The sequence below is a fragment of the Rhinolophus hipposideros genome (assembly GCF_964194185.1).
Source record: "Rhinolophus hipposideros genome assembly, chromosome: 6".
NCBI classification, from domain to species: Eukaryota; Metazoa; Chordata; class Mammalia; order Chiroptera; family Rhinolophidae; genus Rhinolophus; species Rhinolophus hipposideros.
This window is the reverse complement of record NC_138052.1, coordinates 60397348-60529520: the sequence shown is the minus strand read 5'-3', so window position 1 is coordinate 60529520 and position 132173 is coordinate 60397348. Positions and strand designations below refer to the sequence as shown.

At 33.5% G+C, this 132173-nt stretch overlaps 1 protein-coding gene across 4 annotated transcripts; it reads left to right on the top strand.

Annotated features, from left to right (window-relative positions):
- Nucleotides 1-20910: 20910 nt before the first annotated feature.
- Nucleotides 20911-123162, top strand: CALCRL (calcitonin receptor like receptor). Of its 4 annotated transcripts, XM_081051663.1 has the most exons (18): nt 21070-21299; nt 38395-38462; nt 74800-74890; nt 75063-75152; nt 76337-76429; nt 78691-78823; nt 80994-81104; nt 81209-81321; nt 82776-82867; nt 100701-100827; nt 103592-103745; nt 105010-105070; nt 105153-105219; nt 109753-109971; nt 110132-110173; nt 115201-115327; nt 119024-119080; nt 120846-123162. In XM_081051663.1, exons 5-17 carry the CDS (start codon nt 76376-76378, stop codon nt 119062-119064), a joined length of 1341 nt encoding a protein of 446 aa, XP_080907789.1. In that variant the 5' UTR covers nt 21070-21299; nt 38395-38462; nt 74800-74890; nt 75063-75152; nt 76337-76375; the 3' UTR covers nt 119065-119080; nt 120846-123162. The 4 variants fall into 4 exon arrangements, with proteins under 4 accessions (XP_080907787.1, XP_080907786.1, XP_080907789.1 ...); XM_081051660.1 differs by lacking the exons at nt 119024-119080; nt 120846-123162 and having other exon boundaries at nt 21047-21299; nt 115201-118321; XM_081051662.1 differs by lacking the exons at nt 38395-38462; nt 119024-119080; nt 120846-123162 and adding an exon at nt 70568-70687 and having other exon boundaries at nt 115201-118327.
- The last annotated feature ends 9011 nt before the right edge of the window (nt 123163-132173 follow it).

The window sequence follows — 132173 nt, the reverse complement described above, 5'->3', positions numbered from 1 at the left end:
TGGTCCATGTGTCTATTTTTCGGTTTCACGATATACGATTCCAGCCCACACCCAGAAACTGCCAGCAGATCCAACATCATTTACATCATTTAGGGGCTTGTGTCCAGGATTGAAGGAAAGGTAAATATTATCTGTGCCTTTCTACTTGCCCACCCTATGGGCCTTCATCATTTTTGTCTCCTTTTCCTATTGTATAAACAGTAGGCCTCCGTCAGCCATTTAAATGTGAAAAACGTGACTGCCAACCTTAAGCCACGGATGTAAAGGTCTTGCAGGAGGGCTCTGGTTGATCCCCTCCGGCACAGAGCCAGAGGAATGTCAGCCACAGTCCAACTGCCTTCTCTCTTGCTTTCTCTCTTGGGTGGAGTGAAGCCCAAAGATGGCATGTGGTTGAGGTGAATGGCCCTTGGCAGCAATTGAGGGACTCTGATCGTAACTACTCCGCAGTGTGTCCCAAAGGCTCCCTAGGTCTTCCCCCAGTCCGACTGTCCATAAGGGTGCCATTCAGAGGCTTCCCTCCCCGTCTCTACTTTCTCCCATTCCTTCTGTTATTTTTTTCCTTTCCACAAGGAGACTGAATACTGGAGCGTGGCCAGGACTGTGGGCCTTTGGGAACAACTGAGGGGACCCTGGTCACGGCTACTCTACGGTGGGCTCCCAAAGGTCCCTCTGGTCCCTTCCCAGCCCAACTGCCCGTAAGGGTGCCAGAAGGATGATTCCTTGGTCTCTGCTATTCTTTCACCCTGTCACTGTCTCTCCCTAGCTCATGAGACTTTGGTCCGGGGTCCCTTCCTTGTGAGACCTTCTCAACACTCTCCAGTAACATATTTTAACAAGCCAGCCAGAAGTTAAGCCCCTTTTAGCAGACCCCAAAACCTCTCACTCACTTTCCTATTCCTCTTTTGTTTGCCATCCTTTGCGGGCATGGGTCAGATAGTTAAATGGCCATTAGGATGTTCACTGCTTGAAAACTCCCGTGACAGGATAACCCAGTCTTGGAACAAGTCATTTAGGACCTTCCGGGCTCAAGACAAATCCAAGCACAGTTTGTACGGCATAATGTCTCTCTGGAGACTTGATTTTTCATCTCCTCTGTTCTATTGCTGTACTCCTCTGGGGACCGCACAGCTTCTCTGCTGCCTGGCTCTGCCCCCAGTTCAGCTCAGCTTCAGTGACAGCTGAGAAGGAGGCACTGCAAGAGCACAGCTCCTCTGGAGCACTGCCCGCCAGGCAATCTCGGTCACCACCAGACAAAGTTCTTAAGGAGGACCGACATGTTCCAGATTCGCTTTTCCTTAAGGAAACAGCCTCCTCCAAAGACTTTTGGAGCTTCAGATATCTCTTTTTGTCCCCCCTCACATATTGGGCTTCAGGGCCTCCTTCCACTCCCTCTTGCCTAGGCCATATGCCTGTCCTATAGGCTCCCTAAAGGTTTTGTGTTTTGTTTTTTTTGTGTGTGATGAATGTATGTTTAATTCTATAACAAACCACCAAGCTGTTTTTCAGAGTCACTGTACCATTTTTCATTTCTACCAGCAGCAATATATGAGTTCCAAGGTACTCCACAATCTCGCCATCACTTGGTATTGTCTAGTGTTTCTTTTTTTTTTTTAATACTTAGACGTTTATCATTTATATCCCTCACACTATCCCTCTGATATCACACAGAGCCATTACATTTCCACTGTCTCTATTCCTAATGTTGTACTCCACTTCTTGTAAGTATATACATACATATATATACATATATATATAAAATTATAGTTGGCATTCATTATTGTTCAGCGTCAGGTGTACAGTGCCGTGATCAGGCATCTACATCATCCCTGAGGTGATGATCTCCCAAATGGGACATGTGTCCATTGGATACCCTACAAAATCTTTAAAACATTATTGATTACATTCCCCAAATTAATTTTCAAAACCCTGTGGCCTGAAGGTTTAAAGTTATAAGCTCTAAGTAGCTCCACCAGACAAAGTTTTTAAGGAGGACCAACATGTTCCGGATTCACTTTTCCTTAAGGAAACAACCTTCTCTGAAGACTTTTGGAGCTTCAGATATCTCTGTTTGTCTCCCCTCACATATTGGGCTTTAGGGCCTCCTTCCACTCCCTCATGCCTAGGCCGTATGCCTTCCCTATAAGCTCTAAAGCTCCCTCCACTTTAAGGCACCTCATTATGGGCCACAGCCTTTATGGGCCTGTGGGCCAGAGCCAGACATTTAGGTGGGGACAGGGTAGGTGCCCACCAGAGGCACGGGCCAGGCTGCCTAGGTAAGCACGACTAATCCTGGCATAGGTGTCTCCCCACTTGCTCCAAAATCGGTCATGTGATGTCCATGTCCCACGTGTCTGGGGGGAAGCCCCAGAGCAGGTTGTGGGAGATGAATTGCGAAGGGATGCCTTTCTCTTCTTCCTCCCTTTCAGATGGGCAATCAGCCCTCACGTGCCTTTACCCCCCTGAATTGTATCTTGAAACACTGGGACAAATTTGACCTTTAGACTTTGAAGAAGTGGCACCTGGTTTTCTTTTGTTCAGAGGTTTAGCCTAAATACACGTTAGAAGTTGGGGAGACTTAGCCTTCTAAGGGAAATAGTAATTACAATACTATCATGCTGTTAGACCTGCTTTGCAGACAAGAGGGCAAATGGTCAGAAGTTCCATATGTTCAGGCTTTTTTCACCCTGAGGGACAACCCAGATCTCTGTAAATACTGTAGAGTTGACCCGGCTCTCTTGTCTGTGATCTCTTGCCTCCCTCCTCCTAAGGAGACCCTTTCTGGGGGGACTCCTCCTAGGGAGACTCCTTCTAAGGAGACTCTCCTGAAGGAGACCCCTCCTAAAGGGACTCCTCCAAAGGAACCTCCAGCGGGATTCACCTCTCCTGAGGAGGACCCTTCAATAAACACCCATCTCCTAATCCACCTATAAACAGAATGCCTGAGGCTGAGGTAACTGAAGAAAAAAAAGTGGTATTTTTAAAAACCAAGCAGCTAATTCTCAAGCCAGACCCCTTACTCCACTGCTCTAATTCTAAGTCCTGCAGAGACCACTAGCAGGGATTCATTATAAAGGAAATCGCAACAAGACAAATAGCAACAAGTGTTGGAGAGGCTGTGGAGAAAAAGGAACCCTCATACACTGTTGGTGGGAATGCAGACTGGTGCAGCCACTATGGAAGGCAGTGTGGTGGTTCCTCAAAAAATTACAAATAGAATTACCATATGACCCAGCAATCCCTCTCCTGGATATCTACCCAAAGAATTTGAAATCATTTATACAGAAAGACACGTGTGCTCCAATGTTCATTGCAGCTTTGTTTACGGTGGCCAAGACATGGAAACAACCAAAATGTCCTTCGATAGATGAATGGATAAAAAAGTTGTGGTATATATATACAATGGAATAATATTAGGCGTTAAGGAAAGATGATATAGGAGCATTTGTGACAACATGGATGGATCTTGCGAGTATAATGCTAAGTGAAATAAGTCAGACAGAAAAAGCAGAGAACCCTATGATTTCACTGATATGTGGTATATAAACCAAAAACAAGTCAAACAAATGAGAAACAAAAACTCATAGACACAGACAATAGTTTAGTGGTTACCAGAGGGTAAGGCGGGTGGGAGGAGGGAGATGAGGGTAAGGGGGATCAAATATATGGTGATGGAAGGAGAACTGACTCTGGGTGGTGAACACACAATGGGATTTATAGATGATGTAATACAGAATTGTACACCTGAAATTATGTAATTTCATTAACAATTGTCACCCCAGTAAATAAATGTAAAAAAAAATAAAAAATAAATAAAAAATAAAGGAAATCGCCTTTAGATTGGAGTCCCATAGTACTAACATTTTTTAAAAGCCTGCTTTTAAAGTCATGTTATCCTGTTACAGAAAATAGCTTAAATAGCTAGGTATTTCAAAACAACAAAATGCTGATGTGTTAATTATTAGGTAGGTTAATTATTAGGTAAGTTCATCTATTTCTAGCTTCTTGTCACAGGAATATTGAGAGAAATTAAGATGTGTTAATAAATATACCTTATATTTTATTACAAATGCCTATGCTTTTAAAGGTTGCCAAATATATTCCTGGATTTGTCAGTGGAAGTGCTAATTGCTTGCTTTTGGTTGTCAGTAAAAATTAAAGTTCTGAAGGATATGGATTCTAACATGGAAGAAAATGGTATGTGTTTTCAAGGAAGATATAAGGTATGGAAATACATTTTTGAAGGCACTGAAAGAAAGCAGTTTGTCCTAAAGATGGTTATTTCTAAAATGAGTGAAAAGAGAAAAACTAAGAGGGAGGTTATTTCTAAAATGAGTGAAAAGAGAAAAACTAAGAGGGAGGTTATTTCTAAAATGAGTGAAAAGAGAAAAACTAAGAGGGGTGGGAAAGTTGTAGAAGGTTTGTGAGAAGTTTTGAGTTTTATATATACATAGTTAAATTAAATGTAATTAATTAAGTAAATTTAAATCTCAAAGGTAAGCTGCTAGACAATAAAAGTTAAGTTTTCTTTCTCTACTAAGATAAAATTTGTTAGACTATTGGTCTGCTACTGACATTACGAAAAAGTTTTCTACCTAAATAAAAGCAACGATTATATATGTCACCAAAATAATTTTCTATGTTTTATATTTTCTCAATCAGGTCCTTGGTTATTCAAAAATTAAATCTAAAAATTGTTTTGCTAATAGTTAAGTACATTTTTGTATTTTTAGAACTGTTAGAGTTCATGTGCCTACCTCTGTATCAGCTAAGCCAATATAAGGAAGCTTAGCTTAATATTTTCCCCTAAGTGGCAGAGAATTCTAATGGTTCTGGCTCTGGCCCACTGTTACATCCCTGATTAAGAGGCTCAGACCCTAGACAAGGCCAGGAATTTGTTTAAATGTCTTTAACAGCCAAGACAGAAAAACGAGGAATAAAGTAACAGTGAGACCAGAGGATGAGACCAGAGACAGGCCAGACTCTTGGCCACAGTTATAGACAATCCAGAGCTGAAGCCACCTCAAGGCACCCCAAAAGCCCCAGATAAAGAAGCTTGCTTTGGATGTGGAATCCCAGACCACTGGAATGAGGGGTGTCCTAGTCCTACAAAACAGCCGAGCCCCCTGTACAGATTAAAGAGCACTAGAGGAGAGAGTGCCCCTTGTCTGAAGGAAGCAGGGACCAACTCCCTCCTCAAAAATGGCTGTCATTACTGTTGGGCCTGAAGTTCCCAGTGGCTCCCAAGCTATTCTCATCACAGGGGGTAAAACTGTGGGTGACCCTGACATGGCAGGTAAGCCTATTAATTTCCTAATTGATATACAAGCCATTTATTCTATCTCAACTGCTCACTCTGGACCTTTTTCCTCTGAAAACTGGTTGTAAAGATGAAGACGGTCCCAAAATTTGGGCTCATTTTACTCAGCCTGTTTCTTATCATTGGTCTATACCTTAAAGAAAATGTAAAATAAACAAGTTAAACTTAAAAAGGACTCTGGAACTATTTAAGTAAAGAACTAGACTCCATAGCACCAGCTGGCCAGCTTGCCTCCAGGCCATAGCTGCAGCTGCCCTCCTGATTCCTGAAGCCACCAAGCTCACGATGGGATAGAACTTAACCATCTTTGCCCCTCATCACATTCAAGGGCTTTTAAATGCTAATAATAGTCACTGGCTCACTGATAGCCACCTCCTGCAGTATCAGGGCCTCTTATTAGGAAGTCCTGTAATCCAAATATAGACCTGCTCCATCCTTAATGCTACAGCATTCCTCCCAGAGATAGAGGAAAAACTAACTGCCAATAGTTTTAATACAAACCTATACTGCTAGAGCAGATTTACAAAAAATACCCATAGACTACCCAGATTGAACTCTCTTCACTGATGAGAGCTCTTTTATAAAAAATGAGATACAAAAGGGTGGATACGCTATAGTTACTATACATAATATCTTAGAAAAGACAAGCCTTTCCTCTGGGGCTGGCACATAACTAGTTGAGCTAATAGCTCTCACCCAGATACTAGAACTAAGTAAAGAAAAAGAGCCATAACTCTGGCTAATCAATGTATTAGTTTCACTGGCTGCTCCAACCAGTGCTTTAATCTACCTCACAGGCTATCCCTGCCGTAAGAGAAGAGTTAGGACAGGTCAGAAAAACAGTTCTCAAAATCAGAGCTGCCATGGATTATCTACTTCTCAAACACAATCAAGGATGTAAAAAATTTAAAGGGTTATGCTGTTTCAATCTCTAATAATTCAGTTAATCAAAGATAAAATTCAACAAATTCATAATATAATTTCCAATATTAAACTAAAAACAAGATTCTTTGTCTTTCTTACTTCCTGGCTTCCCAGTTTATCAGGACTTAAGGAAACTTTTCTCATTTTTCTTTGATCCATTATTATAGGTATTACCTCATGCTGTTGCCTATAATGCATCTCAGCTTACAGACTACCCATTGGTTGGCTATAATGGCCTACAAAACAACAATATCCTCATCTGGATTTGTTCATCTATGGGGGACCCTTAGATAGACTGCTGGCCAAGGCCTAGCTGCCAGTCTTTCCCTTCTATGCCCCTCCTCAGCCGGAAGTAGCCAGAGCAGTCATCACCCCTATTCCCTAACAGCAGTTAGGGTTACGTCTTCAGAGAGGGGATTGAGACAGGTTAGTTAGCATGTTGCTAGGTAGACAGGGGGGTCCCTGGTAGAATAAACAAAAAGCAGTCATATCCTGAAACTCCAGGTTCTGGGATGTCTCCTTCACTCCAGGACAAAGATATAAGAATGTGCCTTGAGGTTAATAAATTATCTCAAATCCCTTTTGGGCGGACAAAGGAGCAGATCTGATAGATAAGAATGGGTTATTTCCTTAATCCCTTCAGGATGGACAAACAGGACAAACATTATAGATGAATTCCATTAGAAGGCTCCAGCCCCCTTCCCCAAGCAGACAAGGGAAGGTATAAAAGAGCTTTGCCTCAGTCACTAGGCTTCCCAATTTCGGGTACCCCCTCCTGCTCGGGAGCTGCATCCTCTTCTCCTGCCTCCTCTTCTCCTGCCTCTAATAAACTATCTTCCTTTACACCTCTTTGCCTCTCCCTGGTCCGTGTGTCCATTCTTTGGCTTCATAAGACATGATCCCGGCCCACACCCAGAAACTGTCCACAGATCCAACACCATTTACATCATTTACTTATGAAATTTCTCGTATTTCAAAAAAATTAATGTTCTTCAGTTATCATAAAGATAAAAAGTCCAAAGACAAAGAAAAATAATGTTCCACCAGATCCAGGCAGCTTGTACCTCCTTTAATTGGAATTTGCTAATAATCCGCTTGCAATTAAAAATGTGCATCCATGTATTATGGTTTCTTATTCATCAAACAAATTAGTATGCTATGCTTTACAATCCATATATTCTACATTTACTCCATTCCATATATAATTCTACCAATCCCCTCTTATATAATTGTATAAATATAACATGTATCTTTAAATATATATCATATAACTATCCCTTAAATTAATGACCTCCAATGCTGACTATTGAAGTGGGTTTGGCTCAAATTCATACCAGAAAAAGGAAGAAAAACGACACAAAAGTAGCTCTATTTAGGGGACTTATTGATTTTTTTTTTTTTTAGATCAGTTGTTCCTGCTTTTGTCTGGTTTTTATGAAATTAGCATTTGTATTGAGTTTTTTCAACTTTTGACTTTCAGTTCTTTCTCCAGGACTGTAGCATGGACCCACCTTACCAGCTTTTCCTGTAGTCGGCTATGCAGAACAGGAAATCTTGATCTTATCAGTCTCTCAGGTCTACTAGATCTCTGAACTACTTTAATTCTATAGCTGGTGTCGTGGCTAGAATTATTCAGACCACTTTTACAGGGCACAGTGATATCTGGTAATTCATTTTATGAGAGAGAGAGGAAGGAGAAGGGAGGTGTTTGCAGACATTTAATCATATACTACAATAAATAAAATAGAGCATTAGGACAATGAATATGATTTCATCATCAGCTCACAGATGAGAAGATTTCTGGCCCAAACAGTCTAAAATAAAACAGGGACATATTTGGTCACAAAATTGAAAAGGCCAGAGGTACTGGACTTCAGTATGAGTAGATTCGGGGCTTCATATGCTCATTAAAACTCAGTTTATCTTTACCATTGATTCTACTGTCCATCATTTTTTGCCTTTATTTTCAAATCTCACAGAGTTTCAAGATACCTCTTGAGTTTATGGCCTTCAGCCATTCAGGGAAACTTTTTCTAGAAAAGTTTGGACTCTTACCTCAAAGAACTGAAGTCCTGGTTTCAGGCACAATCCATGAAAGAAATAACGGATCCGCTGGACTTCATTAAATTAAAAATGTCTGCTCTGCAAAAGATAATATCAAGAGATTGGAAGACAGGCCACAGACAGGGAGAAAATATTTGCAAAAGATACATCTAATAAAGGAGTACTATCCAAAATATACAAAGCACTCTTAAAAGTCAACAATAAGAAAACAAAGAACTCGATTAAAAACTGGGTAAAGTCTTTAACAGACCAAAGAAAGTACACAGATGGCAAATAAGCAAATAAAAAAGATGCTCCATCACGTCATCAGGGAAATGCAAATTAAAACAACAATGAGCTACTACTTGACACCTACCCAAATGTTCAAAATCAGGTAAACTGACACAACAAATGCTGGTGAAAATGTGTAGCAAGAGTAATGCATTTGTTGCTGGTATGAATGCATAATGGTACAGCCACTTTGGAAGACAGTTTGGCAGTTTCTTACAAAACTAAATATACTCTTACTATGCCATTCAGCAATCACACTCCTTGGTATTTACCTGAAGGAGTTGAAAGTTTATCTCTACACAAAAACCTGAACACAGATGTTTATAGCGACTTTATTCATAATTGTCAAAACTTAGAAGGAACCAAGATGTCTTTCAGTGGGTGTGTGGGTAAATAAACTCTGGCATACCTGGACAATGGAATATTATTCAGTGCCAAAAAGAAATGAGCTACCAAACCATGAAAAGACATGAAGAAAACTTAGTGCACATTACTAAGTGAAAGGAGCCAACTTGGAAAGGCTACGTACTGTACGATTCCAACTATATGCCATTCTGGAAATGGCAAGCTATGGAGACAGTAAAAAGATTAATGATTGCCAAGGATTGGGGTGGGGGGCAGAATAAATAGATGGAGCACAGAAGAGTTTGGGGGCAGTGAAAATACTCTGCATGAGACTTTAACGGTGGATACGAGTACATGTCATTATAAATTTGTCCAAACCCATAGAGTGTACAAAATCAAGAGTGGATGCTAACATAAACTATAGACTTTGGGTGATAATGATGTGTCAAGTAGGTTTATCAAATGTAGCAAATGAAGCAGTCGGTGGCAAATGTTGATAATGGGAGAAGCTGTGCACATGTGTCATGGTAGAGGATATATGGGAAAACTCCATACTGTCCTCTCAATTTTACTATGAACCTAACATCATTCTAAAAAAATAAACTTATAACAAAACAAAACAAAAAAATCCTGGCCTCAATATCTATGACCCAAATGTCTTTTGGTCAGTCTTGGCCCAAACATATTTTGAAAAATGTGACTTTCTGATTGCCCAGGTTTGTTTCACAAGTCCACTCCCAGACATCTGGTTGATATAAGCACCATCTGAAATTTGTGATCCAACTGGCAGGGCTGGGACTAGAGTGAGGCAAGTGAAGCACTTGCTCTGGGCATGAAACTTGAGGGGACATAAAAAAATCTGAGGAACCAAGATAATAATATTGTCATGCAGATTTAAAAAAAACAAATCAAAAGTAAAGCAAAATTCATGATGAAGAAAATTTCAAGTTTTGAAAAAGACAGGATCAGTAACTGAGCCATACTAGAATCTGAGGGAAAAGGAAAAACCATTAATACTGATGATTTATTAAGAAACGTAAAGATGGTTCAAATTTGATCAAGTAATGTAATGAAAAATATTATGAGAAAAAAGTATAAGCCAAATGATCATTTTTAATAAATAAAGAAATATAATTTGATTAAATTCAACTCAATTTTAGGGTTAAAACCTTAGCAAACTAGAGACCTTCCTTAATCTGAGGAAGGATATCTACTAAAAACATAACTTGATACTTAGTGATGAAATTTTAGAAACATTCCCATTAAACTCAGAAACAGGAAAAGATGCTCTCTGTCCCTTATCCAGACATTCATAAGTTCATAGCCAGTACAAAAAGGCAAGAAACAGAAAGGTATCTATATTTAGGTATAAATATTAGATTGTATCACAGTTATTTTCATATAATATGCTTGTCATAATAGAAAGTCCAAGAGAATCTAGGACAAAAATTAGAAATAATGCTGGAGTTCAACAAGAATCCTATAGGCAAGTTTAACATATGAAATCAATAGCATTTCTGTACACTAAATAGAAAATATGTACTAACTAGAATAAACAAAAACCCTAACATACCTCAGGGTTAATCCCACAAAAGATGTGTAAAATAATCTCTTAAAGAAAAACACCATAAAGTAAATTGAAATGTTATTGATAAACTTAAAATTAGCTAAATATGTTTCTATTTATCATAACCCTTATAATTAGTATTTATAGGGAATGAAGACAACAAGAACATTAGAATATAAAGGAAAAAGATGTTAAAAGTAAACATTTTTTAAAATTAAGAAATAAAAGAAAAAGTGATGAAAATCTTTAAGCTATTGAAATAAAAAGGCACAGAAAAGGAAAATGGGATAGGAAAAAAATAAGAAAATTAGGTAATCAATCCAGGAGCTGAAGCTTGAAGTAACAGAAGGTCTAAAAAAATAGAAGAAATAAAATAGAAAGAGGAAGATTTTATAGAACTAAAGACATAACTATAGAAGTAGATTTCTTTATTGAAATGATATATTGTAACCAATGAAGGAAAATGCACTCAAACCACACACACACACACGAAATTTCAAATACTAGTAATGATAAGAAAATTCTTAAAGGACACGGAAGAATGGGGAGGAACAAGTCACATACAGAGAAGTAGAAATAAAACTGGAATTGTACACCTCAATGGCAAGAATGGAAGGAAGCCAGAATAAAGTTGGATGTGAAAATCTAAAGAATGAAGAAGACATGTTATGTGCCTTTAGAGCTAACTGCCTGTTCAATTATGTGCCCGTACTGCTTTGCTAAAAAAATAAAAATTAATTAAAATGATATGAAATGTTAAATGCTTTCACTTTCCATCACAGGCATTGGAAAATAGTTCTGTACCATGGATAGTGTTTCTTGTACCAATACTGACACTACTTGGTGGATGAATTTGTTTGTCATCTTATTTCTTAGACCCACATTTACTTACATTTAGAATGAATGTTTTAACTATGTTGCCTAGAATTCCTCCATTTTTGATTTTTTTAGGATTTATGAGAATGCTCTCTAGTTAAAAGCATCAAACACCAATATAAGGTAAGCCAAAAATATGTAAAGATATTTTGTTATTAAAAAAACAAAAGTCAACATTGGCCACGTTCTTCACTTGGTAATAACCACATCCCTTCTAATATGTGGTCATTTTTAGTGGTCTGCCCTGTTCTTTCCAAACTAGCCTATGCTGATGTAGCTTGTCATATCTAAACTGACTACTGTAACAGAGTTCCTTTTTCAGTGCCTGACTAATCCCTAAACATGAGATTTTTTTTTTTTGGTTTTTAATGAGATTTTATTTTGTGAAATATAGCAACAACACTTTAATTTTGCTTTGATAATGGGGGACAGGACCAGAAGGGACAGTCAACGCACATATTATTCTATAACCTTATTTTACCATTTGTTTCCGTTTTTTTCTCTATTTTCCGTTTTCATTGTTTTAAAAATTATTAACTACAAACCGTAACTATTTTACAAATCATTAAGAATAACAGAAAATATTAATTTTAGTTCCTTTTCTCATTTGTATTAGCTTCTGGAAGATTTTATGAGAAGTTTCCAAGTTAACTACTTTATAGGGGGCCCCACTGACTTTGGGAGATTTTAAATGCATTAACATTGGGTTTGTTAACAATAAAAAAATAACAAAAAAAAAAACACCACAATATTTTTCCCCCGAATCATTAACATTCCCCCTCAATATTATACTCATTCTAGAGAAAATAATATATGCACTTTTGATTTCCACTAGGTCGTCACAGCATTTCAAGCTCGTAAGAGGTTTTGAAATAGTTTTGAAAGGGTTTAATCTCTTTAAATCATTCTTAAAAGACCTGGCAAAATTTAGTAGAGAATGAAATATTTCTAGTACAAAAACTTCTTATTTCAAACTACAAGTCGTTCGAATAAGTTTTAAGAAAATTCTAAGTAGCCGTGGTTAATCCATTCCTGTTAAGACCACTTATGATTTGCCTTTTATTCACTATGAGATAACAGCTAAGTCCCTTATTTACCTGTCTTATCGTTTTGATCAGTATTTAATGTGTATTTTCACAGAGTTTATACTTCTAATTTACTGAACTCTTTTTTAAACTGCAAATGCTCTCAAGTTTCCCAGAGGAAACTGCTACTTCCTTCCTAAGTAAATTTTTGGAATCAGAAAGCAAGAATTTTGACTTTCTGATAGTCTAACTTTTTTTTTTTCTAATATATTCCCCACTTTCAACAGAATGTTCCACAACACTTATAAAGCACTCTAGGGAAATTTCCAGAGTTTCAAAATGTGAACAGCTGTGAGCTACCTAAATGATCCATCTTGCCAAGAAATTGCTACTTCAAAGATGAAAAAATAAACAATTACCATTTTTTACTCAAAATATCTGCCACTGTTCAAATGAGAACGTCTTTAAAATTGTAAAGCTAAGTGTGTTAGAAAATTTTATAATTAACTTTTTGCATATTCCTTTTATTTTCCTCCTTTACAAGCTACACACACATACAACCTGAGTCATTTAATTAGGAAGACAATCTTTAAATCCAGTATATCTCTCACAGCTTCTTTTACCTCTATGGATGGTCAATAAAATGTCAGACACAAATGAAGAATTTTTAAGGATGGTGGAAGCAAAAAATAAGCTAAACTAAATACAGTAATGGAGAACACAGGATTTGGCTTCAAGTCAACGTGGATTTGAGCTCAGTAAACCTTGGTATCTCTTTCCTCTTATCCATGAAATGATAATAAGGGTAAATGAGAGCACACACCTAAAATACTTAGTATAGTGTTTGCTACACGATAAGTATTCAACAAAATGCTACCATTGGCATTACATAATTATTCAATATGTGTTGAATATTTAATATTTCAAAAATTTAAAATAAAATCTCTTTGAGTGGTAAGTTATTCAAATAAGTCAGGCAATTAAAAGTTAAAGTAGGAAATTTGAGGTAAATTTTGTTTATTGAAATAATTTTATAAAATGAGTAGTGAGGAGCATAAATATTAAGTCGTTTTACTGTTAACAAGATTAACTGAGGAAAATATAAAAGTTATATATTTGATAATTTGAAAATTTTTTAATAATTTGTTTTTGAGATAATTGCTTGAGAGATTTTTAATACGGAAACTTCTCTAACACAGGTACAAAAGGGTAAAATCAGTAAATTTTCTTTCTATTTCTCTAATAAGCCTATGTTCATTATATGTAATTCATCTTAAAATATTTTAAAATCTTATGTTTCTAAGAAATGTTAAGTTTAAAATGATTCCATCTGCCATCTTCCCAAATATTCAGAAACTTACACTATCATTCATATATGAATAATATTGGAACTGTATGATTTGAATAGAAACTAGAATACAATATAAATATAAAAAATATTTACGCTAATGGCGATGCTTCAGGTAAACTTGCTGAACAATGTATTGTTTTCCAATCTTGCTAGTAATACTAATTATTTTCTTTTTCTCAATGTGGAATTATGTAACTGACGCCTCAGTCACCAATATCTTTAGACTTATATTCCATACAATTTTCTTCCAAAAATATCTGAAGTAGTTTGCCAAATTAAATATTTTGCAAATAATGTTATAGCGGAGGACAGGTTTAATAGCCAAACAACTTAGGTTTCATGTTCCAGCTATACCAATTTCCAGTTGTGTAAACTTACTAAGCTTCAGTTCCCTCATCTGAAAAGGTGAAATTAAATTTTCTCTACAGTTTAAGAAAATATCTAAAATATATAGCATATTTCTGGGAAAATGCCAGTCATCAACAATGTTACTTTTCTTCCTCAGCTTCCCCTAAAACAGAACAGAAACTCGGCAGCACTGGGTACTAGCCAGTGTTAAGTGGTGCTTAAAGATGAACTAATTTGTTCATCAACTAATTTGTTTAACCCTAAATTGAATTTGTTTTTATGCTCCTTACAATTAATCCAAAAAAAGAGTCTCCAATTGTAGTACTTTTATTTTCTGAAAATCCACAGATACCATGTGTGGGAATAGAGTCACGAGTGCAGTTTCCAGGCTCTCAGCATCACTTGGAAAGGTGCTCACTCGGGTAGTAAATGGCTATCAACTGTGATTGGATGGCCATCAGCTGTGGCTCGTTGGCCATCAGCTGTAACCAGTGAGCCATTGGCCACTAATATAACTGCCGAGGCTACGCTAGCAGAAAATGGGGGCTAGTAAGAAGATGGTGGCTGAGTCTTCAAGCGGCGCAGTGAGGGTTGTGAGCAGTGTGGCTCCTGCTTCCTGTGTCTCCAACCCAGCCACCAGAGAGAATATAGTGGTATGACTCCCCTAGCTATGGGTGTGTTGGTGTTCCTTTTTGGCCTAACCACATCCTGCGTTCTTGTGTGGGGAGCGGGAGCTGAGACCTCTCATGACACCTTGCGTGACACCATGAAAAATAAATTTTAAGGATACCAAATACGACGGTCTATAGTTAACACTCCCAACGTTTAACTTCCACTAATAACTGTACCAAAAGACACAGAAACATTTCCCAGAAAAAGTTGTTGTCCTTGCCTCCTCACCCCAGCCCTATCACCCCAACCCCACCCAGCCACACTAGAACAAAACATAAAACTTAATTTGAATTGCATGACCCATTGAAAATGGAGTAAAACACAATTCCTTACCATAACCTGCATGGCCTACATGACCCTACATCCTAAATCCTGATGTATTCCTGTGGGTCTTTCTTCTTGATCCTGGTCTCCAGACTCTGCAAACAATCTACGAGAGCAACACTTGAAGGTTTTGTTTTCTCGCAATAGTCTTCCTGGTAAACTCTGCTTTGGTGCCCCTCCCACAAGTCCTTTATGGAGCGGGTGCTCTCACCTCCCAGTTGCTGAGAGAATTACCTGCTAATAGCTTCAAGCTGTATCTTTCTCCAAATTGTCCTCAGCTGATGGTGGTGACTTTCCCTAGAAATCATGTTTCCCACTTCCAGACTTGCTTATACAACAACTGATTAACAAGGAGCTACTAAAGACGGACTCCCTTGTATCTAGGGTAGACAGTTCTAACATGCTATTAGATTTAGGCCAAACCCACAGATTTCACCTGTGATCACATGGTCACTCACCTCATTCTTCTCCCGAATCCTGTTGCATTAACTCCCTCTACCCTTTTTTCCTAAAATCTAAAGAACACTCCCTCAGTAATCATGGGCATCCAAATCCTTCTCTCCATTTCTGCTCCGGGGAGCACTCCCAAGGAAAGACTTCTTTCTAGTCTGTGGAACACCTCATATTTCTTGCCTTTTAGCTTCCAGAGTAACCGTTACCTTCAGACAAAACGCTTTTCTACAAGTAGGTTCTCCCTCCATCCTGCCTTCCTGATCTGTTTCAGTCATCAAACATATTGCTTGGTAACAATCTGAGTATTTGAACAATATGAGCAAAAATAAGCATAGTTTTCTAAATGTCTCCCTGAGGGTAGAAAGTAAATTCCTGGAGAGCAGGAACAAAGTTCTTATTCCCAAACTTTGTACTCCAAGTATCTATCCAAACACATGGCACATGGTATGTCATTAATTAATATGTGTTCAGTGAATGGCTATGGTTCAGAAACTTTGCTTTCTGATGATACAAATGTTTATAGAAATAGGTCTCAGAGGTAATTACCACGCATCCAAATACTGCTCTCTCAAATGTCAGCTGTAGTAAAGATAGAGCAGGACTGCAGTCAATTAATAATTGATTTTTTTCTCTAACATACAGTGACAGGATAAATATGTTTTATGTTTGGATATAGTGTGGGTGTCGTTTATCCCATGTGAGAGACACTTTTCAGGCTATTGTGAGCTTTTGAAGATCTGATTTGTATTTCTGACCAGATATATAGAAATTAGTCTACTGTAGCCCAGCCAAAGGTTTCAGAATTGTCTAGATTTGTATCATTTCAAATATGTCAGTATATATTGAAAGAAAAAGATGAAAAGTTATTTTAATTTGCAATTTTAACTTATGTTTTAATTTTATTTAATGATTGTTTGCCTTTGCATCTAAATATTTAGGAAGTACATATTTTTTCACTACATGTAAATTGATACTTTAATGGTATAGTCTACAATAAGTATCTACACATATAACTTTAGTTATCAGGTGCTTCAAAATATCTTCTTAGGAATCTTCCCTATGTTGGGATTTTTTTTTTTTTGCATTACAGAAAAAGAAAATTTTATTATATCAGTTAAGAGAGCAACTTTTTGTAATTTGAGAATGTGTAACACTAGATGGCAGGATGAGACTACAGACACCCAACTTCTCAAAGCTAAATATGAAAAAGGATCTCATACTTTCTCGAAGGTATTAAGAATTCTTAGGCAAATGCATTGTGTTATACTTTAATATATGTAATATATGTATATACACACACATACATGTGTATATATGTATATATATACATATATATTATATATACATATATATTTCCACATTATTTTGTATTCAAAAATTTTCACTGTATATAATAGAGTGATATTAAACCTGAATGAATTATTGAAGAGAAAAATAGAAATTGCTGATAATTTTACAAGTTATATAAATACAATAGCTGAATAAACTAGCCTGTACTGGGAAAGCATTCATACTATTTGGCCTCTTTAGACTTTAATGATTACATTTTCAAGCAAAATATGAGACAGTCATTTAATCAAATGCTAGGTTGACAGGCATAAACTCAAAGTTAAATAAATCATTTATTTCACAATCAAGATTGATATTCAGCAAATAAGAAGTATTTCAAAATAAATTCACAATAAATACATATCCTGGATGAAAACGGAATCTTTTTCAATGCCAACTAAAACTAGCCTAGAAATAGGAAGAAAAATTTTAAACTTTCCTGGGAAAGGGGATTTGAGTTTCCCAAAAGAATTACTCACTCTTTTTCAGTATTTATGAGTACAGAATGGATAACTCTGGCTAGGGTGACCATGTGTAATATTTCATCGAAGCCAGGGCACTTTTTTCTTTTTATTATTATATTTTGAATTTTATTCAGTTTTATTTTATCTTATTTATTTATTTTTAATTTATTGGGGTGACAATTGTTAATGAAATTACATAATTTCAGGTGTACAACTCTGTATGACATCATCTATAAATCCCATTGTGTGTTCACCACCCAGAGTCAGTTCTCCTTCCATCACCATATATTTGATCCCCCTTCCCCTCAGAAGCCAGGGCACTTCTGAGTGTGGAAATACAAACTGGAACTGCCCTAACAAATATTAGGGCATATGATCACCCTAATTAAGGGTGTTTAACCTGAGAAAGTTTATTTTCTACCCTCATTTAAGTGAACATTTATAATTTTGTTGTTTTCAAAAATTAATTTTTAATTAGTCCATGACACATCTCATTTGCCAGTGCTAGCTCTTTAATTCTTGTAACAGGTACCCGTTTTGGGGGGAGGAGAGGCTCAAACACTCATGAATATCTATAAGAAAATAATGAGTTCCTTGGAAGATTCAAATCCATCAGAACTTAACAAGAATCAAGGAACAAAATAGGTAGACTTTTAGCCAATTGTTTTTGATACGTTGTTGGACTCTCTTGGGGAAACACATAATAAAATCCTAAAACAAATATTGTAAATAGACTTTTAAGATAGTTTTATTTATCTACATATGGATCTGATAAAATGTTACTACTAATTTCAAATTTAAGGTTTTCTGCTCTTTTCAAATTGATATTCATGGTAAATATTTTAAAACAACATTATAATTTCCCTCAAGAGGATAAATTATGTGCACAATTAAAGTGAAAAATCAGCCCTTTGGTTTTAATAATAGAAAACAGAATATTCACTCTCAACTAGAGAGTAGGACACATTGTATTTTTCTTTAACTCCCAACAACTATTACAGTACCCAGCTCAAAATATAGGCTTGATCACTACTCATTAAATGATTGCAAGTGTCTTCAATTCGTTCTGGAAAAAGATTAATATATATGTATATACATAAAATATTATATATCTCATGTAATATACTGATTAATGCCACATTGGCTAAGAATCACTTCACTTATTATTGAAATATTTTTATTTTGTTCTACTGCATTTTCCCAAATATTTGTCGTCATGTTTTGGTGTATACTTGAGGAGTTTGCATTATCCATCTTTTCACTCATCCCTCCATACCCAGAGCAGCTCCTGGAAGTCCTCATGCCATTTATTTCATCTAGAGTTTATAAAATGACAACTCTTAAGGGTCTGATTAGTGAAATATCATTTGCCTGTTATTTCTAAATAAGGCTTATAGAGGATACTGATAAAAATTATCCAGGAGTTCATTGATTATAACCATGTGCCTGATGAATAATTTTAATATAAATACTATAACTTCTATCAGCTTTCCCAGTTAGCACTTGATGTATAGAAGAGAAGAAAGATCATTCATTTAAGATCTAAGAGTCTTATGACATAAGTGCAAAGCATAGATTTTTTTTTTTTCATTCACTAGACTTTACTAGTGTTAGGCAAATGAAATTAGTAAATCTTTGGGAAAATATATTAATGCTTTTGCAAACTTACTGGAAAAAGTTTTTGTTTTTCATAATTTAAATTCAAAAGCTGTATATTGATCTTTTTCTAGGGGATCAGATATCTCTTTCAGATATTATACCAAGCACTGGAGATGAGAACACATGGCCAGTCATGATTCAGGTATTAAATTCTAGTATTTGATTCTGCTCTGAATTTTAAGATGGAAACACCAAGACCTAAAATGTTTTGTCAAAGGACACACAAGAAAGTATCCAAACAAGGACTGGAGTTTCATGTATCGTTGTCCAATCCCAGTGCTTTCTACTTCTGTCTTAGTGGTTCTCTGAGCAGTGTGCTCCCTCCACAGCAGAATTTAGCAAAGCTTTCACTTGGCACCCCCTACATTGGTATTCTGATTAAAGAGCCATCGTTTGTGGAGCCACTCATAATCTGCATCATTGATTTTTCTTCTCATGGGCTGAAGAAAATAGCTCACAATGTACATCTCAGCAGCCTCCCAAGGCAAAGCATACCAAGTCCTAAGTGGGAATACAATATTCTACAACCTGACAATTTAATTCCTTGGTAATTTTTCTATCTCCCAGAACCAAGTAGGTAATATAACTCAGTGTCTTAAACATGTCTTAACTATAATTGATAGAGAATAGTATGTATCCTATTTTTTTATATGTATCTATTTTTATTGACCTTGATCCTGTTCATCTTAACATCAAAGATTGTGTAATAAAATTCTTCCATGTATCCAGGTAATAAAATGTGAACAGGAGCAGAGTGCTTCAGAAATATGATATCCCTTTATTTTATGTGGCTTTGTCCTCCTTTGTTAGTCTACAAGGAGTGTGAGCACCTTGTTTTGTTTCAGAATCGCAGTAATTTACACATTCCACAGTCCCTCTGATCTCAAATTTACTAAGAATGGAATAATCATCACAATATCTTACATATTTCTAAAAGTTATATAATTTGTTGATTCAAAGTCTTAGAAATATAAAGGATTTCAGATATTATTTGATTCATTTCTTCTAGTTTACAGATGAGAAAACTGATGCTCAGATAAATTAAGTGACATAACGCTGTTTAGGTTGCAGGAATTATAATTATTGTATCTTCACACATTTACCATATTATCAAAAGACAAGTGCATTTCAAATTTAAAACTTTCTTCCCTGATCATTTCTAATGATTTATTAAACACATTTAGAATAAAATTATGTTTTGAGGCAAACATTTTTTTAAAAATTAATGCATGTTACATATTTTAAATTGTTTTATAATATTATAATTACAAATTGTATGCATTTTCGAGGCCATTTTGAGGTACAAATGTAGTATAAATTACTTTTTTAGATTATAGATGATAACAATTAAGTTAAATATTTAAAAATATGTATAATTATTTTAAATTTATGAATATGTTTGCAAAGGGTTTTTACTCTAATACATATACTCATATACAATGAAAGATAATTCTATATATGTATATGTATACACACAATGGTTTTGTTTATGAGAAATACATACATACTGTCATGAACAAAGCAAAAAAAAAAAAAGTTCATTTCTTTGTGGAAAACTGACCTGGGAATAGCTGTGATTATTAGAGTTCCAAATTAATAAAGAGTTGTATCATAGAATTAATTACAATGATACATTTATTATTTTTCTTGTTCATTTATGAAGAAAAGCATGTTAAATAAAAAAGATCCCTTGGATATTTTGTAAAGCATAATTCAACACACACACACACACACACACACACACACACACACACACACTCCCCTAACTCCTTTAATTCTTTGAACAGAGCGTGATATTCAGATTTCCTTCAAATCACAGGCAGCTCTGTTTGACAAGTTCTAACAACTCAGTCAAGGTGAAATCCAGCCAGTTTTTGCTGCTAACAATGTATTCATAGAGTTTATGATCTCTGTCTGTTCAGGCTGCTTCTTGCTCTTGTCTGAGAATAAGAAAGGAGTGCTGCTTTCCTGGGGTATGCTATTTGAGAAAGAAAGTAACCTTACACTAACTGCAGGCGGGGTCAGAGTGATGTAACAGGAAGCTCTGATGTTTCCCTTCTGCTGCTGAGCACATACAATGTGACAACACTTCCAATCTACTCAGAACAACCCTCCCTCCAGCAGAGTGTCACCTCCTGCTTTAGGATCATCAAGCTCTGCTGACTGGACCTCACCCTGCCTGCAGGATCACATTGCAAGGCTTTCACTCTTCCCCACCTTGCCTGGGGCTAAATCTCTTCTGCGGAATCTTAGAAAATCAAATTCCATCCTAAGAATATTTCACCAAGAATTTCCTTAGGAGCTGTGCTGGGTAAGTGCATTTTTCAAAATAACTATATTTATTCTGGGTAGTATTCTCATGCAGTTTGACCATGTTTCTACTACAGAATCTAGTGACACTGGAATCATGTTGAAACATATCTTCATTTACTTTGTTAGAGAAACTACAGTTTATTACCCCAAAATGTGTACAAAATCTTTACTAGTAGACAATATTATGTACCTTGATGTTCTGGAAAATAAATTTGGCAAGTAATAAAAATATAAATGGATGAAAAGACGTACTGCTGAACAAATGTCTTAATTAGGGAAAATACCTTTTAAAATTAGCTCTACTATTAACTAAACTTGAGTTTTGACAGCTGGAAAACATTGTTCCCCCCAGGAAGGGTCTTTAAACTTTCCGCATAATCAGTATTCTAAGAAAGGGGTGAAAGAATAATTGCTTATGGGGTCTCAGAGTCTTGCTAACTCTTTAGTTGAATGTAATGGAGTATTTAAACAAAAGTAATCACTTTGGATTTATTATATCTGCCTTCTATTTGTCTTTCACCTCTTTCTCTAACTATTGAACTAATGGAATTTTCATTGTTCGTTGTTGCCAGATGTCTTTAAACCTCTCTTTTGCTAGCCCTGAACTGTTTCCGCTCCATTGGATAACGGGGTGGACTACAAAAGGAAAAACACCAGCCAGGGTTGAGAAAATGTTGAGATTTCTATATTAACTCTAATTTCAAATCTCTTTAGCTAGCAGAATATGTTACTTGGATTTTTCTGGTATCCCTCTGTAATCTTTTTAGGGAACAGAGTGATATTGAGATAATTGTGAATAAAGTAACAAAGGTTTCTCAAATGAGTATTAAACAGAGAAATTAAAATGTGTATTTTAAAGCAAGAATTTTCAGGATAAAACTTACTGAAATGGGGCGATGAAATATCTGTTAATGCTTCTTTCCATAGTACAGACTGTCCTGGACACTAAGAAACTCGTGTCTACGTAATAAGTTGTTGGTATAGAGATATCACACATTTGTTGCTAAGAAAAAAACAGATATCAGATATGAGATCAATTATATTGGTTGACATAATTTATATATTTTTTCTTACCTAAATGAAATTATACTCTGCAAAATGTTCTTCAATGGATAAATCCTATACTTAGTCACACATTCTGAGTGACTCGTTGGTAATTTTCAACTCAGTTTTCTCCACAAATTTCTCCAAATAATGTAAACTTCAATTAAGTCTTATTTTTGTGATTCTTAAAAAATATTGTGGCTGATTCCCTATATCCTTTCTATTATTAATTGTATTGAGTTCCCTGACACATGGGTAGAAATGGAAAAAGTGTTTTTAGAATGTGACCTTGTAAATTGCCATTAGATAATTAGAGGAGGAAATGGAAAGAACACATTAAATGCCTAACCCAATGCCATGGGTTAGTAACAAAATTTAAAAGAGCATTAGTTTTTATTTAGATTATTATTTTAGAAGGTATTATATTAATATCGTTTTATAATAAAGACCACACCAAAGTTCTTTAATTTTTATCTGATTGCTAACCAAACCCCATAATTTCATTGGATAATTTAATTAATTTTGTGTGCCTGTATTAATAGTATGGATTATTGTCTTTATTTTTTAAAAATTCTAAGCAATGAATATTGAGGGTCATTAGGCAAATACTTATTATTTGAGAAAATGTCTGAATAAAAATTTCAAATGTTTGAAATAAAAATTCGTATTATTATATTGTGGTGTTTGCTCTTTTTAATGATAAAAAGCATCCATGCATGTTTTTTGCTATAAAGAATTAATTTATTTTTCTAGATGATATTTCCCTGTAGCATCATAAAATCAATGCATAGAGTATAAATCCTGTTCTAAATATGTAAAATGAAACATAGATTTGAGAAATGACATGAGTAAAGTGAGCTAAAATATGTTTTACCTATGATATTCAATATCTTTAAGAAATATGCTTTGGTTATTGCTACAAGGTCTTTTTAAAAATATATATATATATCTAGCACATACCAAATGTTATTTTATTAGTTGAAATATGTTAAATTTTAGAATATATTAAAACCATTCACTTTGAAAAAATAGAAAAACAGGAAAATAAAAAGAAATTAAAACTGGATCTGTAATTTTAAAAATTATGGTAAAGAATAACCAAGGTTTATGTATGTCGTTCACTCATGGCTGATGCCTAGGATATAATGAGATTGAAATGGAGTCAACATCCTAGCCTATCTGTCAGAACCTTTACATTCCCATATCATTATTTTTCAGGCGTAACAGAAGTTTGAATTTTACTAAAAAATTCAAAATAATAGTAAGACAAAAAAAGATTACCTTATACGCTTTATGTTAATGTGAAAAAGTTTTGATAAACACAAAAACTCACGATACTTTAGTTAATATCATTATATATTTCTAACTTAGATCATTTGGAATCATTATAACAATATTTGGCTTTCAATTCTTATTTACCTGGTTAAAATTTGATAGTAACTTAATTTTTAACTGTCTTAGAACTTCATAGAAAAATTAGAAAAGTAATTTTTAAAGGATCAAAATATGGATTCACTAGCAAAACTTATTTCATTCTCTGTATGACTGCAGCTTGAAAAAATAATTCTGTGTTTACAGATATAAATATTATGGTGCCAACTTTTCAGAAAACAAGTATATTCAAAGAATATTGTTTAAAGTCTTTGGCTTTATTCCTTATCTTTGTTTAGGATTCAGAGCAGCTTTAAACCCATAAACTGTAGCATTGCAATGGTGTTAAAAAGAAGACATTCTGAAGAGTCAAGTTTGTAGCACCTCTTAATTCTTGACTCAATCAGACTGTCAGAGAATACACTTAAAAATGGAAACTCAGTACACAGCTATTTAAAACATTTGTCTGTGACTGGTTTTGAAGTCTATGCGTGAACTATAAAATGTTTGTAACCTCTCAGGAAAGCTTTCTTTTCAACTGAATGCTGCACCATTAAACGATGTCAAAAAATCCTCTTGTTTAATGTCAGAAAATGTTCTGATGCAATTAAGTGGAAAATAAAGATTTACCAAAAATACAAGATCAGATCTTATACTAACGAGATATCTCAATCATTAACTCACATAGACAAACACTGCTGCCCAAATTCTTTTGTCAGTAGTGGTTATACAACTCAAAGTATATGGATAGTTTTCACACCTTAATTTTGGTTTACCTACATATAAGTTGGTTAATAATTTTGAAGATATATAGCCTTAGTTTAAAGTATAACATTGAAGAAATAATAAGTAGAATACATTTAGTTGTACAATTTGGAATATGTACAATTTGGAATACGTTTAGTTGTACAATTTGGAATATTGAGCTAGTGTGATTTAGAAGAAAAGAACCTATGAATTAGATATGTGACGATTAAGTCACCAAAATGCATTTAAATAATAGAAAATACATTTTTATACTTTCCATTGCAATTCTGTTTAAACAAAAAGTCATCAATAAATTCAGATTATTTTTGTCTAAAGAAAATTATAATATTCTTCATTAAATTAGATCAAATAATCCTTGCATTCTCCCATAATTGAGAAATCACAAAGTCAAATTAATCTTTTTTAATTGAATAAGCTATATATGAAAAAAGAATTTAATTTTAAAAAACACAATAAAAGCCTTACTTTCTATTATTAAAAAATAAAATACAGTCACTGGTTGTGAACTGAGTTATGTTCCATTAGGTTATTGGTATTATCAGACCACAAGTTGCAAATAATTTCCTAGAGCATGTTTTTTCTTTTTTTCCTCAAATTATTTTGTCTATTTGAACGAGATAAAATTACGTAAAAATAACTCACCAATATATTATTTCTTTCAAAAGTAGTCACAATAGTGTATTTATTTTTAAAATGTAAAACAGTTTATATTCTTATTCCTTCATTGTTTTAAATAAATGTGTAAGTTTTTTGTCTTACTACAATCAAAAGGACAAAAATCTCAACTCAACCCAACATCAATCTAAATAAATAGATTAATAACCCCTATGATATCGAGGCTATGGCTCTATACTTCACTGAGATTGTTGAAAGGAGCCAAATTTTCAGAGACATTCATTCCCCTTAACATGGGACAAGATTTTAATTTAAAAATGTTAATATAGCACAAACTTTTGTATAAATCTGTAGTTATGTATCTATTAGGTGTAGGTTAATCTGAGTTCAATTGTGTTTCTCATGAAACCATAGTGATTTCTGAGCGTATCATTTGGTGTGTTAAATAGCAGTGATATAGTTAAATAGCAATTAGATGGCTTATAAGAGTGTCCCTCTCTTTACAAGTTAGTCCCATAGAGGATCATTAACATATTCATGAGCATACAGGTTTAGTTTTATCAATCAAAACTAAGATACATTTATCTTATATCCACATACTGATTTTATAAATTTTACATATGAGTATTAATTTCAACCCTTGTCCATTAATTAACCCAAGATCAATCATTTTGCAGATATTTTGTGCATAAACCTTAATTTTGTCTCCCTTCCAAGGATAATTTGAAGGGAAAATTGGAATTTTGGTGGCTACTAGAGAAAAATAAATAGCAACATGACAAAATAAGGAGGACTAAAACTATCGGAAAAGAATGTCATCAGTAAAACACTGTGATTTTTTGTTGTTAGTTTAATTGTGTAGCTATTTTCAAACATGAGGATAAATAAGAGACTTGTTTTTACTTGGATAATGGAAACCTAGTATCAGAATAACAGGTTTAATTGTTTTATCATCTATTATATATCAACGTATATATGTCTTTTTCAAAAATTTACTTTCAATGAAAATTTTGGCCTTTAAGTCTTCTTTACAAATATGCCAATATACTTAATTAGCTGAGGCAAAAAATATTATGTATGCATTTGTGTTATAGAAACTTAGGTATAATTGTTTGAAGCAATTGCCTGCGATGGATAACACTTTAGACAGCATTCATGTCATATGTAGCAAGGACATTGCTACATTTTAAATGCATTAAACACAATTTCCTCACACTCTCAGTTAACAAACTAGAATATCTTGAAACTTGTCAGATTTATTTATATGTATGTTTATATATATATATATACATGTATATATAAATATGTATGTATATGTATATTTATATATATATTTACCCCTGCAAAAAAAATATATATATAATGTATATAAATATATATATTTATCTTCAGCTTTACCCCTTGTCCTTGACATTATTAGATGAAGGATGCATTAATGGATGCATCTATCTTAATATATCTGAGGAACAAATAACTTTTTTTTCTTTTTCTTTTTTTTTTTTCTTTTTTTGCCTCAAACAGGAGAGTCCGCCTTCCCTGCTGTAGCACTCTCCTGAAGTCAGAAGTGGGTGAAACTTTCCACACTGTACTCATACAAGAGAGCCTCTTTTTAAAAGGTGGCTTGTTGCTGCTGAGATTATTTAACTAATTTCTTTGAGGGTTTGCCATGTGCCATGTACATTATTCATTACTCATGTATAAACTCATTTAAGTTTCCCAAAAGCCATAGGGGATATTATTATCTTTGTTTGCAGATAAGAAACTCCAAAACAGAGGCACAGAGATCTTAAGTAATGTACCCAAGGTTACATAGCTACCAAGTGGCAGAGCCAGGACTTGACTCCTGGCCATCTGGCTTCGGAGCTCCTGCTCCTAACCACTCTGCTTCCCTTTCCAGTTGGTGGCTGGTACCTATCTAGTCATGCCTGGTATGAATGAATGGATGCTGTTCCCAGAACTCTAGGTTAAAGTATAGAAGGTGGCATTGTTTTGAAACAATGATCAAGTAAATAATCTTAGGTTCCCAGGTTAGTCTATGAGTGTATGTGCTCAGCAAGAATTTTTTGTTTATGTTTTTGTTTCCCAGTTCTTTCTTATCGATTGCAAAAAGTGAAAAGAAAAAAGAAACAGTTAAAATATAAGCTATATTACAGAAGTGCATCTTAATGGACTTTGGATATAGATCATCCACATATGAACACCAAATTCACCATTTATTAGTTCCCCTTTCTCATCTATAATAAAATGGTAGTGATAATGAGAGTGCTTTATAAGGTTTTGTGAGGAATCCATGAAACAATACATGGCAAGGTTTAGGACAACACTTAGTACTTAGTAGGTGTTCAACAACTTTTAGTGCTCATAATAAGTCTTGTGAACAGGACGGAGAATTTGTTTCTATGCAAAAGCCCATTCCACAATCAACATACATACAGACAATTAGAATACAACCTCTTCATAAGACAAGGAGAGTGAATAAGAGTAATTTGTAACTAAAGTTTTCAGAGTGATCATACTTTTGCCATCAAGTGACATATGCCAGAACCTAATACAACTGATATTGTTAATCACCATTGTTATAGAAATTGAGCACTTCGTAGTAACAACTTAAAAAGGTATTTTAAACAGAAATCGTCGTTGGTTTTTTCATTCTTTTACACATGAAGCTCAATGAAGTACATGGAGTTCCCAAAGTCAAACAATTATCATTGACAAAGCTCTGATTTTAATTTATGTCCACTGTAACCCTAAGTCCTAACTACTTATTACGGATGTTGCACAAAGTCAAATGACGATAATGTTCCACCAAATTTAAACTAATCTCTGCTAACAAAAGATAATAAAAGTAAGTTTATTTATGTTATTTATGTGGATTTTGTGGAATATAGTACATTAAAGATAAATTTAGATATCCAGAAATTTTTAATTTTAACTACTGTAACAGCTGCAGAAGTCAAAATTAGAAGAGCATTAAGAATGCTCAAATTAAACTCAATTTGTAGTGCTCCAAAATTTTGGTGGCTATTTTGTTTTTGCAAAAGTGTCTTCATTACAAGGACTTCTTACTATGGCCTAATGGTAGACACTTATATTTTTTCTTATGTATTATATTTCAAAAATGTGATGAAAGAGTGCCTGTGCAACAGGATGGTCAGCACCCATTTAGGTTGGGTTTAAGATAATTGATTCTAGGGGATTGGGAAAAAAAAATGGCGGCGTAAGGTGAGCCTCTGTAACGCTCCCCTGGAATTTACAACGAATCGGACAACAATAACTCCACAAAGATAATTGATTCTAAAATCTTGTTTTTGAGTCTTGTATAAATGATGGCCCACACGGAATATAATGAACCTGTACTAATTAATTTGCATGACTGTTATTCTTTTAGAATGAGGTAAACAATATGTACATATTTTTCAGCCACCTCAGATACTTTTGTAAGTATTTGGTATCTGAGGCCTCAAAAACGGACATGGACATCAGAAACAAGTGGCCTATAAAATTATTCTTATCAACCAGAGGGCGACACTGCAAAGCTCTAGGGAAAAAGTACACAGTAGATAGAATTTGCAATTGGTAACTTCCCACCTCCCTTTCTACACCCCTTTCCTTCCACTAAATCCCCTCACCCACCCTGCCTAACCTTCACCTTCCTCCAAACAATATGCACAGGATTACCTTCTGGCCTCAGGTGGTCAAAAGTAGCATGTTTTCCTCCACATCATCTATAAGACCTTCCAGAATTGCTCTTTCATTTACCAAACTAAAATCTGTTCTTAGTGCAATATATTTTATTGGGGGAAATTTCTGTTCACACCAGAATATATACCTGTCAGACAACAGTTTGTATTTGAACTCATTTCACTATGCTATTAGGAGGTGCTAGGGTTAGAATAGGACCTTCAGTGTAGCAAGTCCTCCCCATGCACCAGGCCCTAGGTAGGTGTTACAGGTAAGCAAGACAGGCCCTGCTCTGGACAACATCAGCTTCACCTCAGTGCCATGCCAGGCAGTGCCCATCAAATTATAAGTTCTTAATGTATACTGCGGGCTGCCACTCTGTTTTCCATCAGTCACAAGATCAAGACTGAACGCCTTCATTAAGGTGTTTCCTAAAATGAGAAAACCCGATAAGTCAGGTATTTTCTCCATATAATTTCTTAGATCTGGAAACCTTGAATTATAGATAAAACATCAAAAATAAATAAATAAATAAACAAACAAACAAACAACCCAGAAATGAAAAAAAAAAAAAAAAAGCAACCTAACAGATTCAGTTAGGTCACAATTTGTGTGCTTTGGTTTAAATATTCTGAAATATCTTCTTTTCAACTTCTGATGTAACCTTGACCTTTCATAATGTAACAGATAGATTTCCCTGCGTCTGAATCCCTGCAAATGTCATGCCTTGGTATCAGAAATTGTTCAATTTTAAGACAAAAAGAAAAGTGTGGTTAAAGAAAGTGATATTCTTAGGAATAAAGTTATGAAGAATGTTTGGTTTCATTAATTTGAACAGAAAAGACTTCAAATAAGATGTGAGCAAATATTAAGTTCTAAAAGAAACTGAGGATTGAAATCATGAGATGATTTTCCTAAATATTATTAACGATTTAATTAATTGAATTCCTCACAATAGTTAACTTCCTTAATTATGCATTTTCCAAAAGGATTTCCTGTTCTGTGTTCCATGTTATCAGCTCAAAAGTTATTAGAAAAGACTTACAAAGTCTTTTTGATTATAAAATTAATATATGCCCATATTTAATGAACCAGATTCCAGCTTACTTCCTTCAAAATAAATTTATCAAAATTAACAGAGTTTATATTTGAGTTTCTGTATAACTCAATCATCCTTTAAAAATACATTAATTATGTGCTTTTTCAGATTAACCCTGCAAGCTAAGTTTATTCACCAAGTTCTCAACTATCCCAACCTCCACTACCATAAAAGTCTGCATCTTCAAAGTTTTAAGTTTTCAGCTACCTCAGTTCTACTACCATATGTACCATAAAAGATCACATGTTCAAAACTTTTTAACATTACCTGTAGTTTCTGAAGCTGAAAGCCTGAATAAGCTAAATATATATAGTGCATTCCTAACTTAGATAGAGGAGACTCCATTCACTGTCTCCACAGTGGTTTTCCAGTCTATGATACAGGTCTTGAAACAGCATGTGCTTAAAAAAAAACAAAGTTAGTATGTTACACATAGACAACACTTTGCTCCTAATTACTGAAAACTGTTTAGACTTCAAGGATTGTCCTATATCCTGGTCTATGTTTTTCTCCCAGATATAACTGCATAATGCTATAATCATGGAAGGAAAACAGTTTGTAAATACCATGAATGAGCTTTTCTGTCCAGAAGGATATCACGGTATATCAATCCCGATTTGAATAACTCTTTGGAATTAAACTAAATTGTGATAAACAACAAATCATTACTTTATTGATTAATATAACAGAAATTATTAAGGGACTACTTATTTGAATGAATGAACTGAGTAACTTTGTAAGTTTATCATGTCTTCTTTTCCCTAATCTTCATCACATATCCATCATTACAGCACCTGAATATTTTTTAAAAAATGATAATGTTTCCTATTTGTGGGCCTACAGTTCCTGGATACCGGGGTCTCTTCTTCCTTTTGTTGAGTTCTTCAACTCCTGACAAGTTTATTTTTTGCTAGTACTTCTGATTATCAGTTGTATAAATATAAAGGAACTTAAACACGTTATCTAAAGGAGGATTAAAAATTATCTGTGGGTTTCTTTTCATGAGCATGGAATGCTCTTCTCCCAGATATCCATATGCCTAAGTTCCTGACCTCCCTGTAGTCTTGACTCAGATACTAAGTTTTCCATGGCACTTATCCTGGCCACTATTTTGAAACCTACACCTATACCACCACAATCCTCCTCCCCAAACTCATCTCTTTTAGTTTGTCCTAGCTTTTTCCTATAATACCAATCACCCTGCAACAAACTATCTACTACAATTGACATATTTTCTATGTTATTGTTTCTTTTCTGTCCACACCACTAACATGCACTCTCTACAAGTACAGGCATCGCTGCCTATCTTTTTACTAATATGTCCTAAGCACCTAGATAAAGGCCTGCATCTGGTAAGTGCTTAAAACTTGCTTAATAAATAATTAAATGAAGAAATATGTTTCTTTATATTCATCTCTATTTTCCAAAAAACTGGATAGTGACTTTCTATGCAGGATACAATAGATGCCAGAGCTGAAATTCTGAAGGTGTTAGAATCACTACACCTTGGCAAAGAGAAAATATTCAGAAACTAATTACCATTTTATTATTCTTAGGTCAACCTAATATTTATCCCTTCACTGTTTTTTTGTAAAGGAAAATAAATTAGTAAAGATGCCTTCTGTAATGTATTTAGTGTTCAGGTTTCACTGGATTCCAATGAGTGACCTTTCAAACTAGGGTAAATGAGAAGGTTGCTCAGTATTTTAACACAAAATGTTGAAGTATTTCCCTGAATGTCCAAACGATGGCTGAAACTGGCAGAATTTTTTGTTGAAACTGGCAGACTTGCCAGCTGTGGCCTCCCAACAAAAGCTTACTCCATTACTTACTGCCTTTCAGGACAATAGCACTAAAAAGTCTATAGAAGGGAAAAAAAAGAAAACTTTGTGAAATTGAAAAAGAGTAAATAGATCTTATAAAAAATATGGTAAAATACAGATTCTGTTTAATTGCCAAAAAAAGTATACATCTGTTTGATAAGTGACAAGTTACATGTTTGTTAATGTATAATTTATGAAGCTTTTTAAAGTGTTGATTTATAAATATTTAAAGATAATTCTAGAAAGAATGCCAACTGTGAATGGCCTTTCATCATAGTATAGCTTGAGAAATTTTCCATACTTAAAATCAAAAGACTGTTTTATAAATCAAAATACATATTCATCATTAAATAATATCATGATTTATTTGAGAGATTCATGAAGGATTTTCACAAAATATTTCTTCTGAATTGATACAAATCACAAGTTCTAACCATATTTTTCTTTTCTAATTCACATTCTCCATATGTTTGAGACTTGTGTAGCTAACTTTATTTTCTTTTAAAACAGTGCTAATCGTTCATTCATTTCATTCACAGAAATATTATAGTTGATTTTTTTCCTGATCCCAAATGTATATCATTCAGGGAAAAATAATTTTCCTTTGAGAAAAAGATTGATTCTCAAAATATGTCCATTGTATTCACTAAAATATGTATATAAAATGTGTCATGGGTATAATTTTACTGCCTTTCAACATATTATGCAATAACACACTGACTGGGTTTTAAATCATAAGCAACAAACTAGGTTGGATTAAATAACTCTCCATCCTAAATAAAGTATTGCTCGAAACCTAAAAGTAAATAATAAAATAGCTTCTTAAACTTTCTGACTTTATTTGACGTGGTCATTATCAAATAGTGTACTTATAATAAAGTTACTATTACAAAACATAAGTGATAATAACTCTTCAGCCCTAACAAAAACTGTATTTTGTTTCAAGAAGTAGTCTATGTTCAATTTATTTTTGTATGTTTATATATATCATGGCAACCCAATATCCACAACACATTTTCTCTGTCCCAAGTGGCTTAAAATAGACAAAAGTAATAAAACTGAAACTAATAATAATTTTTAAAAGACAAAAGAGTGACAATAGCTAACCTAGATGGGTTTAATGAAATGGTGGAAAAGGCACTTAAAGTTCATATACTAAAAGCCTTGATAGAATTTTTAATTTAAGTACTTTGCAGTTAAAATTGGAGTGCAAACATGAATAATTTCTCACAGTGAGCAAGACACTTCATGCTCTCTCAAGCTAGTATCAAACCATACAGTGATAAATGGGTACTCCCAGTAGTCCTGTTCAGAAAAAGGCAGTGCCAAAATATACTTGTTCACTCTCATCTAGATTCAGCAGAGGCACCACTTATTCTTGCGAGCCTTTTCTAATAGAATGCTACTTGTAAGCTGAAAAAGGCTGTTTTGAAGTCTGAATAATTGCCTGAGACTAAATTAAATTAAAAAAAAAAAATCCTGACTACTTAAAACGTTTCTTGGTTATTGTTACAATTGACTTTCCATTACATAGTGGATTTAAGGGTATAGGATAAAATTCCTATCTGTTTTAGTGGTTCTTCAGCTCTTATATATTCTGTATCACCTTGACTATGTTAACTCTCTCTATTCCAAGAGTTTGATCATGAGTAACATCAGAGACATAATTGGTTAGCCTACAGCATGAAATATGACTATAAATCCACTTTGTAATTCATGATGTTGCCCACAAACAAATGTTCTTAATAATTCTCTGATTAGTCCTATTTTAACTAATTCCTTTCACTACCTAGGTCCTCACATTATTTGTTTCTAAAGGAGCAGATGTGTGCCCCATGTTTACCTGTATCATATCTTTTCATTGCATGTTTTTCAACATGCAATTTAAAATTTTTATGCACCCTAAACTTTGCTCTCTTAGAGTAAAACCAGAACACCTCCTTCTATTACAGAGCCTGTGACAGTGTCTTTGTAAATGACAAGGTGAAGGGTTTAGAGATTGGCCCAGAAGTTGAAGAAACTAGAAATAAAAGGAACAAAATTAGGAAGTTGAGAACAGGGAAGATTCGGAAAAATTCTCATCTAGAGAAAAAATAGTACATATGACTGTAGGAATGTAATTTATTTAGTAATTATTGCTTACTGAGTAAAAAGACTGATATAAAACCAGAATGAGGGATGGAATTTGAAAGTATAAGAAACCAGAAAATATGTGTGTGGGGGGGAGGGGAAGGAGGGTGGTGGAGTGAACAGAGTAAAATGAGGAAAAGAGAGAAAAGATAAAAGGAGAGGCTATAAAGGAAGATAAATTGGTCCAGTAAGACAGATTTTATTTGCCAGAAAGTTCAGGAAATAAAAACCCAGCACGAACTGTATTAATTAAGATGTGGAGATACTTTGGCTCCTTGGCCCTGGACAATAGTTAGTATGCAAATGCCTTCCAGCTGCTTGGCCTAACATTAGGATAGGAAAACTTTATCTGGTGTTTTGTTTGGGAAATAGGTTGAGTGCTATCCCTAGGGGTAATTCCTTCTGATAAGAGGTGAGGAGTGTTTGTGAAGTTGTGAGAGGCAAACATGACCTCCTGAGTGGTCATCATGTTCGAAGGCTTGGAACCAATTGGTCAAGATAAAGACTTTCCATTTCAGTGGAGCTCCTAGAGTCTGATCTACTGGCAAGTTTTTGTCTAGGACAGTTTCTCAGAAGGTGGACCAGAAATTGGGCTACAGGAGTCATACCACATTTAAAGCAGCAGAGCTGTTTGGTAAAATGCAAATCCCTTCGCTCATTTCACACCTACCAAATCAGTCAGAGCAAGCTCAGCATGCAGAGGGAGGTGACGCTTAAATGATCCCGGTGTGTCCTAAAACAACAGCTGTCTCTTTACTGAACTCTGGATATTGTGATAATAAGACATAATAACATGATTAGATTCAAATTTACAATAACAAAATAAGAGAATGAACAAGGCACATGTTTAAATCAAGTGATTCTCTTTCTAAATAATAAAGCACAAATTCACACTGAACTACACATAAATAACAAGACATATATATTTGTATTCTACCCTAATTCTGGATTTGAGAATTATTTGTTTTATGATTTGGGAGCACATTTTCCCTGTCTGGATCATCCTAATTTAGGTCTTAGGAACTTCATAAAATAAAATTTTACTGACTCCTCTTTCATTGAATGCAGGGATAAATGCGCGTGCACACACACACACACACACACACACACACACACACACACATTCATTCACAGGTTGTTCATCATTGGTGTTCCACAATTTCCTCCATATAACCAGGAAAGTAACCTAAAGTCAAATAGAATTCACACACCTAAATCATATTTGTAAAATTTTAAGTTTATACTGTGCATATGACTATGATTTAATTGTGAAATCCTAAAAGAGTCTAATCTTAACAATATTCTGACAAAAGGAAGTAAACTTTCAAAGTAGATGGGAGCTCCCTCTCCCACCCAACTGCCCTGACCTAGCCCCAACACACTGCATTTTTCTTTGATCCATAAATCCCCAACAAATATATGATTCTATAGTAAGGAACCATACTCTTCATACTGTTCGGAAAAAGACTTTTGACAATTTTTTTAAGTCTCATACATATAGATAACGTATAGCATAAATATACTATTTAAAGAAATGACTGTATACCTAAAACTCAGCTTCTCCATCATGTTCCTCCCTGATTAAGTCACACATATGTCCCCAGAGGTAAACCATTGTCCTAAACTTGTACTAATCGTTCTATTGCATTACTTTATGGTTTGACCATACATCTATGTGTTTCCAAGCAATATATTAGTTTTGCTGTTTTTATTTTTACTGTTATGAAAGTGTTCGGTAGGCGTATGTGTTATCTCATTGTGGTTTCAATTTGCATTGCCCTGATTATGAATCACAGCAAATTTGTACGTAAAATGAAATAAAATTTTCCTCTGAAACATTTGTTTCTAATTGGCTAGCAGTGGCTTGATTTTGTAGAATTATGGTTAAGCCACTTCACTTTCTGCTTATAATTACTTAAGAGAAGGACTATTTCTTTTCTGGCTAGGTGGTCCAGGGAAAAGAGAGAATATATTTTATTCTCTTTTAGAACTGGGAATGTCTGAATAGCATATCTCATTAAGAACATGGACACTGATTAATAATGCTTAGAATCATATCCTTAAATTTCCATTTCCCTTTATTAAAAAAGTCCCATCAAATACACACTGAAATCTTTTTTTTTTTTTTTTTTTTTTAAAGAGGAAGAAACAATTCCATTTGGGTGCATGTGTACTTTTTCTTTTTTAAATAGACTTTATTTTTTTAGACCAGCTTTAGATTCACAGCAAAATTGAAGATAAGGACCAAAGTTTTCCCATAGCTTCCCTCTTCCCACTTGTGCACAGCCTCCCTCAATCTCAACACCCACATTAGAGTGGTGCATTTGTTACAATTGATAAACCTACACTGACACCTCATTATCCCCTAAAACCCGCAGTTTGCGTTAGGGTTCACTCTTAGCGTTGTACATTTTATGGGTTTGGACAAATGTATAATGACATCTGTTGTGTGTGTTTTTATAATCTTTTGCATATTTAAAATATTTTAGCTAGCTTACAAATCCCTTGAAAGAGACAGTGTCTTTCCACTGTGGTTAAATTATTTCTTATACATAAAAACATTATAAAAGGCATAGGAGTTTGTCTTTCGTATAATCCATCATTTTGGAAGCCACTTGTTTGCTCATACCCATCAGCTAAATTTAACCAATATGTTTCTGATTTCCTCTTAAAAATATACTTAGGTTTGCATTTCTTTCTTTTCGCTTAATTTTTATACTTCCCCATGGCAGCATTAAATCAAGAAGGTTTATGTGTATTCTTATTTGCTATATTTTTATTTTGTGTTTTTAAGATTTAGTTGATTTTGATCTCATTGTATGATCACTTCAACCAATGGGGCTACTTGAACAAAGTTAGCTTTCTTTTGAGGTTTTTTTTCTAGGTATCTCTATCATTTTCATTAAGGCTTTACAATGTTTTCTTTGTATCCTCTCTTCTTGGATATTAGTATATTTTTGGTACTAGAGATACTAATATTTTTCAGAGGAAAGTGGAAGTAAGACCACAAATACAAACACATCATTTTATTAATATGTGCAACACATTTACTAACCCAAATTATCTCATCAACAATTTTTCTGACAGCCAGAAGTAACCATTGACATACTTGTTTTCCAGTGATTACAGCTCACTGAAAGGGTGGGAAGATTTTCTCAAAATATTTTCAGCTCTGATGACAAATGAACTCTATCAAACTATGCAGAAATAACAATAATGATAATAATAATAATAATAATAATAATAATAATAACATATCAAGTCATTTCTATTTCTAGTGGCATTTTCTAGCAAGTTGGGAAAATACTCAAAATAAACTTCAACTTTGACTTTTTGAGGTCCTTATGTACACTAGTAAAGAATGTGACTAAAAAAGTTTTTAGTTTTTCCAAAATAGCTTATAGAAAATCCAGATTCGAAATATTCTGCAAGAGTATCTGTTAATGTAAAAAAACACATTTCTTTAATGCGATTAGCTCATGATCCTTTGGTAACATATACTAGACAATTTATAATACTATGTAATTATTAAAATATGTGAAGTAAAACTTTACAAAGTAATTTTACAAAGTTATTAAAATGTTTTTTAATTCACAAAATATTTGATTGCAGAGATTGCTTTCAACATAGCTTTCTTAATGCTTTTGAGTTTTCACTTAAAGATCCCTATTGACTTCATAGAACTCCTTGACAATAATTCAGAGATTATTGTTAGAAGTAGCAGCAAATTGATAATTCATAAGGGTAAGTTCAATAAAAACATCTCAAACCCCAATATGAGCTAATGAAGATAAATAATTTGCAAATGAAAATTCGACATTTTTGAAGTTGTACAAGTCCAAACACTATGTAAATACAAAGCAAGGTAAACTAGATTATACCTGTATCTTCTTTTCAACATTAATTTGAATCTGAAAAATGCATGTAAAACACGTTTATATACGTTTACATGAGGATGAATCTCTCTTGTTAGTAATGCCCTCTATTTAAGGAGAGTTAAATCTCATTACTGACACGGTCTAGCCTGGTTTCCATTCTGATAAGGTCTTTGTCACTCTTCCACCCTCATTCACTCCACATGGATCACGGTGAGCCTCTTTCTGTACTTTGAGCCATCCACCTCATTCCCTCAGAATCATTTGACCAAGATATCCCTCCAGGAACAATCCTTCTCTTAAACATTCCAGGGTATCTACCTCTTTCTGGAGTTAAGATCGTGAACAACAGGGACCATCCTTCATGTCTGTGCCCCTTATGACCCTCATTCTTAAGAAATGAGGTTCCAAGAACAAAGTTCTTGTTTACTTCCAGGTTAGTATGGTGGCAACTTAAACGTGCTTGCTATGTCTCCTCCCAACTGCCCATTATAAGGCAACATTTATATATATATATATATATATATATATATATATATATATATATATATATATATATATATATATATGTTTATGATTTTAACAACAAAACACACACACCAGTATATAACCTTAAGTTCTGTAAAATCCCACTATTCACTAATAACATTTTAACCAAATTCACAGGAATGTTCTCTTGTCATCCAGGGTACTACGATGATACACCCACCACTTGTGCTGCCACCTGTCAAAACTTTGGATGACTCTACTTTCAGGTATTGCATATATCACAAAAGAACATTCATGACCTAACGAAAATAACATGTTGGGTTTCCAATGAAGTCAAGGATAATATGAATAGGTTAACAATAGGGAGAAAGATTTCAAATGATACATAACTTGAAATAACTTCTGAATAGAGAACTTTGAAAGGCAATCTAAGAAAATACTGTAAAGATGGACTTATGGATATCTGTCAAACATACGAAGTCAAACATACTAAATTTTCTTGGGAGTTTAGGGTATTGATTTAGCCCCCATGTTCTTGTTCCATTGGCCAGAGAACTAGGAATGTTGAAGTAATTTAAACAGGTCCTATCAGATTTAGTAATATTAGTAATGTAGTAATATTAGCCACAAATATCACACACACCACACACACACACACACACACAGATAATATCTGTGGCTAATCTTATTATAACTATCACTATATTATTATTATATATTATATATTATCACAATATATTAATAATGTATTATTATTATAACTATCACTATATATATAGTCATATATATATGATTCTGTACACATATAGAAAATAAATTATGTTTAATGTTATAAAATAATAGGGCTGGGTTGCTCATTGGAACTAAATACTTTTCCTCTGTAGATTCTTTGTTTTCTGACACACATTGTCACTGTTATATTTCTATAAATGCTCACGAACCTTTCCTACAATTGGAACATTAGAGGATATCATTTATAAGTATAGGAACAGAAAAATGGGAGATGAGCTCTTTTAAAGATTTAAATTGCTCTAGACACTACTTTTAGAACTCCTTGGCAAAACAGTTTCAATTTAAGTCCTGGCATTAATTAGAAGCTTCAGGAGCATCAGTGCTTCCAAAACGATGACTGTTGCAGCTGGAGGTGTTTTCTTATTTATATTTGACATTATATTTCCATGTCAGATATTAATTATGCAATTATTATTACACCTTCCAGCCCCCTTTCCTACAAACTTAAAGCACGTTTCCTGTCCTAACTTGTTTTTAGACCCCTAAGTATTTAACAATCCAATTGTCTGTCATCTTAATGAACTATAATAGCATTAATGAAAAATAAAGGCTACCAAATTATTTTATCTTTAAATTCAAAACTCAGTGACATAATTCCTTCTTCTGATTTTTAAATTCCCAAATCATTGTGTTGGACCCCAAAATAGACCCTCTCTCATTATTCTTTGTCCCGCAGCATGTCTTTGGGAACTCATCATTGTTGTTCTATCCTTTTATGTGTCAGCTTCCTTTGCACATTGCGTTTCATATGACTCACTGTCCCTTAGAGCAAGGTTTGAATGCTCCACATGCCTACTTGTATCGGACAGCTGGGTTTTTCTTCCTGAGCTTTTTTATGTGAAGTCCTGCCAGATCAATTTTTATAAGGCCTCAATTGCTTAATAAAGACATAAAGCAAAGAACATAAAATGGCAGAAAATTCACTTACTTGGCCTCCACTATCTGTGTATGCCAGTCATCTCCATGTGGAAATTAAGAGAATTACACAATAATTTTTCTAAGTATGTTTTCAGCTTATAAATTTTAATCTATATTGGATAACTTGAAGGGTGCACTGGAAGTGCCTTGAAAATGAAAGAGCCAAATAAACTGCTTTCTCTTCATTTGACTTGATCTCTGATTTGCAGAGTATTGATAAGATTTGTGTGTGTGTGTGTGTGTGTATGAGACTTTAATTGCCCATTTTGTAATTTGTTAAATTTTATTTCTAAAAAGTAAAGTTTAAGGTGGATATGTATTTAAATTCCAGGTTGAAAAATTATCTCTGAGGAGATTAAAAAATAAAATTGAAAACCACAACTGAAGTTTGCTATCATATTAGTTTGACTCACATACAGCTTAATTTTAACTTAATGAAAAAAAAAAAAAAAACAGAACTGAGACTTAGGAGAGGGAACTCCTAGACGTAGATCATCTACCATTGCTATGGGATATGAGGCAAATCACTGAACTCTACTGAACTCCTACTTCCTAAATCTGTAAACTAAGCATTACAATATAAGACTTCTCAGGTCCATTCCAGCTCTGAGATTCTGAATCTCTGACTGTAACTACTTTGAAATAAAGATAGGGGATAGAAATAAAATATCATCTGAAGTTCTTTGTAACAAAAAAATGTGATTTGTAATAGCTCAATTCCTCTAACTTAAAATATTTTTGCTTTGCTTATTTACATAATCATTCAGTAGACTCTGGAACTTGACATATGGATAAGAGGTGGGAAAGAAAAATAAATGAGAATATCTCTGGCCAGACTGAATTTTCACAATAGAAATATCTGTTTCTAGTTATCACTAAAGTTCAATAATCTTACTGAAAATTCTTTCTGACTCAAGATAGTAAAAATATTAACTAGTGAATTTCAAATAATTTAATAGGTCTATTTTCACATTTAAATCTTAATCCAACTAAAATTGAATTTCAGATAAAATTTTTCCCCCCAAATTGATGGACAATTGTATCAATACTTTTCATTAAATAGTTCATTGATATGAAACATGGCTAAATTGTTATGTTTACTAAATTATATTTAAAAAATTATTTTGGATTTCAGGGTCCATTTGTTTTATTGTTTGTTTTTTCAGTTGAACTTTGGAATTATTCATTACCTTGATTGCATTAAATTTATAAATTATTTGGGGGACAATTAAGCACCCTTATACAGTTTAGTTTTGCATCTATTAATACAAATATGTCTTTATTAAAATTACATCAGGTCTATAAATATCTATTGGATATGGGTAATGTGACTAGATACTACATGTATCACATGGAAATGACCTGGTGGTGCTACTTGTAGGCAAATAAATATAAGGTTTTGTAAGCAATGGGTTGGAAGATGCCAAAGGGTTGTTATTAAGGATAATAAATTATAAGAATATTAAAGATTCCTTGCAAATGGGGAGTATGTGTAATGATTTATATGTAACTGTGACTACTAACAAGTAGCTTGCATTTTCTTTTTGATAATAAGTTTTATTTTTGCTAATGAAGAACATTATACAATCACAAAAACAGAAAAGGTTGTTATTAGGTGTGGGAAAACTACATAGTCTTTTTCAAATATACACTGACTGACCCATAAAATAAGCAATAAATTGAACACAGAATATTTATCTTGAAAGGTTTTTTTTTTTTTTTTCACTCATATTTGAAAAGCTTGTTCAGTGCAATAGACCCATACTTATGATTAAGAATCAGACCCCTCAGGCCAAATCTCAGCCAGAGTCCACTACACTTCAGGTGAATTCTTTTCTTTTTTTTCAATTAAAGTTTATTGGGGTGACAATTGTTAGTAAAGTTACTTAGGTTTCAGGTGTATAATTTTGTAATTCAGATGAATTCTAATAGTCGCTGGGGTGTAGATTTCTCCTATGTAGAAAAACCCCACATTAAAAAAAAAAAAGGCACTGATTCAAAAAAAACTTTGTTTTACTTAGCAATTTTATTATTGTTTATTTGTCTTCCATCCTATTTCCCACTCCTTCCTTAAGTGTGCTTTCAAGGCAAACTAGTTCTTTTTACGGAATACATCAATTTTAACAAAATCTTCTCTTTCCCTAAAATATGTGGACCCTAACATGAATGTGACAAATTGAAATTATCAGTCAGATTATGCCACAATTCATTTATACCTAGAAGGGTTGTAAATCTGCTAGTTCTTAATTCCAGCCAGCACTTCCTAAATTGCCCATGTATATGAAGTTCTGACAATTAAGTTTGCCAACTCGCCCTAGAAAAAGTGCTACATACCTCATCGCTGAATATCACTATGGTCACCTGTGAAGTACTCCCCTTGGGAAGCTATTCACTGATGCCAGTGCCTAGTCCACCCTTCAAAGCAATTTTGGAACTCTTTTTCTGGAATGGCCACCAGAGCTGTTTCCGTATTCCCCTTGATGTCCAAAATATCATCAAAATGTCTTCCGTTCAATATTTCCTTTATCTTCAGATAAAGAAAGAAGTCATTGGGGGCCAGATCAGATGAGTAGGGAGAGTGTTTCAATACAGTATTTGTTTACTGACTAAAAACTCCCTCACAGACAGTGCTGTGTGAGCTGGTGCATTGTTGTGATGCAAGAGCCATAAATTGTTAGCGAAAAGTTCAGGTCATCTAACTTCTTCACGCAGCCTTTTCAGCACTTCCAAATAGTAAACTTGATTAGCTGTTTGTCCAGTTGGTACAAATTCAATGAATAATCCCTCTGATATCAAAAACAGGTTAGCAACAAGTTCGTGAACTTAATTGTCAGACCTTGTATACCTTTGTGAGATTATCTAATTTCCTGTCTATGTTACTCCATCGGTCATAATATAAATAGCTAGATGGGCAAGGCTTTCCTCCTTGTGGCTTGTATCTGTAGTATATAGCCTTAATATATTTAATGATACATAATTTATATGTCTACTCCCTATTAAAAACAAATGAAAACACATTTACATTGATTCATGTTGAAGTGAACAAATGTCTATCAAAAGTAGTGGAGAATCGACTGTGACCTAGGAAGAAAGTAGTCATTTACTGTATTTTACGAAATTCCTGCTGTAGCTAAAAGTTCTTTGCCCACCCAGACCCCTGGAGGCATAAGACAAAGGAAAACACAACACCAATACTTGTAACTTTTAATATGTTGAATCTAAAGCATTCTTGCAGATGAGAAACAGACCCTCGACTTAAAGGAAACTAAAGTATGGTTCAAAAACCCTAGCAAATAGACCCGGCAACAATTATAACTCAAGCAAGCCTTTAGACCAACTCTTATTGTTGCAGGCAGTTTTATATGTACACTAAACCTCCAGATGAAAAATTCAACACTTCTGTCAAATGTTTTGTCTACATGATACCAAAGATCACCTTAAGTAAGAGAAATTTGAGTAACCAATAAATATCAATTCTCATTGTAAAGAGTTACCTCATTGGTCATATTCACATTTTTTAAAATTAAATTTGTCTATTGTTAGTTAGGCTTTAAGCAGAACACCTACCTATGAAGAAAAAATTATGGCCATACTGAATTTATTATTTTTTTATTATCTCACATATAAACTTGTTTTTCACATTTACTATATAGTTAGTAACAAACTTATCTTCAAATCACGGGATTCCATTTTATAGAGCATGCCATAAACTTAGTTACTTATTTTCTGAAAAACTTTATTATTCCCTATTTACTCTCATTTGTTTCCCAAAGCCTTTGGACATTCAATAATGGATTAGAAAAAAACAGTGTCATGACACATAAGCTGCCATCTCAGTGGAAACATGACACATAACTAAAATCACAAAATACTTTAGTATGAATTTTTCCATCATAAGAGTTAAGTTTCCTTAATTATAAGCAGTCCTTAGAATTTGTTCTTACAACCAGATCATAAAAATATTACTTAATGATATCATATTAAATTGGTTTTATGCTTTCTTTACAAGGGAAAAATAATATTGAATGGTTTCATAACATATCAGATTCTACATGACATTCGATAACATATTTGTTGGAACATTATGTATGAATACATACATACATACATACATACATACATACATGTATTTTGAAGTACATTTGCTGAACTTAAAATGCATTCTGAGAAAAACATCCATGCAATAAAAAATGAAGAGAAAGCAGTATGTTTGTTCACATAGATGTATTAAATTAAAAAGAATAAGACTGTATTTTTTGTTTCCATATTGTAGTACCTGGTTTGTAAAGGACTATATATATACATATATTTGTAGCCAGAACAATTTTTTACATTCTATTACTATTGTCTATTATTGTCTTGAACAGTCTTGAAGGTCAAATTCATCTTTGAAACATTTTAGTAGTGAACAGGGAAGAGTCGTTTTTTCTCTTATAACTCCTTTCTAAATATTGTAATGTGAATTATAATTTCTATTCTCGATTACAACTCTGTAACTTAGAAGTCTTTGGTGCCATTTCTGGGCACAAAGCTTTCAAAAGCCCTGTAGTCTATCTTCTAATGTATTAATTTTATACCTTTGTAGGACTAGAAAAATCCATTCAGTATTTTTTAATACAATCTCCACATCTTTAAAATAAAGATGGAGAAGCAGGTAAATAAAAAGACCAGTTAAAGGAAACAAAATAGTAAACAGGTGTCAGAACCAGAATTAGTACCTATTGTTCATTGTATAAAATGGCCAAAAAACACCTAATTATGCCTTTTAGACATTATGTATAAGCAACACTCCATTCTTCCCATAAATTTAATTTTTCTCTATGATCTTCTGTAAATTTTCTTATATGTTGAACTTGGAACTTAAGAAAACATTCTCTGATATTTACTCTAATATCCTACTATTATTAAACAGATTTGGTATACCTCTTTCACAATACTCATGAGAAATTACTCACATACTATTGAATCTAAACATCAAGAAACTATCCCATTTGGATCTATGTCCAATCCAGTGTCCACTGAATTTGGCAAGTTATTTTCTGAGAGCACATAATATGCTGATGTTATCTTAAATTCCAGGGTAGTTCTTACAACAAGCTCTCTCGTGCAGTTTTAGTGCAACCCCTGTTCATATAAGCAGTGTGACTAATAATTCTTTGAAAAAACTTGGCTTATCAAATAACTTGCTGAAATTGCTGTCCATATCCTGACAAGATGAGGGGGCTATTCAATTAACAGAGAACACACACATGCGCTAGAGACTTTGTGGTCACTGTCTTTTTCAGGTTTCTCAATTGACATTTTATTGTATTTTTCTTTCTTTATGTAGCAAGTTGGACCTACGTAGCATGAGGGCCTTAAGAAAATGACTATCTGATAAGTTTTTATGTTGAAAAAGGGTTGAGAAAATCCTTTACCCCAGAATAAGCTAGTCTTATTAGCATCAAGCTAATCAAACACTGGTGAAGCAGACAAAAAGACAAAGTACACTGCCCATTGAATGTAACTCTTTTTAGCCAATGATTTGAAATCTGCCTGAACCCATATGTAAATACATATTTTCTAAAAATACTAATTTTCAATTGAAATTTCTGTAATAAAGAATACCCAACCAATTGTGGGTATAACTGTGTGTTGGTCCTTTATCTTAAGGATGCTGTTTGCTCATTTCACAGGATTTTACATGTCTCAGATAAGTTCCCGGAGACACTGTATAGGATAGCCCAAGGAATGTGAATTAGGGGATGTGTGACTAGTCTCTCCTCTGCCTCTGATCAGTTGCATGAATGTGGTCAAAACATTTAACTTCTCTCGTCCTGAAGGTCCTTATTTGTAAAGAAAAGGTTTTGTACCAAGATGATCTTATTTATACTGCAAACAAGTGATATTTAAAATAATAAACACCAAATGCATCTAACTGGTTTTCATCAAATAAAAGTTATTATTACTATTATTAATGAACCATTAGGTTCTTCTCATTTGAATTGCTATAGATGGCATTGACTTAAGCCTTGGGTCCTGATGTTCATTTCTAATGGTCTACCAGAATTGTGTACAAAAATATGGGTACTTATTGTGTGTATAATTAATTTCAAGATAAAATACTGAGTTAAAGGTGTTTTCTGTGATCAAGTCTCCTAAATTGTCAACTGGTTACAAATACATGACTTGCCCAAGAGATTCATCACTACATAATCTTCCAAAATTCATGTTGCATACTGTTTTGCTAATTCTAACAAGGAGATACTTTTGGAATCAGAAAGATCTCAAGGCTTATGTGAGTACTCATAAAATGAGGAATTTCAGGGTAGAAGTTGCATAGTATTATTTAATATGGTCCTTTTTAATTTTTTGGTCAGAAGTATATTTTAAATGCTCTTAATATGAACAAAGAAACCAAATTGAATGTAAAAGAACAGTGAGGATTATTACTTTAATATCTTCTCCCTAGAATCTAGCATGGTGGTGGGTTCACAGGAAGCAAATGCTCTACAAACATTGGCCTCTTAGTGATGGTTCTGATGTCTGGGGGCATGTGCTTCATTTAAACTACAAAATACTACTAATAAATATCTATATAGTAAGTGACTATTTGGGGAAGTGAAATACATCAGGGTCCAGAGGTAGTTATGGATAAGAATACACGTTTAGTTGGGTGGCCGGTTAGCTCAGTTGGTTAGAGCATGGTCCTGATAGCACCAAGGTTGCCCTGCTCGATTCCCCACATGGGCCACTGTGAGCTGCGCCCTCCTTAAAAAAAAGAAAAATAGAGAGAGTATATATTTCGGAATCAGATAGTGTCCTAGCTTGCTCAACTTTGTTAGTGAGATGACTTTGAGCTTTAGTTTCCTTATCTGGAAAAATAAAAGGGTTAGTGTAATAATTCATTATTCTTAGAACTGAGTGTGATACCATGCATGCTTCTGCTGTCTAGGACAGTGCTTAACACACTGCAAACACTCAATAAGTGGTAGCTATTACTACTCAAATGATTCTTTAAATGTGATTTCAATTATTATAAAAATGTCCAATTAAACCTTGGTTTATAATTATTTATACTATTTTTTATATTTTGGTAATAGATTTCTGAATGTGTTCTCAAGAATCCCTGACAATTTCTGCTCTCCTTTTATTTGTTAGTGGAAACAGGATAGGATGCTTGGTCCAAATACCCCTCTTTCTCCCTATGTTCTACCACCCTCACATCAGCATCTATATGATTGAAATAATATGCAAAGGAATTTTGTTGCTGAAGAAGGAAATAGGAGGTTGTTTTGTTTTGTTTTGTTTTGTTTTTTGTTTTGTTTTGTTTAGTGGGACTTAATCTATGATGAGGACATTAGGACTCAGAGGGTGACACAGTGCTTATTTTTTACTGGGCATTTGAACTGGTTTCTAGGGAGGTGAAGATGGAGGACATTTTTGTGAAATAATTAGTAAACTCAGAACACAAATTGTGCTGTCGTATGGCCCAGCTGGCAATAAAACAGAAGGTAAAGTTAAAAGCACTTTTCACCAGTTCTGCACAGAATACAGCAGGTCCCTGGTGCTGCAAGGGTGGAAGATTTTGTGAGGAGCAGGAGATAGTGTCCTTGTGATGTAAATTTTAGGATGATGTAGTAAGAAATGACAAAAGTGAGTCACTTCCAGTGATTCTCAGGGCAGAGGGTATCGACAAAAGAGGTCAAAGTGCTAGAGAAAGGATGCTGTGCTACAGAGACTGGCTTATGAAGCATTCCTTTGGAAATTTCAAGGGAAACTTGGGATTTTAAATGATGCTGGAAGGCATGTGTACTACGGTACAGATAAAATCGGGAATTATGGATTATTAATAACACGAGTGGGTATCCAGAGGCTTCTGGGGCCTAACAAGATTTCAGTCACAGGAATAATTATGGAAGAGTTTATTTAGACAAAATTAAGATAAATATTTAAATAGTATGGAATCATGATTCGGTTGCCATATTTGAATTTATGAAAACAGAAAGTAAACTTTGGGATTACCTAATTGATTTAAAGTATCTTCTGTTTTCACATGAGTCACCGGGCAATAGGAAGGTGTATGATATTTCTTAATAAAGTTATTTTCAGATAGAAAAAATGAATATAGCTACTTCCACATGGTAGGTCTTGCTGCTGATTTATGCAATTCTAAAGATTAATCTACTCAAAATGCCCATCGGTAGATGAGTGGATTAAGAAGCTGTGGTACATTTATACAATGGAGTATTACGCAGCCATAAAGAAGAAAGAAATCTTATCATTTGCAACAACATGGATGGATCTAGAGAACATTATGTTAAGTGAAATAAGTCAGAAAGAGAAAGACAAGTACCATATGATCTCACTTATATGCGGAATCTAAAGAAAAGAATAAGTGAATGAACTAATCAGAAACAGTTTTGGGGACAAAAAGGAAAAAACCCAGAGTTGTTAGATGGGCGGAGGGTGGGGTGGGGATAAGGGGAAAGGTGAAGGGATTAGGAAGCAGCTGGTAACCACAAATTGGCCTCAGGGTTTTTGAAAATTAATTTGGGGAACGTATTCAATAATGTTGTAAAGATTTTGTTGGGTATCCGATGGACATGTGTCCTATTTGGGAGACCACCTCAGGGATACTGTGGATGCCTCATCATGGCATTGTACACCAGAAGCTAAACATTAATGAATGCCAACTATAATTTTATATATATAATGTGATGGCTCGGTGCCAGGTCGGAGGGATAGTGGATGGGGGGAGGGGAGTTCACAGTGTGAGGGATATAAATGATGAACGTCTAAGTATTATCTTGTCTTGTACACCTGAAACTAATACATTTAAAAAATAAAAATAAAAGAAAATAAAAAATAAAGATTAATCTACTAATGGTTTAGATAGTTTAACCTAAGAAAAGCATCGTGTAATTTCTTGTAAATCAGCATTCTCAGATAACCTTTCATGTGTTTAGAGGAAATTGTCAAACAGTTTTGAAACCCTTAGCTGAGTCTTTTCTCAAACCTCTTAAAGCATTCAATACTCTGATATATTGTCTACTTAAAAATAAACTCTTAGACATGTAGTGTTACTGAATTTATGTTTAAATAACCCAAGTCTAGGTATTAGAAATTTTCTTTCTTGTTCTTTCTGAACACTAACCTTACCCCACACCGATAGATACTCTCTGATATCCCTGACATGCACATTTCAAAATTCTTTTTTTCTTTTCACTCAAGGTACCACTCAAAAGTATATACTCCCGAAATGTAAATTCATATTATCTCCTGTTGAGTTTAGGCTCCCATTTAAGTTGTATGAGGCTGATTTATTTGCCTCCTGGCAGTGGTTGACAAAATTCAAAGTCAGTTTCAATGTATTCTTTTAATAGATTTTTATTTTTACTTTTTTTGGCATGCCCTGAGCTTTATTGTAGCCATAGGCACATAGGTGAAACTTGGCCAAAGCATCACACTCTGCAATGGCCTTCACCACAGGGATACCACCTCTCCGTTCTTTTCTTTAAAAAAAAGTTCCAAACAGGAAATGTGATTATGATCATTAGTCTCTGAGCTGTATTTTCAACCAGTTTTATTATAATGTTATCTTTGCACTTTGAAAAACAGTGATTCAATAAATAAGAGGTTTTTCCAAGATATACATTATCAATATTAGGTCATAATCTCATGAAAGAATTTTGATCTCTTCCAGAACTAATTCACTAAACGATTATTTTAATCAAACCAATTCTTGATACAAAAGGCAGAGACTTCTTTCTTATCTATCTGGGAAATATAGGATCTTTTAAAAATATGAAACAGATTTGATTAACTTCAACCACTACATGAAAATGATTTTTAATGTTCTTAGTCTGAAAACTGTCTTACAAATGTTAACCGCTATTGCATTTTATAGATTCTGGTGTAATTTCTAATAGGAATGCTCAGTTAGGTGTGACAGCAGCAACTAAATGCTCAATGATTAGTAGAGCAAACAGAGGTTAGTCGGTATGTGAGCCAGTCAATGCTGCCAAAAAGATTACCATGTGGCTCCAGAATTAATAGTTAATCATAGCATTTTTTAAACTGCTATATTTAATGGTTTAATATTATTCTATCATTTTCATAATGCCTTCAGGCAGATATCATAGATCCTTTAGGGGTAGATTTATATCTCTAGTTAAAAATAATCTGAGGAAGGCCTTTATAATGCATTTATATTTAACCTCACATACAGTAAATATATTCTTTAATTAACATGAATTGCTCTTTTGCAAATTAAAATATATTTCTTTCTTCTAATTTTGAAGAAATGAAATGGCCTATTTATTAACTAGAAAGTATGTAAAATGAGATAATTTTTACAATGCCATTTATAAAATTTTGGCATATTTTTCTCCAGGTGTCACTTTCGAGTCAAGCTCGAGAACTGACTTAACCTAACTGTGTTAGTCTGCTAGGGCTACCATAAAAGAAAAATCACAGACTGGGTGGCTTAAACAACACAATTAAAATTTCTCCTAGTTCTGGTGGCTGGAAGTCGATGATCAAGGTGTTGGCAAGTTTGGTTTCTCTTGAGGCCTCTCTGTTTGTCTTACAGACGTCCACCCTCTCACTGTGTCCTCACTCTGTGTGTGAGTTTCCCTGGTACCTCTCTCTTCTCATAAGGACATCAGTACTATTGGGTCAGGACCTCATTTAACCTTAACTGTCTCCTTAAAGATCCTATCCCTAAATACAGTCACATTGGGTATTAGGACATCAACATATACTTTTTGTTGGAAAACAATTTAATCCACAATGCCAACAGTTTCTAAGCAATGATTTCAAAGACGAAGATGAAGTCGAAATAGGTAAGAGTTATTTGAAAAATTGAAAGTTCTCATTCCCTAAGTGAAAAAATAATCATCCATATCTCATATATGCCAATAACGCCCAAATTCAAATTATGCAAGGGCCTTTCCATGAGAATTTTTCAACCAAATATTTTATAAATCAATCATAATTAAAAACCCTTTCATGGCTGATGTCAGAATCACTAATGTCCTGTCACAGACACTATTAGATGCCACCAGTTTACAAAATTTTTTCTATATTAGTAAGTATTCTTTTCAGATCTCTATTCTTCCTCAAGTTCTCCAAAACGACTTGTTTCTCTTTCCTTTGTGCTTCAATATTTTTCAAGCATACTTCTTTTTTAAAAATGTGTTCATTTTATTTTGTTTGCTGATCATGGTCTAATAGACACATTTTGAGAACTCGGCTATGCTCACTGTTCTCTATGGTTTCATCAAAACCCCTTTTCATGTCAAAAATTCAAAGGCAAGCATATAAGCATTAAATCCCAATATTTAGGAAGCATTTATCTAGATTTTTCTAGTGTCGAATTGTCTTATGTTTTATATCGCATGCCCTCTCATCTAAAGCTCTCACATTTTGATGAACAGACTGCATAAAAAGCTCTTCTCTGGGAACTTCAACATATTGCTACTTGGGTTCTTGCTCCTTCATTCCTTCCCATAGGGTTTGGTTTATGGGATTAACCCTCAACCACAGAGATTACCGAGATAGCACCAATGTCTACTTCTAACCAAATCATCAATTAACAAATCAGCAAATAAAATGTATTTCTTGCTTTCTGGGAAATGAAATTCTCAGATGAATGGGAATAAAGTACAAAAAGAATAAATACATTTCTCTGGCTGCCTTAAAACAAACACACAAACATCTACATTTACTAATTTCCTGGTGAGCCCAGCTCTCAATCCTCTGAACTTCAGAGACAACATGAATTTGGACTGGTGTGTGTGTCAACTTTTTGTCTGTTGGGTAGGCACTGGTTGTTTATGAGTCCAGCTCTACATTAATTGGAATGTCTGCAGTCTTGGGAAAATCTGTCTTAAATATCAGTGTTCCATGGATTTTTCTTCAACCGCTGTGCATTCAATGTGTAGTTGGCATAAAGATAGCAGATAGCATATAGTGCCTAGGCTGCCAGTCAGATGCCAATTTTAGCCAAGATTTACATATGTATTTTGAATTTAGGCATTGTTTATTCTATTATGATAAAAGAAAGATTGTGTTTTCCACCTCTTGCCAATTTAGCCAATAACCATTATGATCTTTTCTTTTTTTTAAAGATTTTATTGGAAAAGGGGAACGGGACTTTATTGGGGAACAGTGTGTACTTCCAGGACTTTTTTCCAAGTCAAGTTGTTGTCCTTTCAGTCTTAGTTGTGGAGGGCGCAGATCAGTTCCAGGTCCAGTTGCCATTGCTAGTTGCAGGGGGCGCAGCCCACCATCCCTTACGGGACTTGAGGAATCGAGCTGGCAACCTTGTGGTTGAGAGCCCAGTGGCCCATGTGGGAATCGAACCAGCAGCCTTCAGAGTTAGGAGCATGGAGCTCCAACTGCCTGAGCCACCGGGCCGGCCCCATGATCTTTTCTTAATGCAAAGTAAATTTTAAATGTGTCCATTATGATGTGCTGCCACCTGTCATTAAGCAATGGGTTTAAAATGTGGTTATCTAGTTAGATCTTTATTATTTAAAGTTACTTTTATTATATATTGACTAATACTGACTAATATGAGGAATTAAAATACCTCCTTGGATAAAAATATGCTAATTAACTTTCTTGGGCAACTACAATTATACAACTTTCCTGTACTTACACCCTAATAAAACATGATAGAAAAGAGAACTCTCCTTTCATAAATAAAACTTTTACATAAACAAAATATTTGCTGTGCTGATGTCCGAACTTAGATATAGCACTTTCCATTCGTACTATTGGGTGACAATAAATGATATTCAATATGAAATTTGCATCATCATAATAACTAACATTTATTCAGTGCTTTCTAATGTGCCAGAAAATGTTTTTAGCTCACTACATACTAATTTTTCATGTAATACATAAACTGTAAATATGATATAGTGTAATATCCCCATTTTATGTGGATATCAAGAAAAGAGGGTGAAAATAATTTGCTTAAATTACATAGATACATAATTTCAATTTAAATCAGAGCTCAAGGATATACAGACTGAGTAAGTGACTAACTCCCTAAAAAATAATAACCTTTCTCACTTCCCCCAAGGTGTAAATGTGAGCAAAGCCCCACTAAGTGCCCTCTTTGGTATTTTGTATCTATTGAGACATAAATCACAGTTTTTTTGAGTCAGTCCTGGTGCTGTACACACACAAGTTATAGCTTGAATAAAGAAGAGTATTTCAAGATCATGCCAATAACAATTACGTTGGGGAATTTTCTATCAGAACTGCTGAAGGGAAGAATAATTTTCTTTAGTTGCTGAACACTTACGGTAGTCTGCCCTAAACCTACTTTTGTCCTTTTGGCATGTGAATAACAATGTCTTAAACATTTTATTGTCCTAGAACATGCTCTTGCTTTCCCCACATGGGGGAGAAAGGACAGATAAAATTTAATTAATTGGTAAAAAGTATGGTATAATTTTTATAGGTAGAGAAACCATCAGAAAGAGACAGCAATTACAGTATAAGTTTTGAAATATAATAGCTGACAGTAATCACATGTAATAATATATAATGTCAAGGAAATAGAATGTATGTTTGAATCGCTTTGATATTCTGAGATGTAAAGACTTTGCCCATTTGATGTTCATATTTTTTTTCCATCTTGTTACCTTTTTGCGCATGTTACTTCCTCTGTATGAAATACCCACACTAACTCCCTCTGTCTCTGTCTGTCTGTCTCTCTCACCCTTCCTCCCTTCCTCCCCGTCTCCATTCTCCTGCCCACCCCCCCGGACAGATGCTTAGATCACAGTACTACTTCTTTTATTGTTGCGGAGGAAAATCCTGACAGTCGACTAAGGTTTTTCCCAGAATCAAAACAAATAAGTTTAAAAAGCTGATTCAGTGGAGGGGGGAAAAAAACTTTTTAATGTTGTAAATACTTTCCCAGGGATTCTAGAGCTACTATCCATCATTATTTGGTAAACAGAATTCATTAAAGACATTCACATGTAAAACATCCCTCTACAAAAGAGCTCTCAGTGACTGCAACAGTCCCGGGAGAAAACTGAGAGGAGGGAGAAAAAGAAGGGAGAAGGAAAGACTTTAGACATTTAACCAAGAGTAATTGTAAACATTTTATGTGCTCTGAATTAATTTATTGGTGCTCTCTTTAAAATGTAATGGCTGCTTAAATTGTAGGAAAAAGCAAATTCTATATTTCCATGAAACATTGTCTTAATTACAAATAGATAGAACATGGAGGAAGAGAGAATAAAAAAGTTAAAAGTCAAAACTGGACTTGTGAATCTTATTTTTGTCTTCGTCTAGCTATTCTTTAGCTATCACTGAAGTATAATCATTTCACTCCATTACATAGCGATTAAATTACTTAATTAATTTGTTGGTAACTTTTCTGAGAGGATTTTTTGTATGAATTACAAAAAAAAAAATACAAAAGCCATTCTGTATTATCACAAGAGCAAAAACAAAACCAGCTGCAAAAGGGAGTTTTAAATTTTCAGTTGTACAGAACAGAGGACTCCAGGGCAAGTTTATATAGTGAATTCATTGATTTATTTCTACAGTAGGCATTTGGAGATCTGCATGATCCTAACTTAAAGAAAAATACATGGTAAATAATATAAATTCATGAATATGATATTAGACATCTTTGGATTTTATTTCTAGATTCTCTATTTATTAATAATGTTTTAAATAAACTTCAAAACATACTGTCATGCTTCTTAAGAGTATTGCCTTACTCAATTATTAAGTAAGGCATTGAGAAGAGAAAGAAAAAAAACTCGTAGCTAAACAAGATTCAAAAATGTCTTCTGAATATATAAATGTCAAAATAGCATGACACTGCAAATTATAATATTTTGTTGCATGTATATTTCAAATAAATGAGTGAATAAAAAGTTCAATTTCAAAAATGTGGCCTTCAATACTTAATGTATTTGCATTAATATATATATTTTGGACATAATAATAATGACATTTTCCCCTTAGGACAACAGAATTAATAAACGAAAAGGACCTTAAGAGTCTAGTCCAATATCCTTATTTTACAAATTAAAAAAGAAAAAAAGAAAAAAAAAACTGAGACCACCGAAGATAAGTGCTTTTGCTCATTTTACATAGAGTTGGTTTAGTGAGGGAACCTAGACAACATACAAAGGTGAGAATATTACTAACCTTCACGCACTATGCACAAAAAGCTTTAGTTCACATCTGTTGCTAGATGTAGCCTGGAGGTTTCCTCTGCGATCTCTATTCAGGGTTTTGTTAAATTAAAACCCTAGGTTTATTCATATTCAACCCAATACTATTTGAATTTTTTAATGCAACATTTTATCTATATATATGCTTAATGCTAAAGAAAGCTTTAATACCAAGCAGGATATATTTACCTCACTGTATCTCACGTTATGCCCAAAGACTTCTTGTTCTTGTATTTTTATATATGGATTTTTCTTTTCTTTTAGAATACAAAAGTCAGTGTCAGCACAGATTTCTAGGATTAACAGCCAAAAACATAGTAGTAAAATTTTGAATATGAATACACACCATTTAAGAGTTTAAAAATATGCTTCATTTGAAAATGTTCACAACTTTTCCGTTTTACTGCCATATTATCTATCACCAACAGTTTTTAAAAATTTTCTTCAAGAGTATGAGAAAATATTTTCTTCAACTAGATTAAGTCCTTTATTTTTTAAATGGAAGATAAACCATCTGAACTAGTCTTTTACTCCTACAGACACATTAATTTTGCTGTGATTAGTCTTTGTAAATCATTAAAACAATGTTAATTATATAACTGTGGACACATATTTTGTAATGGATAATCATTTATTTCTTCATTTAAAAACTTAGTGATACACCAGGCAACGCCCTGGGGACCTAAAGATTAGTAAGGCAACACCCTCAAATGCCCTCAAATAGCACTCACATTTAGTGCAGAAGATAAAAAACAGACCTAAGTCTGGTGTGATAATGTGCTGTTAGAGGGTGGTAGAAAAGAGCATTCAGCCTCCCTGTGGTGTATGAATAACATGGGGAAGGACTAAGGAAATAAGAAGTTCAGAGAAGACTCCTTAACTATGGTAGGGCCTAAGTTAAGTCCTGAAAAGACAGGAATTAGATACTTCATAAAGTATCATTAGCATTATTGGATAAAATAGTTTATTTTGTCCAAAATTCTGTTCTTCTTACATCTGATGTTTAATGATGTTGACTCCATCACTCCTTCTCTGAACAGGAAATAAAGTTGGAAAACCTGTCCTTCTGTCTTCCATTTATATCTCTGTCTCACATATAAATGCTCACGCAGATACACACACACACACACACACACACACACACACACACACACTCTGCAGAAGGGGACGACATCACATCCTTTTTCAAACACTTATTAGTCACTTATTTCAGGTATCAACCACAACGTTACAAGCAATGTTTAGTGAAAAAGACCATAGGTATAACCAAACAAACAAATAATGTTAGGTTCCCCAATACTTCCTTGTTTTTCTTCCTCCTTTTTTTCACCAACTGGTATCTTTCATCATGAGGCAGAATCTTAAGATTTTCTTCATGATGAACATGTTTAAAAGAAAATGTATGTTTGAATTGTGAACTGAATATCATGTACATCTTCACTAAAGAATTCATTTCCAATTCTTAAAATTACATGTTTTCTAACAAATAATTTTTATAAAATAGTAAGAGCTAAATAAAAATATATACAATTTTACAGTACAAGAAATTATTTTTGAGCTTAAAAATCATTTTAGATAATAAACTATTGTTTGCATTTTTTTTTGCCATACACTAGCATATAAACTCCCCCCCGCCCCCAGGGATGATGGTGGAGTGGTCCAGAATCAAGTTTTGACATGATAAAATCCAGCTGCTTTACACCCCATTGGTACTATTTTATATTGAAAGGCAACATTATGTTTTAAAACATAAATAATATTTTAATTACATTAATACCAATATTAACTTAATTATTTTGTTATGTTTTATTATGTATGTATGTATTATGTTTTAATTATTTTGAACAATAAAATTAGCTTAACTAATATCTGCTGCAGGTTTTTCTTTCTCCTTAAACCATTTAAATTTTATGTCCTTGCACCATTTTATTTCCAACTAACAACCCTCTGCTATTTTCAGAAAATGGATCCGATACTTTCAGTCTCACTGGTTTCCTTATTTTAGGAATTGATTAAACAAATAAAAATGAACAGCGGATAAGCAAATGCAGAATCTTCCAGGGTATGTGTTCGTGACAAAGCATGGGAGACTCTGACTCGTTAATAATATTGTCCTGGGGATCTAGAGAAAAGCTGAGAGAAGAATAAATTTGATAAGAAGACAAGTGATTTTGGAGATAGTGCCCATTGTTCCTTCCACTTGAATATATTAAATCCCATGCTTTTGCTGGCTGATAAAGTCCTCCTTTACAGAAAACTGAGAGAGTTGGCATTGTTAAATATTAACGTATAATTTTATTCAAAATTACGAGTCTAGTCACAGGGACCAATTTAAGCAAATCAAGGCATTCCCTTTCTGCTGCAAGGGAGAGAGACCACTTCTCTTGAGTACTTTTTGCTTTCTGGTTTGTGATAGGTGATTATGTAGGTTATTATATTTAAGCTCCACGATATATTTCAAATATATGTATATGCCCATCTGAGAGCTACAAACCCAAGTAAATATTGCAGGTTAGGTTTCTGCCTGTGTTATCTTCATAAGATGGTAGCGAGTATCCAAAATCATCGATGCAAAAACCTGTGTTCTCTGCCCTGCAACTTGTTTTCCACTGCTTTCCTGTTCCCCCCTTTTTTCCTAATACACGTCCCCCACTGTTATTAAAAAATAAAATAAAATAAAATAAAATAAAATGGTTGTCATCTGCTGCCAAAAGCAGCATACTATTCAGACAGATGTATTGGACTCCTGCCCCAGAAAGCCACACGTTACTTTTCCAGCCATAGCATCCACCAAAGTGTCCATCAGGTTGTTTTTATCTTTTACTTACTTTCATCTTCTTCCTTTTTCCCCCGCTGAGATTGCTATTGTTAGTGCAGCCCATGGTGAATTTTGGTAAGGAAACACTTCTCAATGGAAAGAAAGACATGCATAGTACTACAACTTAGTTGTATTTTGAGAAATGTGCCCTAACAATGCATAGGATTCATTTGTAGTGACCAGCACAGGCCTTGGGATGCTGTGACTCTTTTCTTTTTCTCAAAAAAAAGAAAAAAGAAAAAGAAAATGAAAAGAAAAGAAAAATCAACTTATTAGGTACCAAGGAACTATTACATATTATTGATTTATATTTTTAAGTTATTTAACTTTAAAAAAACAGACATTTTCTGTAGTGATTTTTTCCCCCTCTTAATTAGGAAAAAAATTCTTATTTAGTGAACAGATTTTTCAGATTTAAAATGGTGACTTTTTTAGAAAGTATCTCTTCTTTCCTCAGGGTACTTTACATTTTCATGAAAATTCACTGTCTTAAGATTCAGTTAGAGAGGAGGCAGTCAGGTGAGGAAAATGTTTTACTGTTAAAGTCTATTACACCATGTCAAGTGTGACAGGGCTTTTTTTCTTTAACATATCCTGGTCCAGTTACGGCTGAGATTCATAAAAAGTGCTTGGCACAACAATTTAGCAGGAAAGAGGCTATTTTAAAAGTCTTTTGGGAACATGTTTGTGAAACAGGAAAAAACATACAATTGAGTTGATAACAGCTCTCTGTGAAGGTTAGACTCACTAAGATGGATTTGCCATCTTTTTTTCACAGGGAACGTGTTGTTCTTAAGCAGCAGTTCTCACATACGCACAGTTTAATTCAGCAAGGAGCATCTTCCTGTGCAACTTCTTTTGCACTGGAAAATCTATTTTTAAATTACAATCTAGACTTACAGGAGTAAAAAATTAAAAATAAGCTGAGTTTGTATTGTAGAAAATTAAAGCAGTTTGTAGAGTGCATCATAGGACTGTGTGCCTAACAAATGTTTCAAGTCACATATCCAGGTTTCCACTCATTAATTTTCCAAAGAATTGCAAGTCCCTCCCAGACCTGTACCTTTCCCTTTACTCACACAAGCCTTGTTCATTTTTGTACCCATGCCTTGTGTTTCCAGTTCTTTGTCATTAGAAAGCTCTACTTCTGTTTTTTATCAACACACATTCTTCCTTACTTTGAATTCCTTGGAAACTAATGTTTTGAATTGTACTCTAATTCAATTCATGTGCATATCTCTTAGAATACACTGTCTGCTCCCTTCCCTTCTGGACAAAATGTCACTATTTACCATTCTATTATATGATGATGGATGTGAATTTTGTATTTCGAGGCATTCCCTTACTGATTTCCATAACTATTTAGATAACGGCTCTCACTTTCTTTTTCAAAATGTCTGATCTGTACTCAAGACATTTTCCCAAAACTTCTTTTCTTCTGCTACTATATTAGTGATTGGAACCCACCCATATAGTCATGTTAAAATTTGGGGAATCCGCTTAGGTTTCTGACACTCACCAAGTTTTCATATCCTCATAGATTAAACCTTTTTGCTATCTCTGACTATTAAATATTCCTCTCCATCCCCATTACTTTTATTCTTAGTTCCAGGTTCCAACCTTCATGATTTTCTTGCTTCACTTACTTAGAAGTCACTGTAGTATTTTAATTTGTCTCTCTACAACTACACTTGTTGCCATATTTTATCATCCTAATTTCTAAAATGAAAATCTTTTCATAGAATTCTACTGCTTAATTCTCCTACAACTTTTATTTAATATTTTTGCAACCAGCTTAGCAAATTTTTGGAATACATGTCATTCCTTCTCAGGATGGTGCCCCTGGCAGACACTACTGATGTATCAGTTTACTCTCACTGAGTCTAGACTCAGTTTCAACTCTGCTCAGTGCAGCAGTCCTGCCTGCCGCCACCAGTAAATCGCAGTGGGCATTCTATATGAACATCTGCAGCCTAGAGCATTAAATCAAAACTCTTCAACATGGTCAAGTTTCATTTTGTTGCATGTAGCTGTCCAATTTTCCCAACGTCACTTATTGAAGAGATTGTCTTCACCCCACTGTACATTCTTGCTTGCTTTGTCATAGATTAATGGACTATATAGGCATGGGTTTCTTTCTGGGCTTTCTAGTCTGTTCCATTGATCTATGTGTTCATTTTTTATGCAAATACCACAGCATTTTGATTACTATAGGCTTGTGTAAGTTTAATATCAGGTAGCATGATACCTCCAATTTTGTTCTTCTTTCTCAAGACTGCTGTGGCTCTTTTGGGTCTTTAGTGGTTCCATATGAATTTTGAGATTATTTGTTCTACTTCTGTGAAAAATGCCATTGGTATTTTGATAAGGATTGCACTGAAACTATAGATTGCCTTGGGCAGTATGGACATTTCAACAATGTTAATTCTTCCTATCCATGATCACGGTATATGCTTCCATTTATTTGTATCTTCTTCATTTTCTTTCTTCAGTGTCTTATAGTTTTCCAAGTACAGACCTTTTACATCCTGGGTTAAGTTTATTCCTAGGTTTTGTTTGTTTATTAATTAGTTTATTTGCTTTTTGATGCAATTGTAAATGAAATTGTTTTCTTAATTTCTCTTTATGTTAGTTTGTTATTGGTCTATAAAAATGCAACTAATTTCTGAATATTAACTTTATATCCTGCTATTTTACTGAATTAATTTATCAGTTCTAATAGTATTTTGGTGGAATCTTTAGGGTTCTCTATATATAGTATCATGTCATCTGCAAATACTGACGGTTTTACTTCTTTTCCAATTTGGATGCCTTTTATTTATTTTTCTTGTCTGAGTGCTGTGGCTAGGATTTTCAATACTATGTTGAATAAAAGTGGTGAAAGTGGACATCCTTGTCTTGATCCTGATCTTAGGTAAACACTTTTAGCTTTTCCTCATTGAGTATATGTTAGGTATGGGATTGTCATATGTGACCTTTATTATGTTGGTCTGTGTTCTCTCTGTTCAAACTTTGCTGAGAGTTTTCATCACAAATGGATGCTGGATTTTGTCAAATGCTCTTTCTGCATCTATTGATATACTCGTATGACTTGTACCTTCATTTTTTTTTTTTTGCAGTGTATCATGTTAATTGATTTTTGGATACTGAACCAGCCTTTTATCTCAATAACAAACTCCATTTGATCATGGTGTATGATCTTTTTAATGTATTACTGAATTTAGTTTGTTCATACTTTGTTTAGGATTTTGGCATCTATGTTCATCAGGGATATTAGCCTATGATTTTCTTTTTTGTAATGTTTTTATCTGGTTTTGGTATCATAGTAATGCTGGCCTCATTCAGTGAGCTTGAAAGCTCTCCTTGCTCTTCAATTTTTTTGGAATAGTTTGAGAAGGATAAGTATTAATTCTTTGAATAGTTGGTAAAATTCACTTGTGAAGCCATCTAGTCCAGGACTTTTGTTTATTGGGAGTTTTTGGTTACTGATTCAATTTCATTAGTAGTTAGTTTATTCAGATTTTCTCTTTCTTCTTGACTAAGTCGTGGATGATTGTATGTTTTTAGGAACTTATCCATTTCTTCCAGATTACCCTATTTGTTGGCATATAATTGTTCATAATATTTTCTTATTATCTTTTGTATCTCTGTGGTGTCAATTGTCACTTCTCTTTCATTTCTGATTTTACTTATTTGGGTCCTCTCTCTTTTTTTTCTTGATGTGCCTGATTAAAGGTTTATTAATTTTACTTATCTTTCCAAAGAAACAAGGCCACCTTCTCACACCATATAGAAAAATAAACTCAAAATGGATTAAAGTTTTAAATGTAAAATCTGAAACAATAAAAGTCCAAAAAGGAAACATAGGCAGTAAAGTCTCTGACATTACTCTTAGTAATATATTTTTGATATATCTCTTCGAACAAGGAAAACAAAAGAAAAAAGTAAACAAATGGGACTACATTAAGCTAAAAGTTTTTGCATAGCAAAAGAAACCATTAACAAAATGAAAAGACAGCCTATCAATTAGGAGAAGAAATTTTCCAATTATACATATTATAAGGGGCTAATATCCAAAATTTATAAAGAGCTCAAAGAACTCATACAACTTAACACCAAAAAAACCCCCAAACAATCCAATTAAAAATGAGCAGAGGACCTGAATAGACATTTTTTCAGTGAAGACACAGAGATGGCCAATAGACATATGAAAAGATGCTCAACATCACTAATCATCAGATAAATACAAATTAAAACCACATGAGATATCAGCTCACACCTGTCATAGTGGCCATCATCAATAAATCAGCAAACAGCAAGTGTTGGTGAGGATGACGTGGAGAAAAGGAAACACTTGTGTCTTGTTAGTAGGATTGCAAATTGATGCAGCCACTATGGAAAACATATGAAGATTCCTCAAAAAATTAAAAATGAAACTACCTTATGACCCAGCAATTCCACCTCTGGGCATTTATCCAAAGAAATCTCAAATACTAATTCAAAAAGATGTATGCATTCCTCTGTTCATTGCAGCATTACTTACAATAGCCAAGATACAGAAGCAAACTAAGTGTCCCTCAGTAGACATTGGATAAAGAAGATGTGGTGCATATACACAATGGAATATCACTTGGCTATAAAAAAGAATGAAACCTTACCATTTGTGACAACATGGATGGAACTAGAGGGTATTATGCTAAGCGAAATAAGTTAGACTGAGAAAGGCAAATACCATATGATCTCACTGTTATACATGGAATCTAAAGAACAAAATAAATGAACAAAATAGAAACAGATTCATAGTTACAGGGAACAAACTGGTGGATGCCAGAGGGGAGGGTGGATGGGAGGTTAGAAGGAAAAGGTGAAGGGATTAAGGAGTACAAATTGGTAGTTACAGAATACTCACAGGGTATAAAGTACAGCATAGGGAATATAGTCAATAAAATTGTAATACCTATTAATATGTATGGTGCCAGGAGGATACTAGGACTTATGGGGGATCACTTCATAAATTATGTAAATGTCTAATCACTATGTTGTACACCTGAAACTAATATAATATTGAATATCAAGAGTAATTGAAAAAAAAGACAGTAGGGCAACAAGAAAAACAAAACACCTCCTTAATATGACAGAAGATACCATCCTTAACTTGCTTCCCTGTCTCCCTGGAAAGCCCATGTCATAGGTACTTGTATCTTTCATCAGCTGGCATTTTCATTACTGATTATTTTTTTTGCTTTTTTTAAAAATTAAATTTATTGGGGTGACAATTGTTAGTAAATTTACATAGATTTCAGCATTACTGATTTTTTGATATCCTCTTTGAATGTCATACTCTCCACATGTGCACGCATGCACGTTTGCACGCGCACGAGCGCACACACACACACACACACATTTCTGCTATGTAAATGCACCATTCTGTCTGATAAATCAGACACGAACATGTATTTACCAACTACCTACCTCTATATTCGTGCATGTCTTTCTCTACCATGTTTTGATTATCTGTGAAAGTAGAAATAATAGAATTTGGAACCAGAATACTTAACATAGCGTTTGGAATACAGTAGGTTATAAATAAATATGTTTAAATGAATAACTAAGTAAATTAATATATTAAAAATACTAAGATGTAATTATGTTCAACAGTTTTAAGAAATAAAAATGTAAAGAAATAAATTTTAGTATTATAAACATTCAGTCTGCTTTTTTACAAAAATAATGGAAATATAAAGTAACTTTTACCCTTATCCTCTGGTAACCACTAAACTATTGTCTGTGTCAATGAGTTTTTGTTTCTCATTTGTTTGCCTTCTTCTTTTGTTGTTTTGGTTTATATAAACAAAGGGGTTGGGAGTGTAGATGAGGGTAAAGGAGATCAAATATATGGTGATGGCAGGAGAACTGACTTTGGGTGGTGAACACACAATGGGATTTATAGATGATGTAATACAGAATTGCACACCTGGAATCTATGTAACTTTACTAACAATTGTCACCCCAATAAACTTTAATTAAAAAATAAATAAATGAAAATAAAAAAATAACTTTTATATAAAAGTTAATTTTATATAAATGGTGCATTTACCTGACACACACATGTTGATTTCTTTACTTCCTTCTTCCCTCCTTTTTTTCCTTCCCTTCCTTCCTTCTGTCATCCTTCTATCCTGCCTTCCTGCCTGCTTGCCTTTATCTCTTTTTACTCTCCATCCTTCCTTCACTTTTCTTTTACCTAGTAATAATTCAATAAAAGGGAAATAGTTTGGATATAAGATTTTAAAACTCAATTAATATCCAAGAATGAACTAAAGTTCAATAATTTTCCCTCTCTTTCTTGCCAATATTCCTACATTGTTTCTTTGTTGTTATTTTTTGTAATAGCACACATGGAATAAAAAGATCTTCTTTTTTGTATATAAATTGTCAATTTTCCACTTCTATAAGAAAATGAAATAAAAGACTATAGAAATGTAAAAAAAGAAATCACTGGCAGAAAAAAGAGATCTATCTAAACCTAAGGGAAATTTATAAGTATACAACTATACATATCTTTTACCTCAACTCTATGTAATTGTTGTATATTTTTTATAAACTAAAATTTATTTCTCAAAGGAAATACAATATTTTTCAGTATAAATTGAAAAGTAGGTTCTGAAAGTAAATTTCAAGGAAAATGTAGTTTTCCTTGAAAATCAAAACTGTTCCAAACATTAAAAAATAGTTACCTTTTTGGTTGTCATTGAACATGAGATAATGCATCAAACTTAAAGAATAATTCAGAGTTTACATCTATGGGATGCACTGTAAGCCAGGCAAGTTTTTTGGTCAATCTGTTTTGTTTTACAATGTGAACATTATTTGTCTGGTGACAAAGGAGAGAAAGAGAAAACTAGATGTTCTGCCCAGCAGAAATATTCCCTCAGATACACATGTCCCTTTCCCTCTTTTTTTGCATTTACTTTTTTTTTTTAAAGAGCTTTATTAGGATATACATTACATACCACATAGTATACCAATTTAAAAGTATACAATTCAGTGTTTTAGTATATTCACAGGGTTGTACAAGCATCACTACAATCTAATTTTAGAACATTTTCATCACCCTAAAATGATCCCTGTACTCATTAGCAATCACTACCCCAGCCCTAAGTAACCACATTAGTCACTTAAAAAGGTTTGTGGATTCTAGATATTTCATATAATGGAATTATACAATATGTGCTTTTGTGACTGGCTTCTTTTACTTAGCATAATGTTTACAAGCTTTATCCATGTTGTAGGATCAGTACTCCTTTACTTTTATTACCAAATAATCCTCCATTGTATGGATGTACCCCATATCGTTTATCCATTTATCAGTTCATGGGCATTTGAGCTGTTCCCACTTTTTGGCTATCAAAAATAATGCTGCTATAAACAGTCATGTACAAGTGTTTGTTTGGAAGTAGGTTTTCATTTCTGTTTGGTATATTCCTATAAATGGAATTGGTCTGTCACATTGTAGCTCTATGTTTAACATTTTGAAGAACTGTTAATCTATTTTCCAAGCAGCTGCAACATTTTAGAATCCTACCAATAATATATAAAGGTTAAAATTTTGCCACAGCCTTTCCTGCATGTATTATGGTTTATCTTTTCATTATAACTATCCTACTGGGTATGAAGTGCTATTTACCATAGTTTTTAATCGCATTTCCTTATAACTGATGATGTTGAAGATTTTTTTTTCATGTGCTTAATGGTCATCTGTGTATCTTCTTTAGAGAAATTTCTATGTAGATTCTTTGCCTATTTTTTAATTGGGTTGTTTGTCTTTTTATTGCATAGTAGCAATAAAAAAATAAAAATAAACATTACCTAACCAAAGTCACAAATATTTATTCATATGTTTTCATCTAAGGGTTCCATTTACTTTTTGATCTGTCAATAAATATCTTGCCACAGGCATATAATAGTTGTGGATTCTCCAAGAGCATATACTGCTAAGTTTATTTCAGATTTAGAAAAAACAATCACTTCATAGATTTTTTTTTGGGGGGGGGTAGTTTCTGAACTTCTATTGGCTGGGCTTGGATTATGCTTTGGGAATAACACTGCCCTACTTTGGTGAAAAAGAAAATAAACTATAGATATTAAGATAAAAAATAGAAAGAAGCTTGAAGTTGTTTTATTTCACAGATCACAGAAAACAAGCCTGGCAAAGTGACTAACTTAAGATATGCAGGCTCTATAAGTTATGCAGAATGAAATATGGAACCTTAGTAATCTTTATATTACACCAGCATTTCTCAAGATTTTAGTTGGAAATGTTTTGGTTGCAAGACTCAAAACTCCAAATCAATCCTGTTTAGGCATAAAATATAACTTAATGATGAGCAAGTCCATTACTGTAGCTGATTTGAGATGTGGTCAGATTCAAGGGCTCTAATAATGTTATACGCTTCTCCCTCAATCCCCAACAGTCAGCTGATTGCCTCTGCTTGACTTCATTTTTTAAAAATAGGTTTATTCCATATGGTAGGAAGGATGCATGGGGATGGCTCAATAATCATGCCCTACTTGCTTTGAAGGAGAAAATCTTCCCTGATAACACTAATAGAAATGCCCTAGGGAGAATTCTTATGGAGTAGCTTGGAACACATATCCATGGCTAAGCCAACCCAAATCAGAGGATTATGCTAGTCCTACCAGATTTTAGTCATTTCCTTCCTCAGTGACCAGGAGGGCACCCTCACTTGAACCAGAGGGAATAGATTCTCCATTGGAAAGAGGTTCATTTGATGTGAAGAGAGGTATACTAGATGAACAGTATCAACAGATTGCCTGTGCTTCCTAAATGCTGAGATTTGCTAGTAGGTGTTCCATAAAAAATTTCTGGAGAAAGATTAACAGTTTTAAATAACAAATATACCATAGCTTTGATGATGGACATTGCTTAAACTAAAACTCCAGCAGAATTACATATTTTCTGATTTTATTGTCTTGGAAGAAAGCATGTTTTCACATAGAATGTGAGTCCTGACTTTGTGGAAAGGAAATAATATAATAGGTGTAAAGCTCTTAGTCCAAAGTGATGGAAAGATGTGTTTTGTTTCTATGCTCTTTGAGCAAGCAATTCTTTCCATATTAGATCTGCTGGTGGGAGAGTGTTCCATCTACTACAAAGCATTTTTTTTTCAGGTTCCCTCCCACCTTTTACTAATTGGGTTGATTTGGCCACTTGCCTCTTTCAAATATAAAGAGGGTGACCAAAATTATCGGAAAATGGCTAATTATGCCCACACTGAGAAAATTATTTCCATGAGTAAGTACTTTAGAGTATAAAATCAAGTCCCAAATTTAATCACAATATTATCTCTGTTTAGTAGCTATTCAACTATATAACTGGATTTTCATTTGATAAGCAAGTAAACGTTTTTTGTTTTTTTTTTTTTTGGGGGGGGGTTCCAATTCAGTGTTAGTAAAGGCTATTAAAGTCAACCTCAAATTAAAGCCAAATTTGGAAGGTTTTATATCTTGATTTTAATTGGATTAGCTCTTATGACTGATTATAATGCATACAAACAACTTGCTAGATTGTTAGCTCACTATTAGGAAATTATTATATTACATGCTCACTATTAGGAAATAGGCAGTTATACTAACTTGGCTGACATCATATTTGGAAAAGTACTTGTTACCGTTCACTTTGCTTGATATTTTCATAAATGACTTAAGTGAAAATAAAAACAACCACATTATTTCTGCAGAAAATAAAAAACTCAAGATGCATATGGTCACTTGAAATAAAGGATTAATTTCACTTATAATTGAAATTGTAGCAAATAAAACATGTATAAACTTACTTATATTTCTAAAAATATTAATGTGATAAAATAATAATAGCTAACATTTACTGAATTATAAAAAATGTAAGTACATTATTTCATTCATTTACACAATAGCATTCTGGTTAAGGAACTATTTTACAAATGAGAAAACTAGTTTTACAGAAGTTGTTTAACTTGCAAGTGTGAGGCTGAGTTGGTTTTAAAAATCAGGGAGTCTAACACATATTTGTAACCAGTACAAATACTGCCTGTACTTATAACTGGCATCACACACACATTTTACCTCTATCATGCTAATTATTAAATATCAGTTGGATGCTACTTTATTTCAATATCTCTCTGGAAAAAGGAAAACTGTATCATTAATCAATGGTACAATATTTACAATATATGTTTTTGTAGCATGTGGAATTTAATAGTTATAATTAAACTCGGGCATCTCTTCAAAAATAAAATACTTTCTGGAGGTTTTCATGAGAGTTTTAATTGACTTTTTAAAATTGGCTATTAGATGTACTTTTATGTAGTAGGTTATGAACAGGATTTTGATGAATTAAATGTAATAATCTTTCTTACTATGTTATTGATTTTCTTGTTGAGTTTATGCATTGTTGAATTTTTTCTTAACATTCCTGCAATCTCTGGCACTGTATAATTTTTAAAATTTTTACATAGGTCATTTTCTGTTAAATGCAAAAGAGGTAAAAACCTAATGTAGCCAAAATTCAGTAATAGTTGGTTTCTAATCCCAGGAGCATTAGGGCTATTCCAGTGATGATGGTAATATGTTTAGTTTGGCCTAGAAGAACTGATCAGATTCCATTCTGAGAAGTCTGGCAAAGGGGCTTATGGAGAAGTATGTTTGCTTTTCTAATTTCAGTTTTATGTAGTGGAGAGGAGAGAGCTAGACTTTCCCCAAATGGCCTTTCAAAAGTAAGAATAGCTCTAAGAAGAGGCACTATATGAAGAGGTGGAATCAAGATATGATATTTTTGGCCTAGATACCCTTTCCCCAAATTCCCATGTAACAAAAGAAAAATCCCTAAGCCAAATGGTCCACTTTCCACTATCTTAGATTCAAATGCAATTGGTAGTAGGAGACCTAGAGAAAGTCTTCCTGAGCCAGAAAAAACAGTGTCAGGAATGATTTGGTTTCAAGGATATTTTGGATTTGGGTTACTTTGAACAAAATTGTTCCTATATACTAACCACTCTTTTCTTTTTTATATAAATTTTGAACCTGTACTCAATGCTTAAATTTATCTTATCCTCTTCCCTTGTTTTACAAATGAGACACCTGGAAAGGTATGTAACTTGTCCAAGTTCATTGAATGACAAAAGTATTGACTGAGGTCCAGGACTAACTTCCTGTCTTAAATGTTGGTGAAATCATCTGTTTAGAATCTCATGAATAAGTCCTATGGACTCTGTTTAAATTAATGAACTCAGCCCCTAAACTCAGCAAACATTCTTCTCTCTACGTTGATAAATATTTCATTGAGGACAGAAACTTTAACTTCTATTCTCTTCTATCTTGCTATACAACTAGATAAAAGTAGATGCTCAATAAATAGCGTAAGGTGACTAATTGAATTTCTAGACATAGTTCTTAATTTCAAAGCCACTTTAAAGTTCTCGAAAGTGAGAAGTACATGTGTTTTTTATTTGGTTACCTTTTATTTGGTTACCAGAATGGCAAGTTTGAGTTGTCAAGCCATTTACACACACACACACACACACACACACACACACACGCACACACGCACAGAGAGAGAGAGAGAGAGAGAGAGAGCAAAACAGAGAGAGATTGATTTACATTTATATATATCCTCAAATAGCAAATTACTGAGGGCAGGAATTAATAGAAAAAAATGTGTGAGAAAAAACTTAAATGTGTTTGATGATTAAAAGTGAAATGAAATGTGAAAATTGGATGGTTAGGCAAAACAAGTGAATAAGCAAAATAGAAATGTATTCTGTATTTTTTAAACCTTAATTGTCTAAATAAATGTCTCAATTCTCTGAGTCAATATTGTATAGGGTAAGGGACCCAGATTTAGGGTCAGAGAATCTGAGTTCATAGCTTGAGGTCAGCCCTAAGCATCTATGTGACCTTGGCCAAGTCAATAAAATGTATGCTGGACTTCCCTGGTTCCTTCATTTGAGATTATCATTGCCATGAATCATAGAATCATAGATTAATAAACATCATAGCAATAGCTAATGATTATTTGGTGTTTATTATGAAATAAGTTCCTTACATCTATCATGTAATTTAACACTTAAAACAATCTGACGAGTTACAATAAAAATTCTAGGCAACATTGATTGAGTCATTACTTGTACACCCATTTTCAGGGCAGGAAATAGGTGTAGTGAATTTAAGTATTGCAAAAACAGAAGTTTGAAACTATGTTTCTGTGACTCCAACATACATCTTCTAATAAGAATATAATAGAAAACAGGAAGTTGAAGATCAAATTCAGTACTGGTTTTCAAGTTGGGTAAATCAAATAGAAAAGAGTCGTATTGATTCTCTCAAAATCTCACCGCAATTTAGGAGCAGCTGGAAAGAAATTCTGCTAGCTAATCTGATTGCCTTGCTGTCTAATAAATATATTCTAAGGTTAAGAGGAATGACTGGCCATTTGGGAAGCAGAGAGTAACCACTTAGATTTGATAGGAAAATGTAACTTTTGACCAGGTAAGGATTTGTATTACTTTTCTATCACAACTATAACAAATTGCCACACATTTAGTAGCTTAAAACAACACATATTTACTATCTTACTGTTCTATAGGTCAGAAGTCCTGTGAGCATGGCTAGTTTTCAAGTCTCACAAGGCCAAAATCAAGGTGTTGGCAGAGCTGTGTTCTCTTCTGGAGATTCTGAGAATGAAGCTACTTCTAGACTCATTCAGGTTGTTGGCAAAATTCAATTCTTTGAAGATTTAGAGCTAACGTCCCCATCTCCTTGCTGGCTGTTAGCTTGAGGGGCACCCTCATCTCCTAGGGCTTATCCCTAAAATGAGCTAAATCTGAATTTATTGGAGTAGAATCTTGGCAATGACCTTTTCTTCTTTTTCAAAGGTGTTGGGAAATTACAATATGCTTTGAGGCTGAATAACACCCCAAAACACTAGGTTCCGTAGACTTGACTAAGTTCATTTTGTAATTAATTCACTCAAAACACACTTTCTGTACAGTCTCTTTCTGTTTCCACTCTGTCATATTTTGGAGTCACGAGATGGGTATGATACATGTCCTATTCTTGTGCTCCCAATCTAGTAGCACAAACAGACACACAAGGGAATAATTACATTATATGATACATTGTAAAATAGGTATTTGAAAAACTCCCTCTAGGAGTTCTGAGACATTAATTGTGCCTGGGACATTGCAGAATAATTCGCCTGATTTATACTTGATAGTTCTTTTCAATTTGTCTGCCCAGTACGTAAAGAAGTATGTTCAGGTTTCAGCATGACCCAGTGAAGAAGATGTATTTACACTGTACATCCCAAAATTTAACAGGCCCAGAACTTCCTCTGGTGTTCACTAAAAATGTAGATTCCCAAGTCCTTCTCCCAAAGATTGAGTCAGAGTGCCTGTGGTGGGGCGTGCACACTTCAAACATGTTCAGCAAATTCTGGGAGTGCCTCTAATGGAGGTGATCCATGAACCCACACTTTGAGAAACATTGGTTCATGCTACATTACTGATTTGGTACCTGTTCATTCAATAGCCTAAAAAAAAAGAATGTAAACCCCAAGCAATACTATAAAATGGATGTACAGTTTGAGTTTCTTACATCAGTAACAGATCTTTAGGAAAGAGAAGCCTCTTTATATTTTGTTTTCCATACGGTTTCATGTATTGAAAGTATTAGGGGCATTCTAGGCAATGATAGGGGTGGGGAATCAAAACTTCACCCTGGCATTTCTATCTCAAAGATGCTATTGGAAGTAAAGGCAGGACTTTGCAAGAATAATTCTAGTATAAAGACTTAGATTTTGGAGAAAACAAAATTATAAGCAGTGAAGAGAAAATAAAAGGTAACCGGGATCATGCATTTTGACATTTTCCACAGTGGCAAATCTATGCTACATAGTTAGAATGACAGGAAGAAGTTTGCATTTGCCATACAGGTGTGGAATATTGGAATTGGAGGAGAGCACTTAGTCCTTGTTTAGATTCAGGAGAAATATAGGTAGCTTGTTTAACATACCGTAAACTAAGGCATGTAGCAGACAGGAAATGGCCTTGGTTTGCTCACACAAAGGTTGAGGAAAATCAATGGAAAATTATATATATATGGGAAATGCTCCTGTTAGCCAGCTTTACGGTGACTGGATAAATAAATGGAGAAAATACTATGGCTTAGGGCTTGTAAAAAATCCAAGATATTTTGGAAATAGAGAAGTGAAGATGAAAGTTGGCACTGTTATGTTTTTGTGTTCTGATAAATTAGTATTTAGTAAGTCACATTTATTTACAGTTTTTATATAGAATGAAAAATGATTTTACTTTGATATAAGCCAAGAAGATTGTTTAAAATTTATGGACTTGGAAATGCAGACCCATGAAAAACTATGCTGTGGAGAGGGTCTACAGTGATTTTTAAAAATGAAACCAGAGTGATATTGCATAAAACCCTGACTAGGAAGTTATATTTCAAAAGTTATTTGAGGTTTTAAGACATTCTTTATCTCTCAAAGTGCTTTTTGTGATGAAATAAATCATTTTTATTCTGTGTTGTTGAGTCTTTGGGCAAGAAGCATGAGACTATTTAGAAATAAGCTATTTTTTATTCCATGTGCACAGTAAAGAAAATCATTTTGCTTCTAGTAATAGAACCAAATCTTCCAGTTTGTTTCCATTTGAGAAGTGAAAATGAAAAAGCATTTATAGGATCTGTCAGGCTGGCTAACGAAGAGAAAATGCCAGTAACTGCTAATAGTACTGCTGTGATTACAAGTTCTCTTAAGAGTTTAAATTAGAGCTTTCTCAGTTTTGAAGAAGTCTTTTTTTTTAACTAAACAAATCTAAGTACACTTGAAAACAATCCACTGGCAGATTTAGTAATTTACCTTGACATCCTTTACATATATACTTGATCTCTCCTCAAAATTGAATAGGAACTACGTATTTCACAAAGGAACAAGCAACTCAGTTGTCAATAAAGAATTTAACAAGAGCTGAAAGAGATTTTCAATGATTTGCTTAACAACTTTGGCTAGTTATTATCAAATGTATTTTAGTAAAGATAAATTTGGAACAAACTAAATATAGAGGAAAGAACCACTTGCTGAATGAACGTAGTAGACCAAGTATGGAAAGAACCAATGAGCCTAACCAAGGAATACAATTAAACGTACATCTCCTGATAATAACAACGTCTATATGAGACTCAATATAAATTGACTGACTGATGTATCTGCAATGGTGTTATCTACATGTCCAGTCATGTTTCCTCCATTGTTGATTTAGAGAACTCTTGGTGAAACAGGTGATTCCTCCATAAGTACCACTCACCACATATATCTGCTGGCAGGGAAATTTGAAAAGTCCTTTTTAGAGTAGATGACTCAAGTGAATTGGATCACCATATGCAATGGACATTGCCAAATCTCACAGAGAGTACAAGTGTCCACCATGTGTTTGAAACACTGCCACCCAAACTTGCTGCTGCATCCTTAGTTAACCCAGGGACATAGACCTGACCTCTGGATTAGGAGTGCTACAAGTTTACACAGTGCAAAACAAAACCTTCTTCCTAGCAGTCCATTTTCTAGATCACTACGGAATAGGGTGAAGAAGGAAAGCTATAATCGTGGAATTATTTGCATTGATAAATATTTTATGAGTTAAAGTCCTCTTACAATATTGGTGTCAGAATGATCTAGTGGACACTAAGAGATATTTCATTAATATACTTTTGGGAACTCTGGTTTTGAAGCCTACAATAAGCAACAAAAATAACTGCTAATGCTGGGTGAAATATTTTTCCAATATGTTGGGTTTGAGAAAACTCCAAACATGTTTTTGATGTACTTTCCGTTCGATTTTGGAATCCATGTACACATGAAAGGTAATTTAATACTGACTCTGGTGCACATCATCCAAGTATGGTTTTATAAAAACCTATCAGATTTCCAAACAGAATATTATTTCTTTACATTCTTATTTGTATGTTTCTGTATTATATATATTCAATACAGAAAAATTTGATGCTTTAAATTTGGCTTAACCTTTATAACTTCCAAAGTCAGTACAGTACACTACAGTTTGTTCAATATCCAAACAACTACAGAACTTGAAAATTGAATAGTTTCGGGACTTTATTTTGTAGGAAAGTAAACAGGTTGATATAAAAACTTTCTGTCCCCAATTTTCATTGTCAGTACAGAATCAAACACTATGTAAAGCCTTATAATAGAAGAAATGGCAGTTAATTAGTAGTTATGATTAGTGTTCTTGATTTAAAATCCAGGAAGTACTTTATTGGTTCATTTTTTCCATTCATTTATCCATTCATTTATACAGTAAATGTAAATTAACTGCCAGTCACAAAGGATACAATGATTAACCAGATATAATCTCTGGCTTTGAGAAACCATACCAGCAAGGGAGATAGATATACGTAACTAAGACTAATAGCACTACATTCCAATAAATGATTAAAGATATTGAAAGATTAAAGTATAGTTTAATTTTACAATCTTTTTGTAATATTCTAGTTCTTTGAAATTTTTTTGGATAAAATATTCAGTTAGATTTTTCCGTATCCCAAGTATACTTGATAACTGAAAATTGATACTTTCCCATCTAATGGAAAACAACAAATATGTGTGACAAAACTCAAATATATTGTAAGCAAAAGACACTTTAAAAAATTGGAATAGCTTTTTAAAATATCATTTTAATAGTGGGTTTGTTTTTTTTTTGTTTCTTTTTGAAAATTTCAATGTATCATGTAAAGGATTTTGGCTCATTAAAATAATATGAATTATTATGTCAATCAATATTTCAGGTCATGACCCCAGGATTTAAGAAGTTCTTGAAGACAATGTCGAATATGATCCAAGAGAAAATGTGATTTGAGTCTGGAGACAATTGTGCATGTAAGTATTGGAAAATTAGATTTTCTTATAGTAAAATATAATAAAACTAAAATACCAACTCATTAATTACTGGATTGCAAAAACTTTGATTCATTTTTTTGTTACAATATGCATGGTTTCATTAATATCTCAAATTAATACACTGTTCTAATTTTTTGGTTATATTTTTAAGATTAACTAGTAATAAAAACCCGGTATAGCAGACAGAAGAGAATATCTTATCTGAAAGAGTGCTACACTTAAAAAGAAAAACTGTTTCCAGGTGAGTCATTGGTGAGGGTAAGCGATGGCATAGATTCGATATGCTAGTTAATGGTATGTTCTCATTTCATGTGATAATAAAAACAATAAGCAAAACATGTGGAAAAGTTGTTTTCTAATTCTTACTCTAACATTTGCCTTATAATGAAAATCATTACAGTTTCCTAACAAAATTAAATCTAAGTTCATAATTCACTGGTAAATATCTATTGATTGGATTTTTAATCTTCTTTGAAAGTTTATTTTATATAGTCAGTTAAGTAAATAATATATTTTATGACTCTACCATGATAATTCACAGCTCATAAAAATACTATCAGAGTAGGTTGCTCGTGGACCTTATAGTAAGTATTATACACTTTATCCCAGCAATGTTTGTTTCTTAGAATTAAGAAATTAAGAGTTTTATTTTTAAATTTTATTAAAAGGGTGGTGTTTTGGAGGCCATTTTCATTATTTCATTAGCTCACAATTACATCGATCATTACAAATATATAGCAAAAATACTTTTTTTTGCTATTATCCGTCTTCTGTAACCTATTTTTAATAATGTAGATGACTTAGGGGATTTTTTTTTTGTAATTTTGTGGTTAAAAAACAATAGAATCATCCAGTGAAGAATAATTTCTATTAAATTATAAGGCCATTTTAAAGAAATATGGATACTGATTCTCAAGAAATTGGCCCATTTCTTTCTAAGAGCAATTTCTTCTCTTAAATTATTGAAGACTCAGAAAATCAAAAATGAGATAATATTTATAGGAAATAAAGGTAAGCTTTATAGTAAATATGCCATCAAAATGTGTGCATTTATGTTCTTGTAAAATTCTTTATTTTGATACTTTAATCATTTTATCCCAATTTTGGTAAACAAGATGTTTTTCTATTACTAAAATATATATATGTTATATATATATTGTATTATATATATTTATTATGTTATATATAATACATATATATGCAGAAGCTTTCTTGCTTGTAATACTAATTAAATTAAATTAAAATGTATTTAATTAAGCTCTTTAATATTTTAAGTCATGATGCTCTTAAATTTGTGATACATAATACTATTAATCAAATCTTTAAAGCAAAATTATTGTGTAGTTTTAAAGAAATTTTCTGTTGAGAACAATCTATATTTATTTCATAAATTTGATGGATGAATTAATTTATTTTCTATTGCAGTTTGATTTGCATTATATAGCATATTTCATTTTGGCATTAATGATGGAGAAAAAGTGTATGCTGTATTTTCTGCTTCTCTTGCCTTTTTTTACGGTAAGCATAAATTTTTTAAATATCTGTCTATTGATGAGTATTTCCCCTTTAACTTCCTATATGTCTATAGTTGATAAAGGTGAATCACAACAAACTGACATGCAGTTATTTGATGCATAAATTAAGTACATTTTTATGTCTAATCAACACTTCAATAATTGACTTCCTTTTAGTGTATACTTGAAGGCTTTTCATCCCATAGCAGGTACCAGAGGATAATGGCATGGCTGGGTAAGGAGGATGTCAAAATGAGGAAGGTAAATGAATACAAATATGCAGAACACCAGAGAAAAGTAATTATCAGAGTTTGAAAAAAAAATAGAATGTCTCTATAGTCACACATAGTAGATAAAATATTTTCAACCAGACCTGTTGATTCTGAGTTAGAACTATTAAAAACACAGATCCTAACCTGTTCATTTTTCTCCCATTCTGCCAACTGATTGACTTATATTGACAAACAAGTAGTTCAGACCCAGACAGTACATTTTAAATTAATTTCCTCATCCATTTATTCAAAGAAGTATTAAGTGTCCATTTTCTGGCCGGCACTGATGCTAAGATTGGGACAGGTGTATACATGCGCGTGAGCCCTCATGTACATGTCTGTATGTCTGTGAATGGGATGTAGGGCTGGAGGTGCAAAGCAGAAAAAAGATGACGGAAAAACAATTGCTATACCAGAGGAGACATATATCTTATACATTTCATTTTATTTTTAGTTGCAGAAATATTTTTTTTCATATTTTTCTCCGTTTCACATTAAAACCATAACTGTATTCTTATCTAATTTTATGTATGAGAAACTGAGAGAAATAATCTCACCTACTTCTGTGCCAGCAAATAATTTTCCTGTGGTGTTTCCAAGCAAACCCCACAGAGATTCAAACAAAGAAACTCAAAAAAATATAGAAAACCTGAACTGGAAAAAAGCAAGGCTACATTCCTGTCAGCATTTGTATTTGAAAACATTCTCAAGTCTAGGAGCAGTCCAAATTCTACACTTCTTAGACGTTATCTTGGATAAATACGCTAGAATTCAAGAAACAGGACTCCTGTTTCTTTAGCTCACAGCCTCCATGGAGCATGCCAATGAGCTGCACAGGCCAACATTGATTCCCAGCAGGTAATTCTGTAACAGATTACCAATCCGATTATTGTGATTTAAGGAACTGTGACCGTTTCTCAGACAGGGTGCAAATCTGTTTTTATTTTAAGTAAGAATGCTTATATTGAGTTTATGCAGTTCTATACACTTACTGAACGCAGTAGAAAAATACTAATTTTCCTGATATGAATTTGCACTTATTACTCGTGCAGCATAACTGCTGCACAAATATTTATTAGCAAATTAAAGTCAAAAAAATAAGGAGTTAATGTTAAATGGTGGTCAGTTGATGCTGACACTTGAGTGGTGCCACACACTGAGGGAATATTACTATTTAGACTTTACCAAATTCAACTTCCTGCCAGACAACAGAAAATCAAGAATGAGGCGATAAAATAAGAGCAGAAAGATAAACTGCTTATGGAAAATAGTGAATAGAATTAATGCAAAAATTAAGGAGAAATAAAGTTGAAGAGAGATTTATACATGCTTCACATTACAAAATGGGAAAAAGTCATATAAAAATTAAAGTGGAAGTGAAGCTTAAAATTGTGCTACTAAATTGGAAAGATTATCTGTCTATCTATCTATCTATCTATCTATCTATCTATCTATCTATCTATGTATGTTCCAAAAATTTTATTGTTGTGCACACAATAAAAATTCTATTTACCAGTATCATAGATAAACTTGTCAATGTTTTGATTATCAAAATATTAAAATGGCAACAATTATGAGCATGTGCCAGATACTCCCCTCTGTTATCTTGATACTATTTCGTTCCATTTTACTAAAAGAAAGCAGAGGCTTACATTGCCTACATTCACAGAGCAGATGAAAAAGTAGTAGTAGCTTTTGAATACAACTCTACCTGCGTTCCACAACACATACCCTGGAGTGGGCCTCCACAGGCTTTAGAGCCAAGCGTCGCCTATTTTTCCTTACTCTGCCACTGGCAACATCTTGTTGGTCACTTGAGGTTGGACTTGACGGGATATTTACTGTGAAAACTGGCAAACACTACCAATCAGGAATTTTCCCCCAGAGCCAGTTGACAAGACAGCATATCACCACTTACTGTTTTCCACTGTGACAGACTGCCTACAACAGGCATTTTCACAATTTTGAAGTTTTATTTTTTTTAATTCCTTAGATTCTTGTCATAGCAGAATCAGAAGAGGACCATGGTGACCTGAATCAGTTGGGTGTTACTAGAAATAAAATCATGACAGCTCAATATGAATGTTACCAGAAAATTATGCAAGACCCCATTCAACAAACAGAAGGTAAATATGACTTTAATTTAAATATATTTGATATAGTTTCTTTAAAGAAAACAAACTCACTACATCATCATGAGTTTCTTAGGTTCATGATTATAAATGGGTTAGTTGCTAATTTTTCTTGCATGTGAGCAGTTTTATTTTTTTATTAAGAATATTTTATGACATAATTTATCTTTCCTTTACAAAATTCTAATAAAAATATGTGCAACAGGGATATAGTTTAGTAACATTTTTATGATACAAAGATACTTAAAATATCACATAAGTCTGTATTTTGAATAAGGACAGTTGATCTTCAGTTTATGTAATTTTCTTTCTTTTTTGTTAACAAGCTGCTTGATAGGAGTTTGCATAATAAAATGACAAACACAATTTCTTTTGCATAATCTATATTTTGAATAGTATGTTCGGTAGCAAAGCTAGTGAATTCTAAGTGTTTCTGTTTCCAGTAAGATATTCTTTAGATATTTTTATAACATTTATTGAGGGCCTAATAAATGCCAGATATTTGCCTCGATTTTGAAGATAAAAACCCGAGTAGCACAAGTAGAACTGTCAAATTTAGCAAAAAAAAAAAAAAATAAAGAACAAAACCCAAAATAGCCCTGTATTTTATCTAGAAATCCTAAAGACAGGGATATCTTCAAGGTATAAAATGCAAAATTCACAATAAAATAAAGCAAATGTAAAGACTTTAGATATTTCTAAATTTTAAAACTCAGTGGAAACCATGATCTTAAGTTTTTTGGAAAAATATTTGATAGTATAATATGCAAGGTTTACATAAATAAAATGTTAAAAGTAGATTATTATTAATATCTGTAACTGTCAAAATGCACTTGCTTGTGAGAAAGAAAACAGTGGTTTTTCCACAGTGGTAAACTTAAAATCTTAATTAAGTGAACAATACAATTTGTTCATAATTAGAGATGTGTTTACATATATCTGCTCAAACATTTTTATTATATTTATCCAGTTAAAAAATATCTTTAAACTATGCCACACAATCACAAATTATCTGATATTAGGTTAATAGTGGTTGAATGATCAAGTATTACAATATTTGTATACAAATTCTGTGTTAACTGATCCAGCTTTTCATTTTATTCCATTAGAATCTGTATTATTAGCTTAAAACTACTGAATTAACCCCTTCCAAATCATCTAGATATATGTGAAACTAGGCTTCAAATCTAATTATTGAACATAGAAATAGTTTCATGAGGGTTTCATAATAAAATAATTTTCTGATTTAAGAAGTTTAGAATCACTGCATGATAGATCCTCTTATTGGAACTTCATAACACACTTTGTAATTTTAAATACTCCAGAAAGTCTTGCAATAAAGAACTGTTTTTATTTTAATATTGTATTTCCCAAAGCTATTGGACCACAGCAACTTTTTTATAGAATACCTACTCACGTCTCACTGAAATGTCAGACAACACAGTTTGAAAAGTTCTGGACCTTGTAATTTATTTTGCTGCCAGTGTTCTTGCTAATCAGATGGAATCTTTTGAGCAGCGAAATGGACTTGTTTGAGATGCTTTCTAAAATAATACCAGAAAATTTTTCTCTGACAAACCACAAAATGCACTTTATTTAGTAACGTGCAATTCTTTTTATAAAAAAATAAGAATTATTTAGATATTCAGAGCAGTAGATCTTTTTTCTATTTACATGAGATTAATTCTGAGATTGTTGTGCAAAATCTGTTAAAAATAATAAACATCCCATGCAACATTCATGATCTAAGCTTTTTTTTAGATATCTCTACATTTAGTTTTGAAATTAATTATTCTAATAATTACTTGGTAAAAAATCCAAGTAATTGCTGTATAGTCATGTACCACATAACAATGTTGCAATCAACGATGATGTGCATATAAGAAGGTGGTATACCAAATAGCCTAGGTGTTCGTAGGCTATACCATCTAGGTTTGTGTAAGTGCACTTTATGTTTGCACAATGACAAAATCACTTAGCAACGCATCTCTCAGAACATATCACAGTCAATAAGCGGTGTGTGTCTAGATTTACATAATGTTGTCATTTTCAGTAGACAGCCTTTATTCCATGTCAGTGTGAAGCCACCATTAAGAATTTACATCTTCATGTATACCTAGAGTTAATTAGAGTTAATAATCTCTAATTTTCACTCTCCCTTAAGGCATGTACTGCAACAGAACCTGGGATGGATGGCTGTGCTGGAATGATGTGGCAGCAGGAACAGAATCAATGCAGCATTGCCCTGATTACTTTCAGGACTTTGATCCTTCAGGTAATAGCAGAAATTTATATGCAATGTCTTTGACATCTATTTAATAAACCTTAGGTTAATTAAATTACTGTTTTATTGTTTTGTGTTTTTTTTTAATTTTAAAGAAAAAGTTACAAAGATCTGTGACCAAGATGGAAACTGGTTTAGACATCCGGCAAGCAACAGAACATGGACAAATTACACCCAGTGTAACGTTAACACACATGAGAAAGTGAAGGTACGTAATAATTAAAATTGAAATTTAATTTACACTATCTATTTAAAAAGTTAGTTACCAATACAGTGTGGAGAAAATTTAGCTAGTGTTCCATTCCATTATAAAGCCTTTCCATAATATACTTTGAGAAAAACAGTAAGAAAAATATCTTCATAGAAATTATTAATATTGATTCTGTCATTACACTGAGGAAGTAATTCTACTAGGTAATACTGTATGTACAAGTCAATGTCTCAGTATTGGAGTTTCAAATTTTCCAAAGGTGCGGGGTCGGGAGTGGGAACACACTTTAAAAGTAAAAGCAAAGGGAAAATTTTTATTTGCGGTGGAATTTCTAGCATTATGTTCAGAAAATATGCTCAGGTATACAAGATAAGACCAGCAGGGTTAGAACTGCTCTCCCTGTCCCTCAGCAGAAGACTTTCATTCTGGTTGGCTATCAGGACACTCTCACTCACATTCCTGCTTTTAACACCATACATTAAGTCAAGGTTAGTCACAGTTTGTCATAACAATAAAGCTTTGATAGAAAGTGCCTGCATATATTTGCACGTGTGTGTGTGTGTGTGTGTGTGTGTGTGTGTGTAAAGGCAGTTTGTTACAGTGATTAAAATTGAGTCCTGAAGTCTGACTTCCTGTTTCTGCCCATTACCAACTATGTGACTGGAGCAAGCCTTAAGTCCCCTCAGGTATAAAATAGGGATAACAACAAACCCACCCTCAAGATTTTCATAAGAATGGGCTTAATACAAGGAAAATATTTTAAAAACTAACAAGCATAGAGATAGTACGTCAGCTATCATCATTATAGTATGTTGTATTCTTTGCTTATTTAGAGAGGGGTTTGAAAGAATTATAAAAAAAATAAGCAATGAAATGGTAAATTCCAAATAAATAGAGTACAGGGAAAAAAAATCAAGAAAAAGTCAAAGAACTCAAAACCAGGAGAATTCTTATAGACCACAGGCTCCTATAAGTTACTATATTGAGACTTGTCTCAGGGCCTCAAATTGGTCAAAGGAAAAGGAGAAACTCAGTTGGGAAAGAAAGCCTTATCTGGCATTTAAGGACACGGCAAAAAGAAAATCATCAAATAGCATTTGCACAAAGTGATAGGGTGAAAACTGTCAATGTCCTCCAAAATATAAAATGCTAGTTTTATGTATTACACAACCTAGGTCAATAAAATTATTTCTTTATATATTTAATATATGACTTCTAATTTCTTAAATAAAAAGGGCATACAATTTATACATTTTGATGTCACTGGATAAATTTGCATAGGTATTCTTCATTCCAGATGTAGTCAGGCATTTATTGGTTGGCAAGCTTAATGATAAGGCTATCAGATCACATGTTTTTAAATATATAATTTATTCTATTAAATTGGATCTTCTACACATGCAGTATTATAGTATTGATATGAACCTTTTTTTTTTTTATATTCATTATAGACGGCACTGAACTTGTTTTACCTGACTATAATTGGACATGGATTATCTATTGCATCACTGCTTATCTCACTTGGCATATTCTTTTATTTCAAGTAAGTACATAGAAAATATGTTTTTTTTTTAAATTTACCAGTTGTCTTTGGTGAAGGCAGTGTCATGTGTATGTTTATGTTATGTGCTGATAAAATATATGAAACATTGATGGTTTATAATGTTTAAAATAAATTGAATGTTCAGAATAATTTAAAATATGTTAACCTTATCTTGACTTTGTAAAATATATAGAGAGAAGACTGATGAAATATCTTAAGCCCAACTTTACAAAATTAGTAGACATATAAGAATACAGTTATATAGTAAGGAGGGAGCCAAAATCAATATGTAAACCTGTGTGTATTTGCTTTGCAAACAATCAAATATTATAGTCCTTCCGAATTGAACTTTCAACTTCTTGGTCAATTGTTAGTATCAGTATACATAGAACATTACAGTAATTGGTATTTTGTGCGAATGATAGCAATGACATTTAACATATATTCTGAAAACAATTCTCTCAACATATTATGGTTAGGTTATGTTTGCTGGTTTTAGGGGGACTCATCATTAAAATGATTAAAGTATACCTTGAATTTTACTTGAAATTACAATTCCTTTTTGGGGGAAGAGGGAGAGAATCAGTTCCAATTTCTTGACTCAACAAATGATTTTTTAAATTGATAGGAAAGTAAATTCCAAAGCATAAATATATTATTTTATGCATTAATGTGGTTGGCATAATTTTGATCACCACCAATAATTATAGAATGAAATGTGAAGAATGATTAGCTATATTGTCTTCTTCTCCTTCTCCTCCTTCTCTTCTGCTTCCTAGTAACAATTATCTTTGAACATTAACTGCTTCAGAACCAAATAAAGTAGTAACACATCAAAATAAATTTTCAGGCATATAGATGTTAGGTACATACATAACTCAAGCACCAGCTTTTAGCCCGTAGTCCATAAAATATTCAGAGTTCATCAAATAATACATGAACTAACCAAATATTAACTCTCATAGGTTCAAAATCATTTAGAGATTACATTAGAATTGCCACTTTTGGAAACCTTCACCTTCTTAAGAATCTTCAGCATCAGTTACTTTGGGGACTCTACATGGAAACATTTTAATGGTACTTTTGATTCATGACATTATCTAGGCACCATTAGAAACTTACTAAAAAAACTCCATTCTGAATAAAGCTAATTAAATATTAATGTACATTTTTAAATGCAACATATTTTTGTTAGTTAATTGTGTAAAAGATATCAAAATAAGTTCAAAAAATTTATCCTAAAATATGGAAAACATTTCTTAAAGCTAAATTTTCTATACTATATTTTACATTACAAGTTACCAAAAGATTCTTTTTCAAAACAAACTGCCAGTTCTCAGTCACTGCCTTTATAATTATAGTTATGTCATATCTGTTGTTCCTATACATTTTATTAAAATTTCATGTCTTTAATCCTGAATATACTCTTGGCTTATACAAGATTTTTGAAATGAATACTATCTTTGGAGTAGGAAATACTTTATTATGATTGTCTAATAGATTAAAAATATCTGTTGTAAAAAAATGGAAAGAAAACATTTTCCAAAGTGACAATTTTTTAATGAAGTCCTCAGTTCCACAGTGATATATTATGTATGCTAATTGACAAAGTGAAATTGCTGATGCTAAGACACTTACTGGTAAAATATGAAAATAAAACTGGGTTAATATTTAATTTAGTAAATTTAAAGACACAAAATCAAATATAATTCATTTTTTTCTTTATTCCTGAAAATAAAACCTTTACAATTTAAAAATGTAAAGTATCCAAATTTGAAAATATGCCTCTCTTGGTTCTTGGAACTAAATGATGCAACTAATTGCCCTAAAACCTATGCAGTGCTCTAGAACTCTGGAACTCAGATTTTCAGTTCATGAAAATTACATATGTAACACACATAAAAATAAACACAGATAAAATTAATTTAAATGTAAATAATATTAGCTAAGATTTTTTTTCTTTTTTCACCATGAAGACTCTTATAGCTATAATTGTTTATATTTAAAGTAGATAAGCCCCAAACCTAAAGGCATAAAATACAAATCCTAAGAGTTATTTAAGACTGTTTTATAAATTTCTGAGGAAAAAAAAGTTTTAAATATTTCTAAATTCAGAAAAAAATGCAACCCTTAATTAAAAACAAACTATAATTTTGAGAAACAAGACTTACACTTAAATTTAAAATAAATATTTTTAAAAATTTTAAACACTTTTAGCATGTTATTATACAAACTTTTAAATAGGAAAAATAAATGCATATACCTGTAATTCTAATATCCTATTGAACAATTACTTCTATTTTTCCAGTTCTGTTTCATATGCATCTGTTTTTACACAGTTTTAACTGTAATATACTAAATATTTTAACTATTTCTATAAGTTAGCAGTATGTAATTAATACTTTCCATGTCACTAAAGAGTTTTTAAAAAAGCTACTTATTTGACTAAATTATATTGCATTTTGTAAGTTGACAGGTTATTAAATCATTCCTCTATTTTTGAGCATTAACATCGTTCCCAATGTTTCCTATTAATATAAAACAGAAATGGACATTTTCAGAAATAACTTTTCCCATACTTCGCACTTTTTTTAGGCTACATTCCCAGAGACATGGGATATCTTGGTCAAAGTGTATATATCTTTTTATAGCTCTTGAAATACTCATGCATCATCTCAAAAGTATTTCAAAATCAATATGTTCATAACAGATTCATAACATCTACCTCTTTCTAACCCAAACCACATTTTCTTCCAGAGTGACCCATCTTACAAATAATACCACCAGCAATCTAATTGCATTAGCTCAAAATTTAGGACTAATCTGTGACAACTTCTCATTTTTCCTCCCTGTTATTCTTTCCTCATAGCCTATGGATTTAACCTTCTAACATTTCTCCAATCTATCCAATTTTCTTCACCTCTACTGCTACCACCATCACCCTTAACTTATGTAGCCTCAACAAGTCTACTTTTATCACCTTCATTCTACTTTAAACAATGCAGCCAAAATATTTTCAAAAATTTAGATCTAATATGGATCTGATTTTGTCATCCTTTGCTTTAAAAATTTTAGACTTACTATTGTAATTTATTTAAAATCAAAACCATCAGCATAACCTATAAGTGAATATTCTGCCTATTCTTTCCCACCTCTCAAGCTAGGTAAATGCATCCACCTCAGATCTAAACTTTAGCATAGTATTCTCAGTGAATTCTTCCTGAATTCCTTATTGCAGTATTTCTGAAATTGCAGCTATTAGTTACAGTGGACATGGAGCTAGACCACCATCTCTGCAAATTTAAAACTAATGCAGCTGAGACCCTTCAGAGAAAACAATCAGTTATTTTGTATGTAATAATTATATTCAAGCACAATTAATTTCTGAAGAACATGAAGTATAGTAATTTTATCACATGCCAATATCAGTAGTCAAAAAGAGAACAACAGTCTCCTAGAATTCCAAGCCCTATGGCACCACACAAGTTTGAATTTAACAAGGATATAAATACAGTCCTGAACTAATTCCATAATGTCAAATGCAAAATTAACAAAGCTTCCTCATGAAACAGTCTATGATTTCATTGAACAAATACTTGCTGTAAACTGAGGCAATAACGGGACTGCCAAATGAAAACAATGCTACAAACCAGATTATACCAATAAATATAAAGTATCCAATTCCAAATTTCTAATCAGACCAGGCATTCACCATGTTCACTATGGACTGACTTTGTAAGAGGAAAAGAAGATATCATAAAAATTGGCTTATCAGGACAGAGAAGAAATTAAAGAAAATAATGTTCGCTGAACAGGGAGTTAGGATACTAAGAATGTTAAGCCAAAAAACAAACAAACAAACTATGAACTATAGGGGGCACAACAGATGAGTTCAAGAATTTAAATGACTATATTGGGAATAGATTTTGTATAATAACATAAAAAGAAAAAAAATATTTGGCTTAATTTAAAAAATAAAAGAACTCTTAATAAAGAAAATAAATGAACCACCAATTGATCAATAGACCTTCCTGTCACTTAAGATTTTGAGACAGAAATTAGATGTCATTCAATCACGAATTTGTAATGGGTGATCCTTATACTAGGTCCATAGATGGACCTAATGATCTGCAATACTATTTCTAAGTCCAAGTCTATGAATGAGCAGTCATTTAATAAAGACAAATACCGGGGGTGCCCCCCAAAAAACGTATGCAAGTGGGCACTTTGGTCAACGTTGCCCAAGTAGTAGTTCAATGCAATCAGAAATGTCTGGACGGTGATGGTAACCACTTTTAGCACCTCATGTTATTCCAGAAGTCAAATGTGACTTGTATTCATCTTCTATTATCAGTATACATTGAGCATTACATTTTTAAGAGGTTTTTCCTTTCTTAAAATGTGTATACATTTTTTTTTACATTTTTTTAAAATTTTTGGGGTGACAATTGTTAGTGAAATTACATAGACAGAGGGTAAGGGAGGTGGGGGAAGGAGATGAGGGTAAAATGGATCAAATATATCGTGATGGAAGAAGAACTGATTCTGGGTGGTGAACACACAATGGAATTTATAGATGATGTAATACAGAATTGTACACCTGAAATCTATATAATTTCACTAACAATTGTCACTCCAATAAATTTAAAAAAATTACATAGAAGTTTATTCCTAGGTATTTTATTCTTTTTGCTGCAATTGGAAAGGGAATTGTTTGTATTTCTTTTTCTGAGATTTCATTGTTAGTATATAGGAATGCAATGGACTTTTGTACATTGATATTGTAGCCAGCAACTTTACTGTATTCATTGATTGTTTCTAACAGCTTTTTGGTGGAGTCTTTACGGTTTTCTATATATAGCATCATGTCATCTGCAAAGAGTGATAATTTAACTTCTTCACTCCCAATTTGGATGCCTTTGATTTCTTTCTCTTGCCTGATTTTTCTAGCAAGGACTTCCAACACTATGTTGAAAAGCAGAGGTGATAGGGGACAGCCCTGTCATGTTCCTGAACATAGAGCAAAGGGCTTCAGTTTTTCACCATTTAATTATGAGATTCGCTGAGGGCTTATCATATATGGCCTTTATTATGTTAAGGTATTTTCCTTCTATACCTATTTTATTAAGTGTTTTAATCATAAATGGATGTTGTATCTTGTCAAGTGCTTTTTCTGCATCAATTGATATAATCATATGAATTTGTCCTTTATTTTGTTTATGTGATGTATCACATTGATGGATTTGTGGATGTTGAACCATCCTTGTGCTCCTGAGATGAACCCCACTTGGTCGTGATGAATTATCTTTTTAATGTATTGTTGTATTCAATTTGCTAGAACTTTGTTTAGGATTTTTGCAGCAGTATTCATCAGAGTTATTGGTCTGTAGTTTTCTTTTTTTGTGTTGTCCTTACTAGGTTTTGGTATCAGGGTAATGTTGGCCTCATAAAATGAGTTAGGGAGTACTGTCTCTTCTTCAATTTTTTGGAAGAGTTTGAGCAGGATTGGTATTAGATCCTGTTTGAAGGTTTGGTAGAATTCACTAGTGAAGCCATCTGGTCCCGGACTTTTGCTTTTGGGAAGGTTTTGGATGACTGATTCAATTTCGTTACTGGTGATCGGTCTGTTTAGATTTTCCAGTTCTTCATGGTTCAGCCTTGGAAGGCTATATGTTTCTAAGAACTTGTCCATTTCTTCTAGGTTATTGAATTTGCTGGCATATAGTCCTTCATAGTATTCTTGGATGATCCTTTGAATTTCTGTGGTGTCCATGAAAACTTCCCCTTTTTCATTTCTGATTTTGTTAATTAGTGTCTTCTCTTTATCTTAGTGAGTCTAGCCAAGGGTTTGTCAATTTTGTTAATCTTTTCAAAGAACCAGCTCTTTGTCACATTAATTTTTTCTGTTGTCTTTTTGTTCTCTATTTCATTTAGTTCTGCTCTGATTTTTGTTATTTTCTTTCTTCTGCTGACCTTGGGTTTCACTTGTTCTTCCTTTTCTACTTCTTTAACATGAGGTTATTTATTTCGGATTTTTCTTGTTTCTTGAGATAGGCCTGTAATGATATAAATTTCCCTCTTAAAACTGCTTTTGCTGTATCCCAAAAATGTTGGTAGGATGTATTTTCACTGTCATTTGTTTCTATGTATCTTTTGATCTCTCCTCTAATTTCTTCTTTGACCCAGTTATTCTTTAACAGTATGTTGTTTAATCTCCATGTATTTGTGTTTTTTCCTGTTTTCTTTTCGCAGTTGATATCCAATTCCAAAGCTTTGTGATCAGAGAATATGCTTGGTATGATTTCAATCTTCTTAAATTTGCCGAGCCTGATTTTATGTCCCAATTTATGGTTTATCCTTGAGAATGTTCCATGTGCACTGGAAAAGATTGTATAGTCTGATGTTTAAGGATGAAGTGCTCTATATATGTCAATTATGTCCCTTTCATCTAATGTGTCATTTAGGGCTGCTATTTCGTTATTTATTTTCAGTTTGGATTATTTATCCATAGCTGTCAATGATGTATTTAAGTCCCCTAGAGTAATTGTGTTTTGGTCAATTTCTCCCTTTAGTTCTGTTAGTAGTTGTTTGGTATATTTTGGTGCTCCCTGAGTGGGGGCATAAATATTGATGACTGTTATGTCTTCTTGTTGTACAGTCCCCTTTACCATTATGAAATGTCCATCTTTGTCTCTTGTTATCTTTTTCATCCTGAAGTCTGTTTCATCTGATATAATTATGGCTACACCTGATTTTCTCTGGGTATCATTTGCTTGGAGTGTCAATTTCCACCCTTTTTCTGAGTCTATGCTTGTCCTTGTAGCTGAGATGTGTCTCTTGGAGACAGCATATGGTTGGGTTTAGTTTTTTGATCCAACCTGCTACTCTGTGCCTTTTTATTGGTGAGTTCAGTCCATTTACATTTAGGGTGATTATTGATACGTGAGGATTTCCTGTCATTCTATCTTTAGTTTTCTGGTAAGGCTATGTCTCTATTGGTGGTTTTTTTTGGCCTTTTTTTTGTGTGGTGGTATTATGATGTTTCCCTCTGTTTCTTCTTTTATTACAGTATATATTTCAGTTCTGGATTTTTTTTTTTTTTTGAGTGGTTACCCTTAAGTTTATGTAAAAGAAAGTTTGATATTTAGAGTATTCCACTTTCTTCAGTACGCTTACTTTCTCCATTCCCATATTCCGGTTCAGGCCTTTACTCTCCCCCTTTTCATCTTGCCACAAATTGTCCCTATTGATGGTGGTCGAATAGGCTTCTTTAGTATTTCTTGTAGTGCAGGTCGTGTATTAGAAAATTCCCTCAGCTTCTGTATGTCTGCAAAGGTCTTTATTCCTCCTTCATATCTAAAGGATATCTTTGCTGGATATATTATTCTTGGCTCATAATTTCTCTCTTTCAATAGTTTGAATATTGGTTCCACTCCCTCCTGGCTTGTAGAGTTTCTGCTGAAAAATCTGATGATAATATAACGGGCTTTCCTTTGTAGGTTACCATCTTCTTTTCCCTGGCTGCCTTGAGGATTCTTTCTTTGTCGTTGATTTTAGACAGCTTCAATACAATGTGCCTTAGAGAAGGCCTGTTGGGAATGAGGTAATTAGGTGTTCTATTTGCTTCTTGGATTCGAGGATCCAGTTCTGTCCACAAGTTTGGGAAGTTCTCATCAACAACTTGTTTGAACGTATTCTCTGTTCTCTTCTCTCTTTCTTCTCCTTCTGCTTCAGCATTATTCTTATATTGCTTTTTCTGATGGATTCAGAATGTTCTTGTAGAGTTCTTTCATTTCTTTTAAGTCTCAAGTCTCTTTCTTCTTCCATCTGTGTAATTTCCAGGTTTCTATCTTTGATGTCACTGATTCTTTCCTCCATCTGTCAACTCTAGTGCCTAAGCTGGATATTTCATTCTTAATTTCTTCTATTGAGTTCTTTTTTTCCCCCATTTTTTTATTAGTTTCAGGTGTACAAGACAAGGTAATACTTAGACGTTCATCATTTATATCCCTCACACTGTGGACCCCCTCCCCCCATCCACTATCCCTCCGACCTCGCACCGAGTCATCACATTATATATATATAAAATTACAATATAACTTTTTCTACTGGCTCTGTTGGGACCAAGGCCACAGAGTTGAGATAAAACTATTAACTATATACACATTGTAAAGAGAGGTGCTAGATCATAGATAGCTAGATAGTTGATTGATAGATGATAGATAGCTGGACAGATAGATAAATGATAGATAGATAGATAGATAGATAGATAGATAGATAGATAGATAGATAGATATTGCTAGAGAGAAGCTCCAACTATTCCTCTCCTCAGGAAGATGTAAAGGGAACTCATAAACTTTGATTTGATTGCAGAGTGAAGGTTTCTATGAGAGAATTGTCAATATGCCATGAGCTGCTTTCCTCCCCCTTTAAACCAATTGAGCACTCATTTAAAAGAATCATGTAGAGGGCTTGATACATGTTTATTGGAATTTGGGGACGGTGTGATGTGACTCATTCCTGACTCACACACCCAAAATTGAAAAAAAAAGTTAGGAGAGTTCTTAATCTCCAGAAATTCTCTTTGGTTCTTTTTTAAAATTTCAATCTCCTTCGTAAAATGCTCATGTTGTTCTTTGATTGTGTTTCAGAGTTCATTAAATTCCCTTTCTGTGTGTTCTTGCATCTCGTTGAGTTTTTTCAGAACTGCAATCTTGAATTCTCTGTTATTTAAGTCACATATTTCCATATCTTTAAGTTCCTTTTCTGGAGACTTTTCACTCTTTCTGAGCTGTCTTGTTGCCTTGGTTATTCATGGCAATCACTGATTTACTATTTCTCTTCCTAGACATCTACAGGAGTGGCTTCTGCAACAGGTTGATAGAAAGAGGTCTTTGTTTGCCAATACTTGTTGGTAGAATGTTTTATTTTATCTCCAACTGCAGCCTTTTTTTCCCTCTCTCACACTGTAGTGCTATGTTTTCTTTGCACTATTCCAGCTTCTCACACAATGGGGGGATTCCCTGGGAGACGGGCTTCTCCTCTGTTAACAGTTCGCCTGGGTCATAGGGCAGCACATCCCTGTGGGGATGCAGAGAGCTTTTGAAGTTCCAAAGCTCTTTCTGCACCAGATTCAGAGCCCATAGGTTTCAGCAGTTATGTTCACTCCTGTAGGGATCCGCCCAGATAGGTGGGGTCTAGGGCGGGGTTAGTTGTGCGAGGTGACCCAGAGTAATGGCGGCGACCACCACCACAGCCAGTCCCGCTTCCACAGCTCCCTCCCCTTTGTAGGAACTAGTTGGGCTTCGAATCTGTATCTGCGGTCCACAGTTCTCAGAACAGCAAATATCCTGTCCTTTTGATCTACACTGCTACTTTATCGCTTCTAGCACCGGGCAGTTGGGGGAGGGGCGAGCTCTTGGAGGTTAGGGTGGGGGCGGCTAGTCTCAGTGCTTAAGGCTTCTGTTCTCTGCTCCGCAGTGAGCGCTTAAACCACCGTTTTCAGCCTTCTTCCCTCAGTCGTTTGTCGGAGGTCTCTGCCGTGAGCATTGGATTCAGCCGTGTTATATGCTGCCCCATCAGCCCTGTGGGCCATAAGTGGAGCCCTAGCAGTCCGAGTTCTTCCCTCTCCCACAGCTGCGGTAGTTCCGGGATGCAGCAGGCTCGGAGCACTGAGCTAGGTCTGCGTCCTGTGCCCATAAACTATATTTATTATTGATTAGGGTTTGAAAGATAATCTGGTTCAATAATTTTACATCTATATTTAGAAATATTTAAAACTACTTAACCAATACTCACAAGAAAGTACAATTTTTAATTGAAGGCTTAAAATTTGAAACTTCAGAATAAATTTATTTTCTCTATGGAAAAATACTTTTAAAAAAATTGACATTATGTATACATATATATACTTAGTACATTAGCTTTAAAGATACAATCTGTAGACTCATCTCATTTTAAGAGACTAGAAATTTTATGTCTCTCCAAATATCGTCTCCATGTTTCACATAGAAATAGGACTGTTTTTTCAGAAAAGTAGCAATTTTTTAAAAAAAATTAAGAGCACTGTATACAATAAATGCATGTATCTGTTTGCTAAATCCCGTGTTTTAAAAAGAGATGTGTAGCACTCTACATAGGCAAAACCTTGTTAAAGCAAATGAGTATCTTGCCAATATAAGGAATTTGGTTCTTGGCCTCTACACAAAAAAATATATAAATAAAATTTTCAGTGAAATACATGGCTGATACTTAAAGTTTATACTGAATCTACAGTTAACTATTCATTCTCTAGTGAATCAAAAAAAATATTTAATGGTGAGTTAGCATAACCAGTGTGTACTTGATTTCAGGTACAAGTTAATTTTAATGGATAGTATAATTCAGTGATTAAAACCACAGGATATATTCAAATCTTGCATTGTCACTTACTAATAGAATGGACTTAGCCTGATTCTGCTTTTCCATAAACTTCAGTTTTTTTCATAATGGGTAATGATGTTGTTTTAAAATACTGGGTAAAATAGACTTGCATAGTACCAGTCACATAGGAATATCTCAATAAATGGTAAGAGTTACGAGTTTGTCATCAGACTATACTAATCAATTAAGTACACAGTCTGCACTTATGTAGCCATCTAACACTACCCCAGTGTAATCATAATACAAAGTAAATTAAAAAAAAAAGTTATCATAGACCTACAAAGCCATGGAAAGACAGAGGTAATAGAATCAGAAGATTCCTGAGGTGATAATCTCTTTGAAACAGTGTTAAATGATGGATAGAAAGTCAACAGGTAGATATTGTAAACCATAGGAACTGAAGAGATTATCTTGCCCAACACCTAATTTTATGTATGTTCTAACTAGTTAACTAAATTGTCCGGTATTTCTCCTGATCTAATTCCTCTCTGTTTGACTTAGTAATTTTATTGGTGTTTGTCTTGTAAAAATGGAGAATTTGAATGGAAAGAAACAAAGCTACAAATTAATTTTTCTTTCTTATTATACATTCTTGGGCTTTAGGTAAAACATGAAAAAACACTTTTCAAGTTAAGACCCAGGTATAACATTAAGTACTTCTTTTATATGTCCAGACATCCTTCATTACCAGAGAGTGGTTAAGAGTATGCTCTGTATGTAGATATATCTGCTCTCTTTGTCACTTGCTGCAATGCATGGAACAAGTTCTTTTATTTCTTAATCCTCAAGTTCTCATCTTTAAAAAAATGATACTATTAGTATCTATACCATAACTTTGATATAAGGGCTGAGATAATACATGTGCAGTGTTAAGATGAGTGTCTAGTTTGGAAAGCATTGTCTATTACTGGCATAGTTACCACTCTTTCTTATTAGTCCATTAAATATTATTATATAAATATTTAGCACTGATAAGCATATTATACCAGTAGACTCTTTCAAAACAAAATTAAAGAACACAATTTCTAGTTTTATATGCACCACATTTATAAAGTGTTATACTGTTCATATGGAAAAAGAAGTAAACAATGAATGAAAAATGTATAAACCAATTTAGTAGTATAATTGTATCAGAAAACCTTCTGGCTAAGTAAGTTAGTCAAAAATAATAAAACTATTTTTATGCCCATGCGATGCAATGTAGCTTACTCATTGCTTGAATTATATTAAAGAATTTATAGTCTTTGCTTTTAAGACACTTATACACTATATACTCAATAGAATCATTTATTGAAATAGCAAAAGCTGCTACCTATTAAAAAGAACTATCCACTAAAACAGGATATAAAGGATGTCCCAAAGTTAGCTTCATGAGAGCAAGAATTATTTTCACTTTGTTTCTTTACACATCCCAGGACTTAGCTGAAGACTTTGTACATAGTGGGCATTTAATAAATTTTTAAGGAATGAAGACATAAACTGACTTAGAAGCTTATTTCTAGGACTGACTTTGCGTTTCCCATGACTTATCATGACCTTGGGCAAGTCCCTTGTGTTTGTTTGGCATTTGTTGTCTCCATCATCAGACTGAGACTCCTTAAAATTCTAACCAGTGGAAGCATCTGTGTAAAACAATACCAGAGACTCTCCAGCTCAACTGAAGGAAGACCTAGGCCACCTCAGATAATGCTGAATTGAAATGTTAATGAAACATGTTCATATAGTGAAGAGCAATAGAAACTTTAGCTTTCTACCAACTAATTCCTAGAGGTGCTGATGTTTCACATAAAATCAGTGTGTGTGTGTGTGTGTGTGTGTGTGTGTGTATATGTGTGTATATATATGTGTGTGTATATATATATATATATATATATATATATATATATATATATATATATATATATGTCTGTCAATACCTCCTTTCTGCTTCTGAACCCAGTTCCTCATACTGCAGTCATTCTTGTTTAGTCTTTGGTAGAGGTAACTTTTTTCCCCATTTGTTGAGGCTTACTGATTCATCCTAATAAAAACCAAGAACCGTACAAAAAGTTGATTTAGGATACAGTTGGTTATTTTTTGTTTAGAGAGAGAAAAATGTCTACTACTTCCCCATGCTTTAAATTAGAAACAGGAACGAGAAACACTATTTACCAGATATATTTTAGTTTTCTATCAGAGCCAATTAAAGGGAAGAGTCAGGGTGGGAGATAAAAAGAAAGGGAACAGAAAGGGAGGGGAAGAGAAAGAGACAGAAATTTGGGATTTGCCAAGTCCTGAGAGGCAATGACTTGCTCATAATTATCCTTGGAAAAACAAAGCAGAACCCTTTAGATAAAAAAAATAAATAAACTTTACTGGAATTAGTTATAAATTATAGTTTAATCACTGGTTAAAATCTGAGAGCACAAGAAATGTTCTTACTTTCAACCCAAAGGGCTCCATCTTCTTGCACATAAAAGAGCACATGTAACATCTGACTTGTATGAGGAAAAAGTGGTTCTTTTTTTAAATATCTTTATTTTGCTGACATTTCAGAGACTGATTCAAATAATTTTAAAGACAAGTTGCATATTTACAACTCTATAGACAATGATGTCATTTCTAGGTAGTTAGGATAAGGTCCTAAAAAAAATCTATCCCATTGATAGGCTAAAGCTTTCTCAACTTAATAAAATGATCTTTAATGGTTATATTTTTCCTTTTCAGGACAATTGACCCAAAGTCTTACTTTTTTTCTTAAGTAATATCTGAATTATATTCAATCAATATCATGAATTTTTATCTCATTTCTAGTTTCTTCACATATTTCTTGAATTAGAACAATTATAGTTTTCTTCTCTAAGCGATAATTTTTCTCCTAAAAACTGTTCATGATTGAATCTTTAAGTCCATTTTAAACAAAGCTAACTATTTAAAGAAATTCTACATTGAAACGTAGAGAACAAAGAGTTTTACTCTATGATTCATACCCTGATGAACCTGTTTTGGCAAATCAGAACTTTCTCTTAAATTTCTTTTTTTTTCTTTAATCTGGCAAATCTGCTCTGTCAGGTGTAATAATGGCTGAGTTCGGAAACAGTCATCTAGTAGTTCCTGAATGACATACCTCTCAGTGTCTAGCCAGGATCATTCTTTCTTTCTCAAGTCTTGTGATAAATTCATCCATCGTTAAGTTTGTTAGACACTATAATTCTGAGATACAGCCTATTCTGTCGTATGCATAATAGGCTTCCTGAACCTTAACAGTGGATATTGTTTATAAAACTATAGTTTTTCATACAAAGTTTTATTTGACTATACTCACTGGGTCAATTTCCAAATTAAGGAATTTTAATCAAAATTCTGAAAAATCCATTTGCTTCAAACCGAACGCGGTGAAAACTGAAAACATTCCTATTCAGTAATGCAAGGCTTGGATGGAAAGCTTTTTATATATGTCCACTACAATTGTATAATGAAAACACTGCATTTCCACATTAGAGTATCAGATGTAAATAATCAGAACGGTGCAAGAAGTAATGGATTTAGTTGAACATAAACCAGTTCTGCTATAATGTAATTCCAATTACTGGTTTCTGGAGAAGCATCCCAGGTATGGAAATATAAATAACTGAATTAATGAATGTGGCCTTATTTTAAACAGTACATTTATTATTAAAAGCTTAACAATGTTAGAGATCACATATGTCTGTTGATATTTTTGAAAAATATGAAACTTCTTTATAAGTGTATTTTATCTGTTTTGCTTAAGCAAGTTGAAAAGTGCTATTTAAGCATAACTAAATTTTCATGGGAATAAAACAACAAATAATTTTAAGACAGCTAATTATCTGTTGCTTGGTATAAAAACTATAGTCATTTGAATGGATTAAAATTTTGTGAAATAGAGAACATAAATAATGCAACATTTTTTTTCTTCCCAAAGTCATAATATATATTACAATCTGGTTTTCCACTCTCATAGACATAGTTTATTTTTCTAGACCTTACCCAAGAAGAGAATGTCAAAGTAAGCCCTAAAACTATAGCATCTTTTTAGTAATTAGGAAAAACAAAAACCAAGAATGACTGGATAGTATGCTGCTAACATTTGCTGATGGAACACTGCAATGTAACACAAAAGATTATGAGCTTCAGAATCAAGAAGTCATTCTGTAAACTATGCTCTTCAAATTTAATTTTCTTCATCTTAGAATGGAAAAAGCAATGCGGAGTTTTCCTTTATACTCTATTCAGATTGTCTTTCCTTGCCCCTAAAAACTTGAAGCTTTCACTTTAACTTAAAAAATAAAACTGTCTCGGGGTACCTTATCTGCTTGGAATGCTTTTTCTCTCCTATCTTCTCTGTTTCAGTTCTATCTTCAGTCGTCCTCTCATTCTGGCACAGCCTTTTTCTGTTTCTCAATCCTATTTTAATTTCTAAAAAGCATATAACACTATCTGGAATTACATTATGTAATTGATATGTCTATTTACCCTGCACTGTCACATGAGTAACATGAAATCAGGATCTTGCTCTGTATCACTCACAACTATTTCCTCAGGATCTAGAAACAGAGCATAACATATCACCTATTCATCAATAAAGAGTTACAAGTGACTAAATGAATGTTACAAGATACAGAAGCCTTATTACTGTCTTAAAAACTTCAACATTCAAATTTAGCAGATCACTTAATAAGATGGTGACTTTGAACAGCTTAACTCAGTTTTATTAAAGGATAATGATACTTCAAAGGGGTTATTAAATGAGATAATGAATATAAAATTTTATCTCTGTGCCTGAGATATTCTAAGGACACAATAAATGGTGAATTTTACTTTTATAATGAATTTTATCTTAAAAGGGCGTTTTTTTTGGAGTGTAAAAATCACAACATTCAGAAAGCCTGACTGTTTCTTCTCTTGGTTTCCTGCCCGTTGGGAGATGAGAAAGTGATTTGCACGGGAGGAGTTCACACAAGACAGCAAACCAATTGGCCACACAAAAAGAGATGTCTGTTCCTTATGCAGCCCATCTTCTTCTGTTATATTAAATGAGTGTCCCTGAAGGGCATGGGCGGGGGAGGAAGGAACATGACTACAAGAGCAATCATTTCCTCCTCTCATAGGTACCTTCATTGAGCATCTTGGTAGAAACACTGTTGTACTCTTTCTAATCTGGCCAGATGGATCACCCACGGCCTTCACCAGGGAATTATTGATGTAGGTTATGTCTACTTTGTATCATACATAACCAGGAGGTCCCATCAACTCAAGGTTCCATTCAGTAAACAAAAGATAGCCATAGTACTTGTTCTTTTAATACATTTGTAGCTTTCTGCCTATTGTTTTTGGCAGTGTTCAGATTGACATGAGCTTTCCTCTCGGATACATGGATAGTGTTCTCTTGGGAAATGATCTGAGCATTTGGAAATTAAATTAGATAAATTAGCATAAGAAAGCAGTACTTCGCAAACTGGACTATTTTTATACTGCTTGTATTTCCTCCTTCAGCTAGTTTTGCTCCAGAGTAATTTTGAGGAAAGTAGGTTGGAAATTTCTAACTCATGTCAAGCCAAATGGGAAAAAAAAAGCCAAGTATTTTATCCATACTGTGACAGAACTTTGAATATGGAGCAGAATAATACTTGAGGTCAGCGTGATAATGGAAGTGGTGATTTGAAGACAACTCTGGGATAAATGAAATTCCTTGGCAAGATAATTTAGGTTGCTATTACCTTTCATCATATGGAAACTGTCTTTCTACTGTTAAATTCTTGTGTTTCATAACAATGACAATTCACTGTTTCATTGTATTGCTTAAAACATGGACAGTTTTATACTACTGAGGTGAAGTTTGATGATATTTTAGTATTTGTGAGAAAAAAAATTAGAGAACTTAATTAAAATCAGCCATGTAATAACTATGTTAAAAATAATAGCTGAGTGTCAACTGATGTGTTAGACACTATACTAAACACTAGACATGGTTTATTTCATTTACTCTCCCAGACAATCCTATGAAGTACTATTGTTCTCCCTATATTACAGATGAGAAAACTGAGGATTAGAGACTTTAAATATCTTGCCCAAAGTCATACTATCCATAGGTGGCACAGTCCAGATTCACTCTCAGCTCAGGTTTCAAAACCCAGTACATGAGCTACATGTACTGATTGATACTACCTGCTTCTAATTGTTCCAAAATAGAATTGAAAGACATAGTTACATTACACATGAAGTGTAATGGTTTTGTTGACTACCCATATAACTCTGGGTATATACGACTACCTCTATAACTCTGCTTGTTAAAATTACATATTGAAATAATGTTCTAAAATAATTATGTGTACAGAATACGAAATGGAAACAATTCAGACCCACAAACCACATTTTCTATTCTGTAGTCATGCTTGGTTAGAAAGAGACGTTGTGACATTTAAAGAAAGTAGAAAGCTTATGAATAATTTTTTAAATATTTTGAGTAAAATAAGCCCATTTAAAAATTTAGAGTAGGTGAAATTAGTTGTAGGTTAACATTTGAAAAAAATACTTGAATATTTTTAGCTTCATTTCAGTGTGTTTTCCAAGTACATTTTGGTTTTCATTTACAAGTTGATTTTATTTGTACTAATGTAGTTATCTGTGTTAACAAGTATGTTTAGAAGAAAACAATGTCCATCACTGAAAAATCTGAGCCATTTTTACCACTAGACATTGATGGAAAGCATATGTCAGAGACTACCTGTCTAAATTTAAGTTACACAGCACTTGGAGGGAGAAATGGAAGAAACTAAAGCAATAGCAGTAGGCTAATTTTGTAGATAACAGGATATATTTACACAGCAAAAAGTAAAATGATTTGACAATGGTCCAGTTTATTACAACATTATGGAAAACTAAACTGGATATCAACGTTTCCAAAACAGAAGTATTTGGTTTAAGTTATATAGAGTGAATTATTTATGTTGACTATATTATTTGGATAATTTTGCAAAATAATCATAATAAGCTTTGTATCTCTGTATTGAAATGATTTCATACGCGCTCTTAGGTATTTGGTTTTGATACTAAATATTTCATTTATGATTGGATTTTATTCCATCATTTCAAAATTTTGCCCACAATATGGCATTGTTTTTACTTAAAAGAGGGAAATGCAGTATATCCTTTAATCACATAGTAAGAGAATTAGAACACACTTTTTGTGTGTGACTGTACTGAAGTAACTCATTTGTCTCTGTGTTTTAAGGAATTATAAATTTTCCCTAATTAATATTTTATTTTGAGTGAATCTTGGGGAGAAAAAGTAATTCTTCCAAATTTGATGTAGCTGCTATGAATTGTGAAGGTATCTTATTTGAATCATAATTAATAAAAAGATGGAAACATTTTAAGACGTCATCACACTTTTTTTCTTGCCTTTTAGGAGCCTAAGTTGCCAAAGGATTACGTTGCACAAAAATCTGTTCTTCTCCTTCATTTGTAACTCTGTTGTAACAATCATTCATCTCACTGCAGTGGCCAATAACCAGGCCTTAGTGGCCACAAATCCTGTAAGTAAAACTAGACGTGTCCTTAAGTTCAAAGGGTTAGCAGGGAAGATATGGGAGTGGTGAGAGATCCTGATATATGTATTACATGCATAATTAAGTACTCATATGTGTGTTTTTTAAGGTCTGACATATAGAGAGTATATGTCCCTGTATTCCAATTTAGAAAAGTAAATATATCTCAATATTCCTCAAATTATAATGATTGAATATTAAAAGGAGGAATACTTACTTTGCTTCAATTATTTATATATGTCACATTTATCTTCACCTCATTTTATGTCTGGAGTCCTGCTGCTGGTAGGACATAAGTGTTTATGACTACATAACATTTACTCAGTCGAATTAAAAAAAAAAACAAAATAACTGTGTAGTTAGAAAAAACAGTGCTGGAAAATGGAAACTATATTTTTGGTATCAGGTTGACTTTAAAAATTTAATAAAACCAGAGAAAAATGAATTATACATACCCTATATAACATTCAACTTTATTAACATAAAATTTTTAAACGGCTATACCAAGTCCTCCTGTCTCAGTAAACGTTTATAAAACATTTCCTTACAATCCCTTTGGAATCACAGGATGAGTACCAAAAGATACACAAAATAAGCACAGAGACTGTCATAACATAAAGCTATATTTTTAAAACATAAGCTAAAACTTACTTATACAAATTTACATATTTTATGTAATCTGTAAGTATATGTAAGCTACATTTAAATTAAAATATCTGTATAGACAACAAATGTATTCAAGTTTTTAAATCATCTGCTTTCATAATTTTTGTAATATCTATACTACAGTTTGGATATAGATTTGTGGACGTGTGTGTATGTATGTATATATAAAGTGTTTTGTTAGAGATTAAGTTATCTCGTTACTGAAATCAGAGAAGGGAAGGGATTTTCACTCAATGGGTCAATAAACAATACACTTGTATGTGCTTTATGTGTGCTTTTAGGGTAATTTCCAAAGTTCTAAAATCCCCTGTATTGTTTGCACACGTGCATCTGGATTGCTTAATTTTGTATATGTTCCACTCTAAAGTCACTGGGTAAGGAAACACACTGGGGTATAATTAGCAATATTAAAAACTGACCAAGGTCTGGCCATTTTAGAGTGAATTTCTCTAGAGCAAGGAAATTCAGAGTTCTGTCATGAAGTTGCAGAGAAAGAGATTTTAAATCTTACATTTATACACAGGTACATTGTGTTTAAAACACAAATTGCAAACAGTATATAATTAATATATTATTGGAAAATTTATTGTCTGTTTTTATCATTGTTGCCCAGCATAAATATATTTTTCTGAAGCATGCTTTAAGCTATTTTTATCATGTTTATAAATTTTTTAAATTAAATTAAAAGCTCAATTAATAAAGAGCTTAGAAGCTCAATTAATAAAGAATAAAATTAAAAGCTCAATAAATAAAGAATTAGCTCAATTAGATACTTACATCTAAAAACTATAAAGATTAAAATTTGATACTGAAGTCCATAATTTCCATATAATATAGTGGAATAATTCATTTTTACCTTTAAGCGAATAAAATGTTATATTTGACATCAAGGTATATTATTTAAATTTTAATGTCATGCAATCTGAATATATATTTAATGAAAGAATAGGTTTTATAAATGTCCTTCAGGCATAAGGCATTGTGTATAGTCATGAAAACAAAACTGGAATTAAAGGACTTGTGTTCAAGATGTAGCTTTTATTGATGTATGAATATTAGCAAATCATTTAACTTCTTTAGTGCAGTTTTATCTATAAAATATTTGACTAATAATCATTCATACCTCAGAATTGTTTTAAGGATTAAATAAAACAATTATATTACAATGTTTTAAGCTAACTCATATGCAAGTTTATTTTTACTATTTTATGGTAACCCAATGTTTATTTTCCAGTGCATTTCATTTCTAATTTTCTTTTTAGTAGAAAAAAAATTATTTCAAAAATGAATATAATTGCCACTATTTATTGAGTTCCAGATTGGAAATTGGAGCTGAAGGGAGTTAATTAGCCATGTATTTCTCGGAGAGCTTTTAATTTATTTCCCTTGTTAATAGAGTAAACTATATCTCTTATTTCTACATGTTTTCTTTACCCTGTATTTGAACCTCCCTCTTCCTGTTTCTTTTAAAAGTGGAGAAGATAAAGTGGAGACCTCAGGAAAAAAGGAAGGAAAACCATAACTTTTTCTTCTTTTTACCTACATGAAACCCTCAAACTCTATATTTGGATAAGATAAAGTATGGACTCATTAGATTATTATTTAATAATTATTGCACTGTTAGCATGTAATATGCAAGATTTTCGAAGCATTTCGCACTCTTCATGAACTGCTTTTATAATTATTAAGATAATGATTAAGGCTTTTCTAACAGAATGCAACAATCAAGGGGTTCATGATGACACAATTAACGTAAATGTAGATAGATGTAAAGTCATTCATGTGTGAAACTTTTGCACTTAAAATTACATAACTAAAGCACACATCCATTAAATGTAGATTTGGAATGCACACATTTCCTTGGAAGTATACTATTATAAATCTTTGAAGTCAATGGCCGAAAACTTCAGAAGCACCATTAGACGAGGATGAAGACTGCATTTTACAAGTCTGAATCATTAGTGTGTGAGATTTTGTACAATGGAGAGAAAATTCCATGTTTCTATTAACAGCTAAACTAGACTATTGACTTACATGTGAATTCATAAGCAAATAAATATTGATTGCTTTCCTTTTTTACTCACAGGTCAGTTGTAAAGTGTTCCAATTCATTCATCTTTACCTGATGGGCTGTAACTACTTTTGGATGCTTTGTGAAGGCGTTTACCTACACACACTCATTGTGGTGGCCGTGTTTGCAGAGAAGCAACGCTTAATGTGGTATTATTTTCTTGGCTGGGGTAAGTGCCATTGCACAGATCTGCTGATTCACTTTATTAAGAAAGCTTTTAGAGGATGCAGAGTTCCTTTGTAATAAAAACATACTTATTATTAATCATTTTAAAACAATTCAGGTGATTAACCTTTCCTTACTGCTGTAAATTGAAATATTTAAATAAAATACTATCGATTCATTGTTGTCAGTACTCATCGGTCAGTTATTAATACAATGCTTTTTTTCTATTTAATAATCTAATGTGTACCTTGGCTAAATATGCGGTGACTAACACAACAGAACTAGAATCGGGAATTAAGGATCTTGTCTCTGTACTGCTCTGAATCTCCTTTTTCCTCATGTGCAAAATGAGGGCATTGGGCTTAATCAGCTTTGAGGTTCTATTTTTAAAATGTTTGTTTAAAAAAGAAAACATTGTCATTTTATCTAAGAGTAGACAGATAGGTTGTTGAATAAGGGCATGCAAAAGAACTATTTTCCACACAATCTCCTGACATGGTATTATTCACAAAGCAAACAATGATACACATCTAGCATGTTTAAAAAAGTAACAGGAATAATGCAAAATATAAAATGCTGAAAATAAATTCAATAGGATTAGTTTCCAGAAACATAACTGAAATTATACTCGATCTATTTATCATCTATCTATCTATCTATCAATCTATCTATCATTTATCTATTCAGTCAAATAATACATATATATCCAATTATGTATACAACACAATCTTTAGTGCATTCAGGTTATCTTTATAAAACATTTCTTTATTTCGTGTTTGGAAGACCTGTTTTAGAATGCTTAAAACATGAAAATTTCTGATACATAAAATATTTCTCTCTTCTTTCTCTTTTTCTTTACATAGTCAGTCTCAACTTTTCCCACATGTGATCATCTAGCAAATATTGGCCAATTCCATCTTACAGAAAATATATGAATGCTGGATTTCTTCTAAGCCTTGGGGCTTAGGAGCACATTTATGTACTTAGGCTCTCCAGTCCTCCGATTCAAAATGACTTCTATTAGAAGAAAACGTACACACACACACACACACACACACACACACACACACACACACACCTGAAAATATAAATCGCTAATACTTTACCATATGTAATGTTTGACTGTACAGATAATATTTACTCAATAAACTTATAATGACAGTTATTTTTGCTCCTAGAGTATCTCTGAGTTTCACATGTCATGACGTACGTTAGGACTTCCATTTATAAAGTTGCCTATTTATCTTCTTTTTCCTTGATATTTACAGGATTTCCATTGATTCCTGCTTGTTTACATGCCATAGCCAGAAGTTTATACTACAATGATAAGTAAGATAATATCTTGTTCTGATTTCTGTTAGACTAAGTAAAACAAAAATCTTCAACACCATTTCTCTGTTTTTCCCACCAGCTGCTGGATCAGTTCTGACACCCATCTCCTCTACATTATCCACGGCCCAATTTGCGCTGCTTTACTGGTATGTAATTAAAGTTCTCCTTGTTCCGTCATTGTTCATATTTCAACTTCGTTTCCTAAAACATCTGGCCTATGCTATTCTTTAGGATCCCAGTGGACACAGATGATGTGCTCACAGTACTTCATTGAAAAGGGTTTGAGAAAGGTGTTATATTTGAAGTGTTGGCAGGAAGAGTAAAAAAACTAATTCGTGAGGGATGGTGAGGCACCAGAGACCAACAGTGGGAAGTTGTGACCACGGCTAGACCCGAAGAGGAGACAGAATAGAATTACTGCAACTGAGTGAGAAGCCCTGGCCTTGGGTAGAGGAACACGGCTACTGCCAAAACCACAGCGTAGGAAGGGAAAAGAAGGAGGAAGAAATACTCAAACTTCTCTCTCTTCCTGTGCTCTGTTCTCTGGGTTCCTCCCATTGGCCAAAATGCAGCAAATGTTTCAGGGCAAGAAAGCCTGGGCCATGACACAGTTCTCAGAGCCTCCGTACAGAGCAGAACACAGAAAGACAGAAGATGGATCCAGTAACTGGGTATGGCAAACAAGAAAGACCTACATAGCTATGTCAATAATAAGAGTAATATTCTAATAAAGAAAAGACTTTAATTAGGGAAAAGAGGGTGTTGTTTAAACTGTTATTTAATTATTATAATGATCACTTAATACAAATATACAGCACATTAAGTGTGGTTGCAAGGAAACAGAAGTCACATCTAATGCTTTCATTACATTATTTCAATGGGGAAATGAATTAATCCAAATTAACACACTTTCTTTCATAGTGCATTAAAGAACAGAAAGTAATTATAGTCTTAAAGACTGTAATTAAAACTGACATTTGATTAAATATAAAAAGACAAAGATGGTTGTTCCTCAGCCAAAATTCAAAGTGACCTAACTCTTTTCAAATTCTTTTTTTAAGACAAATATTCTTCTATTATTTTACTATATTTCCTAGCTGCAATTTAGCATATGGTTATTTTTGAACACAGTTCAAGCCATTGTCAAATGTGTCATTGTTAAGCCATTCTCAAAAAGCATGTCATAACTAAGAAGGTTAATTAAATTCTGAAGGCTGATTACCTGGGTTTAAATTCTTCTCCCACCTCTTACTTGTTGTGTGATCTTAGGCAGTTCAACTAATCACTGTGTGCCTCAAGTCCCTCTTTTGTAAAAGAGAGAATGTAATAATAGTGACTTTTAATTTTTTAACAAGGAATTAAATGAGTTAACACATAAAAAGTGCTTAGCCTAGCATGTATAAAGCAGATAGCAATTGTCAAATTTCTCATTTGTGTCTAGTCACACAGACAGCCAGTTCAAAAATCAATATGTGGAATTTATTATATCTCATGGGAATTATATCTTCATGTAGACTAGTGAAAATTTTAGAGGCAGGAGCATTTCTTTTCTTGCTCCCTGCATATACTAGAGGCCTGTGTGACATACTGTGTTTAAGGGGTACCTTGAGACAGCCTAGCTTTGTATTCTTTGTACTCAAAGGGCCATCACTGAAACCTCGTTTTACCACTGCTGGCTGTAGATCACAGGGCAAGTTCTGTTTTGTTTTGATTTTAACCTCTCTGTGACTTTGCTTTCTCATCTGGGATTATGAAATAATAAGAATAAATACCTCATAGGATGTTGCAATGATTAAATGGGATATATCCTATTCAGCAATGAACACTGTGACTAGAATATAATAAACTCTCAAAATGCTTTAAAACGTTTCTTGATTTGTAATTTCTATATGATGCCATGATTTTGTTCTGAGGAGAGCACAAAGATACATTGTTTGGGCCACCCAGGAGTCTACCAAAAAAAAAACCAACCAAACAAACAAACAAACAAAAAAAACACAGGGCAAAATTTTCTTGTAAGAGTACTGAGTTTGCAGAGTGGAATGTGTTTCAATGCATAAATCAGAGAGATCCAGTAAGAAGTAAAAGCACCAAGCAAACGAAAAATGTAATAGCAACTAATACAGTCCTTGGGAAAGCTTGTCTACGTCAACTTTGTGAGGGAAGAGTAGACGATGCCATGAAGGTAAAATATCATATAGGATTATAGCCCGAGTTGCAGCATAAAAAGGAAATGAAAAATCTGCATCATTTGTGTAAAACTTTCATCTTCTTTGCCTAAAGAAAGATTAGGAGCCTATTTTTCTACCTGGATAAATTGTCCTGTTCTTGTTTAAGCTCTGGGTACCTCTCACTGTTCCTGGCTAATTTCAAGGTAGAGGGAGGGGCTTTAGCAATTGTTTATATGGTCACATGTTTTTGTACAATATTTATAAATAAGATATTTCAACCACAATCATTTTTTTCCACTCAGACTTCCTCTAGCCCATTTCCTCTTGAGCAGGGTGGTATTGGAGTGGCTACAGTATTTTTGAGATCCTGCTCAGGGGAAGTTCCAGGGCATACATGTACTTTGGGTTTAGTGAGAGAGATTAAGTTCTCTTCAGTGCATTGTTAAGTGATTGCTCGCTATTCTACAGGAATATCTTCCAGGAATCCTCCTACCGCTACTGTACTGAGTCACCCTGCTTCCTGTCAGGATCCTAGGGTGATATCGTGATAGGAAAATGCCCTATGGTGCCTCTTAGCTATGTGAACTTTATGGGATTGGAGTAAAACAAATTTCTTCTCCTTTCCTAAACTAGTTTTGCTCTAAGATAGATGAGATTCAGATATAGTTCATCTGAAGTTTAAAATTCTTATTCTATTTTTATTTAAAATAAATGGAAATATTTGCAGAAAATAAAGTAGGATGGCTTTCTAGTTTCTAGTATCACATTTTAAACCAGAATCATCAGTTTGGAGAGGAACTTTTCCTTTAAAAATTTTCAGATGATGGGCATCTACATTGCAACATTTCTCCTGATTTTTATAATTTATGATTTTTGCAGATGAAGGTGTATAATATTCTATATTCTAAATTTATAAGCAGAAAAAGGAGCATTATTATCTTTTCTTCTATGGGATGGTAGTAGTGTCCATTTAGTGAATACTTTAAAATAGCAAATGTATGCTTAGCAAAGACTGTAGTAGGATGGGTGGAATAACAGCTGATGTGTTATCAGCCGCGTCATTCTTACAGCTGTTGAAATGAGTTATTCTGCTTCTGTCTTTAGTAGACACATTCCTGTGTCTGTAGCCATGTTACTTTTCATAGATGTGTTTCCATCAGGCTTTTAGTGAGCCCTATTTTTTGAAGCATATGCTCCATTGAATTATCTAAGAATAATAGTGGAATATTTTTATGCCCAGTTATTTTCATAACATATGGCTTAAATCAGCAAATGTCTGTTTTTTTGTTCATTGTTTTCTACATTAAATGAGATGCTACCATTATTTTTCCAATTTATTAAAGTACACAGATATAAATTACACATTGGATGTAATTTGAAATGTTGGTATTATTAAAAAAGCACAGATGCTACAAGTCAGGGTCAGAAAAAGAGAAAGAGAATAGGATAATAGCATAAGCACCCTAAGAAACTTCTGGAGTTAATGTCCATAAGCCTACAGAAGGCATAAGAATGGGCATAGAGGACATAGACAAAAGTAAAAGATATTGCCTTGGATCAAGATAGGAGAGAGACAGAGATAGAGGTAGAGGTAGAGATAGAGGTAGAGGTAGAGAGAGATAGAGAGAGAGAGAGAGAGAGAGAGAGAGATAGAGATAGAGATAGAGATAGAAATAGAGATAGAGATAGAGATAGAGATAGAGAGAGGTAGTCAGCACAACTCTGTCCATTTTCTGAGTAACTTAGTTATCCACACTATATTTTTGAAATGTTATGTCTCCCTTTCAAAGAGAATATTTTCTCTTGGGGAAAGTTATTAACACATAGTAAATATGAAATTACAGAAGGCAATTAACAAAACAGAAGGCCCTGTGGGGTGCCAATTTTTTTTTATCTATAGAATAAGGTAGAGTGAATATAAACTAGTTCAAGTGTGTGACCCAGCTTACTCACAAGGACAGAGAGGATTACAGCACTATTTTGGGGGAGTTATGAGGATTATTGTTATGAAAAGAAACAGGGAAAGGAAAAACCAAAAAGATGACAAAAGTTGTTATGGTACAATATGTATTTGGAAAGTACCTAATATAGATACTGACACAGATGAGACATTTAAAAATTAGAATTTGTTATAAACAATTCTTTCCTTTGTTTAAGGTGAAAGTATTTAAAAGCTTTAGATTTGAACCATCGCAAAACTAAAAAAAAAATAAATAAGAAAAATAAGCTGAGAAAAACACTCAGATATTTCTTAACTAAATATGTTCCACAATAGTTCTACCATAATTTTATTTATCTAAAACCTAATTCCATTAACATCAATATACTTGTTAAATTAACAACTCACAATTCCAGAAATGCAAATTGTATCATAAGCAAATATGCTCTTTAGGACATATTCTTGTACATTTAAAATATTCTAAGATTTATAAAATCAAAGATTCTTCAGTAATGCTTCTTAATACTAAATATGAAATTATTTTTATTTGCCATTTTCTTTTCTTTTAGGTGAATCTTTTTTTCCTGTTAAATATTGTACGTGTTCTCATCACCAAGTTAAAAGTTACTCACCAAGCAGAATCCAATCTCTACATGAAAGCCGTGAGAGCTACACTGATCCTGGTGCCATTACTTGGGATTGAATTTGTGCTGATTCCATGGCGACCTGAAGGAAGGATTGCAGAGGAGGTATACGATTACGTCATGCACATTCTTATGCACTATCAGGTATGCTATTCCTACATCCCGAAGGCGACTTGAGAAATTGTGTATTAAATGTATATATAGCTTTGGTTTTATTTTTGACTACATATGCAGTAAATTGGTTACAAATAGTGTACTCTATCTTTTTCATTTGAAATCAGATTATTCAATTTTTCTTTTACAGGGTCTTTTGGTCTCTACAATTTTCTGCTTCTTTAATGGAGAGGTACGGTGATTGATTTTGTTCTTCAATTATTTTATATTAGCAATATATTTTTCTTAATAAATGAGACATAATTATGAATTCCTTAGGAACAACTATTTCAAATTTTGTTTCTATTAGGAAAGAGAACTACAGAACCTCTTTTCTGTAGGAGAGGGAGATGCAACTCTCCCTCCCAAAAGCTCAGGTCATATTGGAGTTCAAGACTAGGGCAAATACAGCCCCACTTTAAAATACTCCCATCAGTGACTTTTATTCATCTAGTCTTTTGACCTACCTTTTGAACCAATCCTATTAAGCCTGGATTTTGACCTATGTATGGTGCTAGGCAATACTTAACCTCATAGAATGTACATATACTCTGATAGGAAAAAGAATTGGCTCCTGTTCATTTTCCCCTATTCTTTGTTTATTTGCCTAACCCACAATATGGTCTTTGGCAACAGTTTTACAGTAGGTAGAAAAGGATTTAAAGAACTTAAACTCTCAGTTATATATGGAGGAGGCACAGTGGTTTAGGAAATTTATGAGAAGAGAATGCTCTAATTTGTAACAACACATCAATGTAGTCTTGGATATTTCAATATTTTTATCCAATGCTTTCCTAATTGAAAAGTTTCAGGCATTTTAGAAACTGGTAGTACTATATTTCCTATATGGTGTTATAGCCTAGTTAGAGCTCTTTGACTTATCGCTACATGTCTTTAATCTACTTGACAAATTTTAATCTGTTGGAGAATTTTGGCAAAATTCAACAAAGTTTAGAAATTCAGACAGCAACTGAGTGAGACTGAGACACCTGGTAACTGAAGCTTATTACGAAGCTTCAGATGGAAAACACATGGAACTAGCTGGCATAACTTTAGAAGGACAACTCCTATAAAACAAATCAACATTGGAAATCATGTATATATTAAAAAACTACTAAAGTAAACCTTTACTTAAGTAATATTTTACTTCTCTCTCATAGCATATAGCAAAATTTCATGTTTAATTTTTTTCATTAAAATTAAAATATACTTTAATATTTAATTATAGGTATGTATTTCATATATTTATTTACAATGGGGTATAGAACTGAAAAACATCCTGGATTGTTTAACATCTTTAAATGGTGCTGCCATGATTCTTCTACTACGCAGAGGACAAGAATGACTATTTTTCTGAAGTCAGTGAGAAGTGGAGACAGAGAATGCAATTAGGAAGAATAAATAAATCATTTGTTTTGATAATAAAATCCAAATAGCAATTGTTACATACCCCTATAAACTATTACTGTGTAAACTGAATTAGATAATTATATTTACTGCTTATATGGGAATTTACAGTTAAATATAGATGAGAGAAATGGATAACATGCCAAAGAACATGTGTGAAACATGAAAGATATACCTTTGCACTGGCAGAAACAGATTTGATTTTTATAAAGGGTAAATTGTAAGCGTACAAAACATAATCACTAGTAAAATATTTTATGATGGAAAGCAGTATATACGAAGGGCACTAATGTGGCAATGCATTTAAACCCTAAAGATTCCACTTTGTTGCTGTCTGTGGTATCTTGGGCAAAACTCTGAACCTCCTGGAGTCTCAGGGTCTACTTTTATTAAAGAGAGATAAAAGCAAATTTCTTACACAAGTCCCACAAGGATTAATGTAAACTAGGAATGTAAAGTTTTTAGCACAATGTTCCACCCAGAGTAGACACTCAGTACATTATAGGTTCCTTATTAGATTTGTCAAATCACTTCTTTTCAAAAATACATGTATAAAAGGGAATATTAATCATATTGGAATCAAATCCCAAATTGGCCCTTTAATTTAGAAGAAATGCCCAGCAAGTATCTAAACTAATGCCTAACACTCCTGTTGCACTCGATCTGTGTAAGCAAGAGACACGGACCTTGATCTTCTGCCATGCCCTAAAATTGAGAAAATTTTGGCCGTAGAAAATTACAATAATACAAAGTCGTTGAGCAAGGTGCTGCCAAATCTTTCAGTTCTTCACAATATCTCCAATATCCGTCCCCTTTTCTTCACCTTTCAAAATATAATCCCTGTTTGTGTATGATTCATTTCTCATTTTAAAAAATACTATAATCCCTCCTTTATTGTCTCTGCCTCTTAGTTTTTGTTTTTCTTTCTTAAAATCATTTGCTCAGGCTTCCTTTCTTGCTGTTCACATTCAGTTACATAGCTTGCTTTAGTTTAATGTCTCTCTTTTTGTTGTACTCTCACATTTAATTTTTTTTTGTATTTTTGGCAAAATACTTCTATTTGCATTTCTCACTAGTTAAATAACTGTGGCTTGGTAAGTACTGAGGCCACATTCGTCTCATCTCTAGTCAACTGAGAGAAAAATGTGCACTGCTTGCATAAATAGGGACTCTTGTCATCAGAAGTGCCCTCCCCAGTCTAATGGACATATTTAACAACACTTGAGAGTAGATACTTTGTTGAGAATAACCAAACCCACATTCTGTAATGAAAACTAGGTAGAATTTATATATGTTGCTCTATTAAATATATTTTAACTGATTTAAGTTAAGGAGTATAGAATTGGTTTCTTATCATGTGCTAAGAGACATATAAAGTAATGTTATGTTTTAAACAGTTGGCCTCACTAGTTATATGAAACTCATATAAAAACATGTAAAACAATAAAAAACATTTTCATATCTTAAACAACGTCAGACTATTTTCCTTTCCAATGGCAATTTTCCTTGTAATCGTTCCCTATTAAATTTTTCTCAAAATGTTATTAAAAGTGGCCATTTTAATGTTCTGTCGAACAGGTGTGATATTGGATTAGAGGAAGCAGATGAAGAAAAAAAATCCCTATAGAGAGTAATATAAAAATCCCTATAGAGAGAAACATGTCTGTAAGGTCTATGGGTCTTTAATTAGGCTCATTTTTAAGTTCCGTAAATAAGTCCCCATTGTTCAGGAAATTGCTTTCCATGGTTTGTTGATTTAGCTGCAAGGAAGAAATAAGGTGTTAATATTAATCAAAGCAGATATTTCAAGAGCAAAGAGTCAGATATTTCAAAAACCATTTTGACTTTTAGAATTGAATTTAAGCTTTCCTTTTTAAGACTGTAAGTCCTACATTCACTTCTAAGATATTACTTCCTCTCAGCTTCTCCGCAACATTTATGTAGAATATTTTGTACAAAGCTACATTCTACTTCCTTTCAACCAGAGACTATACAGTGTATGTATTCAATCAGTCCAGCATTTAGTCACAAAGTGAGGGGAAATGAATTAAGCATAAAAATCAGGATCAAAAACAGTTAGCATCAGTAATATCTGGATAATTGGCCAAGAGTCATTTTTGTTTTAAATCTCTGAATATTTATTTAAAAGTTACACTCTAAAGTCAATTCATTTGTCACTTATATTTTTGAAGATATTACATATACAGATATTATTTTTAAGTTACCTTAATATAAATATGTTATTTGGAGAATTTAGAAATACATTACTAATCCATAAGAGAAGCAAAGTATAACTTTTTTCAAAATGTATTTGTTGTCCTATAAATGCTTTTATTTCCCTATTTATGTGACTATAAATCACTCCTTCAGATATAGTTAGCATACATAAAGAAATAAGCTTGAAAGTCCTGAAGTTCCAAATTTCATAATAATATAAATTTCAAAACCAATTTATTGCATTTCTCATTACATAATTTTTGAATTATACAGTAAAACAAAGCTATCTGAAATTCTAATAGAAACTGGTAGTACCGTATTTATTATGAAACTCATTAACATTTTGTTTCTTCCATTTTTCTACATGCTAAAACATAAAATGAGATTTTAAGTGATAGAATATAAGAGACTTAGAGGACTTTGAAGATTCCCAAGGAGCTGCAGATACCCTGGGAACACCTACTGCCTAGAGAGTGTTTGTAATTAGAATTGTTTTCTTGATCTCTTAGACAAGAAAATGAAAAGACTCAAATAAGCCAGCCCATTTTAAAGTTTAATATTGACTGTACACGTGAATATAATGAGTAAAAATTTGAGGAATTATATATAATTAGTAGGAAGTTAAACAATTATTGCTTGAGTATGTTTGTAGTACATGAATTTCTGGAAATTTGCTGTTTAGATGCTCTGATTCCCTTTGACGAAGCAATCAAAGTGTCAAAGAGCAGTAGAGAGCTTGAGGAAGATAATCCAAAGCTGCATATGCATTGGAAAGACAGATCAGGTCACAGGAATGTGGCCAATACATTTGTACCCTAGAAACAGAGGGCCCCCAAGCCAGTCTTTTCACTCATCAGACACCTGGAAATGTCCAGCTTATTGAGTTGCAGATGTATTTGAATATTCTTATTTGCCCTCACAGACTCAATATGAAGAAAATTACCCTAGTGTATTATGTTCAGTTAAAACCAAAGTCACTATATATGACCTACCTAGTTTTACACAATACTCATCTCATTTGTAATTATCTGTTCAACACTTTCTTCTCTCTGGGTAGTAAACTCCATGAGGACAAAAAACCCTGATCTCCTCCCCACTGCCAAGAATGCAGCACAATACCTGGCATATGATAAGATGATGATGATTTATATTCCCTGTACCTCTGCTTCTTTTTCTTTAACCTCTTTCCCTCTTCTTTAATATTCTCACTCATCTTCTCATTCTATTAATAAAGATATTGATATAAAACTCAGTGCTGTACATGCAAATTTGTAAGTGGCAGATATGGATTAACTGTTTTATAACAATACATTCATATGCATTATTAAAGCTCAAAGATAAGGCATAGAAAGGAAAATATTAATGGAATATAAACATACAGAGTAATTGCAATAAATTTCCTAATGTAAAGATGGTTCACTCAATTTAGTTTTTTAAATCAAGTAAAAAAGAGAAATATTGTGCATTAATTAACATTAATGCTTTTTTTTAAAAAAAGCTTTTCTACATAACTTATTTTGTTGTACTCCTAAATATAATATCTTCATTTCAAATAATGGATTGCGCTTGTCTTTTCTGTTTCTTTTTGATTGATAGGTTCAAGCAATTCTGAGAAGAAACTGGAACCAATATAAAATACAATTTGGAAATGGCTTTTCCCACTCAGATGCTCTTCGTAGTACATCTTACACTGTGTCAACCAGTATAACCAGTGATGGCACAGGTTATAGTCATGACTGTCCAAGTGAACACTTAAATGGCAAAAGCTACCATGATATGGAAAATATTGTCTTAAAACCAGAAAAGTTGAATGGTTATATTATATAATAGAGGCAGTATTCCTTAGCTGTGTTATGCCACTCCTAACTTAAGGATTTGGATCCATGACTTTATAATCAGAAGACTTCAATGTTAAATGAATTTCTTGATCGCCACAAAGAAAGACCTCACGTGCATTCAGTAGGGTGTTGATAAATATTTAACAGCTAGCTCTATGAAGGGGAAAGAAAGACCTGACTTGTTTGCCAGTTTTTATGGTGGTCCTACCATTGCTGATTTCAATCTACAAACTTGACAACACTGAATGTGGAATTAGGAAAAGATGACTACAATCAGCTCTTGTGGCTGGTGTAAGCCAGTTCTAGCACACTACTGCATGAAATCACAAACGAATACGGCTCTAAACGTTTATATACACCTTGGGCATGAATGTACTCTTGTTGCCTAAAGAGACCTAGCTAAGGGCTATAGACTTGGAGGGAAAATTAGCTTTTCACTTTATTTTTAAAATCTTTATCCCATATTCATTGGTGCAGTTGACTTTTTATCCCACCTCCCCAACCCCCAAGAGTATTCTAGCCCTTGTTGTATTTACCCTTTCAAACAGAACAGATAATTGCTCCTGTAAAAGAAAGATAATTGCTCCTTCCCAAGAAAGGTAACTGAGCTGAGCTGCTACCAGCTACTGATTTGCTGATGCATCACAGTTAAACTCTGTGTCATATCTGTTTTTGAGACTTGATGAATAGTATGTATGACGTGCAATCCTACTTTGATATCATTAGGGAGACAGCTCGGTTGAATACTACAAAACACCTTCTCAGCTACTTTCCCATCTTACCACATAAGATAAGAGGGAATCAGTGTCCCTGTATCTGTAAACAGAAACTTTGCCCCTTCCATTTCTACTGTGTAGACAACTTAGCAAATACTTCACATGAAGAAAATCAATGAAGAGTTTCTTATTTCCTTGGCAGTTTGTAAAAAAAAAAAAAAAAAAAAAAAAATGTGAAAAGTAAGCTTGTAAATACTCAGTTATTCTATTTTATAGCCTCAACTCAAATGCATACAATCTAGGTAACATTTTTTAAAACAAATACATAATGTGACAATATATTAATGTTGATATCTGATACTGTGTCTGGGCTGATTTTATAATAAAATAGAGTCTGGAATTCTATATTTGGTAAATATTTTAAAGACAACCAGATGTCAGCATCAGAAATTTAGAACTAACAAAATAGCTACGATGACATATAAAATATTTATTGAAAACAAACTCAAAGCCGTTTTTTATTGAACTTCTTAGCTTTGGTGTTTCATACCTTAATAATAGGTATGTTTGACATATTTGTCTTTTTATTTTGACGATGAACTTGCAGTCTAATCCAGAAAATTTAAGTGACTCCTACTGTAATAAATGCTAATCCACTACTGTTATGGTTTTTACCCCTTTAAAATATTAATTTTCTGACTTTTACTATCTGAAGATATATGGCTTTAGAAATGTTCCAGGTTATTTTAAAAAACTATAAGAATACAACATATGTCATATACAGTGTTTTTATATTTCAATAGAGCTACTATATATTATAATACAAATCAGTGAAAGATTTGAATATAGCAGTGAGGAAGAATTTTTGTCAGCATGTTCATGGAACATTTAAATTAAGATGGAAGAAAGCCATCTTAAGTTATTTTCCACTGAAATAACTGAAAAACAAAAATGCGATCGATGAGTAAAGTCAGTTTTGGGAGGAGAAGTCATTATGTGTATATGTTTTTACAGTGTATCAACCTGCATCAAATGGATTAAACGATTCACTTAGTTATTAAAGGTTGCTTCTTAAGCCATCAATAGATGATGAGTTCAGAAGTCAGTTGAAATTGTCCAGGAAAATCATTTAACTTAGTAAGAATTAACATATTAAATGGCCTAGCCAATACATTTATATTTACCTATATACATGTAAAGGTTTTGTCAAATTTGTGGATTTCATGGAAAGGTCGCAGAAAAAGGGATATATGCTGTTCTGGACGTTCTACTGCCTAAATTATTTTATACAAAGGAATCCTTTAAATAAATTCAATTTTTAGCTATTTATTATTCAAAGACATAGATTCAAATCCTTTGCTGATACTATTTACATATGTCACCATTCTTTCAGACAAACTGGTAAGTCTCAGCCATAAATGACAGTAGAAAATATCAAATTATCAGCTAGCATTATATTAAAATTATACTGCAATTTTCAAGATTTTTTATTGTGTTTTTATCATATTAACTTTAGATCAGATTTTCTTTATGGCCAGGATTTATCTATTGTACAGTCTTCAGCTTTAGGCAGTGATTAATCTCTGTTTGTTTTGTACCCATATTTTTTTAGGTGTAATATTTTTAAATTTTAGACTTCTCTAAAGCTGAAGTCCTAATTAAGATCTCTTTTGTATCTTACTCATGAAGAAAAAGTAATATCAATATTTTAAAAGTAAACTTCTCTGGTATCTAAAAACTAATTTTGGGAATTTTTAACTTTTAAAATGTAGCTCTGCTATTTTTCTTCAAGCACTTGTGCAAGTCATATTTTATTTTTTTAAAAATTCTAATATGTCATTTTTTAATTTTATAAAGTTATTTTCCAATGCATTTATTCATAAAATATCCATTCTGGAATTTAAGTGTTTGTTCAAATGTAATCCAGTGTACATAGAATTAGTGGTAGATGTAGTGCCGTATTTATTGCTTAATAATTTTTTCAAAAATGTGAACTTATTTTAATTTTCTCTCGGTTTTAATCTGCTAATAGAAACCACCATTTCTTTTATCTGTAAAACATAACAAAGATATCCTGATCAGTTATAACTCATGTTATGCCTACTTAATGTATATCTCTATTTTTTGATTGTATGAAAATATTAAAGTTATGAGTTAAAGGTGATTTTCACTTATATTTCCTGGAGTGCTGAATAATCCAATATAACTCTTTGTAGCAATCAGTGGCATTCTTCTTAAAACCAATGGTTATATCTCTATTATGCCCTTTGAAGTCTTCTATACACCCATAAACCATTTCCTAAACCATATTTTAAAATGTTAGGGATTTGCTTATTAAGCTAGAAAATTCCACATAAACTACAATGTATGCAAATTCCTTCCAGAAAGAGGAAAATGTGCAGGGATTTTTTCTCCTTTCTCCATTATATTCCATTGTGTAATTTTGTATTGGATAGCAGGGGGAAAAAAGAAGAAAAAAAAACATTGAAAGATAATTTTTAAAAGAGGGCACATTTGTGACTCACACAAATATAAAATGAAGAAATATCAAAGATTTTGTTTAATTCTTTCACTGATGAGGGAACCAGTAATAAATATCACATATATACAGATAAGAAATGCAGAAACAAATTCACAGAAGCTGAAAAACAGCTCTTTCCAAGGGCAATAATCAATTTCATTTCAACGAATATAAGGGATTTATATTTCTATGGAAGAAGTTATTTACATTATCTGTTTTTACAACTTACATAGTTATAGAATAGCTAAAAAACAAAACAAAGGTAACCTGGAAGGTGGCACTAGAAGTGTTATTATCTTTTCAAATTTTTAACCATTTTAAAGTCTTTCAATTTTTACTCACAGAAATACAAGTGGAGAGAAAGAGGAACCGTGTGGGGATATGAAGACCAAATATATATAGTAAGGGAGAAAATTTGTTAAACAACTATTTTAAAAACTCCAAAAAATTAATATTCTCTTTTTCTCCAGACATTTGCATTATGATGGGGTTTGTTTGCAACATGCAACATACCTTCCTCAGTTGGAATTTCAGTTCTATTCTCCCTGGTTTACCCATTGACTTTCATGTAATTATTGGTGATATATATATATATATATATATATATATATATATATATATATATATATATATATATATAAATAAATGCTTTTAAATCTTAGGGTTTAAATAAATCTAACATACCACCTTCAGATAAAAAGATCTATTCCTGTGAGACCTAGTTTACATTTATAAGTTTGCGGTATCAGAACAGATGCTACCCATTGTGTGTATTCACTAACTATCAGCTCTGAAGGTATGTCATTTGGTGAAAAATCAGTAAGTGGGATATATGTTTCATCTTACTTTTAAAGAGACATTTCTGTACGACTTTGCTATGCATAATCTTTGTTTGGAATCTATGAAAGCTACAATTCAGGCCACTCAAATAATTTTACAACATAGCTCACAGGAGCAAATGAAGAATTAAAAAGAGTTGAATTAAATCTGGTATTATTGCTCCCAAGTGCAAAATATTTTTTTCTAAATTTCAATTGGAGGCTATATCAAAAATTCCCAGGTTTTGACCCAGAGACAACCCCTCTCTTGGATCAAAATTCCCCATGCCTTATTCAAAAAGTACGAAAAGCATTATGCTAAATAGTGTGAAACATTTACCACAGCTTACAGCGTGCAAGGCACAAAGGATGTGCCAATAGGATACATAGAAGGACAGAAAGTCACCTCTACCTCATCTCATCCCCATGCCTGTGTGGGGCCAGAACTCCACAGAATTAAGAGTAGAACTATATCTCTGTTGACTTCACAGGGTTTCACAAACTCTGCGTTTCTGGCTGCATGTCCACTTTACACAAAAGCAGGATACATCCAGCAAAAAAGCAACTTATTTCAACTTAAACACCGGGAAATAGTCTTTATGTTTTTCTTTCATGTTTATTCTAGTTTTTAAAAGTATCATGGGAAAATAGATAAAAACTTTGCCTGAACCCCAGCTCAACCTAGAAACCCATTCTATTTATGTATTTATATTTATTTATTATATTTATTATATATGACAAGTATTATTTTAGATCAGGAGCCGAGACAAGAGAGAGCTATGCAGTTTGGGGGGATGGGAGGTATTACTGCCATGGTGACAAGTACACAGGTTCTATGACAGGATTGTCCTTAAGAGATTGAGAAACCTCACGAAGATGTGAGTGGTGGCACACTGGAAATGGAAAGAGACAAGAACAGAGAGTCCGTATTAACCATATCATCTACAGCCTTGAAAGCCAAGATGTGGATTTTTAATTTTTTTCTCTAGAATGACAGGAGGATTTGAGAAAAAGAATAGTGAAATAATCTGACATCTGACATACATTTTTAATAGTTCACTGGGACTGATGAAAGGAGAATAAACTGTACAGTAGCAAGGGCAAAAGCAGAGTGGAAACAGGGTAGAATCTGGGAGACTTAGGAGACCATTGCAGCTGTCCAGGCAAGAGATGATGCTGGCAGCTTAAAATAGCATGTCGGCAGAGGTCCTGGGAAGTCAAAGGATTCTGGATATACACAGAACCGGAGCTAAGGAAATATGCTTTTGGATTGGATATAAATTTAAGAGTCAAAGATGGCTTCATTGTGTTTTATTATTATTTGTTGTTGTTGCTTTGTTTCCTCCAGCATTGAGGAGAATGGAGTCACACTCACTATTTACTCAAAGAGGAAGGAATAAGAGAGGGACCATTGGCTGGAGAAATCAAGAGGTCAGTGTCAGCCATGATACGATTGGGATTCTATTAGGCATCCAAGTAGAGACACGGAATAGGCCGCTCAGTCCATGAGGCTGAAGACCAGGAGAAAGGTGTGGGTTTGATGTATTAACATGGGAGTTGTCAACATGTTAAAGGAATTGGAAATATTAAAACTGGATCAATTTGCTCAGGAAATAAAAGTACATAAATACAGGAGAAAAGAAATTCAGGGCCTAAGTTCTAGGGTCCTTTTCCCCAATGTTAAGTAGGTAGGATGTGGCAGAGAGCCAGTAAAGAAGAATAAGGCAGAGCATTCAGTATGGTAGGAAGAACATCAGAAGAGTGTGTTATCTCAAAAGCTAATTGGAAAAAAAAAATACTGTTTTCAAAAAAGACAGAGTAGCTAGCCTTGTCACATGCTGTTGGGGCTGCACATAAAATGAAGCTAAGAATGTCATTAATGTTGTTGGCAACATGAGGATTATCAGTGACATTGACAAAGGCAGTTTCAGTGGAGTTATTGAGACACATCCTTAGAGTGGGTTCCAGAGAATCCATTTTATTATCTTAAAATACTTTTTTGAACCATAATTTTTTTTAAATTACATAAAAATAATATGGCAGAATTAAATCCAATGCATCTATTATATATAAGCATAGGGCTTAACTTATTAACAGATTTTCAAATTGGATCACAAGAAAAACCACCTTTTCTTATTTAAAGATTTTCATTAAAGTATAGCTAACATACAATATTATATTAATTTCTAGTGTACATAATAGTTATTCAACTGTACCCACCTGGTACAACATATAGTTATTACCATATATTGATTATATCCTCTATGCTAAACAAGTGATCACCATGATAAGTCCAGCAACCATTTGACACTGTACCACACTATCACAATATAATTGACCTCCCCCACTTTTTAAATTTTTCAATTAGAATTGGCATGCAATATTATTTTATAATAGCTTCAAGTGTAGAGCATAGTGGTTAGACATTTATATAATTTACGCAGTGATCCCCCTGACTAGTACCACCTGGCACTATGCATAGCTACAAACGAAACAGAAACAAACTCATAGATACAGAGAACATTTTGATGGTCAGATGGGAGGGGGATGGGTGAAAAAGGGAAGGGATTAAGAAGTACAAATTGGTTGTTACACAGAAGTCATAGGAATGTAGGGTATAGCATGAGAAAAACCATCTTTGTGAGGTAGACAAAAGGCAAACCTAAACATGTGATTCAGCAACTTTGAAAATACAAAGATGAGCAAGGGTAGGATACCAGGCAAATCCAAACAAACAAATGAAAAAACAATGGTCCCGATCTTAATATTAGGCACAACGGAATTTAGGTTTTCTAAAAAGGTATCAAGTTCAAACCGGAGGCCAAACGAGTCCGGGTCTTGTGCTGCTTGCACTGCTCAATCCAATAGACCACCATATAGGAGTTGGGTCATAGAATAAGCGTTTACTATCAGAGCAGCGTTTATGATCTGAGAAGGCAGCGGGTTAACACCTCCGAAAACTGCCTTACCATTCTCACACCAGCCTGGGATATATAAGGGAAAATCTGGGCATTCCTCTGTAGGCCACATGATGTTCCAGGGGTCTGCATGGAGTCTTCCCTCAGGTGGTGTGGCTCTCTAATGTGGTCATCAAACAGGAGCAGTGATGATAGTAAACTGGAAAGAATGCTAGGCCATAGAGATTATGATCAGTAAGCAAGGGGTATTGTGATCATAAGCAAGAGTTTTTGTGATTATAAGCAAGCACAAGTTTCAGGGTAATTATCTAAAGCAAGGAACTGGACAGGGGACATTTCAAGTTCAAACCGCAGGAAGGGATTTTCAATTGTTCAGCTCGAGGGCAGGGAGAGGCGAGGGCAGGGACATTGCAAGTCCTCTTTTCTGGGGGTCTCAACCAGGCCCTGATTCAGAGTGAGAAAAAGAAGGTCACTTTGTAATCCTAAAGGGTGCAAGTCCCCAAAAAAGCATTAACACTTATGAATATCTCTGCAGTTATGAATATATAGCAGAAATTACAGGAGACATAAGGATAACTAGGCAAAAACACAAAAGTAGTAGGAGACCATCTTTCTCAATGATTACAAAGTGGATAAAAATGTCAGAAAAGAAACAAAAGACATAATTAACATATTTAGAAAAGCCAACTTTCCAACTTATTTTTACGAAGTAAGAATATCATCAAATTCACAATCTAACATTATTTCAAAAAAAGTAAAATTAATATCTTATGAATAGATATAGATAAAAAAACTAAAGTACAATACTGGCAAATAGAATTCAATGCATATTACAAGATATTTCATGAACAAGTAAAATATATTTCAGGAATGCAAGAATTAATCAATATTTAGAAAATCTATTAACTTAATATATCACATTAATAGGATTAAGGAGAAGAATGTCATAAATACAGAGAATACATTGATGGTGGCCAGAGGGGAGAGGGGATGAGCTGATGACGAATGGGTAAAAATGGTGAAAAGGAATAAGAGGTACAAACTTCAACTTATAAAATAAATGAGCCATGGTGATGTAATGTACAACATATGGATTATAGTCAATAATATCTTAACTTTATAAGGTGACAGATTGTTATTAGACTTGTCATAGTGACCACATCATAGGGTATAAAAATGTCAAATAACTATGTTGTACACCTGAAACTAATTAATATATGTCAACTACACATTAATTTGGAAAAAAAACAATCAAGTTACCTCCCAAGATAGTGGAGAAACACTTGACAAAATTACATATTTAATTTTCTAAAATAAAAATAAATAAGAATTTTACAGACACTTCATTGACATGATAAAGCATACCCCAGTCCCATGTTAAACATTATGTCAGTAGAAAAATACTAGAATTTTGTCCCTGGAGTTAGGACCAAGATGTGAGAACTTATATATCACTACTGTTATTCAATATCCAATTGAACAAAATAGAAGTATAAAAGATGGAAAGTAGGAGAAAACTATCAGGATTTTTTGATAACAGAATGGACATACGTGGAGTGCTAATCTAAGCATAGGAGAATTCAGAAATGTAGTACTATGCAAAGTAAACGTACACAAATCAATGTACATATAACAACCAGGTAAAAGATGCAGTGGGGAAAAAGGCACAAATTTAATACCCTCAAAAGTAGATAAAATATATGGGAACAAATTAAATGAGAAATGAATTAAATACATTGTAACACTAGCCATCACAACAGAGAACAAATTCATGGAAAGACACACCATGTTCATAGATACAAAGATCACCATAAAGATGTTAATTGCTCCTAAATAAATGATAAAGTATATATGCTCCAAATAAAAATAACAGTATGTAATTATTTTGAACTCGGACGTGCTGATTCTAAATTTCATATGGAGTAATAAAAGTAGTCATAAAGGCTATAAACAAGGAACGTGGGAGACAAGCCCAGACAGATATTATGTAACCCCATAATTAAAACAGTGGTAATGGCACATGACTAGAAGGACAGAGAGAAGAAGGGGAGAGGAAGTGTGTATATAGACCACTTTTTTAAAGTATTTTGTTGTAAATGAAGTGGAAATGGTAGGAACAGGGAGTAAAATGACATTATCACCCATATCATCCAGAGAATCATTAATTCTTTTCCTTTCTCACTTTCTCTTCTTTAAAAATTTGCCATCTGAGGTGGCCAGTTAGCTCAGTTGGTTAGAGCATGCTACTAATTAACACCAAGGTTGCTGGGTCTATCCCCACATAGACCACTGTGAGCTGCGCCCTCCTTTAAAGAAAAAAAAAAAGAAGTGTCACCTCTGGAATGCTAGGTGTAAGAAATGGGATTATTAAAAAGCCACATAATGTAATGGTTACTCTCGTCTTTAAAAGGTCAAATGCATTGACACTACCACTTGTAAAGTACAGAACTCTATGGAAGACAACCATATTCCTCATTAATTTTCACCTGGGAAAGGAGTGGAGATGCTACTCCTTTGTTTTTTCAAGTTACAATTATGAGCATATACATTTTCCATACAATTTCAGTGATTTAATGGATGCTAAAGCATACCTGTGGAAGATGTAAGAGTACTTAAACCCCAAGTAAAACTCCATATTCTACATTTTTAGCAAAGTTAAATGGATATTCTTTTGTTCCAAATTTCTACCTCCATTCTCTTTTCTCAGACCCCAGCTAGAAGGCATTTTTCTGTCCTACAGAAAGCCCAGATATTTTCATCTTATAATTTTGTTCTGAGGTATGCCTTAAATATTTTTGCTATTTTGAGTTGTCCTTCACAATTTCCTTTTAAGTTTCCTTTGACCTCTTTCTTTTTATCTTACCTCAGGCTCTGTATTATATTCCATCCCATTACTGTCTTAATTTTTCTGAGAACACATTTACATATTTAATCCACAGTCTGTTAATGTTTATACCATGTCTTAGTCTTCTCAGGCTCCATGACAAAAATAACAGACTGGGTGAGCTAATCAACAGAAATTTATTTCTCACAGTTCCTGGGGCTTGAAAGTCCAAGATCCAGATGCCAGCAAGGTGCCAAGATCAAGGTTTCATTCTGAGGCCTCTTTTAGCTGGTAGGCAGGTGTCATCTTGCCGTATGCTCACAGGACCCCTCTTTATTGGGTAGGTGGAGAGTGAGTGAGCCATCTGGTATCTCTTCTGATAGGGACACTAATCTTATCAGATCAGGGCCCCACTTTTGTGACCTCATTTAACCTTGATTTCTTCATTAGAGGCCACACTCCACATATAATCACACTGAGGGTTAGGGCTTCAACATATGACTTTTGGGGGAACACAAACATTCAATCTACAACACTCATTATTTCATTGGAAGTTCTCTGTGTACTACCCATTATCTCACAATAAAGCAAACAAAACATAACAAGAAAACTAAAATTTACAAAGCAGATAGTGTTTCCTTTTCTGAAATAAGAGTTTAGCAAAAATTATTATATCTTATTGCTTATGTCTATTTCCAGAAGTTGCTGATGGCTTTCTTCTTGATCTTTTGTCATAGGACATCCAATTCCCTCACAAGCTCGAAAATTGTCTGTCTTCAAAGTTCATTTTGGTCACTTTTATTTCTTCTTTTTTACATAGCAAATTCATCCATAGTCATTTTCCCCCCTTTGATTCTGTGTCTAGAATGCTTGCCCAGCTGTATTTGTCTTTTGTTTTTACCGTTACTTACTCATACAAAGTTTGTAAAAGAATGCTCTTCATCTCCAAGGATATACCAGGAGCTCTTTTTACAAAAAACCTATTTGATTCAGGTCTCCACACCCAGGACACTTTTCCAGATTGCAGTTTACACTCCAGTGTGTGTACTCCATAATTTAGGGTAACTGTACATTCCAGTTTGCTCAAGAGTCTAGATTTGTTTGCTGTCCTGGCATCAGTTCTAGCTTAGCATTTGTAGTAGTGGCCTCAGATCCAAGAAAAAAGAGCAATGTTCCTTTCCTGGCATTTCAGACCCCAACTCTGTCCGTGCTTTAGCTGGACCTCTATGTGATGAGTTGTTATCTAAGCCAAAGAAACAGGTCCACCTAGATATAAACCCTCCCCTTCTAACCATATCCTGGGCACGTTGGGACCCCAGAACTTCCAGCTCAAATGACTGATGCTCATATCCAGGAACTGCATGAAACTTTTGGCTAGATTACCCTTCCTAATGATGGACCATGAGTCTTGTATGCCCATCCCTAGTCTCAGGGAGTGGCCACGGCATGGTTGTTTACACTGAAAAGTAGACAGAACTCAGATGTATAAGCTGAAATGTGCACTTATATCCACATGACAAGCCCTCACAGTGAAAGGAAGAGTTGGAGATGGACACAAAGAGAAGGTCTTCTGGGGTCAGGGACCAGCTCACCCCCCGCTAGCAGGTTCCTGTACAAAACTGCAAGGATTCTGATAATTCTGAGAAATCTAAATTTGAAATTAATCTTTTTTCCCCCAATTTTATTGGGGAATATTGGGGAACATTTTCTCCAGGGCACATCACCTCCAAGTCATTATCCTTCAATTTAGTTGTGGAGGGCACAGCTCAGCTCCAAATCCAGTTGCTGTTTTCAATGTTTAGCTGCAGGGGATGCAGCCCACCACCCCATAGGGGAATTGAACAGGCAACCTTGTTGTTGAGAGCTAGCACTCTAACCAACTGAGCCATCCGGCTGCCCCTTCGGAAGCTCAGCCGCAGCTTGCTGTCTTTAATATAGTTGTGGAGGGTGCAGCTCACTGACCCATGTGGGAATTGAACCAGCAACCCTGTTGTTCAGAGTTCACACTCTAACCAACTGAGCCATCCAGCCGCCCCTGAAATTAGTCTTCTTGAGTGTTTTGAATTACTTACTTGTAAAGACAGAAATAGAAAGTTACTTAATAGTTTTGTGGCTTCCTACATATACTTGAAATATGTAAAATATATGGGTTTCAATTTGTACCCTTGCCTTGTGCTCCCCAGATTTTAGAGAGGAGCCTGAACAATTTTCCTATTTATTTCTTGGTTTCAATAATGAATTACGTTGAAATGAATTATGAAATAATATTCCATTATTTTCTTCTACTCTAAAACATCCCTGACCCCAATTAAAAAGTACATATTAAACGGTTTTAATTCTTTCTTTTCTTTTTTCCCAATAGATCTATTTCATGCTTTTATTATGCATACTAATCCCCACATTTACCTTCTATTTTCAGTCACATCTTAGTAATCTTAGTAATAACCATGAAAACAGCTAGTTTCACTAATGTGATTCTAATAATTCTATTGATCAAATATTATACTTGCATGATCCTGTGAAGCATTAGACACTCCTGAAAGTAACTAACAATCTTTATCTTTACTCGCTAAGTGGAATTGCAATAGGTTTCCTCTAAAACTCATAAGTTTCTTCCACTGATACATTTTAAAAATCAGCCTCCCTATTGTTCTAAAGATCATTTAAAATTCTTTATTTCCTGACAATAACATGATAACAATATCTTTGCATTCCTAAACACTGCATGAAGCATCAGAGTTTGTGGGGCGGTTGTTCTTTCTTTGTGACACTGGTCCTCATGAAGAAGTCCTTGGCTCAAAGGATCCTACCTCTCCCTCCTGCATAGAGCTCTGTAACTTTTTCCTCTCTCTGCTTTTGTTCAACTCTCCAAATGTAGATATATGTATGATAAATGCAAACTAATAGAAAACACTATTTCCCCTCCTCTTTTGCCTGTAAAAATGTAGTCAGTTCTGTTTCACATTAGACAGATTTGTCCTGTCTCATCTTTCTTGCATTTTCCATCTGCAGCTGCTTGCACACATTAATACAGCCCTAGCAAAAGCTAAAGGAGAAAACTCAGTGCTTTGCATAACCAAATACTTTGGTTGATTCCTGCAACTACTGATCTTTTGCAGACACTTACACTCCATTAAGATGCAAACAGTTCTTCCTGCACAGCAGTCTCTGTGTTACCGCCAGCCCCTGGCTCCCTGAATAGCTGTAACACCTGCAGAGACAGACTCACTTTCTTTTCCTCTACTCCGCCTGCTCAGCTGGATGTGTTACCTTCTTTCCTGTGTTATACTGCTTCCTCAATATTACAAGAGCTTGGCACATATTAGGCACTCAATAAATATACGTTCCTCTTCCATCATCTATTAAAAAATGTATTTGAATCAGTTGGGCAAACACAATTCTCAGCTGGTTAATAAAATTGAGCCTTTGAAAATTTGTCAATGTCACAGTTTCCAAATTATAAAGTTAAGACTAGAAATTTTGGCCGTGTTTGATAGTAGAAACAGGATTAAAGCATTCCTATCAACAAGAGACAACATAAAATATTTTATAAGGCAGCCCCTTCGAAGATCTTTTACTGCCTTTTGATAATCATAGTTTGGGAGAAGAATCTGACAAATAAAAAGAGCTAAAAGGCAAAGACATATCTTTAAAATAATGGCTTCCAAAACAAAGCATTGGCAAAACTACCTAGTGTACAGTGTCCCATCTACAAAATAGGGATGTGTTTCTTTTCTGACAGTCTATTGTCTCTTCCGTCTCATGATGAAAGTAGATTCATCCTTGTACACTCTGATTATTTCCTGTTTGAGTAGCTTGTCATCAGTGACTAAAATAGAAAGATTCCTTTTTCGTTTTGTTCTTTTCATTCAACTGTTATCGCTACTCTGCTATCTCAAATGATGGCCAAGCCCGGTCTGATTGGCGCCCTGACTCTCTGCAGCATGGCCAGCAAGGCCAACACACAGAGCCAGAAATGTAGACCAGACTGGGGTCGTAGCCCTGACCTGTGCTCAGGACTTTGACTTGTTCATGTGATCTTTGACTACCCATTTCCTCAAAGGGGGCTAGCACTGACAACATGAAGAACTGAAAATTTATTGTTTCTAAGAGGAGCTGAAAAATTGAGAGGTGTCAATTACTACATGAAGTGATAAGATTTGCAAAGCATGTAGAAACAAGTTTTAAAGTATCACAAATATGAAGCTATTGTACGGTTAAGCAGGAAAAGATGCAACACTGTTGGTAATTTCCAGTAAACTATTAGATCAACTATGCTTTAACCGTCATAGGTGTTAGACCACAGGGGAGAACAATTTATTCTATGGCTCCCAGAACATTTGGTTCAGATCCCGTCTCCAACATTGTTTTACAATGCATCAGATTAGAACATAACGAATGTTTAGATGAGGTGAAAATCACCCATCTTTTTCCTAGGAGTTTATAGATAGAATTCAGGAGATCCATGAATTCAGAAACAAAGAAAGCTCATAATTTTATTTTAATTAACTGCTGACTGAAATTCAATACCTCCTTCAATTATGAATGTAGGCGTAAACCATAACAGCATTAGTAGTATCTGTGACTTTGTCACCAATATAAATCACAGTTACATTCATATAACACTGTGATTATTGCAGATATCTGGAAATAACTTTTTTGATCACCAATATTTTATAACTAAGATGGTTATTAGAATCCCCCATGAATCTTGTTAGTTAAATGGGTTATAAAGAAGCACATGTATTACTATTTCACAAATTTGTTTTTAATATGTGAATAACTGAATTTCAATTTCACCTATTTCTTTGGTAATCTATGTATTTCATTTTGAATATTTAAAAATATTATTCTGACAAGAGATCCATAGACTTTACCCTCCCACTAACGGGGTCAAAGATACACAAACTGGTTAAAAGCCATAGTTTAGAAGAGCAGTGGTTCTCAAAATTGAGTATGCATCAGAATCCCCTGGAGAGCTTGTTAAAACACCGATTACTGTGCCCCATCCCCAGAGTTCCTGATTCAGCCAGTCTGGGGAGAGCTGAGAACTTGCATTTTATAAACGTTCCCACATGACTCTAATGCAACTGGTCCAGGGACTACACTTTGTAAATGACTACAACAGCATTGCTTGGGAGAAAGAATGGGCCAGCTCTTAAAATCAAAGCCTAGAATTGTTTTAAAATATATGGATGTTAGCAAGTAAAAGTTCAGAAGAACTTAAAGATTATAAACATTAACAAAATGTTCTCTCTCTCTCTCTCTCTCTCTCTCTCTCTCTCTCTCTATATATATATATATATATATATATATATATATATATCATTATACATATATAATGTATATACACATATAGCCTAACATAGGAAATTCACTGTATGAAGGTTTATATCTTAAACAGCTAATCTCCTCTCATAATGGTAACAATACAAATCAATAAAACAGCAACACCATTATCAAAGACAAACTCATTTTTACCTTGATTAAGGAAAGAAATCTGTAAGTAGACAGGATGCTGTATTCAAAAAGCAGACCAGAGCAAATGTGTCTAGTTTTGATATTTTCAAATATACATTCCTCAAAACTCAATGTCCCTAAGTATACCATGCATGTGAAGCCTTATATCTGAGTGATGAATGATCCATTGTGATGATAAGAAACTGATTCTATTCCTCTTATTCCTACCCAGGTTCCTTTTCAGAAACCTGTCCAACATGGGAATTTTGAAAATCCAATTATGTAGATCTTCATATGATATGATGAATAGTGAAGGGATTTTTATATCTATAATTGATTTAAATACTGAAGGTTTATTTTGTATTTGAAACTGAGAGTTAGTCTTGCTCCAAATAAGATTAGCTGCCTCTGCAGTCTTTAATTTCCTCCTGAGAATGTTTATTTCTTCTCAGGCAAAAGTTAAAAAAAAAAAAGTACGGTGATATAAACTCTCTTGTTTCACAGCCTCTCCTCCTTGTGACTGTGGATGTTAACATTAGTTCCTGAGTACATGTGTGATTGTTAATAGATTAGATTACATATTTAGCAACCCTTCCGGCAGAAAGAACAGACAGAACCACAGACCAGAGCTGAAAGGAAAACAGATGGGGTGACCCTGAATCAATACACATGGTATTTTCTATACACTGTGTTCTAGAACTGATGCCCAGTTCTGAATTCTATCATCATTTCACTCTCCTGGACCCAGTGTACGCAAGTTCTTTGCCTATACAACCATTCCATTCAAGCTTAGCGTGTATGTTAAAAGAATAGGTAATATTTGACTGAGCATAGTGGGAGTCAGAGCGAGAAAACATATGCAGACCAGCATTAATGTGTGGTAGGTAAAAAGAAATGTGTATACTCAAGCAATATTCCCAGGATGGTGGGCAGCTGCCAGCGCACAGAGTGGAGCTATCTCACTAAATATGTGGGGAAATCAGCAATCAAGTAGGTTTAGTAAGTTTAAATAATCTCTGCCAAATTTGACTGCAAGCTCTTCAAATTTGAGAATCCCAAAGAAAAAGACATTTAGATTTCTCTGTTACATATTATTTTTTTACTGACAAAGAAAAGCAGCAGGGCGAATGATTAAAATACAGATGCGAAACTATAAAAGAAAATGATTTTTCAGTTTCTTTTCTTATCAAAATAAATGAAAGCTTTCATTAGCATTCAAGATCTCGAAGACATTCCAAGATTTATTCTGGTTCAGAGAGTAAGCAGCTTGGAAAGTATTAGTAGAACCATTATTCTCTCCAATCTTTTCAAATGTATAAGGGAAGGTGAACACTTATTAAGTAGTAAATGATAATAGCTAATCACTCATTAATTTGATATTGTTCTTTCATGTGAAGAGTAAGAAAAAGATAATGTAGCTCTGAAACTTACTTTACTAACTACTGCTTTAATTATAATTTCACGTTTTCCCATT

Bases quoted from the DNA above. Each gene is read 5' to 3' on its own strand.
- CALCRL (XM_081051661.1), top strand. From the start codon at position 76,376: ATGATGGAGAAAAAGTGTATGCTGTATTTTCTGCTTCTCTTGCCTTTT. The intron at 78,824-80,993 runs GTAAATATGACT...CTCTCCCTTAAG, and splicing joins CCCCATTCAACAAACAGAAG to GCATGTACTGCAACAGAACC. The intron at 110,174-115,200 runs GTACGGTGATTG...TTTGATTGATAG, and splicing joins TCTGCTTCTTTAATGGAGAG to GTTCAAGCAATTCTGAGAAG.